We start from the raw sequence: 144,179 nt of genomic DNA, 5'->3' as shown, positions 1-144,179 counted from the left end.
CAACAAGGAAAAAATAAAACCCAAGGGAAAAAAAATTTTACGTTGGAAGGGACCTCTGAAGGGACTTCTGGATGTCCTTTAGCCCAATGTCCTGATCAAAGCAGGTTTAGTTAGACGAGGATGCTTGAGCCTTGAATCCTCCACGGACGGAATTTACTCAGCTTGTTGTAATATTTGACCACCCTCATGGTAAAAAGCTACAAAAAAAAATTTCCTTACATTTAATTGGAATTTCTCATGTTGCAATTTGTGCCTGTTGCCTTTACCCAACCAAGGTGCATCTCCAAGATGTCATACGAACAGAAGAATGTAGCAAGGATGTTAAGCCCCAAACTGCTCCCTGAGCTTTGCAGACATTGTTACCCTGTATTGGATCTGGCTGAGATGGAGTTAATTCTCCCCACAGCAGCCCTCATGGTGCTGTGCTGTGTATTGGTAGCTAGCAAACTGTTGATAACACACCAGTGTTTTGGCTACTACTGAGCAGTGCCAGCACACATCAAGGCTGTCTTTCCAACACTTCTTTTTCCCCAGCAGCAGGCTGGGGGGGGAACAAGATCTTGGGAGGGGACACAGCTAGGACAGCTGACCCAAACTGACCAAAGGGATATTCCATACCATATGACGTCTGCTCAGCAATAAGAAACTGAGAGAGAGGGGGGAGGAACAGGGCGGGGGCATTCGTTGTTTTTTTTTTACAATGTTTGTCTTCCCGGGTAAGGGGCACGCATACTGAAGCCCTACTTCCCAGGAAGCGGCCGGACATCGCCTGATGATGGGAAGCAGAGAATAATCTTTGCTTTTTGCTTTGCTTCTGCATGCGGCTTTTTGCTTTAGCTACATTAAACTGCCTTTATTTCGACCCACGAGTTTGGGGTTGTTTTTTTTCCATCTTCCTTTCTCCCCTCCCTGCCTTGCTGAGGAGGCGAGTGATAGAGCAGCTCTGGTGGGCACCTGGAGGCTCCATCCTTGGAGATATTCAAAAGACATCTGGACAAGGTTGGCAACTGGCTCCAGGTGGTCCTGTTGAGTGGGGGGGAGTTGGACCAGAAGTCCCTTCCAACCTCTACAAGTCTATGTTTCTGTGATTCTGTACAGACTATGTGACATGTGAAACCACAGACTTCAAAATCTACAGTCAGAGTGTAGGTGTATACGTACCTAATTCCTATGTGTGCTTTTATTTTCAGTTCCTCTCTGCTGTTTAATCATTTGCAGACATGGTGATAGAAAGTGTCGAAGACGACAAGCGGTGTGATATAGAGGCATAGAAGACTTCCTTAGTCCGCTGAGTTGGTGAAGTATTGACGACGGAACAAAATGCAAGTTAGAAAGCAATTCTTGACTTTATGGAGAAATCATTATAATGTGTTGTCTGTAACACTTTATTCCATAATTCTGATTGTGGTCGAAGAAATAATGGAGATTGAATTTAAATGTCCTCAGAAGAAGGCATTACAGAAACTGTATGTTGCGTCCTACTTTTTCTGTCCAGCATTCATTACATTTTTCCTGAGCTTGACCTCCCACCCTGCCTGCATTCGCAGGACTTGCTACATTGGGAAACGCTCATGCTGCTGGAAGAGTGAGATAATTTTTAAGGCACTTCTGCCTCCTCTGATTTGGTGTGTGATCCTACTGTGCGATGGCAGATATATTGACTGTGTGTTTTCAACAAATGAAGGAAACGACAATGAAAAGGCAAACCAAAGCAGAGCAGCAGAATTACCCAGTGAATTCTACATAATCTCTCAGGTAAGATTGCTAGGAATCTAGGAGTTTAGGTATTTTAATATCACCTATTTTGTGTGTGAGAAGAATCTGGAACATAGAGCAATATGGAAACCATTTCATCTGGAGAATGGAGTGTTAAGTTGCAAGTACGATTTTTATTTAATATGTTTACTACATTTGCATTACCTTTTTTTTTTTTTTTTTTACTTCTCCCTGTTTCTGTTTTTAATTAACGTGTATCAATACAAGCGTATAATTAGCGTGTTCTATGTGAGGCTGAAACCTGAACTTTGAACATCTTACTCCATGGTTATTCTGGAAGTTTACATATGTGTTTTGCATCTGATTCTTAAAGCAAGATTTGTGAAAATAAGAAATAAGATAATGTATTGTTTGAGAGAGAGATACTGATATTCCCTGTTTCTGTGAGTATATCTCTTACCATCAGTTGTCATCTAGCCATGGCAGGAGCAAGGAACGTGTTTTATAGGAAGAACTATGTGGCTAAAGCAAGGTTACTAATATGGTAAAGTACTCCTGTCACTCAGGTGCAAAATATTTTTAGGAACGTAAAGTCCAGTGACATAATAGTTTTATTTTTTTTGTTCCAGATTGCAGGACTGGTCATTCTTACTATTGTCGTCACTCTTAATGGCCTATACCACGTGTACATCTTCTGTTTCTGCTGTAACAATGAAGAAGAATATCAGAAAAAGGAGCTGGAGAGACTGTTAGAGGAAGAAGCAAGGAAATGTATTGAAGAAATGAAGAAAGAGGGTGCAGAGCAGATAATGGAACAGAAAGTGAAACCTTCTCTCCAGCGTGTTGATACAAATTTCTGGAAAAACGTAGATTTAAGAAAAACAGCGGAAAAAATAAAGGAAGTTGTAGAGTCTGCTGTTAGAGATACATGGGCAGCGAGACAACACACAGATGAACAAAGTGTGCCTCTCGCCTCTCGCATTGACATGACCACCGCAGAACTGACTCTACCAAGTAACACTTTGTGCTGAAGAGGTGGGCAGCTACTGTTGGGCCAGAACAGTTGCCGACGTGGTAACACCAGGATGCTCAATCAGTCCATCCTGGGCTTGGTGAGGGAAAGCACTCACCCTGCTCCCACCTCAGTCCTCCAGACCGCTGAAGCAGGTCTGGCTTTTTTGGTGTAGTCAGAAGAGGAAGTTGGGTTTATTGTCCCACTCCAGCTAGGGTCATCAAGCTGATGGGTACCATCAGTCACCTTATTATCTTGGCCCTAATTTTTTTGCTCTTCTACCTCTCTCTCTTCACCCCGGCGTTGAGTTTCTGGTCCCAATTTTGCTATATCTGTACTCAAAACTGGTAGTTCTATCCTGTTAGCTAGACAGTCTCGGCTACCCAGGCTTTACCTTTGCATAAAGCAGGGAAGAGGTAAGCAAAGATGGAAGAAACATCTTCAGGTCTTAAAGGGCTGAAGAAAAGTGAGCTGGTGCTTCCTCAACATTGTGCTGGTTTGTGCCATTCCTGCTTGCAAGAAAGTAGCGAGTGCCTAATTGCAATAAAACTGAATGAGCACAAGTCAAGTGTCAGTGTCTACATGACCGTCAAAGGGTGATCGCATAAATTAGGATGCTCTGTTTATCGTCAAGTGAATCAGCTTTCTGGGAGGTGTGGTAGCCAGCTTTCTTGAAGCAAAAAAGCAAGTCTGACCTGTTGCTCAAAAGAGGGGGAATAGGGAATGAGCAGTAAGCAGCACCATGCACGCTTGGCCTCTGGGTTCCGAATTTGAAACTCAGTCCCACTGTGGTTTTTCCACCCCAGCGGAGCTCTGCTCCCTTTGTTGCGTGCCAGGAATTTGGAGGCTGCTGCTGTTCTTTCAAAATTTATTCATGTTCCTGAAGTCCTACGGGACGGTGGAGGGATGGTGAGCTTCCCCACCTGTTTTTTACAGGGACAGTCCATGGGCGACGATGAATGGGACCCATGGCCTAGCCCGGACATGGCTGTAAAGGAGCTTGAGACCAACACACCTATAACATAGGTCAGACAGGGATACAAGGCCCCAGCTTGACCTTAAATGGAGGTCCTGGAGCCTAAATGGAGCTCCTGAAGCTTAAGTGGAGTTCCAAGATATGTGGATGGAGGCATCAACCTTTGGAAGTTGCTCACTGCTCAGTTGTCAACCTCGTTCCTGCAGGATCAGAGACCACAGACTTTCCAGTGAAAACATTTGAGAGAGAGCCAGCATAGCCCAAGCTCATGCTTTAGCTGCATTTCCCCAGCACTTCTACTCCCATGTTATTTGCCAGAATGACCAAAATTGGGAACCTGGCACAAAACCGAGGACCACTGATTGAACAGGGCATGCTTTTTACCTAAAGCCCAAATGGAAAGAGCGGCTCTTTGTTGGACACACAGATGTTTCCTTTGAGGGAAGTGCTGATGCATGCACATCTCTGGCTGGGCCTCATCCCCACTTCTGTAGTTGAGGTCTCTTGAGCATGCAGACCACGTAAGCACTCTCTTGGGACAGAAATCTGCCAAAAAGACAAAAGAAGAGCAGACAGGGTTTCTGCACTGTTTAGCTACCTGCTGTTGGAGGACAAGGTGAGATGGGGGGCATTACTACTTTGCTTAGACGGTGTGCTGCTGAGGATGCTGAAGCCAGAACTGCCAGACTGAGACATGTGTCCTGGGTTTGGCTAGGATAGAGTTAATGTTTACCAGAAGCTGGGAGGGTACACAGCCAGGATAAGTGACCCAAACTAGCCAAAGGAGTATTCCATACAATATGACATCATGCTCGGCATAAAAGGGCGCTAGTTGGGGAGGGGCAGCGCGGCTCCAGGATGTGTGGCATGAGGATGTTGCGATTTTGGTATGGGTCTGAATATGCGGTCTGAGTTACATGGTTGTTGGGTGAGAAACTGCATTGTGTATCAGCCCTTTTGTATATTCTAAGTACTGTTGTTGTTATTTTCTTCTCCATTTGCTGTCCCAGTAAACTGGCCTTCTCCCAACCCACCAGCTTTAGCTTTGTCTTCCCATTCTCCTCTCCTCCTCACCACAGGGGAGGCGTGCGCGAGCAGCCTCCTGGACAACAAAGGTTTCTTTTCTCCCCTGCTCTCCTCCCATCATTTGAAGCCAGAGACTCAGAAACCAGTTTTGCACCAGAAGTAGCCCAGCAAGGGCACTTTCAGTTTCTCTGAAAGCAATCTGCCTGCTGTTGGTTAGAGGCACTTGCTGTGGCTTCCTTCTTTCTCACACTTGCGGTATCTTCTGGGGCATGACCTTCAGCAGGGCGAGCTATGCCATGGAGAGACTGCCAGGGTCAGATAGATAAAGACCCTGCAAAAACATTCTGCCACTTCATGCCTGCTGCGATACTTTGCTCAACCTCCAAATGCCAATATGGAGAGATCCAGGTCAGTAGTAGGATGTGTGTCATATCTGCTTGACCTGTTTAGATGTTGTTGCAAATAGGGATTTAGGATCTTACTGACTACGCCAATTTGTCGCAAATTGATTTTACACAATTTTGAGGTAGCAGCAATATAAGATTTATTAACGCTATTATGCTAAATCACAAGATTAAATTGCATCATATTTAATGACACTCAAGTATCAGCCAATTTAAAAAAGTGATTCAACACAATTGGTTATAATCAAAATTTTGCAACTTAGTTAAAGATTCAAAAATGGCAAGGTTCACATGAGACTTAAGACACAGTTTTCTAAATCAAACCACATGTATTTAAACACACGCAGATACAGACGCAGACGCAGACGCAGACACAGACACAGAGGTTAATGTATGATCAAGATTTTTCTCTCTTCACAAATTGTAGCGAATTACTCACTTCTTCCTTCATCGGCATTTGTCAGCAGACAATCCTTGAACCCTTTTCTTTTGTCGACATCTATCAGCTATCGGTCTTTGAATCTTCATGAAATCTACCCTGAGAGGTGTCCCAGCTCAGAGGGAGATCCTGGGTCACAGCCTGCTGCAGTCCCGGAGAGCTCAAAGGGTATCACGTGGAATCACTATTTATAGCTGGATTGTGAGATGATTTACTTTGGTCAGTGTTTGGTTTTTCTCCACTTGGGCCATACTTCTTGTCAGGTAAGTCTGGTACCTTCCAGATGGGGGATGAGATCAGGCTACGATCCAGGCAGCAGGAGTTCCGGGTACAGTTAGGGAGCACCCGATCATCCCAACTCACTGCTCTTGTAACAAAGACAAGTGCGCAATGTTGGGATCACAAAGTGGCCCGGGGGGTGGGGGGCTGCACCACCACGGGTGTCTAAATTCAGATGACATGGCAACTTTACCATGGACTATATCTCTGACTAAACTGGAGTTTAAAAAACCCGGTTTTAATGTAGGCAGCCATGTGAATCCTACCCTAAAAGATCCAGTCCGGTACAATGAGGTTTCTAGTGGCTCTTGGGTTGTCTGCAGGTGTCCGAGAGATCTGCCTAGGCTTACAGGAAACATGCACATTTCTGCATCAGCTAAACATTGTGCTTGATGCAGGAAAAGCTCTAAAGCAAGGAAGAGGGAGTGAAAAGGTCTCAGCCAAGACAAACAGCACAGGATTTTTCAGCTTTGTATTGATAATGCAGAGAGAGTGGATGTCCACTGCAGGCAGTAGCGAGGGCCAGCTGTATGAACAGGGGAACGTTCTGCTGTGCAAAGCACTTGGAATTGGGATGAAGCTGGTCTTGGGGAACTGGAAGGAATCCCTGGTCCAGTTGTCCCTCTTCTTCTGGCTTATTAGGGGAGCTGTGAGACGTGAGGCTCTTTCAGAAAGGAGGAGCAGAGTTGTACATTGGTCACCCGTGACACTAGAGGATCTGCTGCTTTCTTACCTGAGGACATCATACACTGGGCGCGAGTGACTGGGGCAGAGGAGTAGAAAAACCTTTGTTGCTCACCATGGCCAGGAAGCTCTGCTCTGAGAAAGGAGATGGCAAGGAAGAGTGTTTAGGTATGACCTGAAGGCTGATGTCTTGGAGGATTTCCCTTTTGCATGCTCATACCCACTAGTTCAATGACTTTCAGCAAGCCCTTCCGCTGTCCTCTGATTCCTAGCAAACCAAGCATGAGGACTCACAAGGCGGGCAAGGCTGAGTGAAGTTTGTACGAAAAGGAGCTGCATGCTTTGGGGACCCTTGCCACAGGGACCTGAGCCTGCCTGTCCCTCTGTCCTGACACCAGCTAAGAAGAAAATGGGGAGACCAGCTGGAGTTTCAGGCACGCACAATTGGATAGGGAGATTTCTAGGGGGCTGGGAAAGGCACACAAGCTGATAAGCTGATGAAGGTTTGAGAAGTGAGGGTGCTGGGCAAAGAAGGAATCACCCAAAGCAATTGTGCAAGGACTCGATGTGGTCATGGCAGAGCTCTAGGAGTGTCTTTGTGTAGACAAGTACACCTTCCCCTCCTCCGTGAGCGCCTGAAGTTCAGGGAGGAAATGCTCTGGCCACAGCCACATCCCCGCTGTTTCCACAGGCCTTGAACCTCCTTTCATGACCGTGGGAAACCTTGTGCCTCTGGGGCTGACCCACTTTCATCGTGTGGAAATGCTTCGTGTCCCTCTTTGCTTGCTGCTGTTCTGCTGAACAGCAAAGACCCTCTGAGCTACTGCTGTTACCTCTGCAGACCAGAAGCAGCAGAATATTTTTTGTTTTCTTGCTTTGATTCTTTAGCAAAAATCCCGGATCCACAGAGTTGCATGTGCATAGTGAGGGCAAAGGCGATGTGGAAGTTGCAAGGTGAAGCATGAAGCACCAGGCCTGGAGGATGATCAGGCCCACGAGGATGATCAGAGGGCTGGAGCACCTCTGCTATGAGGACAGGCTGAGAGAGTTGGGATTGTTCAGCCTGGAGAAGAGAAGGCTCCGCAGAGACCTTATTGCAGCCTTCCAGTACCTGAAGGGGGCCTACAAGAAAGCTGGAGAGGGACTGTTTTCAAGGGCATGGAGTGATAAGACGGGGGGGATGACCTTAAGCTGAAGGAGGGTAGGTTTAGATTAGATGTTAGGAAGAAATTCTTCCCTGTGAGGGAGGTGAGGCACTGGAACAGGTTGCCCAGAGAAGCTGTGGATGCCCCAGCCCTGGAAGTGTTCAAGGCCAGCTCGGACGGGGCTTTCGGCAACCTGGTCCAGTGGAGGGTGTTCCTTCCCATGGCAGGGGGGGTGGAACTAGATGGTCTTGCAGGTTCCCTCCAACCCAAACCGTTCTATGTTTCTATGATTCTAAGGGCAGCAGTGAGACGGCTTGTAACACGTCTGCTTCTGCTTCTGGTTGCAATGCTGCTTCTGTGGCAGGCAGGGAAGATGGTGGAGAGTGCACCACATTGGCCACTTTGGAGCAGCGCTAACATGGCAAAGTGGACATCGGTGGTGTTTTCTTTTACGGTTGACCATCTGTTCCTCTGTCATCATTGGCTGCAGCCAGTCCCTGGGCTACTGCTTGGCTGCAGTTCCCACTCTCATTGCCTCCTGATGGTGAATGAGCTGATTTCATAATGGGCGCTAAAATGTTCTGCATTTCTTTAGTTACGCCTTCATCTTCCATAACATTTTGGAAACTGTTTTGGAGCTGAGAAACTAGTTCTTCCCGCAGTTTCTCCTGCACTATCTTGTCCTTTTTCGTTTTAATGAAGTTTTCTATTTCTTTCTGTAGGTGGATCTTCATGCCATTTCATCTCATAATTTTTTAGTAATACGGTCTTTTCTTTATGACTGCACTGACACAATCTGATATTGTCCTAAATACAATTTTTGTAAACTCTTTTTCAGAGTATTTCAGAACTGAAGCAGGAGAGATTCTGGCTCCATGGAAGGAAACATTCACTGTTTCCTTCACAGTCACTAGACTAAATAGCACAGTCACTGCTAGGGACAGAGGCAGAAGAAAAGTCAGACCTTGGCCTATTGACCAGATGATTAAAAAGCTCCCAAACCCTAACTTGACAGGGCTCTAGGAGAAGTGTTTTGCTCAAAGCAAAACCAGAGACAAACAAACGTGTTCCCTTTCAGGAAGTGCTGCTTGCAAGCTGCTGAGCAGAGCACATCCTCGCTTCTGTGGTTTTCCTCCCCCACGCACACAGCCTGCACAAATACAGCAAAGAAGAGAGGAAACATCTGCTCATCCTCCCCACCCCCTCTCCCACAAGGCAGTTGCTGCAGCGAGGGACTGTTTCACAGACGAAGTTCAGGTTGGAGGTATGTCTGGAGGTCGTCTGCTCCAACCCCACTGCTCAAGTAGGGCCAACTGCAGCTGGTTGCCCAGGATTACGTAAACCCAATTCAGCTACCTATGCCAAAACCATAACATTTTAGGTATGCATCTGGCAATCAGAAATGCTGGAAGAGATCCGCAAATGTCAAAAAAACCTCCCCGTCATCCCTAGGAGCTAGGTCTGTTCTTATCTCAGAAAGATGAGGGTGGAGGTGATAGCCAACTGGACATGCGTGTGCTTTGACCTGAGGAGCTTGGGCTCACACATTGTGGTGGGTTGACCCTGGCTGGAGGCCAGGTTCCCACCAAAGCCACTCTATCACTCCACCTCCTTAACTGGACACGGGAGAGAGGATCATACAAAAGGCTCATGGGTCAAGATAAGGACAGGGAGAGATCATTCCCCAATTACCGTCATGGGCAAACCAGACTCCACTTAGAAAAAAAAAAATCATCTAATTTATTACCAAGCAAGACAAATTGGAGCAATGAGAAATAAAGCCAAATCTTAAAACACCTTCCTCTTACCCCTCCCAGGCTCAACATTATTTCTGAATTCTCTACCTACTCCCCTCCAGTGGCACAGGGAGACAGGTAAAGGGGTTCGGTCAGTTCATCGCACGTCGTTTCTGTCACTCCTTCCTCCTCGAGGGAGGACTCTTCACATTCTTCCCCTGCTCCAGCACGGGGTCCGTCTCACAGAAGACAGTCCTCCATGAACTTCTCCAACGTGAGACCTTCCCACAGGCTGCAGTTCTTCACAAACTGCTCCAGTTCGTGGCTCTCTCCCATGGGGTGCAGACCTTCAGGACCAGACTACTCCAGCATCGGTCCCCCACGGGGTCACAAGTCCTGCCAGTAAACCTGCTCCAGCGTGGGCTCCTCTCTCCACAGGTTCACAGGTCCTGCCAGGAGCTTGCTCCAGTGTGGGCTTCCCACGGGCCCACAGCCCCCTTCAGGTTTCTCCACCTGCTCTGACGTGGAGTCCTCCATGGGCTGCAGGTGGAATATTTGCTCCCCACCATCCTCCATGGGCTTCAGAAAAACAGCCTGCCTCACCATTGTCTTCACCACAGGCTGCAGGGGAATCTCTGCTCTGGTGCCTGGAGCACCTCTTCCCCCTCCTTCTTCACTGACCTCGGTCTCTGCAAAATTTCTCACATCTTCTCACTCTGGCTGCAAAAGCTTACGTTCCTTTTTTTGGGGGTTTTGTTTTTTTTTTTTTTTCCTTCTTAAATATGTTATCCCAGAGGCTCTACCACTGTCGCTGATTGGCTCAACCTCGGCCGGCAGTGGGTCTGTCTTAGAGCTTGCTGGCATTGACTCTATTGGACCTATGGGAAGCTTCTAGCAGCTTCTCGCAGTAGCCACCTCGGTAGCCTCTCTGCTACAAAAACCTTTCCACGCAAATGCAAAACACGCATTTAGCAAAATCATCATAGCAAGAAATTCCTGTGAGCGTGCAAACCCAATGCCTCAGTTTCCAGTGCTTGGCCTTGTTGAACTTCATGTGGTTCGCATGGGCCCACCTCTCAAGCCTGTCAAGGTCCCTCTGGATGGCAGCCCTTCCTTCTAGTGTGTCAGTCACACCACACAGCTTGGTTGATCAGACTGTCCATGTCACTGACAAATATGTTAAACAGTGCTAGTACGCTTGTCACTGGTCTCCACTTCGATGTTGACCCGTTGAGCACTCCTTGAATGTGACCATCCAGCCGATTCCACCGAGTGGTCCATCCGTCAAATCCATGTCTCTCCAATGTAGAGACAAGGATGTCATGTGGGACAGTGTCAAATGCCTTGCACGAGTCCAGGTAGATGACATAAGTTGCTCTTCCCTTGTCCACCAATGCTGTGACCCCATCATAGAAGGCCACCAAATTTGTCAGGCACCATTTGACCTTAGTGAAGCCATGTTGGCTGTCACCAATCACCTCCTTATTTTCCACGTGCCTGAGCATAGGTCCTGGAGGATCTGCTCCATGATCTTGCCGGGCACAGAGGTGAAACTGTAGTTCCGTCAGTCTTCCTTTTTTCCCTTTTTAACAGTGGGGGTTATGTTTCCCCTTTTCCAGTCAGTGGGAACTTCACTGGACTGCCACGACTTCTCAGATATGATGGAGAGTGGCTTAGCAACATTATCGGCCAGTTCCCTCAGGACTCGCAGATGCATCTCGTCAGGTCCCATGGACTTGTGCACCTCCATCATATTTAAGAAGTCATGGAAAAGGGGAAACATAACACCCATTGTTAAAAAGTGAAAACAGGAAGACCCAGGAAACTACAGACCGGCCAGTCTCACCTCCGTGTCTGGCAAGATCATGGAGAAGATCCTCCTGGAAACTATGCTAAAGAAAATGGAAAATAAGGACAACATTGGTAACAACCAACATGGCTTCACTAATGGCAAATCATGCCTGACAAATTTGGCGGCCTTCTACGATGGGGTTACAGCGTTGGTGGACGAAGGAAGAGTGACAGACATCATCTACCTGGACCTGTGCAAAACATTCGACACTGTCCCGTGTGACATCCTTGTCTCTAAATTGGAGAGACGTGGATTTGATGGATGGACCGTTTGGAGGATAAGGAATTGGCTGGATGGTTGCACTCAAAGAGTTGTGGTTAACGGCTCAACGTCCAAGTGGAGATCAGTGACAAGTGTTGTTCCTCAGGGGTTGGTACTGGGACTGGTGCTGTTTAACATCTTTAACATCGGTGACACGGACAGTGGGATCAAGTGCACCCTCAGCAAGTTTGCTGACGACACCAAGCTGTGTGGTGGGTCAACATGCTGGAGGGGAGGGATGCCATCCAGAGGGACCTTGAGAGGCTGGAGAGGTGGGCCCGTGTGAACTGCATGAAGTTCAACAAGGCCAAGTGCAAGGTCCTGCACATGGGTTGGTGCAATCCCAAGCACAACTACAGGCTGGGCAGAGAAGGGATTGAGAGCAGCCATGAGGAGAAGGACTTGGGGGTATGGATTGATGAGAAGATCAACATGAGCCGGCAGTGTGCGCTTGCAGCCCAGAAAGCCAACCGTGTCCTGGCTGCATCAAAAGCAGCATGACCAGCAGGTCGAGGGAGGGGATTCTGCCCCTCTGCTCCACTCTCATGAGACCCCTCTGTACTACTGCGTCCAGCTCTGGGGTCCCCAGTACAAGAAAGACATGGAGCTGTTGAAGTGAGTCCAGAGGAGGGCCACGAAGATGATCGGAAGGCTGGAGCACCTCTGCTATGAAGACAGGCTTCAGAGCATGGGGTTGTTTAGCCCAGAGAAGAGAAGACTCCAGGGCAACCTTATTGCAGCCTTCTAGTACCTGAAGAGGCCTACATGAAAGCTGGAGGGAGACTGTTTTCAAGGGCTTAGAGGACATAGATTTGATGTTAGGAAGAAATTCTTTACTGTGATGGAGGTGAGGCACTGGAACAGGCTGCCCAGAGAAGTTGTGTATGCCCCATCCCTGGAAGTGTTCAAAGCTAGGTTAGATGCGGCTTTGGGCATCTAACATCTAACATTTCCTTCTCTAAAGCCTTAACAGGGAAAGCAAAGATGTTTGTCTCTTCTTTCTGTTGCAGATCATGATGAGCTGAAAACTCAATGTGGTAAGAGACCGTTTACAGTGGAAAATGGAAAGGGTGTTGCCATTGTGGAAAAGAGACAGAACAGCACTACCCTTGGAAATGCAGAGGTGCAAGCTGTCTGTATCCTGATGCTGTATCCAGGAGTTAGTGATAGATGGTGACCCGTTATCCTGCTCTGTGGTCATTATTCTTCTCCCTGGGCATCTGTCTGTATCCAGCAGTAGTAGTGCCCTCTCACTGACCAAAGAGCAGCCCATAATACTTCCTGTTTCTGTTTCAGATGCACTGAGCAGACAGCTAGGTAAGTCAAGGCATCTCCCTTTCCGCTGCCTCTTTAATATACAAGTACCCTAGCAAAGTGCAGTCAAGACATGACATTCTGCCCCATCCCCATGCAGAACTTGGGTCAACTCCTGCTAGAGGGGAGATCAGTGACTCCAGATAGGCATGAACTTGTGACCCAGCTTCTCCCATAGCAAAGTGAGTACTACAGGGTTAGAGATCTTGTCTGTAAGCTTTGTGATTTCCCCATGTTGCAGCTGGGGACATGTGATGCATATCCTGGAGGCTAGAGCACCACACACATACAGAGGAGCTGTGCTCAGCTCTGACTGTCACCAAGGAGCTCCCCTTTTGTCCCACACCACAGTCCTCCCTGCACGACAGCCCTCAGCCATGCCACGTCCACAGAGCAGGATACTCCTACAGACAGACCCAGCTGGTGCCAGGACACAAGGCTTTCTCAATTGCTTGTGAGATACCATCCCTCAAGTGCAGGGGGGCACAGAGCCAGCAATGTGGAATGGACGTGGACCCAGCATGGGTGTTTTGTCCTTTCAACACAGTGTGTTTGCTTTTGATTTGGATTTTCTTTTTTAACATAATTCAGAGGAGCTCAAAGCCACATGGATAAGTTTGTGGAGGTGGAATCAGACAGGAGGGCTGGAAGCTAAGGAAAGCTATCAGCACTGGGAGCAAGTCTCCTTTGTTCCTTCTGGAACAAGCTGACCAAAACTTTGCTCTCTGCTGAGCAGTGGCATATGGACGTGGGCTGGATGGTGCCTTGGGTCTTGCTACACCCATGGCCCAGGTCCCACCATGCAGACCTACAGACCTGGGAGCATCATGCTTGGGAATGAAGCTATCCTTCCTTGCCTGCCAGGAAGGTGACATCATCCTCAGGCTAGAAGCCATGCTTGGACTCCAGTCTGACCTGGGAGCAGGAGCTCTGAGCTCTTCTTCCAGTGTTTCTCTAAAAGGCACCTTGTCCTTCTTCTCATGAAGTTCTCTGCCTTTGGCCCTCTCACCCCATTGTCCCTAATGACTCCTCCTCTCTCCCCAGAGCCCATCACCGTGGATGAAACACTCTGAGCTTGCCGTGTCCTCTGACTGGAGAACAGTCCAGTACAATTGCTCTGCCTAGAAGCCTGTCATCGAGCACCAGCTCCCCGTCGTGGTGGGGAGGGAGGGCTTCGTCTCTGGTCACTGTTACGGAGAGGTGCAGGTGTGGGATGGGCTGGACTGGGAGCTAGGGGTGCTGACAGAGGCTGTGAGGGGGAGTCTGAAAAAGAAGAGCTGCAAGGACCTCCCCGAGGATGGGGTCTGGTCACTGAAAAGGGCAAACAGGGAGTACTGGCCTGAGGAAGTCAAGGCCAAGGTGTGGAGTTGCACTATCCAACTACCAATGGTTGGGCTAGACTTGGACTTCGAGCTGGGCACACTCTCTTTCTATGACACTAGGGCTTCAGATCGCATCCTGGAAATCTCCATTGAAGGCATCAAAGGGTTAGTAAAGCTGTACACATTCCTCAGGCCAGGCCTTGGTGTGGCAGAAGAGGTCACCATCAACCCCAGCACAGACTAGGACTTCCCAATCATGGTCTTGTATTAAACAATGTAGGGAAAAGTGACCTGAGCTGTAGTAAATCTCATGGGTTCCATGGAGAGGGAGAAGGGAAAGAGCAGCAGAGCAGCAGAGCTGGGCAGTGGCAGGCCTGCTTGGCTCCATCCAGACTCTGACAGTGAAAGTCAGGCAGGTCTGGACTGGTAAATTCACTAAGACCAAGAAGCATACCTGTGCATGACGTGCAATGCCATGTGCTCCATCCCCTCCCCAGGGGAGCCACCAGGACCTATTAGCTGGATGAAGTAGATGTACTCACAGCTTCTGCAGCTACCATGTCCTTGGCTTTACCACTGCCACAACTTTGTACTCCATGTCTCTCTTCATCAAATCAAGAATAAAATAGGGGATCCACATCCTTTCCTGCTCAGATTGCCTTAGACTCCCATGTATCAAAGTTTCTCTGAAAGGTGATAGCAGGTGTTTGGAGCTTCCCATGTCCTTTGCATGCATTTAGCTGGTGCTTTTTGATGGACAAGGCAGTCTTACTAGAGATCCCTGATCCCCAAAAATGTGGTGCTTGCTTTTTCCCTTGAGGTTCTTCCCTTGAGTGCATCTGTTCTTCCCTTGAGGGAAGGGTGCTGCTGTTTATCTGCAGCACAAAAAAGGACGTTCCTGTTTCTCTGCAGCACAAATGCAAGTGCACTCCCCCATGTCTGGTGTCCACCCCAGTTCTACCAAGCACAATGAAGACAGAAGTGCAAATATTGACAATAAAACCACTGTGGAGCAGTGTCCTAGGGAGATTATCTGGATTTTTACTTGTCCCACGGCTCTGAACTACCCTTCCCACCCTGCTGTGCACCATGGGTGGTACTGGAGATACACAGGAAGGATGGACAGACCCCTTGGGTCTGGTCCAGCTATCCCACTTTGAGGGACATGCAGCCATTAGGTCAAACCAGGGTGCCACTTTGTGGGAGGTTTGAGAAGGCTGGTGGACCCATCTGGCTGCTCAGGCCATGAATGAATGTCCTGCTCTGTTCTGTCACGTTTTTCAGCAAGTGTCCTCAGAGAAAAAGTTGTATGGCTGTGACAAATAACCACAGCTAAATGAGCTTGTATTATTGGAAGAGGTGTGGTTCGCATGGCTTATTTTCTCATCAGAGTAGCTCAACTGTGAGACCAGATTAGGCTCTCTCAAGGGGAGGACAGAACATCATGGGGGTGCCAAACAGCTCTGATCATAGCCCAGCTATAATCATTTTTCTGTCTCAAGTGAAAAGCCATTTTGTTGCAACTAGCAATGACCAGAGTCTTTCCTCTGTCGCCAGCACACAGCTGATACGAGGAACGTCACAGGAGGGGAAAACAACCCCTCAAAATAAATCTGTTGAGTAAGTGTGGTTTAACCTAAAAGTGAAAAAGTTAAGATGTTTTAATCCTAACCCTAATATTCTGTGGTGGTACTGAGCTCATGATAAGGACATCAGGTGCTTGACTCAGCTGCTCAAATGCAAACCTCTAGTGACAGCAGAGATGCCTGGGTTCTCACTCCATGCACCCCCAGAACGGTACAGGTCTCCTCCACATGAGATCTGCCCCACCCATGTATTTGTGGTCACTGGAGTTTAAGATGATTTTCAGGTTGATTAGCTAGGACATTTCTACTCTGAGGTGCTAACACACCCTATAGGCATTTTGGACCAGAAACTATATGCCAGGTGAATTACCCCACGGCACATTTAGAAAATCAAATCAAGCCCTTGGAAACCTCCCTGAGACTGAGCATGTTCAAATGAAATTACACTTCTTCCACGCTAGGAAGATTTCAAGGAGGGTGAGAGATTCGGCAGGAAATTGAAGCATTGGGTTTGCACGCTCACAGGAATTTCTTGCTATGATGATTTTGCTAAATGTGTGTTCAGAGTTTGTGTGCCAAGGTTTTTTTAGCGGGGGCGGCTACCAGGGTGGCTTCTGCGAGAAGTTGCTAGAAGCTTCCCATAGGTCTCACAGGATCAATGCCAGCCAGCTTCAAGACAGACCCACCGCCGGCTGAGGTTGAGCCAATCAGCGACAGTGGTAGAGCCTCTGGGATAACATATTTAAGAAGGAAAAAAAAAAAACCCAAAACCTAAAAAAAAGGAACATAAGCTTTTGCAGCCAGAGTGAGAAGATGTGAGAAATTTTGCAGAGACCAAGGTCAGTGAAGAAGGAGGGGGGAACTTGATCTTCTCCAACACTTGTGTCCTGGCACCAGCTGGGTCTGTCTGTAGGAGTATCCTGCTCTGTGGACGTGGCATGGCTGAGGGCTGTCGTGCAGGGAGGACTGTGGTGTGGGACAAAAGGGGAGCTCCTTGGTGACAGTCAGAGCTGAGCACAGCTCCTCTGTATGTGTGTGGTGCTCTAGCCTCCAGGATATGCATCACATGTCCCCAGCTGCAACATGGGGAAATCACAAAGCTTACAGACAAGATCTCTAACCCTGTAGTACTCACTTTGCTATGGGAGAAGCTGGGTCACAAGTTCATGCCTATCTGGAGTCACTGATCTCCCCTCTAGCAGGAGTTGACCCAAGTTCTGCATGGGGATGGGGCAGAATGTCATGTCTTGACTGCACTTTGCTAGGGTACTTGTATATTAAAGAGGCAGCGGAAAGGGAGATGCCTTGACTTACCTAGCTGTCTGCTCAGTGCATCTGAAACAGAAACAGGAAGTATTATGGGCTGCTCTTTGGTCAGTGAGAGGGCACTACTACTGCTGGATACAGACAGATGCCCAGGGAGAAGAATAATGACCACAGAGCAGGATAACGGGTCACCATCTATCACTAACTCCTGGATACAGCATCAGGATACAGACAGCTTGCACCTCTGCATTTCCAAGGGTAGTGCTGTTCTGTCTCTTTTCCACAATGGCAACACCCTTTCCATTTTCCACTGTAAACGGTCTCTTACCACATTGAGTTTTCAGCTCATCATGATCTGCAACAGAAAGAAGAGACAAACATCTTTGCTTTCCCTGTTAAGGCTTTAGAGAAGGAAATGTTAGATGTTAGATGCCCAAAGCCGCATCTAACCTAGCTTTGAACACTTCCAGGGATGGGGCATACACAACTTCTCTGGGCAGCCTGTTCCAGTGCCTCACCTCCATCACAGTAAAGAATTTCTTCCTAACATCAAATCTATGTCCTCTAAGCCCTTGAAAACAGTCTCCCTCCAGCTTTCATGTAGGCCTCTTCAGGTACTAGAAGGCTGCAATAAGGTTGCCCTGGAGTCTTCTCTTCTCTGGGCTAAACAACCCCATGCTCTGAAGCCTGTCTTCATAGCAGAGGTGCTCCAGCCTTCCGATCATCTTCGTGGCCCTCCTCTGGACTCACTTCAACAGCTCCATGTCTTTCTTGTACTGGGGACCCCAGAGCTGGACGCAGTAGTACAGAGGGGTCTCATGAGAGTGGAGCAGAGGGGCAGAATCCCCTCCCTCGACCTGCTGGTCATGCTGCTTTTGATGCAGCCCAGGACACGGTTGGCTTTCTGGGCTGCAAGCGCACACTGCCGGCTCATGTTGATCTTCTCATCAATCCATACCCCCAAGTCCTTCTCCTCATGGCTGCTCTCAATCCCTTCTCTGCCCAGCCTGTAGTTGTGCTTGGGATTGCACCAACCCATGTGCAGGACCTTGCACTTGGCCTTGTTGAACTTCATGCAGTTCACACGGGCCCACCTCTCCAGCCTCTCAAGGTCCCTCTGGATGGCATCCCTCCCCTCCAGCATGTTGACCCACCACACAGCTTGGTGTCGTCAGCAAACTTGCTGAGGGTGCACTTGATCCCACTGTCCGTGTCACCGATGTTAAAGATGTTAAACAGCACCAGTCCCAGTACCAACCCCTGAGGAACAACACTTGTCACTGATCTCCACTTGGACGTTGAGCCGTTAACCACAACTCTTTGAGTGCAACCATCCAGCCAATTCCTTATCCTCCAAACGGTCCATCCATCAAATCCACGTCTCTCCAATTTAGAGACAAGGATGTCACACGGGACAGTGTCGAATGTTTTGCACAGGTCCAGGTAGATGATGTCTGTCACTCTTCCTTCGTCCACCAACGCTGTAACCCCATCGTAGAAGGCCGCCAAATTTGTCAGGCATGATTTGCCATTAGTGAAGCCATGTTGGTTGTTACCAATGTTGTCCTTATTTTCCATTTTCTTTAGCATAGTTTCCAGGAGGATCTTCTCCATGATCTTGCCAGACACGGAGGTGAGACTGGCCGGTCTGTAGTTTCCTGGGTCTTCCTGTTTTCACTTTTTAACAATGGGTGTTATGTTTCCCCTTTTCCATGACTTCTTAAATATGATGGAGGTGCACAAGTCCATGGGACCTGACGAGATGCATCTGCGAGTCCTGAGGGAACTGGCCGATAATGTTGCTAAGCCACTCTCCATCATATCTGAGAAGTCGTGGCAGTCCAGTGAAGTTCCCACTGACTGGAAAAGGGGAAACATAACCCCCACTGTTAAAAAGGGAAAAAAGGAAGACTGACGGAACTACAGTTTCACCTCTGTGCCCGGCAAGATCATGGAGCAGATCCTCCAGGACCTATGCTCAGGCACGTGGAAAATAAGGAGGTGATTGGTGACAGCCAACATGGCTTCACTAAGGTCAAATGGTGCCTGACAAATTTGGTGGCCTTCTATGATGGGGTCACAGCATTGGTGGACAAGGGAAGAGCAACTTATGTCATCTACCTGGACTCGTGCAAGGCATTTGACACTGTCCCACATGACATCCTTGTCTCTACATTGGAGAGACATGGATTTGACGGATGGACCACTCGGTGGAATCGGCTGGATGGTCACATTCAAGGAGTGCTCAACGGGTCAACATCGAAGTGGAGACCAGTGACAAGCGTACTAGCACTGTTTAACATATTTGTCAGTGACATGGACAGTCTGATCAACCAAGCTGTGTGGTGTGACTGACACACTAGAAGGAAGGGCTGCCATCCAGAGGGACCTTGACAGGCTTGAGAGGTGGGCCCATGCGAACCACATGAAGTTCAACAAGGCCAAGCACTGGAAACTGAGGCATTGGGTTTGCACGCTCACAGGAATTTCTTGCTATGATGATTTTGCTAAATGCGTGTTTTGCATTTGCGTGGAAAGGTTTTTGTAGCAGAGAGGCTACCGAGGTGGCTACTGCGAGAAGCTGCTAGAAGCTTCCCATAGGTCCAATAGAGTCAATGCCAGCAAGCTCTAAGACAGACCCACTGCCGGCCGAGGTTGAGCCAATCAGCGACAGTGGTAGAGCCTCTGGGATAACATATTTAAGAAGGAAAAAAAAAAAAAACAAAACCCCCAAAAAAAGGAACGTAAGCTTTTGCAGCCAGAGTGAGAAGATGTGAGAAATTTTGCAGAGACCGAGGTCAGTGAAGAAGGAGGGGGAAGAGGTGCTCCAGGCACCAGAGCAGAGATTCCCCTGCAGCCTGTGGTGAAGACAATGGTGAGGCAGGCTGTTTTTCTGAAGCCCATGGAGGATGGTGGGGAGCAAATATTCCACCTGCAGCCCATGGAGGACTCCACGTCAGAGCAGGTGGAGAAACCTGAAGGGGGCTGTGGGCCCGTGGGAAGCCCACACTGGAGCAAGCTCCTGGCAGGACCTGTGAACCTGTGGAGAGAGGAGCCCACGCTGGAGCAGGTTTACTGGCAGGACTTGTGACCCCGTGGGGGACCGATGCTGGAGTAGTCTGGTCCTGAAGGTCTGCACCCCATGGGAGAGAGCCACGAACTGGAGCAGTTTGTGAAGAACTGCAGCCTGTGGGAAGGTCTCACGTTGGAGAAGTTCATGGAGGACTGTCTTCTGTGAGACGGACCCCGTGCTGGAGCAGGGGAAGAATGTGAAGAGTCCTCCCTCGAGGAGGAAGGAGTGACAGAAACGACGTGCGATGAACTGACCGAACCCCTTTACCTGTCTCCCTGTGCCACTGGAGGGGAGTAGGTAGAGAATTCAGAAATAATGTTGAGCCTGGGAGGGGTAAGAGGAAGGTGTTTTAAGATTTGGCTTTATTTCTCATTGCTCCAATTTGTCTTGCTTGGTAATAAATTAGATGATTTTTTTTTTTCTAAGTGGAGTCTGGTTTGCCCATGACGGTAATTGGGGAATGATCTCTCCCTGTCCTTATCTTGACCCATGAGCCTTTTGTATGATCCTCTCTCCCGTGTCCAGTTAAGGAGGTGGAGTGATAGAGTGGCTTTGGTGGGAACCTGGCCTCCAGCCAGGGTCAACCCACCACAATGTGTGAGCCCAAGCTCCTCAGGTCAAAGCACACGCATGTCCAGTTGGCTATCACCTCCACCCTCATCTTTCTGAGATAAGAACAGACCTAGCTCCTAGGGATGACGGGGAGGTTTTTTTGACATTTGCGGATCTCTTCCAGCATTTCTGATTGCCAGATGCATACCTAAAATGTTATGGTTTTGGCATAGGTAGCTGAATTGGGTTTACGTAATCCTGGGCAACCAGCTGCAGTTGGCCCTACTTGAGCAGTGGGGTTGGAGCAGACGACCTCCAGACATACCTCCAACCTGAACTTCGTCTGTGAAACAGTCCCTCGCTGCAGCAACTGCCTTGTGGGAGAGGGGGTGGGGAGGATGAGCAGATGTTTCCTCTCTTCTTTGCTGTATTTGTGCAGGCTGTGTGCGTGGGGGAGGAAAACCACAGAAGCGAGGATGTGCTCTGCTCAGCAGCTTGCAAGCAGCACTTCCTGAAAGGGAACACGTTTGTTTGTCTCTGGTTTTGCTTTGAGCAAAACACTTCTCCTAGAGCCCTGTCAAGTTAGGGTTTGGGAGCTTTTTAATCATCTGGTCAATAGGCCAAGGTCTGACTTTTCTTCTGCCTCTGTCCCTAGCAGTGACTGTGCTATTTAGTCTAGTGACTGTGAAGGAAACAGTGAATGTTTCCTTCCATGGAGCCAGAATCTCTCCTGCTTCAGTTCTGAAATACTCTGAAAAAGAGTTTACAAAAATTGTATTTAGGACAATATCAGATTGTGTCAGTGCAGTCATAAAGAAAAGACCGTATTACTAAAAAATTATGAGATGAAATGGCATGAAGATCCACCTACAGAAAGAAATAGAAAACTTCATTAAAACGAAAAAGGACAAGATAGTGCAGGAGAAACTGCGGGAAGAACTAGTTTCTCAGCTCCAAAACAGTTTCCAAAATGTTATGGAAGATGAAGGCGTAACTAAAGAAATGCAGAACATTTTAGCGCCCATTATGAAATCAGCTCATTCACCATCAGGAGGCAATGAGAGTGGGAACTGCAGCCAAGCAGTAGCCCAGGGACTGGCTGCAGCCAATGATGACAGAGGAACAGATGGTCAACCGTAAAAGAAAACACCACCGATGTCCACTTTGCCATGTTAGCGCTGCTCCAAAGTGGCCAATGTGGTGCACTCTCCACCATCTTCCCTGCCTGCCACAGAAGCAGCATTGCAACCAGAAGCAGAAGCAGACGTGTTACAAGCCGTCTCACTGCTGCCCTTAGAATCATAGAAACATAGAACGGTTTGGGTTGGAGGGAACCTGCAAGACCATCTAGTTCCACCCCCCCTGCCATGGGAAGGAACACCCTCCACTGGACCAGGTTGCCGAAAGCCCCGTCCGAGCTGGCCTTGAACACTTCCAGGGCTGGGGCATCCACAGCTTCTCTGGGCAACCTGTTCCAGTGCCTCACCTCCCTCACAGGGAAGAATTTCTTCCTAACATCTAATCTAAACCTACCCTCCTTCAGCTTAAGGTCATCCCCCCCGTCTTATCACTCCATGCCCTTGAAAACAGTCCCTCTCCAGCTTTCTTGTAGGCCCCCTTCAGGTACTGGAAGGCTGCAATAAGGTCTCTGCGGAGCCTTCTCTTCTCCAGGCTGAACAATCCCAACTCTCTCAGCCTGTCCTCATAGCAGAGGTGCTCCAGCCCTCTGATCATCCTCGTGGGCCTGATCATCCTCCAGGCCTGGTGCTTCATGCTTCACCTTGCAACTTCCACATCGCCTTTGCCCTCACTATGCACATGCAACTCTGTGGATCCGGGATTTTTGCTAAAGAATCAAAGCAAGAAAACAAAAAATATTCTGCTGCTTCTGGTCTGCAGAGGTAACAGCAGTAGCTCAGAGGGTCTTTGCTGTTCAGCAGAACAGCAGCAAGCAAAGAGGGACACGAAGCATTTCCACACGATGAAAGTGGGTCAGCCCCAGAGGCACAAGGTTTCCCACGGTCATGAAAGGAGGTTCAAGGCCTGTGGAAACAGCGGGGATGTGGCTGTGGCCAGAGCATTTCCTCCCTGAACTTCAGGCGCTCACGGAGGAGGGGAAGGTGTACTTGTCTACACAAAGACACTCCTAGAGCTCTGCCATGACCACATCGAGTCCTTGCACAATTGCTTTGGGTGATTCCTTCTTTGCCCAGCACCCTCACTTCTCAAACCTTCATCAGCTTATCAGCTTGTGTGCCTTTCCCAGCCCCCTAGAAATCTCCCTATCCAATTGTGCGTGCCTGAAACTCCAGCTGGTCTCCCCATTTTCTTCTTAGCTGGTGTCAGGACAGAGGGACAGGCAGGCTCAGGTCCCTGTGGCAAGGGTCCCCAAAGCATGCAGCTCCTTTTCGTACAAACTTCACTCAGCCTTGCCCGCCTTGTGAGTCCTCATGCTTGGTTTGCTAGGAATCAGAGGACAGCGGAAGGGCTTGCTGAAAGTCATTGAACTAGTGGGTATGAGCATGCAAAAGGGAAATCCTCCAAGACATCAGCCTTCAGGTCATACCTAAACACTCTTCCTTGCCATCTCCTTTCTCAGAGCAGAGCTTCCTGGCCATGGTGAGCAACAAAGGTTTTTCTACTCCTCTGCCCCAGTCACTCGCGCCCAGTGTATGATGTCCTCAGGTAAGAAAGCAGCAGATCCTCTAGTGTCACGGGTGACCAATGTACAACTCTGCTCCTCCTTTCTGAAAGAGCCTCACGTCTCACAGCTCCCCTAATAAGCCAGAAGAAGAGGGACAACTGGACCAGGGATTCCTTCCAGTTCCCCAAGACCAGCTTCATCCCAATTCCAAGTGCTTTGCACAGCAGAACGTTCCCCTGTTCATACAGCTGGCCCTCGCTACTGCCTGCAGTGGACATCCACTCTCTCTGCATTATCAATACAAAGCTGAAAAATCCTGTGCTGTTTGTCTTGGCTGAGACCTTTTCACTCCCTCTTCCTTGCTTTAGAGCTTTTCCTGCATCAAGCACAATGTTTAGCTGATGCAGAAATGTGCATGTTTCCTGTAAGCCTAGGCAGATCTCTCGGACACCTGCAGACAACCCAAGAGCCACTAGAAACCTCATTGTACCGGACTGGATCTTTTAGGGTAGGATTCACATGGCTGCCTACATTAAAACCGGGTTTTTTAAACTCCAGTTTAGTCAGAGATATAGTCCATGGTAAAGTTGCCATGTCATCTGAATTTAGACACCCGTGGTGGTGCAGCCCCCCACCCCCCGGGCCACTTTGTGATCCCAACATTGCGCACTTGTCTTTGTTACAAGAGCAGTGAGTTGGGATGATCGGGTGCTCCCTAACTGTACCCGGAACTCCTGCTGCCTGGATCGTAGCCTGATCTCATCCCCCATCTGGAAGGTACCAGACTTACCTGACAAGAAGTATGGCCCAAGTGGAGAAAAACCAAACACTGACCAAAGTAAATCATCTCACAATCCAGCTATAAATAGTGATTCCACGTGATACCCTTTGAGCTCTCCGGGACTGCAGCAGGCTGTGACCCAGGATCTCCCTCTGAGCTGGGACACCTCTCAGGGTAGATTTCATGAAGATTCAAAGACCGATAGCTGATAGATGTCGACAAAAGAAAAGGGTTCAAGGATTGTCTGCTGACAAATGCCGATGAAGGAAGAAGTGAGTAATTCGCTACAATTTGTGAAGAGAGAAAAATCTTGATCATACATTAACCTCTGTGTCTGTGTCTGCGTCTGCGTCTGCGTCTGTATCTGCGTGTGTTTAAATACATGTGGTTTGATTTAGAAAACTGTGTCTTAAGTCTCATGTGAACCTTGCCATTTTTGAATCTTTAACTAAGTTGCAAAATTTTGATTATAACCAATTGTGTTGAATCACTTTTTTAAATTGGCTGATACTTGAGTGTCATTAAATATGATGCAATTTAATCTTGTGATTTAGCATAATAGCGTTAATAAATCTTATATTGCTGCTACCTCAAAATTGTGTAAAATCAATTTGCGACAAATTGGCGTAGTCAGTAAGATCCTAAATCCCTATTTGCAACAACATCTAAACAGGTCAAGCAGATATGACACAGATCCTACTACTGACCTGGATCTCTCCATATTGGCATTTGGAGGTTGAGCAAAGTATCGCAGCAGGCATGAAGTGGCAGAATGTTTTTGCAGGGTCTTTATCTATCTGACCCTGGCAGTCTCTCCATGGCATAGCTCGCCCTGCTGAAGGTCATGCCCCAGAAGTTACCGCAAGTGTGAGAAAGAAGGAAGCCACAGCAAGTGCCTCTAACCAACAGCAGGCAGATTGCTTTCAGAGAAACTGAAAGTGCCCTTGCTGGGCTACTTCTGGTGCAAAACTGGTTTCTGAGTCTCTGGCTTCAAATGATGGGAGGAGAGCAGGGGAGAAAAGAAACCTTTGTTGTCCAGGAGGCTGCTCGCACACGCCTCCCCTGTGGTGGGATGGGGAGGAGAATGGGAAGACAAAGCTAAAGCTGGTGGGTTGGGAGAAGGCCAGTTTACTGGGACAGCAAATGGAGAAGAAAATAACAACAACAGTACTTAGAATATACAAAAGGGCTGATACACAATGCAGTTTCTCACCCAACAACCATGTAACTCAGACCGCATATTCAGACCCATACCAAAATCGCAACATCCTCATGCCACACATCCTGGAGCCGCGCTGCCCCTCCCCAACTAGCCCCCTTTTATGAGGAGCATGACATCATATGGTATGGAATACTCCTTTGGCTAGTTTGGGTCACTTATCCTGGTTGTGTACCCTCCCAGCTTCTGGTAAACATTAACTCTATCCTACGTGGTTCTCATCCAACCTGGTCCTACCTGGTCCTCATCCAACCTGGTCTTAAACACTTCCAGGGATGGGGCCTCCACAACCTCTCTGGGTAACCTATGGCAGTGCCTCACCACCCTCACAGTAAAGAATTTCTTTTGAACTTCTAATCTAAATTGACCCTCTTTCAGCTTAAACCCCTTACCCCTTGTCCTGTCACTACACAGTGATAAACAGTCCCTCACCATCTTTCCTGTAGGCCCCCTTCAGTTACTGGTAAGCTGCAATTAGACCTCCCCGGAGCCTTCTTTTCTCCAGGCTGAACAACCCCAACTCCCTCAACCTGTTCTCATAAGAGAGGTGCTCCATCCCTCTGATCAGCTTCGTGGCCCTCCTCTGGACTCGCAATCATCACCACCTGCATCAGAGAAAACCCCAAAGAAGGACACTCACCTTGGAGTAAATTTAGACTGGAATGTCATAACTGACCTTTCTGATAGATCTGGGAGGTTGGCATCTTTTACCATCTTCCCCCACTAAAGTCCTTGATGGAGGACACAATCTTATTTTCAGCGAAGTGAGTTTTCTGTATGTGTTCTTGATGCTCGTTGCGAAGTTGCTGTTAGAAGCCTTATCATCAAATGGATACTAGGATACAAAGGTACAGGAATACACAGGTATATAGGATGGGTATCTGTAGCATGGATTATGCATTTATACTAGAAAAGCATAGGAAAAAAACCCGAAACAATCCAGCTTAGGAGAAGGGACCAGGTGCATGATTTATTCCCTTGAAACTGGAAGCTACCCCTATTAATCTAGGCAGATGTTGAAGAGCTGATGTGGATTTAAAAGTGGCTGGATGGACAGTCCCAGAGGATCCTGACCAGTGGCACAAAGTCTACTTGGAGGTGTTGCCAGCCCAGGGGTCAATACTGCATCCAGTGCTGTTCAACATCTTCATTAACGATCTCAATGATGCAGCAGAGTGCACCCTCAGCAAGGTTGCTGATGACACCAAACTGGGAGGAGTAGCTGATGCACTGTAGTCATGCATTGCTTGCTCCATCCCGAGAGACCTCAAGAGGTTGGAAAAATGGGCTGGCGGGAACATCACGAAGTTCAGAAAGGAGAAGTGCAAAGTCCTGCCCTGGGGAGGAACAACCCCAGGCATCAGCACATCCCAGGGGCTGCAAAGTGGCTTGGCAGAAAGAGACCTCAGGGGCCTGGTGGACACCAGGTTGAACACGAGACAGCAATATGCCCTTGTCACAAAGAGGGCTAAAGGTATCCTAGGTAGCATTAGGAGGAATTTTGTCAGCAGGTCAAAGGAGGTGATCCCTCCCATCTCCTCAACCCACACCTGCTGTTCTGGGCTCTCTAATACAAGAGAGACATGGACATATTGGAGAGAGTCCAGGGAAGTGCCACACAGATGGTTGGGGGACTGGAGCATCTCTCACATGAGGAAAGGCTGAAAGAGTGGGGACTGTTCAGGCTAGAGAAGAGAAGGCTTGAGGGGGATCTTATCATTGTATCTCAGTTCCTGAAGGGAGGGTGCAAAAGGCTCTTTCCAGTGGCACCAGTGACAGGACATGAGGCAACAAGCACAAGCACAAAGTGAAACACAGGAGGCTTCCTCTGAACATCAGGAAACACTTTATTACTGTGAGTTTCCCAGGCAATACCCAAGGCCCAACTTCTCTTTCCGACATCTACTTGCCAGTAGTGTCTCCCAGACGTGTATCCTTCCTTTGCCAACAGAAGAGCATGGGAATCAAATCTCTTTTCCTTGCTGGGAATATTTCTGATGGTGCCAGTATCTTTCACACTCTTCCCATCATTAGAGATTTCCAATCTGGGGTGAGCTATGTCAGTGTCCAGGGTGACATCCACTGCAAAGATCAAGTCATGCCATAAGGAGCAGAAAACACAAGGTCTGCTTTTCTGAGGCTTTCTCTTCTGTGTCCTCATCCACCTCTCATTTGTTCTTCCTCCACCTCCACGCTCAGGTGCACTAGGCAGCCTCTTGCCTCAGAGGACCTCTACCTTCTCCCCTCCCATACTTCCTGTGTCCCTCCATTCCCATCCTTGGGCCGCTGACTGAGAAAGTGGCCAGCCTGCATGCATCAAATACAAGGCATTCATGCAGTGTTCCTGTGACTCCAGCATTCAGTACCAAGGAGGAGGCTGTGGGGCTGAACACCCTATCCCTCCATCTTTTAATTGCGGTGAGGATGGCCTGAGGAAAAGGACACAGAGTTGACCATACAGCTCCTCTTTGGGCAACACTAGAATCACAATGGACTTTTACAAGACTCATGAGGTGAAATAATAGCGGCCAAAGAAAGTTCTCTATGACAGAAACAGAACAGGATGATATGCAGGCAGCTGTAACCCACCTGGAAACCAATGCAGACACTCACTGGTCAGCAATAAATGCTAAAATATAGATCCAAAGATTTCAGCAACTGTGCTTAAAAACTCATGCATGGGAAGAGAGCCCATTAGGAATGATGGGAGGGAAATCCAAGTGTTGCCCATGGTGGATACAAGTACAATGTATACAGAAATGTAGGTACATTAGCTGGAATTAGGTTTCGGTGTCACATCAGGAAAGTCTGTAGGTAGTTTTCAAACTTTATGTAGTTTCTCCTCAGTAAATAGGATAGCACCAGCCTATAGTATTTCTTCCACATGTATTAGAATGGAAGAGTCATCATCACTGCCACAATAATAAGGAAATGTTTCTTTCCTCTGTTTACCCGGCTCATCAGTGTACTTGAACATCTGACAGTATTCTCGCATGGTGCAATGTTGTGAACTAAGGTCCTCTAGCTCAACTGAGATTTAGAGAATAGAAGCTGCACCTCTAATGGAGCAAGATCAGTTCAAGACACTTTTCCTGAAATGCCAACAAGGGCAAAACCAGGAGTGGCCAATGCAAGCTGGCCACTCCTGCTCCCGACAGCTGAAATGGCTGCTGTCAAGCATACACAGGGTCTTTGGCAGTGCACAACAAAGGAAAAAGTTACCAAGCAATCCTTCCTCTGAGCGTGTTCTTCTCCAAACAGCTCTCTGAGCAGGTTGGATGTGTTTTCCAGAGCTGCATTCAGACTCCGAGTAGTCATGTCCATCATCTCCCTTATGCTTACCATTGTAGCACTGTACTTTGAAAAGCTCTGTGGGAAAAAGAAAAAAGCAGGCCATAAATGGATTTATAAGGGCATGGTGGTCTCCAGTGTGCTAAGACACAACCCATGCTGCTGGCCAAAAGGACTATGTTCTCCTGAAGTAACATGCTTGTTCCATAAATTGGAAAACACATCAAAAGGCCACATGCCATCCTCCAAAGAGAGCAAAGTCTGAGACCACTGGGATGCTTGGTCTTTTAGCAGCAAAGACTAGAATCAGACCTCAAATCTGTCTGGAACTTTGGAGAAGAAAAAAGAAAATGTCATGTTGGTGGCAGGGGAGAAGGGATAGGAACAAGGGATATGAATTTCTCTGAAGGACACCTCTCTGGTTTTCCATAAAATGAGAGGTGTTCTAGCTGTAGGGCTCTTCACTGACCTCATCTGCAGGTAGAGATGCAATTCCTCACCGCCAGTCCATTGCCTGAGTATCTCCTAGAGGCAACTGAATCTTCCACCGTGCAACACTTCTCCTACTGTGCCTTAAAATTTGCTCATTGAACATTATCATTTCAGGGTTCTGATTCTTCTTGCGTCCCCTGGTGGAGGGAGATCCAAACACAGTTTTCCAACTATCTGCCCTAGATGACACTGAGGACACCCCCAGCTACCACACTCACCTACTTCCTCACCACACACCCACACACCCCAATATACACATAGTTATTTTAATGAGTTCTTTTCTCAGTTTGTCAGAGTCTTCAAGAGAAAACGGTAAATCAGTATGTGTGATGTTTTTGCTTCCCAGAAATGGGGCACACGGCTCCAACTTCCTCCCTCTGAAGTCCATGGAGGACTAAAAGCTGCTGTGAGATGAGCTCAGCCTCTCTTTTTTTTTCAGATGGAATGGCCAGGCCATGGACTAAACAGGAGATCCCCTTTCACAGAGAAGAAATGCCAAGCAAAGCAAAGCTACATTCCAGAGCCAGTTATCCCAGGAGACAGATGGCAGGCACTACTTCATTCACACTACAATCTCTTCTACACTCCCTGTCAATTCTGGGTACTCCTGAGCTAGTGGAAGGGGAGCAGGGCTTGCCCAAGGCCTGAGCTCAAGCTTCCTCCTTTCAGCTGTCCTACTGGGGCTTTCCCACTACCATGCTCCTTCCCTCCCTGAAGTGTTCACCTCCATGGTTGTGGTGGGTTGACCCTGGCCAGGTGCCCACCAGAGCCGCTCTATCGCTCCCCTCTTTCATTAGACAGGGGAGAAAAGGTACAACGAAAAAAAACCTTATGGGTCGAGATAAGGACAGGGAGAGATCATTCTCTAATTATCATCACAAGCAAAACAGACCAAACTTAGAGAGGGAATTCATCTTATTTATTAAGCAAAACAGAGTAGAGGAATGAGAAATAAAACCAAATCTTAAAATACCTCCCCCCACCCCTCCCATCTTCCCAGGCTCAACTTCACTCCCGGCTTCAACCTCCGCTCCCCCCAGCGGCACAGGGGGACGGGGAGTGAGGGTTACGGTCGGTTCATCACACGGTGTTTCTGCCACTCCTTCCTCCTCAGGGGGAGGACTCCTCTCATCGTTCCCCTGCTCCAGCATGGAGTCCCTCTCACGGGAGACATTCCTTCACGACCTTCTCCAACATGAGTCTCCTCCACGGGGTGCAGACCTTCAGGAGCAAACTGCTCCAGCGTGGGTCCCCCACGGGGTCACAAGTCCTGCCAGCAAACCTGCTCCAGCGTGGGCTCCTCTCTCCACGGGTCCACAGGTCCTGCCAGGAGCTTGCTCCAGCACGGGCTTCCCATGGGGTCACAGCCTCCTTCAGGTGTCTCCACCTGCTCCGGTGTGGGGTCCTCCACAGGCTGCAGGTGGAATCTCTACACCCCCTCATCCTTCCTCCATGGGCTGCAGGGGAACAGCCTGCTTCACCATGGTCTTCACCACGGGCTGCAGGGGAATCTTGCTCCGGCGCCTGGAGCACCTCCTCCCCCTCCTTCTTCACTGACCTTGGTGTCTGCAGAGTTTCTTACATCTTCTCCCTCCTCTCTCTGGCTGCAAAAGCTCTCTCTAGCTGTTTTTTCTCTTTCTTAAATATGTTATCCCAGAGGCGCTGATTGGCTTGGCCTTGGCCAGCGGCGGGTCCATCTTGTAGCCTTCTGGCATTGGCTCTATCATCAGACACAGGGGTAGCTTCTAGCAGCTTCTCACAGAAGCCACCCCTGTAGCCCCCCTGCTACCAAAACCTTGCCATGCAAAACCAACATAATGGTGAACCTCCATGTTTCACCAGGCCATGCTTTGGAGAAGTGGGAAGATCCTTCCACGTCCCTTGAATTGCTTTGGATTTCTTGACTGCTTGTCTGTAGACCAGCTTTTGCCTTCAGAGAGATGAAAACCTGCTTGGGAATAGCCTTACTCACCTAGTTTGTTCCTCCTGGTCTGACAGGTCATCTTCACATAACGATCTCTTGGCTGTATCTCCTTATTTGGTGAGTCTGCCATCCAGGTCAGCTCTGAGGATATGAGGATCTCGAAAGCTTTTTGCAGAGTTTGAATTTGTTGGGAGATTTCCTGGAGGTCTTTCTCCCACATGGATTCCAGGACCCTTGTGGTGTTTGCCTCCACTGTCCCTCCTGTGAAGAAAGACTGGCGTCATAGTGCTGTCTCTGGTACAATGATTTTGCCTGCCTTGAGGTAGGACCTTGTCCCTTTAATGGGGCACAGGGCTTTTCCTCTTAGAAAGGACCCAGAAGCAGCTGTTCTTCCTTCACTGCCCAGGAGGACCCAGACCCAGAGTAGATTGGAGCTAAGTAGAGAAGATTGGAGAGTAGAGAAGTGAGCCAAGATGATGACAGACTATGGATAATTGGAGGAAAACCCATACTACCAAAGAAATATGTAATTACTATGCCTAGATGGTGTCATGATAAAACCCATGGGGGAGTGGAGGTGATAGCTAATCAGGTACAGAAAATATGGACAGCACCAGGAATTTATGCTGCTGCAAAAAGAATCACCAGTAGCTGCCCAACTTGCCAGAAGTGCTCAAGCACCAGGCTGAACTCACAGATGGGAAGGGCAACTGTGGGCCTACTTCCCTTTTCAATGATTACAAGTAGATTATGCAGATATGCCCCCTGCTTATGGATACAAACATTTACTTGGTTTAATAGATTAACTGTCAGGCTGGGTGGAAGCCTTCCCAACTAAAAAAGCTGGACACAGGGGGAGTAAGAAAAGCGTTGCTGAAAGAAATTATACCAAGATATGGGGTTCCAGAATCAATTGAGTCAGATAGGGGTGCTTATTTTACAGGAAGTAAAATCAATCAACTGTTCAAATCACTAGGAATAGAAAGAAACCTACGCATCCCTTATCACCCACTGTCTTCAGGACAAGTAGAAAGGATGAATAGAACATTAAAAGAAAGAATAGCGGAAGTATGTGCACATACTGTCTTAAAACAGCCAGAAGCATTAAACTTAGTCCTATGGGATGTTTGAAACACTCCATGACAACCCATAGGTCTAACAACAGCAGAGATTCTTTTTGGAAGGCACTTAGCTATACCAGGAACTTACATTCCAGCTAAAACCAGCCTACTGGATGGAGATGAACGGTTGACCTGGTAGATTTTATATATGCAAAAGGTATTTGAAGACAAAAGGAAATGTGCCCAATGGCATCAACCCACACTACCTGAAATATGGGTACATGATATAGAGCCGGGAGATGAAGTCTTAATTAAAGTGTTTTCCCAAAAATCAAAATTGGAACCCAAATGGGAGGGACCATACATTACTTTACTGTGTTCTTATTTTGCTGTTGAAGTTCTTGGAAAAGAAAATTGGATACACCATTCTCACGTCAAGTGAGTGATGGAAAGCCAAGCCAGTCAATAGACGACAGCTTCCTGAAAGTCAGCAAAGAAAGAAGTGGAATATTTCACTACTCCTGCTACTGCTGACTCTGATATAGTTAAGTATAAAATTAAAAACAATGGATGATCCAGAGTGGTGGAACAGCGATAAAATAGAAAAAGAAAAACAATCTACTTAAGGACCCAGATTCCCAATTCACAAAAAAATCTAAAGAAGGGACTTTGGTTTTTTTGTTGTGAATCAGATAAGGCAAAAGATCAAACAGTAACAGAGACATTCAAAGGAATTAAATCTCATTGCCCCAGTGACACTAGTTGCTGTTTAACCCTTCATTATAGGTGCTGTGTGGTGGTGGATGGTGAAATTGGCCATATAGAAATGAATGTATCCTCTGAAACAATTGATTCTATACCAGCAACAGCCCTGGTACCCACCACAATGAATCCAACGTCAACTCCACTTGTAAGAGAGGAGTTGATCCCACAAATATCTGAAACTGGACCTTATACTATTAAACATACAGGGCTACAAGTGATATTTAATCCCTCATGGTCACTGAAACAAGTAGAATTGATAATACAGGTGAATATTTCTACAATGGAACAACCTGCTTGCCATTCCTAGGCACATCCTATGTGAGTTGGTCAGCATGGTTACATGAGCGAACCTTTATCATTCCAAGGCAAGCAAAAAGAGAGGCAACCGGTGTTATAGGGACAGGATTGGGAGTCTTGAATAACGTAAATGCTGAAGTGCTTGTTAACAAACCAAGTGCAACTGCAGATGACTTGGGCAAATTAGAACATCCATTGCATTCCTCCTTATTAGCATTGAGGTCTAACCAACAACTTATGTCTGGTATAGTACCTCAATGGGAAGAAAGTAATGAAAAAGATCACTAACTGATTGTAAATCTGTTAAAACAGTCCAGGGCAATATTTCACTAGCTCTTAGCTGTTTCCAAGCTCAAATGTGGATGCAATCTACAACAGCAGCAATTATAAGGGAAGGTGAAGAGGGCATTTCACCTACAGAGATTTGAAAAGTAAATTTGAAAAGCAGTTCCAAGCCTGGTGGTATTTGGTCAATTTTACTCATGACCCCTTTAACAATAGGGCCGCTGCTTTTGTCTTAGCAATGCAATGCTTCAGTGTACACCATATACCCAATTATTGCATTGGGGTTAAATTGTGATGGAACTGTGCTCTATCCATTAGAACATAGAGAATGGGCCCAACAAGTTGGGAATAAATGGCAAACTATTGACATAGATGCATGTGTTGCATGAGACCAATGAGGATTTATTTGTGCAAGTAACACCATCAAAGCCCAAGACATTTGCCTTGACACTGAACAAAAAATCTGCCATTTTGAGATAAGTCCCAATGAAAACCTTGAAACTGTACTTATATATACTGGTAAGGGTTGTGCCTGTATGAGAATACTTAGTACCACTATATTGGCAGATATCATCAAAGTAAATGTAAGTAGTCACTCAAATATTTGTATCTGTAACTTTACCAAAATTATGGGGTGTGACTTTACCAAAATTATGGGGTGTGACTTTAATTATTCAGCTCCCATCAATTGCTCTGGTCTAACTGTACATTATATCAAAATTTGTTGCCCACTCCCATAGGTATGAATTTAACACTAGTACAAAAACTACAACAGCATGACAAGTTACAATGAGTATTAAAATGCATGAGAGATGAAGGTCAAAGGGTTCTAGTTACTGTACACCACGATGCAGAAGAAATTCACCATGTTCTTAAAAGGATAAAAACAGATGGAGAGCATAAATGGTTGGGAAACCTTTTTGGATGGTCACCCACAGTGACAGGAGTTTACAACTGTATGCTACATCCTATAGTAATCTTATTAAGTCTGGTCGTATTGTACTTGTGGTTGATAATCATCTTATATGTAAAAGTGGGAAGGATGATGGGGCGACTTCAAAGAATTCATGAACTTTATTTAGCATGTTAGCAGGGATGCTCAATAAAAACAGAGGGAGGAGCTCTTGACAGATATTAGTTAACATAAATAAGTAGGTTTTAATTAGAATAAATTACTTAGGATTATAATAGGGTGTGATTTGTGCTGTTTGCTTAGTTTTACTTAGCATGAGTGGCTAGATTTGCTGAAGACTTTAGGCTGCAATAGAGGTATTTTTCTCAGTAATTTTCCTAGTAGTTTTCCTAATAGCTAGTACAGTGCTGTGTTTAGTCTTTTAGTATGGGAAAGTATTTTGATATCACACTAATGTCTTGGTAGTGTTTTTCCCAAGTCTCAGACTCTTCAGTTCTCTATGTTCCACCAGCAAGGGCAGTTGTACAAGGAGTGTAAACCAGAGGACAAGGAGGCTCCAACCTTTGGGGAAAACCGTGGAAACTGCAAGTCAACAAGATAAGAGCCAGCTTGCCTGGACACAGAAAAAGAATCCAACTACATGTCAGAAAACCCTAGAGCAAAAAATACCATTGGACTAAAGGAGGCGTGGACAGTGTGTGAAGGGTGTGTGAGGGGTGGGTGTGTGGATCACACAGGTATAATTGCCTCGGGATTCTTTGTTTTGGGTCCCTCTCTTTGGAGGCACCCAGCCTGGGCTGATTCTTCTGCTGCATCTTTCAATTAAATTAATTATCTTATAAAATCCAACACCTGAAAATCTGCTGTAGGAAACCTAGAGTGGAGCCTGAAGAAGGAGGAAGCGCACCCAAGAATAAGTGTGTGTGTGTGTGCGCGCGCGCGCAATACCATGAATGGTGTGTGAATGCCTGGGCAGCAGCTGCTCCTTTAACACTACATCAACACCTGATAATGTCTGCACATTCTCTGAAGACCCCAAGTGAGCAGGAGTGTTCTGACAAAGTTTCAGAGGGAAGGCTGGGTGTCGGTCAGTTCCTCCAGAGCTGAAGTTGCAGAGTGGGCCAATTGATTTTGGCTCATTAAGAAAGCCAGTTGCTCAGTCAGAATCCTCTCCATATTGTCCTTCACGGATTCCAGTGCTTTTGTGGTATTTGCCTCCACTGTCCTTCCTGTGAAGAAAGAGAAGTGTCACTGGGACAATGATGGTGCCTGCCCTGAGGTGAGACCTCATCTTGCTAATGGCACAGGGCCTTTCCCCTTAGAAAGGATCAAGAAGAAGCTGTTCTTCTTTCACTGTGATGGAAGACCCAGCTCCAGAGCAAATTGGAGCATGAACGGTGCAGTTCGTGCACTGTTTTTTTCCAGGAAAGGGACACCATTCAGGGCAAGATGGTGTTGGCAGGTCAGAAGCCACACCAGGAATGATTGGGCACTCCTGAGCCAGCGGAAGGCGAGCAGGGCTTGCCCAAGGCCTGAGCTCAAGCTTCCTCCTTTCAGCTATCCTGCTGGGGCTTTCCCACTGCCATGCTCCTTCCCTCCCTGAAGTGTTCACCTCCATGGTGAACCTCCATGTTTCACCAGGCCATGCTTTGGAGAAGTGGGAAGATCCTTCCACCTCCCTTGAATTGCTTTGGATTTCTTGACTGCTGGAGGAATGGGAAAAGAGCCTTCCTGGAGGCTTGGCAAAGGTCTGCTGGGCGGGACGGAGGGTAGGAATTGCCCCCTTCCATCTCTCCAGCCAGCACCTGTGGACTGTGGGAGACAATACTTTTGGTCATGAGGTAGGTGAATAGGTAAAGGGAGAGAGATGGAGGCAGTATCTGGAGGTGGACACATCCACCACATATCAGTCTTAAAGAGTCCAGTCTACACACTCCCTTCAAAGGTGAGGGAGAGAAATGGGACCTTGACCACCTGTAGTGGACACCTCAACACGCAGGTGTCTCACTGGTGCAGAACGCAACAGCTACTCGGCAAGAAAGGTCTGTCTGTCTCCATCCACTTTGAGGAGGTGTGGAGGACTAGTTCACAGCACGGTTTGTCTGCAGACGAGCTTTTGCCTTTAGAGAGATGAAGGCCTTCTAGGGAATGTCTCTGCTCACCTAATTGGTTCTCCAGGTCTGCTCTCAGGATCTGAAGGTCATGCTGTGTGGACTCCTGCATGGTCTCAAAAGCTTTTTGCAGAGTTTGAATTTGTTTGGAGACTTCCTGGAGGTCTTTCTCCCGCATGGATTCCAGGACCCTTGTGGTATTTGCCTCCACTGTCCCTCCTGTGAAGAAAGACTGGTGTCAATGGAAAAATGATTATGCCTGCCTTGAGGTCTTGTCCCTTTAATGGCTCAGGGTCTTTCTTCTTAGAAAGGACCAAGAAGAAGCTGTACTTCTTTCACTGCTCAGGAGGACCCAGCTCCAGAGCAGACTGGAGCATGAATGATGCAGTTCATGAAGTGTTTTTTTACAGGAAAGGGACACTTTTTAGGGAGAGATGGTGTTGGCAGATCAGAAGCCACACCAAGACTGATTTGTCACTCCCTGAATTGCTTTGGATAGATTGACTGATAGAGGGTTGGGGAAAGAACATAGGCTCTGTGAGCCTTCCTGGAGGCTTGACAAAGGACTGCTGGGCAGGATGGAGGGTAGGAAACACCCCCTTTGATCTCTCCAGTCAGCATCTGTGGAATGTGGGAGACAAGACTCTTGGTCATAAGGATGGTGACTGGGGCCAAGGGAGGGAGATGAAGGTAGCGTTTGGAGACAGACTCCTTCACCATGTATCAGTCATAAAGTGTCCACAGTACTCACTCCCATCAAAGCTTAGAGGGAGAAGAGGGACCTTGACCACATACAATCATTGTTGACAGGTCAGAAGCCACACAAGGACTGATTGGGCACTCCTGAGCCAGTGGAAGGGGGGCAGGGATTGCCCAAGGCTTGAGCCTAAGCTTCCTCTCTTCAGCTGTCTTTCCTGGGCTTTCCCACTGTCCACACCTTCCCTCCCTGAAATATCCACTCACTCCCTTCAAGGACAAGGGAGAAAAGAGGAATCTTGACAACTTGCAGCCAACACTTCAGTATGGAGGTATCTGAGTGGCACAGGGCACATACCACTCACCAAAAAAAGGTCTATCCAACCCCATCCATATTCAGGAGGTGCAGAGGAATTGCTCACATTTTGAAGCTATTTTCCACCATCCCTTAAGTCTCTGTGTTCAGCCAGGTGGAGCTGGGTATCTGCTGTATCATGCATCCTGTCTGCCCATTGGGACTGTTGCAGGGAAGGTAGAGTGAGGTTCCAGTAGTCTATCTCTCTCTCACACTTCCTAATACTCCTCAACCTACTCACCTTCTCCTGGAGCTCTGCTACTGAGCGGAGCAGTTCCTCTACTTGGGTGCACCTCCCACAGATGTGCTCAGTACTGCCGTCCTGTGCTGGTGTAAGAGTAGGGCACAGCCTGCACCCTGAACACCTGGGTGGCAGCACCTTCCCATCAGAGCTCTGTCTGGGAAGCTGCGTCAGTTGTGGGTCCAGAGCTTAGAAAGGCCATGGCTTTCTGCCAGGTGGATAACATTGTGCCCTGATTGAGCTGGCAGAACTTCAGTGCCCTTCCTGCACTCCCTTCCTGCACAAACTGCCACACAAACTGCCCTGCCACACCCTTTCTGACACTCCATGCCCTGTTTGCCCACAGTGTTCGCAGTTCTTCTGGTCACTGGCAATTCCTAAGGGCTTTTTTGTATGTGGGGAGGGAGGACTTGGATGTCCTTACTTCTGGCACCTCCCAGGTCTCAACAGCCACTGTTGTGCGAGCTGCAGGCTCCTGGCAGTGCTCTCAGCTCACTGTACATTTCAGGAAACACCCTGTGCACTGCTCTAGAGTGCTCCACTGTGGATCGTGCCGGCACCAGAGCTGCTTGCCTCAGCAAGTTCTTCTTTTATTTCCAAGAAGGACTGAGCTCCAGAGCAGACTGGAGCATGAACAGTGCAGTCCATGCGCTGTTTTTTCCAGGAAAGGAACACTGTTCAGGGGAAAATGGTGTTGGCTGGTCAGAAGCCACAGCAGGAGTGATTGGGCACTCCTGAGCCACTGGAAGGGGAGCAGGGCTTGACCAAGGCCTTAGCCCAAGATTCCCTCTTTTAAGCTCTTCTCCTGGGGCTTTTACACTTCCATGGTCCTGAACTGTCCACACACTCCCTTCAAAGACAAGAGAGAGAAGATGGATCTTGACCACTTCCAGTCAACACATCAACATAGACGTGTCTCAGTGGCACAGGACATGAACTACTCAACAAGAAAGGTCTGTCCAACGCCATCCGTATTCAGGAGATGCGGAGGACTGGCTCACAGGATGGATTGTCTTTAGACCAGCTTTTGCCTTCAGAGGGATGAAGGCCTGCTAGAGAATGGGCCTGCTTACCTAGCGTGTTCTCCAGGTCTGCAAGGTGATCGTCAGTCAAGGACCTCTTGGCTGTAGCCCCTTGTTTGGTGAGTCTGCTCTCCAGGTCAGCTCTGACTGTCTGAAGGTCATGCTGTGTGGCCTCCTGCATGCTCTGGAAAGCTTTTTGCAGAGTTTGAATTTGTTGGAAGACTTCCTGGAGGTCCGTTTCCCACATGCATTCCAGGGCCCTTGTGGTATTTGCCTCTACTGCCCTTCCTGTGAAGAAAGTGTCATGTCAATGGAAAAATGATATTTGTCCTCTCCCGCGGTGAGACCTTGTCCCTGTAATGGCGCAGGGCCTTTCCTCTTAGTATGGACAAAGAAGCAGCTGTTCTTCCTTCATGACGTATGAGGACCCTGCCCCAGAGCTTATTGGAGTATGAACGGTGAAGTTTGTGAACTGTTTTTTTCCAGGAAAGGGAGAGTGTTTAGGGTGAGATGGTGTTGGCTGGTCAGAAGCCACACCAGGATTGCTTGGGCAGTCCTGACCCAGTGGAAGGGGAGCAGGGCTTGCCCAAGGCCTTAGTCAAAGGCTTCCCTGTTTTAAGCTCTCCTGCTTGGGCTTTCACACTTCCGTGGTCCTTCCCTCCCTGAAGTGTCCATTCACTCCCTTTTAAATACAAGGGAGAGAAGAGGGACCTAGACCACCTGCAACTGACACCTTACAATGGAGGTGTCTCAGTGGTGCAAGACATGAGCCACTTGCTGTGAAAGGTCTGTTGAACCCCATCCAGTTTTAGGAGGGGTGGAGGGCTATCTCTCGGGATGCTTTGACTGTAGACCGGCTTTTGCCTTCAGAGAGATGAAGGCCTGCTAGGGAATGGCCCTACTCACCTAATTGGCTCTCTAGGTTTGCTCTCAGGATCTCAAGGTCATGCTGTTTGGACTCCTGCATGTTCTGCAAATCTGTCTGCAGGGTTTTAATTTGTTGAGAGATCTGCTGTAGGTCCTTTTCCCGCATGGATTCCAGGGCCCTTGTGGTATTTGCCTCCACTGTCCTGCCTGTGAAGAAAGAGTTTTGTGTCAATTGAAAAATGATGTTTATCCTTTCCTGAAGTGAGACCTTGTCCCTGTAATGGCGCAGGGCCTTTCTCTTTAGAAAGGAGCAGGAAGATGTTGCTCTTCTTATACTGCCCAGGAAGACCTAGCCCCAGAGTAGATTGGAGCATAAATGGTGCAGTTCATGAGCTGTTTTTTCCAGAAAGGGACACTGTTTAGATTGAGATGGTGTTGGGAGGGCAGAAGCCACACGAGGATTGACTGGGCACTCCTGAGTCAGTAGAAGGGGAGCAGGGCTTGCCCAAGGCCTTAGCAAAAGCTTCCTCCCTTCGTCTCTCTCTCTGGGGCCTTTCCACTGCCATGCTTACTCCCTCCCTGAAGTGTCCACCTCGCAGTATCCAAGGGCACTTGGGCTCTGGAGGAGTGGGAAGATCCTTCCACCTACTTCCTTTGAATTCCTTTTGATGGCTTGACTGCTGGAGGGATGGGAAAAGAGCACAGGTCCTGTGAGCCTTCTTGAATGCTTGAAAAACAGCTGCTGGGCATGATGGAGGGCAGGAATCTCCCCCCTCCCCCACCCCGCTTCATCTCTCCATCCAGTGTCTATGGGCTGTGGGAGACAAGAGTCTTGCTCATGAGGAAGGTGAGTAGGGCAAAGGGAGAGAATTGGAGGCAAGACCTGGAGTTGGACACCTTCACTATGTCTCACAGTCTTAAAGAGTCCACTCTACACACTCCCTTCAAATACGAGGTAGGGAAGAAGGATTTTGACCACATGCAGTCATCACCTCAGCTTGCAACTCTTTCAGTGACATGGGACACATGAGCTACACCCCAAGAAAGGTCTGTCCATCTCCATCCACTTTTAGTAGGTGCAGGGGAAGGGGTGACAGAATGTTTTTTGCGTAGACCAGCTTTTGCCTTCAGAGAGATGAAGGCCTGCTTGGCAATGGTCCTACTCACATAGTTGGTTCTGTTTGTCTGCTCTCAGGATCTGAAGGTCCCGCTGTGTGGACTCATGCATGTTCTGCAAAGCTCTCTGCAGAGTTTGAATTTGTTGGGAGACTTCTTGGAGGACATTTTCCTGCACAGATTGCAGGGCCCCTATGGAACTTGCCTCCACTGTCCTTCCTGTGAAGAAAGACAGGTGTCACTGTGGTGTCACTGGGACAATGATGCTACTTTACCCTGTTGAGACACCTTGTAGCTCTAATGGCACAGGGCCTTTCCTCTTAGAAAGGGCCAAGAAGCAGCTGTTCTTCTTTCAGTGCCCAGGATGACCCAGCTCCAGAGCAGACTGGAGCATGAACAGTGCAGTCCATGCGCTGTTTTTTCCAGGAAAGGAACACTGTTCAGGGGAAAATGGTGTTGGCTGGTCAGAAGCCACAGCAGGAGTGATTGGGCACTCCTGAGCCACTGGAAGGGGAGCAGGGCTTGACCAAGGCCTTAGCCCAAGATTCCCTCTTTTAAGCTCTTCTCCTGGGGCTTTTACACTTCCATGGTCCTGAACTGTCCACACACTCCCTTCAAAGACAAGAGAGAGAAGATGGATCTTGACCACTTCCAGTCAACACATCAACATAGACGTGTCTCAGTGGCACAGGACATGAACTACTCAACAAGAAAGGTCTGTCCAACGCCATCCGTATTCAGGAGATGCGGAGGACTGGCTCACAGGATGGATTGTCTTTAGACCAGCTTTTGCCTTCAGAGGGATGAAGGCCTGCTAGAGAATGGGCCTGCTTACCTAGCGTGTTCTCCAGGTCTGCAAGGTGATCGTCAGTCAAGGACCTCTTGGCTGTAGCCCCTTGTTTGGTGAGTCTGCTCTCCAGGTCAGCTCTGACTGTCTGAAGGTCATGCTGTGTGGCCTCCTGCATGCTCTGGAAAGCTTTTTGCAGAGTTTGAATTTGTTGGAAGACTTCCTGGAGGTCCGTTTCCCACATGCATTCCAGGGCCCTTGTGGTATTTGCCTCTACTGCCCTTCCTGTGAAGAAAGTGTCATGTCAATGGAAAAATGATATTTGTCCTCTCCCGCGGTGAGACCTTGTCCCTGTAATGGCGCAGGGCCTTTCCTCTTAGTATGGACAAAGAAGCAGCTGTTCTTCCTTCATGACGTATGAGGACCCTGCCCCAGAGCTTATTGGAGTATGAACGGTGAAGTTTGTGAACTGTTTTTTTCCAGGAAAGGGAGAGTGTTTAGGGTGAGATGGTGTTGGCTGGTCAGAAGCCACACCAGGATTGCTTGGGCAGTCCTGACCCAGTGGAAGGGGAGCAGGGCTTGCCCAAGGCCTTAGTCAAAGGCTTCCCTGTTTTAAGCTCTCCTGCTTGGGCTTTCACACTTCCGTGGTCCTTCCCTCCCTGAAGTGTCCATTCACTCCCTTTTAAATACAAGGGAGAGAAGAGGGACCTAGACCACCTGCAACTGACACCTTACAATGGAGGTGTCTCAGTGGTGCAAGACATGAGCCACTTGCTGTGAAAGGTCTGTTGAACCCCATCCAGTTTTAGGAGGGGTGGAGGGCTATCTCTCGGGATGCTTTGACTGTAGACCGGCTTTTGCCTTCAGAGAGATGAAGGCCTGCTAGGGAATGGCCCTACTCACCTAATTGGCTCTCTAGGTTTGCTCTCAGGATCTCAAGGTCATGCTGTTTGGACTCCTGCATGTTCTGCAAATCTGTCTGCAGGGTTTTAATTTGTTGAGAGATCTGCTGTAGGTCCTTTTCCCGCATGGATTCCAGGGCCCTTGTGGTATTTGCCTCCACTGTCCTGCCTGTGAAGAAAGAGTTTTGTGTCAATTGAAAAATGATGTTTATCCTTTCCTGAAGTGAGACCTTGTCCCTGTAATGGCGCAGGGCCTTTCTCTTTAGAAAGGAGCAGGAAGATGTTGCTCTTCTTATACTGCCCAGGAAGACCTAGCCCCAGAGTAGATTGGAGCATAAATGGTGCAGTTCATGAGCTGTTTTTTCCAGAAAGGGACACTGTTTAGATTGAGATGGTGTTGGGAGGGCAGAAGCCACACGAGGATTGACTGGGCACTCCTGAGTCAGTGGAAGGGGAGCAGGGCTTGCCCAAGGCCTTAGCAAAAGCTTCCTCCCTTCGTCTCTCTCTCTGGGGCCTTTCCACTGCCATGCTTACTCCCTCCCTGAAGTGTCCACCTCGCAGTATCCAAGGGCACTTGGGCTCTGGAGGAGTGGGAAGATCCTTCCACCTACTTCCTTTGAATTCCTTTTGATGGCTTGACTGTTGGAGGGATGGGAAAAGAGCACAGGACCTGTGAGCTTTCCTGAAGGCCTGACAAAGGTCTTCTGGGCAGGATGGAGGGTAGGAATTGCCTCCCTCCATTTCTCCATCCAGCATCCATGGGCTGTGGGAGACACATGTCTTTTGGACATGAACATTGTGAGTCGGCCAAGGGAAAGAGATGGAGGTGGATACCTTCATCTTAAAGCAGAGTCATAAAGAGTCAAATGTACACACTCAAGGGACAGAAGAGGGACCTTAACCATATCCAGTTGCCAGCTCAGCATGCAGTTTTCTCATTCACATCAGATACATGAGCTGCTCCTGAAGAAAGGACTGTCTGTCACTATCCACTTTTTGGAGGTGTGGAGGAGTAGCTCACAGGGTGGTTTGTCTATAGGCCAGCTTTGCCTTCAGAGAGATGAAGACCTGCTTGGGAATGGCCTTACTCACATAGTTTGTTGTCCAGGTCAGCTCTCAGGATCTCAAGGTCACTCTGTGTGGAGTCCTGCATGTTCTGCAAAGCTTTCTGTAGAGTCTGAATTTGTTGGGAGACTTTCTGGAGTTCGTTCTCTCTCATGGATTCCAAGGCCCTTGTGGTAGTTGCCTCCACTGTCCTTCCTGTGAATAAAACCGGTGTCACTGCAGTGTCACTGGGAAAATGATTTTGACTACCTGAGGTAGTCAAATGATTTTGACTACCTTGTCCCTCAAATCGTGCATGACCTTTCCTCTTAGAATGGACAAAGAAGAACGTGTTCTTCCTTCACTGCCAAGGAGGACCCAGCTCCAGAACATTTTGGCGTATGAATGGTGTTGTTCATGAACTGTTTTTTACAGGAAGGGGACACTTTTCAGGGTGAGATGGTGTCAGCAGGTTAGAAGCCACACTGGGAATGATTGGGCAGTCATGAGCCAGTGAAATAGGAGTAGGGCTTTCCCAAGGCCTGAGCTCAAGCTTCTCTCTTTTAAGCTCTCCCACTGGGGCTTTCACACTTTCACGGTCCTTCACTCTCTGAACTGTCCACTCACTCCCTTCAAAGACAGGAGAGAGAAGAAGGATCTTGACCACTTGCAGTCAACACCTCAGCACGGAGGTGTCTCACTGGTGTGGGACACAAGAGCTAGCAGTCAAGAAAGGTCTTTAAAACCCCAGCCATACTGAAGTGGTGTGGAGGACTAGTTCACAGGATGGGTTATCTTTAGACCGGCTTTTGCTTTCAGACACATGAAGGCCTGCTTGGCAATTGCCCTACTCACCTAGTTGGTTCTCCAGGTCTGCTCTCAGGATCTCAAGGTCACGATGTGTGTTTAGCTGCATGTTCTGCAAAGCTGTCTGCAGAGTTTGAATTTGTCGAGAGATCTGTTGTAGGTCTTTTTCCCGCATGGATTCCAGGGCCCTTGTGGTATTTGCCTCCACTGTCCTGCCTGTGAAGAAAGAGTCATGTCAATGGAAAAATGATGTTGCTTCCCCTGAGCTGAGGCCTTGTCCCTCTAATGTCGCAGGGCCTTTCCCCTCAGAAAGGAGCAAGACGGTGCTCCTCTTCTTTCACTGCTCAGGAAGATGTAGCCCCAGAGCAGATAGGAGCATGAACAGTGCAGTTCATCCACTGTTTTTTTCCAGGAACATGACAGTGTTCAGGGCAAGATTCTACTGGCAGGTCAAAAGACACACCAGGACTGATTGGGCACTCCTGAGCCAGTGGAAGGGGAGCAGGCCTTAGCAAAAGCTTCCTCCCTTTGGCTCTCCTGCTGAGCATTCACACAGCCATTCTCCTTCCCTCCCTGAAGTGCCCACCTCCCAGGGTCCAAGAGCACATGGGCTCTGGAGAAGTGGGAAGATCCTTCCAGCTGTCTTGAATTGCCTTTTATAGCTTGACTGCTGGAGGGATGGGGAAAGAGCACAAGCCCTGTGAGACTTCTTGAATGCTTGATAAAAGCCTGCTGGGCAGGACCGAGGGTAGGAAATACCCCCTTTGATCTCTCCAGCCAGCATCTGTGGGATGTGGGAGACAAGACTCTTGGTCATGAGGAAGGTGAGTGGGGCAAAGGATGAGAGATGGAGGCAGGACTTGCAGATGGACACCTTCACCATGTCTCGGCATCACAAAGACCCCACAGTACTCAATCCCTTCAAATATGAGGTAGAGAAGAAGGATTTTGAACATCTGCAGTCTACACATCTGTATGCAGGTCTTACTGGTGTGGGACACAACAACTAGCAGCAATAAAGTTCTTTCCATCTCCATCCACTTTCAGGAGGTGTGGAGGATTTTTCACAGCATGGTTTGTCTGTAGACCAGGTTTTGTGTTCAGAGAGGTGAAGGTTTGCTTGAAATGGTCCTACTCACCTAGATGGTTCTCCAGGTCTGCTCTCAGGATGCAAAGATCATCATATGTACATAGCTGCATAGACCGCAAAACCTTCCGTAGATTTTGAATTTGTTGGGAGACATGCCAGAGGTCTTTCTCCCACATGGATTCCAGGGTTGTTGTGGTGTGTGCCTCCACTGTTCTTGCTGTGAAGAAACACTGGTGTTACTGGGGCAATGATGTTGTCTTACCTTAGGTGAGGTCATGTCCCTCTAATGGCACGGGGCCTTTCCTCTAAAAAGGGCCAAGAAGATGCTGCTCTTCTTGCACTGCCCAGAAAGACTTAGCCCCAGAGCAGATAGGAGCATGAATGGTGCAGTTCATGAGCTTTTTCTTCCAGGAAAATGACAGTGTTGAGGGTGAGATGGTTTTGGCCGTTCAGAAGCCACACCAGGAATGATTGGGCTCTCCTGAGCCACTGGAAGGGGAGCATGGCTTGCCCAAGGCCTGAGCACAAACTTCTTCCTTTCCAATCTCCTGCTGGGGATTTTCCACTGCTGTTGTCCTTCCCTCCCTGAAGTGTTCACCTCCCAGGGTCCAAGGGCACATGGACTCTGGTGAAGTGGGATGATCCTTCCACCTCCCCTGAAGTGTTCACCTCCCAGGGTCCAAGGGCACATGGACTCTGGTGAAGTGGGATGATCCTTCCACCTCCTTTGGGTTGCTTTGGATGGCTTAACTGTGGAGGCATGGGGAAAGACCACAGGCTCTGTGAGCCTTCCTGGAGGCTTAACAAAGGCCTGCTGGGCATGATGGACGTTAGGAATCACCCCCCTTCATCTCTGCAGCCAGCATCTGTGGATTGTGGGAGACAAGAATCTCGGTCATAAGGAAGCCTAGTGTGTAAGGGGGGAAAGAGACAGGACATGGAGATGGACACATTCACCATGTATCAGTCATAAAGAGCCCAGGGTGCTCACTCTCTTAAAATATGAGGGGGAGAAGAGGGACCTTTACCACCTTCAGTCAACATCTCAACATGCAGTTGTCTTAGTGATGCAGCACACCAGTTGCACCCCAATAACAGACTGTCCATCTCCGACCACTTTCAGAAGGTGTGGAGGATTATTTCACAGGATAGTTTGTCTGTAGACCAACTTTTGCCTTCAGAGAGATGAAGGTCTGCTGAGAAATACCCATACTCACCTAAATGCTTCTCCAGATCTACTCTGAGGATCTCAAGGTCATGATGTGTGCATAGTGGCATGGTCTGCAAAACTTTCTGCAGGGTTTGAATTTGTTGGGAGACATGCCAGAGGTCCTTCTCCCACATGGATTCCAGGGCCCTTATGGTATTTTCCTCCAGTGTCCTTGCTTTTAAGAAAGACTGGTGTTACTGACACAATGATGTTGTCTTCCCTTAAGTGAAGCCTTGTCCCTCGAATGGCACAGGGCTTTTCCTCTTAGAAAGGGCCAAGAAAAGCTGTTCTTATTTCACTGCCAAGGAGGACCCAGACCCAGATATTTTTGGGGAATGAACAGTGAGCTGTTTTTTCCAGGAAAGGGACACTGTTCAGGGCAAGATGGTGCTGGCAGGTCAGAAGCAACACCAGGAATGATTGGGCAGTCCTGAAACACTGGAAGGGGAGCAGGACTTGCCCAAGGCCTGAGCACAAGCTTCCTCCCTTCAACTGTCCCTCTGAGGCTTTCCAACAGTTGTGGTCCTTCCCTCCCTGAAGTGTTCACCTCCTAGGGTCCAAGGGCACATGTGCTCTGAAGTAGTGGGAAGATCCTTCCACCTCCTTTGAATTGCTTTGGATGGCTTGACTGCTGGAGGGATGGGGGAAGAGCACAGGCTCTGTGAGCCTTCCTGGAGGCTTATAAAAGGCCTGCTAGGCAGGATGGAGGGTAGGAACCGCCCCCCTCCATTCAGCATGTGTGGGCTGTGGGAGACAAGGCCCTTGGTCATGAGGAAGGTGAGTGCGTGAAGGGCAAGAGATGGAGGCAGGTCTTGGAGATGGAGGCCTTTTCACTTATCAGAGTCATAAAGGAGTACTCCTTTCAGCAACAAGGGAAGACGAGGGAGAGAATGGGGACTTTGACCACCTGCAGTGGATACCTCAACATGCAGGTGTCTCACTGGCTCAAGACACAACAGCTACGTGGCAAGAAAGGTCTGTCTATCTCCATCCACTTTTAGTAGGCGTGGAGGACAAGCTCACAGGACAGTTTGTAGACCAGCTTTTGCCTTCAGAGAGATGAAGGCCTGCTTGGGAATGGCTCACCAAGTTGGTTCTCCAAGTCTACTCTGAGCATCTGAAGGTCACGCTGTGTGGACCTCTGCATGGTCTCCAAAGCTCTCTGCAGAGTTTGAATTTGTTGGGAGACCTGCTGGCAGTCCTTCTGCATGGATTCCAGGGCACTTGTGGTATTTTCCTCCATCGTCATTCCTGTGAAGAAAGACTGATGTAAGTGGGACAGTGACAGTTCCTCCTTGAAAGGGAGACCACCTATCTGCAGTGAGGATGCTCACAAGTTCTTATTTATGGCCCCTCTACACTGCCTGTTCTTAGGGCTCTCCTGCAGGTCTTTTATTTTTCTTCCTCTTTTCCCCTCAGAAATCTTCACTTCATAGGAACTCAGTTTTGCACTGAAGATGGAATCGAAACGGTTTTCACTTTGCCCTCCATCTTTAAGCAGTGAAGGGGCAAGAAAGTCAGACTAAATATTCATCACCTATTAGCCTCTATTTTGTGCTTTCTGTACTTCAATAAATATGGCTTGAGCTTTGAGATAAATGGGCCACGTGCCTTATTTTAATCACAATAGCTTGTGCCATGAAGAATTCAAAGGTTTGTGTTGACTCTTCTTAGCTGATCTGTTTCTTAGCTGGCCATATTTTTGCTTGCTTGTGCTGGAGCAAGAATATGACCCACAGTTAGGTAGCTAACACCCAACCTTTTCATAGCTTTTGCTCACCTCTGTGCAATAGTTTTTTTAATCTAGAAACAGTATGTCCTGCTTAAGAAAATTCTAGGAGCATGATCTGTATATAACTAAGCACACATTAATATCTGTTTGAGAAAAGTCTAGGAGCATGATCTGTGTATAACTAGTGTGGAGGAATAACCCGAAGCACCAGTACAGGTTAGGGGTTGACCTGCTGGGAAGCAGCTCTGCGGAGAAGGACCTGGGAGTCCTGGTGGACAAGTTATCAATGAGCCAGCAAGGCGCCCTCTTGGCCAAGAAGGCCAATGGTGTCCTGGAGTAGATTAAGAAGAGTGTGGCCAGCAGGTCAAGGGAGGTTATCCTCCCCTTCTACTCTGCCCTGGTGAGGCCACATCTGGAACATTGTGTCCAGTTCTGGGGTCCCCAGTTCAAGAAAGACAGGGAACTACTGGAGAGAGTCCAGCAGAGGGTTACGAGGATGATGAGGGGACTGGAGCATTTCTCTTTGGAGGAAAGGCTGAGAGAGCTGGATCTGTTTAGCCTGGAGAAGAGAAGACTGAGAGGGGATCTTATTAATGCTTATAAATATCTACAGGGTGGATGTCTAGAAGAAAGGACCAGACTCTTCTCTGTGGTGCCCAGTGACAGCACAAGGGGCAAGGGGCACAAAATGGAAGTTCCATCTGCATATGAGACAAGACTTGTTTACTTTGAGGGTGACAGAGCACTGTAACAGGTTTCCCAGACAGCCTGTGAAGTCTCCTTCTCTGGAGATATTCAAAACCTGCCTGGACACAATTCTGTGCAACCTGCTCTAGGTGAACCTGCTTTAGCAGGGGAGTTGGACTAGATGATTTCCAGAGGTCCTTCCAACCCCTACTGTTCTGTGATTCTGTTCTGAGATTCTGTGATTCATCTTCTTATTTTACCATCAATAGGAAGTGATGTTTTATATCACAGGTGAGTTTCATGCTCAGATTTTTGCTACACCTAATGAGATCATCATTTTATTTAGTTCTCTTCAATGTCTTGCCTGGTTTCTAAATTATATGCTCCACAATTTCCTTGGCGAATGTGTTCCAATTAAGCAGCCTTGGAAAAGAACTCACTCATCCCTGAAAGAGAGGGATGGGCTATTAGCATGCTGACGCACCTGCAGAAACCATTACCTCTTCCCTGGCTTTCAAGTCCTCTTCCCCTGTCAGTTTGCTCTGGGCAGGAGCCTTGGCCTCTCTCCTGTAGCTCTAGTCTTCCTCCTTGACATGTGGAGTCCTCTCTCTTGCAGTTTTCCTCTGCTGAAAAAAGTCAAAGCACCACTGTAAGCCCTTATCCAATTAAGGGTAAGGATCAATCTGGGCACTTGCCTGCATGGAAAGGCATCTTCCTTTTCCCCTGGGTGACAGCTGTGGATTTTGTAAGCGTGTGCCTGCAAGAGAGCTTAGGGTGAAGAACATCCAGTGCTTCCCTCAGGAAGTGACTGACTCTCACACAGAGTCTTGCACTGCTCATCAGGTGGTAGCCTGACAAAAATATGAGACTCCATATTTTGTGGAGAAAGAGTGGGAAAGAATTCCAGAAGAGATGTGCTTATTCCTCAGAAACTTCACCTTGGAAAAGCATTCCTCTACCAACCACAAGCAATACCCTCTGCTAGAGTCAGATGTGTCTCACCAAAGAGGTAAGCTCCCTCACCAAATTCATCCCATCCCAAAGACCAGGCCTTTTCTGTGGACTGGAGGGGATTCTGCAGATAACTTGCTCAGAGGGACAGACCTCCACAGGCCTTGCTTCCGTCTGCAGAGATACTTTGCATCCCAGAGGTTCCCAGGGATGACCACAGACAAGAGGAATCGGATCCAGTACATTTACTTGGAGCCTCAAATGTGTTCACTAGTTCTCAGACACACGGCAGCATGGTGTTAGGTTCTGGATATTAGGTTCATATGACAAAAATATTAGAAGAGAAAAAGAGGAAACTTAACAAAGACCTTTCCCTAAGGAACTACAGAAAAGCATTGAACAGCTTTTGGGGAGAAATGCATACCTTCTTATACTACTCAATCCTCCCAGGGACCCAGGTTTTCTAAATGACTCACTTTCCCAGCCATCTCAGTATAAAGAGAAGAAGCCTGGCTCTTACCATGTTCCCCAGGCATCTCCTTGCGCCTTCTTTTGTCCTGTGTCCTTTTCTCAGGGTTCACTCTGAAATGGAAGGAAAAAAGTAGCCAAAGCTATCTGGTGGGCACAGGGCTTGAGAACAGAAGGCAGAGTTGGCAAGATGTTCCAATGGACTCCCAGCTGGTCACTATCCCATCTTGTGTGCAGTGTAGCTATCTGAGAATTCACACAGTCATGCACAAACATTTTCATTGATCAAAATCAGTTGTGCATGCACCTGCAGAAAAAGGTGCATGACCCCAGCTACTCTATAAAACAGCAGCAGAGGAATGGAACTGCTGTGCATGTGCATATTCCTTCAGACTAATTCTAGACAGCTCCTGACGAAGCTATAGAGAAAGAACAGTGCTGGGTTGACCTTGGCTGGCTGGCAAATGCCCACCAAGCGGCTCTCTCCTTCCCCCTCTGCAACTGGATAGGGGGAGAAAATAAAGCTCATGGGTTGACATAAAGACTGGGAGATCCCTTACCAATTGCCATCATGGGCAAAACAGGCTCGATGTGGGGAAGATTACTTTAATTGATTGCCAATTTAAAATAGAGTAGCATGATGAGAAACAAAGACAAAACTAAATATAGCTTCCTCCCACTCTGCACTTCTTCCCGGGCTCAGCTTCACTTTTTCATTCCCAACCCTCATGCCTCCTCAGACGAGTGGAGTAGGAGACTGGGGAATGGGGGCTGTGGTCAGTCCATAACATGTTGTCTCTGATGCTCTTTCCTCCTTACCCTCTTCCCCTGCTCTGGTGTGGGTCCCTCCCACGGGATACAGTCCTTCAGGAACCCCTCCAATGTGGTTCTGCCCAGTGTTTTACCCTTTCTTAAACACATTATCATGGAGGTGCCAGCAGCTTCACTGACGGGCTTGGCTTTGTTTAGAACTAGGTCCATTTTGGAGCTGGAAGGACCTGTCTGTGTCCAACTAGGGACAGCCCCTGGCCTCTTCTCATAGAGGCCACCCCTGCAGCACCACTCCCACCAAAACCTTGCCACGCAAACCCTATACAGACATACTGTATGACAGCCTGTACAGTCAAAGCAGAAGGGCATCTGCGGGTGGACATTCAGAGCAGCAAGCTAAAGAGGTGCTCTGAAGAATGTGTTGACCAACTCAGCCTTTCTCCCTTTGCAGACATCAGGGACTGTTCTCCAAAGGCTATGATGAGCCTTTGTGAAAGCCAGCTCAGAGCTCTGCAGGGATGTGTTTCCATGCTATAAAAGCCCTCTTTCCAAGCAAAAGATGTGAGCTGGCTGCGGAAGACTTTGCTTCACCAGCCCTTTCCACACAGCCACCTGGCACTTCTGATCCATCAGGGAATCAATGATGAGCTGAAGTCAGAAGGCAGAAACAGGGACTGATCTGCTTGTTACAGAGGAGGAGGTCTGCTCAGTCTGCTCATGGCACATCTCATTACTGTGCTATGCTCTTCATCTCTTTCTCTCCCTCTCCCGCTCATTTTCCCTGTGCTGTCTGCTTGTTGTCTCTTCTTGCTTTCTTTGCCAAGGGCCATGTTCAGAAGAAGCAGAAGGATGTGGTTGAATGGGTGGTGAATTAGAGGAACTCCTTGCCAAAGTGTGCGGCCATGTCCAGAAAGCTTTCCTCGTATTCAAGGGAAGCTTAGACCCGGGTTAGTAAGAAAGCTCCACCAAGGGTTATAAACAGAGAAATCACATCAGGGGCCCCATCAGAAGTCACAGACACTCAGCCCATGGCTAAACCATGGGTCTAACCCAAGTGGGTAGATATAAAAATGCCAGGCATGCTTTCGCATGATTAAATCAAGCTGTACTTCTTCAAACTACTGTTTCCTATTTTCCCATAGTCAGAAAGAAAAGAAAGAATATAGCCAACCCAAAGCACCCAACATTTTCAGGTGGGTATTTTTTCCCCTGAAAGCAGAGCAATAGTAACGGATTCCTAATGAGTAACAGTGAGTACATACAAAAAAGCAATAACATACCTTGAGAGAAATCCCTTCTCAATGCTATCTCTCCTGAGCTGAACTGGCTTTCACTGGTAGGGCAATGGTGCACTTACTTAGATGCAGCCTTCAGCGTCATTGGACTTTACACAGTTCCAGGAAACAGGGCTCATAAAAAACGGTTGGGACTTTGACACTCGGCCTGGCAGTGACTGGCAGAAGAATCCTTTGCAGCCTGGGAAAGTCCTGTTCCAAGTACCAATCGTATCTGGGGATGAGATTTAGTGTTGTGTCCCTCTTTAAGGAATGCCTGCAGGTAACCTGAGAAAGAAAGGTGATGTGTACATGGAGGTATCATGAATATGCCTCTGCTATTGATAACATACAAACAGCTCATAAACCATGTAGCTTAGATCACTAAGTACAAGACGGTTGTACTTCCAGGAATGGATCACCCCACTTTTCAAAGTCAGAGAGAAATTACTTTCTTGTAATGCACTCTCTCTCTCTCATGTATTTAAAAGGAGCTCTGAAAACAGGTTTAGACAAAATACTTATTTTATCCAGGTCTATATATGCAATCCAAACCAAAACCATTTTGAAGCATGGAGGGGAAAAAAAAAAGGGCAGGGCAGGGCAGATTAGGGTAGGGCAAGGCAGAGCAGAGGTCAGAAGAGAAAAGCAGTGAAAGGAAGATGAGGGGAGGGGAGGGAAGATGAGGGAAGGGAAGGGGAGGGGAGGAAAGGGGAGGGAAAGGGCGGAGAGAAGGGTCCAGAATGCCCCAGGACCTTCAACGGGCTTTGCCAAGACCCGATGGGGCCCTGTTGCCTTCCAGAGAGCCCCAGTTCCTTTTTTGGACTTTGCCAAATTCTGAAGTGGCCCCTGCTTCTCTCTCAAGTGCCCCAGGGCTTTTTTTGAGTTTTGCATGACCCTGTTACCCTCCAGAGAGCCTTGATACTTTCACCAAGCTGATAGAATAGAATTGGAGTAGAGTAGAATTGGAGTAGAGTAGAGTAGAGAAGAGTAGAGTAGAGTAGTTCCAGCTGGAAGGGACCTTGTGTCCACAAATTGAAAGTCACTGCTTCTGCAGTTGTGGTTCTCCAACACAGACCAGGCAGCCCAAGGTCTGTCATTAATATTAAAGACTGATGCAAAAAAACCCCCACTGAATGCTTCAGCTTTCTGTTCACCCCTATTTGTCAGGTGACAATCTTCATCAAGTATCAGTCCAGTATTTTCCTTAGGCCTCCACTTGCTATTAACATACTTTAAAAAGCCTTTTTTGTTGTCTGACACAACACTGGCCAGTTTCAGCCGTAGTCAAGCTTTGGCCTTTCATGTTTTCTCCCTACACATGTGAATCAGCTCTGTAACATTCATGTGAAACATGACCCTGCTTCTAGAGATCACACAATTTATTTTTCCTCCTGTATTCTTGCACATTTACCCTGCTTATTTTTTCCCCCATCCCACTGCGGGGAGTGAGTGGCTGGGTCATGCTGAGCTGCCAGCTGGGGTTAAATCATGACACTATGGAAAAAATTTCCTGCCATCCAAAGAGAGCCCAAAAGAAACCTTGCTGTCTAACAAGTATGAGTTACTGCTTCAGAGACCAAAATCACATTCCCAAAACCAGTTGAATGCTTTTCAAATGAAAACATGTAAAAGTACACCATTACGAGAAAAAAAAAGAAAAAAGAAAGAAAAAAAAAGAAGCCACAGTTTCTCTTAATGCTCTCAGCCTTCATGTTTAGCACTGCTAAACAGACATACCGTGACATATTTTAACTAAGCATAATAATCATTGTTATGCTAGAAGGGTGGAAAATTAAAAAAACCTGCCTTTGTCTTGACCCACAAGTTTGGGGTTGTTTTTCCATCTTCCTTTCTCCCCTCCCTGCCTTGCTGAGGAGGGGAGTGATAGAGCGGTACTGGTGGGCACCTGGCCCCCAGCCAGGGTCAACCTGCCACAACCATGAATACAGAGAAGAAAGAGGACATGGTCCCTGGTAGGAAAGAGAGTGGATCGGGAAAAAGGCCAAAGACTTCATGCCTCATAGCTGTCGTGAAAGAGGAAATCCCAGTACTTTCCAGACAATACCTCATTTATTTATCCCATTTAATCCCATGGATTTATCCGATGTGATCCTTTGGCCTAATACCCTCTCCTGTAGAAAGATATTAATTGGCATTACATGATGTTTCCCAAAATGTCTGGAGGTGAGAGCACTTTGCTGAGCTGAGCAGGATTTCAAAGGACATCTCAGCAACTGTGTGATTCCTAAGGAGCATCAGAAAGGTGATGTCACTTACTCTTTTCTCTCACCAGTTGGTATGTAATGACAAAGAGAAGAGCAAAGACAGAAGCAGAAATATTTATACAAGACGACCTTGAAAAGCAAGGATGCTTTTCTCTTGTCTATCAAAAAAAGGGCCATGGACACCAAAGGTGCCCTCCCCACCTGGTACTACATGGAAAGTCTCATAGTGCTGGTAACTTGCATCAGAAAAAAAAAATATGGCCAAAGCAACTCAACTCGACTTTTATGACCTCAGAAAAGGTGATTGCTGTCCACACTGGAAATCATAGTCCTCCACCCCGCCAGTATTTCCTTCCTGCTCTCCTTCCCCCGTCTCTGTCATTCCTTCCCTCTTCTCTCCTGTCCACATGACCTTCTTCCAGGGCCAAGCCCTTTACTCAGGTTCCAGCCATGCCTGAAGGCCTCTGCTGGCTTTCCTGAATGTGGGAACCTGCTTCATGGATCCCAAGGACACCGCGTTCATGTCCCACATAGAGAAATCCTTGTCCCACAGACACCAGCATGTCTCTCTGGGAAGGAGCCTCTCCCTCCAGAACAGCAACACCTCAGACAGCAGAGACCACGTACCCTTCTCCTTTTGCACCTGGTCTGCAAAAAGAAGGGGAAAGGCAGTTAGCAAAGAGAGATTGCTGGGCTCAGACTCCACCTGGTCTCCAGATGTGGGAATTTCGCTGGGTTTGCCTTTCCTTTGCCTGACTTTATGGTTACTGGAGGGAAAGAGATCTGCAGGATTGGGGACCCGATGGCATGGGCCCTGGATGGAGCCTAGAGGCTCTGCAGGAGAAAAGCCATCAATGGGCTCTCAGCAGCTGTCAGGCAAGATGCTGCATGAGCTTCTAGAAGCATGGCCAACAGATGCATGGAGAGAGGCTGGGAAGGCCACATCTGGCATCAAGTGATCACCTGTGGGCTGCTGATTTCACAGGAGATGGGGAAGAGCTGGAGAGGCTTTAGCAAAGAGTTCCCAAGCTGTGCAGGAGGGTGGAGGTCCTGCCATGCTTGGCCTGGCAGGGGAGGCCACGAGCTCCTTCCTTGTGGCCAAGAGGAGATGAAGGGAACCACCTCCAAGGAGCCTGTAGTTCCAGGATGAGCATTGCCCAAGAGGATGGTGACAAGCATGGGTAGGTGGAGGCAGGCTCTTTAGTAGGGAAAAAAGAAATGGAGCTGGGGAGAGTGAGGCTAGGCATATGGGGAACGTTCCCCTTGGAAAGGGTGGACTCCCATTTTGAAGGACAAGACCCCTTAACAAAGCCCATGACTTGCCCCTCTGCATTCCTATAGAATCCACAGTGTGAGAACAGTGGTGCCAGGTGAGGGAAGGAGGGCAAGGGGCAGAAAGGGAGGCAAGCAGCAGGCTCTGTTGCTCGTTGGCAGGGAGGAGGTCGGGGCCCAGGGACACAGAATGCTCCTCATTCCCGCCCTGCACTCTAGAGACAAGCAGCCTCCCCCATGCCAGGTAACACTCACCTATTGTCTCTTGTAGTTGTCCCACAAAGGAAAAGGAGGCATTTACAGCCCGTGGAAGATGCATCGCCTGAAGCCCTGGGAAGGTGTTTGCTGGAGGTGGGATTCTCCTGAGATGTTGAGTCCATTCATGGACTCGTGCAAGTGTGTGCTGAGGCTGAGCCCTGCCCCTGGCATTCTCGAGGATGTTCGTGCTTCACAGCAGAACAAAGACAACTTGCCAAGGCCACCCAGATGGACTTCAAAGACCTCACGCAAGGTGATTGCTGTCCACACTGAAAATCATAGTCCTCTACCTGCCGGTATTTCCTTCCTGCTCTCCTTCGCCCCTCTCTGTCATTCCTTCCCTCTTCTCTCCTGCCCACATGACCTTCTTTCAGGGCCAGACCCTTTACTCAGGTTCCAGCCATGCCTGAAGGCCTCAGCTGGCTTGCCTGAACATGGACACCTGCTTCATTGACCACAGGGACACTACATTCTTGGCCTGTTGGGAGATGCCCCTTTCAAGGGTAGAATGCCACTTTTATGGGTGGAACGCACTAACAAAGTGTATGTCTTCCCCACTTACGTTACTGTTGTGGCCACTGTCTCCTTCTTTAAACATCGTTTTCCTTGTCATCCCATGTCACATTTAAGGCAAGCTGTGCCCAGCACAGGAGGCTTCATGTATCTTCTTCTGTGTAACATAGCCCTTGACATAAAATATACTCTGAGGTATCGAGCTGCTGATAACACAATTCTTCTTAGGTGCTGCTTCTAAATATTCATAACAAGACTGTTCCTGACATCTCGAATAGTATTATTCTGTGTTGGTTTTGCGTGGCAAGGTTTTGGTAGCAGGGGGGCTACAGGGGTGGCTTCTGTGAGAAGCTGCTAGAAGCTTCCCCTGTGTCTGATAGAGCCAATGCCAGCCGGCTCCAAGACGGACCCACCGCTAGCCAAGGCCAAGGCAATCAGCATCTCTATGATAACATAGTTAAGAAAGAAAAAAACAGCTAGAGAGTGCTTTTGCAGCCAGAGAGAGGAGTGAGAAGATGTAAGAAACTCTGCAGACACCAAGGTCAGTGAAGAAGGAGGGGGAGGAGGTGCTCCAGGCGCCGGAGCAGAGATCCCCCTGCAGCCCATGGTGAAGACCATGGTGAAGCAGGCTGTCCCCCTGCAGCCCATGGTGGAAGGATGAGGGGGTGTAGAGATTCCACCTGCAGCCCATGGAGGACCCCACGACGGAGCAGGTGAAGGCACCTGAAGGAGGCTGTGGCCCTGTGGGAAGCCCACGCTGGAGCAAGCTCCTGGGAGGACCTGTGGATCCGTGGAGAGAGGAGCCCACGCTGGAGCAGGTTTGCTGGCAGGACTTGTGACCCCGTGGGGGACCCACGCTGGAGCAGTTTGCTCCTGAAGGTCTGCACCCCGTGGAGGAGACTCACATTGGAGAAGTTGGTGAAGGACTGGCTGCTGTGAGAGGGACTCCATGCTGGAGCAGGGGAACGATGAGAGGAGTCCTCCCCCCGAGGATGAAGAAGCGGCAGAAACAACGCGTGATGAACTCACCACAACCTCCACTCCCCGTCCCCCTGTGCCGCTGAGGGGGGAGCGGAGGTTGAAGCCGGGAGTGAAGTTGAGCCCGGGAAGATGGGAGGGGTGGGGGGAGGTATTTTAAGATTTGATTTTATTTCTCATTCCTCTACTCTGTTTTGCTTAGTAATAAATTAGATGAATTTCCTCTCTAAGTTCGGTCTGTTTTGCTCGTGACGATAACTAGTGAGTGATCTCTCCTTGTTCTTATCTCGACCCACAAGCTTTTCATTATACCTTTTCTCCCCTGTCTGGTGAATGAAGGCAGTGATAGAGCGGCTCTGGTGAGCACCTGGCCCCCAGCCAGGGTCAACCCACCACATATTCCTAGTAGCATTTTTAAAATTAATTTTGGTACTAATAAAGTTGCAGAAATGATACGCAGCTGCTGGTAGACGTAAATTTCACATCAAACACTACAAGTTCATAAACTGGCCAATGTTAAGGCAGTATTTGGCTAGCTACTGCTGGCAGAGATCACTTTGACACTACTTCCTACAGGTTCACAGTTGCACTACTCTCAACAGCACTTCTGATTTTTACAAAAAGGTCGCTCTTAAGGCAGTATTTGGTTTGAGGTTTCTGCAGGCTTCTGTACTCTACCTACCCTTCCGTTTGTCACTCATTTCTCCTCTTGATAGACTTGCTTTGTCGCCAACACAATGAGGCCCTCAATGAGGCTGCATTTGCTGTGGAACAGAGCAGTCAAAAAACCGCCAAACATCCATGTAAGGAAAGTTACGTAGATTTGTGCTTTGCAGTCAGTGCAAACTGTCAGAATAAACCAGGTAGAATAAACATGCTTTGGCAAGAGCAAATGGAAAAATTGAGCTGGATTCTCCTTTCCTGACACTACCAAAATAACTATCCATTCCAGTGCTTCCTCTTAATTAACACAGACAAAAGTAAAAGGCTAAGTGCTTGGTGTTGGCTGCAATCCTTTCAAGCCTTTATGGCTGTATCCGCGAGAGGGACCTGGAGTGCCATTTCAGAGCAACACAGCAGGTCCAATGGGGCAGCCTCCTGTCTCCACCCCCTCTCCTTTGCTCCACCACATGTGGTCAAGGACATTGCAGGCAGCTGGACCCAGCTCTGAACAGTTTCATCTCCACCCAATCAGCTTTCTAAACTAGCTTACAGCATGAATGCATGATGGTTAATGGTTGCTTGTGCTCGCTACCTACTCCTGGGGTTGGATTGGTCCACAGGGAGGGTTGGGCTGAAACCTGGTGTGAAGGAACCGTGTAATGTGACCATCCTCAGCTTCACATCATTATTGCTGCCAGCATTTACCAAGTGTCAGCATTTACCAGCATTTACCAAGTGCCAGCATTTACCAAGTCCAAACGGAACTGAAAACAGCATTATGAAGAATGATTTTACTCTCTTGGAACTTGGATATAGCAAGCATAATTCCCTGCAAACTTGTCACAAAGGTCTATTTGCCACTAAAATCACATGATCTCAGAGCAAAGTGGAAGGAACTGTAAATGCTTTCACTGATAACTGGGACTATTAACTGAAACAGGGATGTCAGGCAGATTCTGAAGCTCTTTTGGTTTTCTCCTGCTCCCTATAACCTTTTCCTCAGTGCATCTTGTATTGTACTGTCTCTAGACCAGGTGGATAATATGGGCCCACCATTTGTCTAATATTCCAATAAATGGTTTCAAGTAAGCAAGCTTTGGCTGCTTGCTCAACCTGGACACTTTCCACACTAGCCCATAGCCACAGCGAGCACGTGGTTCACAAGTGACTTTATGCAGGCACACTAACCAAAAGTCTAGGACAACTTTACAGCTTCACAGAGTTGTATATGCTAATGAATAAGCAGGCTAAAATATAATAAGGCAAGAGCTCCCCTACCTTACCAAATGCTTTGCTTCTCCTTTATCTTGCTGAGAGCGTGATGTTTCACCTCTCTGCCACAGTAAAAGAGAAAGCAAGTATGGAGCAGTTGCAGACCTTGCTGAAATCACTGAGTTGTGAGCAGGAAGGAAGGGAATGAGTATCACGGGAAAAACTCACCCAGGCTGCTGTTCCTCCACCTCAGGAAGGCAAGAGAGTCATGGAGGGATGGAAGGAAGAGAAAGGGCTGGCACTCACAGCCTAAGGGAGCGCTACAGTCATAGAATCATGGAATCATAGTATGGTTAGGGTTGGAAGGGACCTCAAAGATCATCTAGTTCCAATCCCCCTGCTGCAGGCAGGGACACCCTCCACTAGACCACGTTGCCCAAAGCCTCATCCAATCTGGCCTTAAACACTTCCAGGAATGGGGCATCCACAGGTTCTCTGGGCAACCTGTTCCAGTGCCTCACCACTCTCACAGTAAAGAATTTCTTCCTAACATCTAATCTAAATCGACCCTCCTTCAGCTTGAACCCATTCCCCCTTGTCCTGTCACTACACTCCCTGATAAACAGGCCCTCACCATCTTTCCTGTAGGCCCCTTCAGGTACTGGAAAGCCGCAATTAGATCTCCCCGGAGCCACCTTTTCTCCAGGCTGAACAACCCCAACTCTCTCAGCCTGTCCTCATAGCAGAGGTGCTCCAGCCCTCCAATCAGCTTCGTGGCCCTCCTCTGGACTCGCTCCAACAGCTCCATGTCTCTCCTGTACTGGGGCCCCCAGAGCTGGACGCAGTACTCCAGGTGGGGTCTCACCAGAGCGGAGTAGAGGGGCAGGATCACCTCCCTCGACCTGCTGGTCACACCTCTTTTGATGCAGCTCAGGACACGGTTGGCTTTCTGGGCTGCAAGCGCACACTGCCGGCTCACGTTGAGCTTCTCATCAATCAATACCCCCAAGTTCTTCTCCTCGGGGCTGCTTTCAATCCATTCCCACCCAGCCTATAGTCGTGCTTGGATTGCGCCGACCCACGTGCAGGACCTTGCACTTGGCCTTGTTGAACTTCATGCAGTTCACACGGGCCCACCTCTCCAGCCTCTCAAGGTCCCTCTGGATGGCATCCCTTCCCTCCAGCGTGTCGACCACACCACACAGCTTGGTGTCGTCAGCAAACTTGCTGAGGGTGCACTTGATCCCACCATCCATGTTGCTGACAAATATGTTGAACAGTGCCGGTCCCAGTACCAACCCCTGAGGAGCACCACTCGTCACCGTTCTCCACTTGGACATCATTGAGCTGTTGACCACAACTCTTTGAGTGTGACCATCCAGCCAATTCCTTATCCAGGAAACAGATCCTTGGAGCACAGCTGAAAAAAAGCTCTTTGCTCCCACAGTCATAATGGTTAATTTTTGAACCCATCTGGTTTTTAATTGGTCCTGAGGCCAGGTAGGTGCAAAGATGAAAGAACAGTCACTAAAGTGAAGATAGATAGTGGAGGGAAGGAGAGGGATTTTTTGCAGTGAAGTCATGTTTTGCTGACTGGAATTGGTTTTGGACAGCCATGCAGGTTTCTGGGAAGGAAAGAGGAGTGCTATAGCTCATTGTGCTGAACTCTTTCTCTTGCAGGATTATATCAGAGGGAAATAGAAGGAGTAGCAGCAACCTGCATTTTTCATCTCTTCTCCTTCACAACCATCATTAAGCCATGGTTCATTTAAAAAAAAAAAAAACAGAAAAAGTAAGCATTGCCATTTGAGGATTCGTTCAACATGTTATACAGCATCACTGCCCAGCCTTTGGGGAAGTGGGATGTACCTTTCTACCCGGTCTCAACCATTAGCAAGGAAAGGCTGGTTCCAATGTAAAAGGTCACTAGTAAAACAGTAGCTGAATTTGAACATGTGAAATCTGGAAAATTTATACGAAATTTTCTGGTGCTCAGTGAGCTGATTTTCTCACCGCTCAACTATGCATCAATTCACTTACTGAACACCATGTTTACTAAAGAAAGAAAACTTCCACAAAGTAAAGAAACAAGTTAAGATAAAATATTTAGCTCCTAGTTACTGCTTCTTCCTTCTGCAGTAACATGCAACTCGTTGAGTTAAACCTGGCTGGGGAGCAAGATTGGATTCAGGATACTGTCTCTCATATGGTATGAACATGCTTCCAGCTGTTCCTCAAAGCACTGTTCTCTCTTTGCTAGATTCTGCACACTACTGCAATCCATACCTGTTTTGCACAATATAATACTGCTCTCTTTCATGGCAATGTCTCTCAAATACTATTTTAAAATCGCTTATAAAACTTCAGTCCCCCATCTCAGCAAGTTTTATGCTTCCCCAGTTTTAACTTCATGGGACTGAGCCTCCCATTGCTCATGTTAGGGAGCAGCAAAGGCAGGCTGATCCCTAAAGGTATGTCAGCCAAGAGGTGAAGGTGATGGCAAAGCAGCCCTGTGGCTGTGTGCTTACCAACAAAGATCTCAGCCACAGTGGAGGACGTCCAGTGATGATAACCAGAGTCAGCCAACAACTATCACTAGGCAGTTCTGTAGGGATAAAGCAGGCGGAATGTCAAGCACCAGGGTCAGGGTCAGCATCTGGATCAGTGGGGTAGATGACCATGCATGGTCAGGGCTGTAACATAGGGACTGAGGAGAAGAGCCTGAGCTTGAGTAGTGCTCCAGGGAGAAGTGTGGGAGCCTTTGCTAAGGCTTCTCAAACAGCTGTCTCAAGCACCTTCAAGTCGATTCAGTCCATGGAGTCTACAGTCAAGGGATTGTAAATGGAGGTTTCTGAACATGGGCATCACAGTTTCTGGGCATGCTAGTGCCTATTCCATGCCTGCCAGCATCAGCATCTACTCTATCACTTCCAGGAGTAACATCCATCACAGCCCAAGCTGCCCCTCAGATTGGTCACATTGCACCTCTGCTCATTGTTTTTTTGTGAGCTTGAGCTAAAGGTTGCTCCAGTTCCAGAGAGATGAATTGAAATTTATGGTTTTCAGAAAGCTAACCAAGAATAACAGCAGAGGATAGGAAGTGGCACAGCTCAAGCCTGCCTGCAAATAAATCCTGTATGTACTATGATTAGTAAGCAGGAGTGCTGTGAACCTACACTGTGCTGCTGACATAATGCACACACACAGACACAAGAGCAGGCCACTTTCACATATTTTCTGGGTTATCCGTTGGCTTCCAGCTGAGAATTGATTCCCAACCTGCAAATACTCTCTCTGTTGGCCAAGTTCACTTACTCCCCAAAGGCTATGAGGGCATTTTTAAGAGTGCTGCCCCAAAGTTAGTCACTGGTCCTTGTCACTCTTCTCCTGTGCTCACTTCTGTTTTGGGAAATTATCTGTGTTCTCAGTGCAGCTTGAGTGTCCATGGGAAGCAAACAAGATACTTATTCACATTGAGTACTTTTGCAAAAGGACATTCCCTGTGCCATCCTTTCAAAGGCAGCTGCTTTTCATAGCTCCTGATGGACCAGCTTGACCTTAAAGGTGCTATAGGAACTTCATATGGACTTGGCCAAGTGCAGAAAGCTGTTTCCATTTATTTCAGGGATGTGGTTGTATTGGGTGTAGGTTTTGGTAGTGGGTGGTGGGGGCTGCAAGCAAGGATGGCCTCTATGGGAAGAGGTCCAGGGCTGCCCTGTGGCAGACACCATTCCAGCCAGCTGCACAATGGACCCACTGCACACCAAAGCTGAGCCAGTCAGAGGAGTTTGTGACATCTTGGTGAAAATGTATTTGTGAAAGGGCAGAAAATGCCAGAAAGAGGAGGGAACAAAAAGCTGAGAAACAACAGGTCAGAGGAGGAGGGGGTGCTCCATGAGCAGGCACCCCCCTGAAGGGATTGTAGTCAGTGCATAAGCCCACACTGGAGCAGGTACACCTCTGAAGGGAGTGCAGCCCATGGAGGACCCACACTGGAGCATGCGACAAAAGTGAGAAGGAAGAAATGGCAAAGAGAAACCACTATGTCATGACCCAACCCCTTGCACTGCTTGTTGCCTCACTGGAGAGACTGAGTGTAATCTTTGGTGATAGAAAGGTGGGGGGAGAGGTTTTCTGCCCATTGGCAGTAAACGATGTTAAATTCCTCAGTCAAATCCCTTTTGCCCATGCCAGCAACTGGTAAGTAATTTCTCAGTCTTTATTTTGACCTGGAGTTTTCTTCCTCCAGTTCCTCCTGTTTCCTCCTCCTGTCCTGATGGAGGAGGAGGGAGTGAGCATCTCTGCTGGTGCTTGGCTGGTAGCCAGGGCCAACCCAGGACAGTGATGCAGAGAAATGAGATATGCTCAGTACTCTGCCAAATTTTAGAACTTTCTTGGAAAACACAACCTCTCTTTTAACTCCTTTTCCTACCATAAATTTCCCAATAATCTTACAGTTTACAAGAAAAGTTTTCAAAACGACACTCTTTTCCTTCAAAATACTTTTATTTCATTTCTTCATACAAGAGTGGTAGAATTTGGCTTCAATCTAACATAAATACAGAACATGGAGTACAGGTCATGTTACCTAGAGAAGAAGGAAAGACAGGCTATATAACATCACTAAAATGTAATTCTGTCTTCAAGCAACCAAAACCATTTGCTGTACTGATAAGACTTTTATGACCTGAAGTGGGAACTCAGACTCCTGCTTAGGGTTTTCTGACTCTGATACCAATCTTCTTTCAACTAGCTGGTTTGTTTTTCCTTTCTCAGTTTTATGGTTTTTTTCCCCTCTTTCAGCCTCAGGCTTCTTCTTATTTAATTTTACAATACTGATGTCTGAGATTTAACTTTTCCCTTCTTCTTTCCATTGAACTGTATTTCCCTAATCCATTAGATCTCACAGTCCTATTTAACGAAGCTTTAATGGGACAGGGATTAAGATTAATATTCTTTTGCTTCATAGTACCTTTTTTTTCTATTTTGCGATTTCTGTTTTTCTATTTTGCAATTCTCTCTCATTACTTCTCCCTTTTTTTCAGGTTTTCCTGTTTTGTTCCCCAGTCCTGCTCTATTTTATAATTACTGATGTCCTAAGCCATTCTAGTCTCTCCTCCTCTCAACCCTGACCTCTTGGCAGAGAACTTTGATTCAAAATTTCCTTTTACAGTGTCTCCAAAGGCATAGGGATTAAGACTGTGTGGATAAGAGGTGTGAGTGTCCCTTCCCTTTTGGATAGAAAAGGGTAAAACTTTTCTGCAGATTCCTTTCCAAGCCTTAGGGGCATTCTCACCATGATGTCCATCCGCTTTGCTTCATAAAAGTTCACTTGCCATTCCTCCAAGTCGAGAAGCACACCAATCACTGAATTACTCATCTGCTGCTTCCCAATCCTGCGGTCTCCTTCACTAGAGAAAATCTCTCCCTGGGACCTGTGCAGAGCCCAGTAGTCCTCCCCAGGAAGGGTCCCGTCCTCCTCCTGTCTCCTTTTCTCCCTCACCACCCCCACCACCCAGTCCGGCTGCTGGCCCACCTCCACCTCCCAGTAGTGTTTCCCAGCTGCAAACCCTTCCTTCCCCACCAGGACAGGGACCGTGGAGGGAGCGTTCGGGCCAGCAGGTTCAGACGCGTTGCTCTCCACGTTTGGAGATGCCCCTGGCACCTGGAGCTCCAGCACTCGGCAGTCAGCATTCACAGTAATAGGAACTGGAGGGGAAAGCAAGAATCATCCAATGAGTTGAGTCACTCAGCGGCCTCTCTCCACATGCAGCTACGGGTTGAAACGTTCAAGGGTCTGAGCGGTCCTGGTGCAATTCAGCAAAGAATTGAAACATTCCCCACAGCAGGGCATGCAATCCCTGATGAACCGAGGGGCACCTTGGACCTGTCACAGCCGTGTCCTCTCTGGAGGTGCAAGGACACACGATTTACAATAAATCTCTCTCTCTCTCTCTCTCTTCCATAAGGCCATCCATCCTGTCTAGAATTGTGTCCACATCCCACCCCAGACTTTGACACCTTTCAGCAATGCCTTTTCTCAGTCTTCCCAACAGCCACATCCCAGCCTCATTTCCTGTTAACGCAGCCAGGCATATTCGTGTGACTCCAGCTCGGTCAGTGTATCTCTAACATCATGGCATTGTCGTTTCAGGGTGACTGGCATTGTCGTTTCAGGGTAATGTCATTTCAAGGCACTGTTGTTTCAGCAAGCCATGTGACAAATCTCTTGAAGGAGAAAATCAAACCTCACTGTGAGGAGATATTTACATTGGCTTCACCCTCATGGATGGCATAGTCAGGCTCATCTGAACACTTGCTTTATTTCTATGAGGTTTATAAAAATGTAAGATTTACACAAAATGTTTTCTTGCTAAAGTGACGTTTGTTTTCAGACATTGCTGTAAAAGAATAATAAGTGAAACGAAAACTCAAGGAGATAACAAGAGGTGAGATCTTAAGGAAATAATTATATCACTGTGCAAATACTGAAATACTTTTTTCTTTTAAAATTTGCCATGTGAAAACTTGTCAACTTAAATTCTTCAAAGCATATGTTGCTGATAAAAGACAGATGTAAATTAACACAACTATGCTGCACTGTTTCTATGCTCTAGAGTTATGGCACTCTTTTTTTTTTTCTTACCCTTCTCTTAGTTGTACAATCCAGTGCCCTGGGCAGGAGAGCTCATGGCGTCTGAGCAGAATCTAGATATCCATGTATATAAACAGCTGAATTTCAACCCAAATGAACATAGTCAAAATAGTTTGGTATGCAGGCTTAGGTGACGAAATGCAGGTGTCTATTTTTCAGTTCTCTAGGTGCAATTAGCAATATTGCTGATCAATTATGATTGCACTGATAGTAGCCTCCTTATTGTGGCATAAGTTTTCAATGTTATTTGTCTATTGTCAAGGCACAAAGTGTCTAATGTTATTTCAGATGTGCTAAGGTCTCCTGCTTGGCATTCAGAAGGCCTGCTCATCCAAAAGGAGCATAAACCTGACGTAGAGTAATGACATTTTCAGAGCAATTACAGAATTGATAAGGTTGTACTTCAAGATATTAGTGCAATCATACTAGATCATGGTGTATCAATCTGTTCACCATATTGCAAGCATCAGAGGATTACCCTGATTTACTCTACTTCAGGCTATATATGGAGGGGGTCCATACTTTTTAATTTTAAAAGACAATGTGACCAATTGTCATGGAAACCTTTATGCCAATGAGGACTGCTACTTTTTGAGATTTGTGTCCAAGAAATCAAAATGCCCTAGAACAGTGTCTTTGATTTTGTTTTCAAGATATCCTCACAGTTTTCAAGGAGCATTTACCTGCTACCATAGTCTTCCTTGATTTTACTGGAAGGAGAAAAAAAAAAAAAAGCACACAATATTTATTATTCAGTATCTCAAAACAATAAAAAAATAAATTGTACTAGTCAAAGGATCTGGAATGCTCATTGAAAGTTGAATCCATCAATTCTGTAGAAAAACTCATTTTAACATAGGGTTATTTCAATACTAGAAGACCTTAGAAATACCCAAAGGAAAAAGAGCGACTGGAACAGCCACCACTTACTGAAGAACCCCCTCTATAACCTCACATCTGGAGACATGCTAGAATCAAGGAACACTTCCTCATGCAAGTAGGTAGGCAGATAAAAAAAGTTTGTATTGGATTAATCAACTGATGTTGACATTTCAGTATATTTATTATTATTATTATTATTATTATCATCTTGAGGAACATTTGCGTGAGCTCTGGAGTAATAAAGCCATTGACTGTATTGTGTTTGAGTCTATACAGCAGGAGAGCACCCCAATTTGTCTGTGCTGAAAACGAGATCTGCCTGTGAGTGAAGGAAACAAAACTCCCTGCTTAAGCAGCAGTGGCAGTACTCGGAGCTGAGAAGTGCCAAAATACCTCCACTTCACCTTGGTGCTCTGAAGAACTGAAGTACTTAAATATTGAATATGCCTTCACTATTATCACACCTATAAAACTGCTTCTGAGACTTCTGCTGGTTCAGAAGCATAAACATTTCTCCCAAAACATGTTTATATTTAGCTTCTTCACTACTCACCTGCTTTATAGGATCATGTAAAACTACCTGGAAAAGTAAAAAAACTTTTTATTTTTTTTTTTATTTTTTAAAACAAGGTGTCTATTGAGATTATTGAAGTGTAATTTCAAACTTTCTCATTTTAAAATGAGAAATTTTTCAAAAATCCACTATTCTAACAGCTAAAATCATATTCCATGCCTGTAAATATTTGTGATCATACAAAATGGCATCTCATAGTAGTGACCTTCCTGTAAAAGATTCTCTGTGCATTCACACATATGCAGCCCCCATCCATAATTTGGCTTTAACTATACATCTGTTAGTTTTTTCTCTCTCCATCTCATTCCCATTTCTTTCTGAGTCTGATGTTAAAAAGTTATTTAGGTTTTCACTGTGTTTTGCATTGTAGATTAAAACATCCATGTCAACTGTTGTAAGTGAAAACACTTACTGTTTAGTTTGTAACCTATAGCTGCAATAACAGCTGTATTAAGAAATCAAATTACAAGGAAGGCTGTCATCCAAGGTGAAGTGGAAGGAAAGAAGATATCTGTAAAATATAAATGATGTTACTTTCACTGATCTTTTTTGAAACAGCTATGACAGACTCCAGTGGCCAAAACATATGCATCTACTGCAATTTTATTTTCTGTAATGTATCCTTGACAGTCTCTTCCTGCCATCCCTAAAAGTTGCACGTCTACCCTGAAACCTGAAACATCCATGGTCTCTGCTGCCAGCAGTTCCAGGCCATCAAAGATAGTATTAGATGCCTATGTGCAGGCAGTCAAACTGTACTCCTACACCACAACACTCATTCAGACTCAGACTGCTGTGATGGGTAGAGGCATGTTTGGAGAAGCTGCGTCTTAATGAGGGAGATGTGCTGAGCAGTCCATCTCTGAGGCCAGTATTTGCACTGCTGAACTGCAAGATGAAGTTTTCAGCAAATCATAACTGTCTTCAGTAGCATTTCAGATGGAAAAAAAGGATCCCCCTTTTCCCCTTTTGAAACAAAATTGCCTAAGACTAGCAGTCCATCTAGAGGGAGGCACGTGCTGAAGCTGAGAGTAATCACGGTGATATTAGGGAGAGAAAAAGGGACGGGAGCAGACATTCAGCATTTCCTATTGGCATACTCCAGCTGTCTCAGGTCATTGTGCTGGGTACCCTGGCAGCAATGTACAAGGCCTTTGTTCTCCCCATTGGCACTTCTATATCTTTCCATCTCCAAACTGGCACAATGCTCTCAGGTGGCAGCTAATTGGAGTTCTGCATTAGTATTTATAGCTAAGATGTATCTTGAATAAGGCATAAAGATGGACCTCTTATCAGGTTATCCATCTAAACACTAGTTGTTGGTGCTTGGGTTGGGTGTCCAGGATCACTCCAGGGTCAATGGAAAGACAACGGACAGCAGCCTACTACCAACTGGTCCTGACAGCAATTGATCCTGGAGGTCACTCACCTGGAATCAGGACTCAGGATTCACACATTGCATTGAGTAGGTTATTGACTACTCTGCAGGAGACTTCCTTGTCAGATCCTGGTTCGAGATTCATGAACTTAAAACATCAAAAATGCCTGAAGAAGTCTTTGTGCTTTGGGTGGTCACTTCCTCCTTCCATGTCTCTCCTTTGCTGTTCAGCGAAACTACTTTGGGCTTTGGAAATCATCCCTGTGACTTACAGGTGAGGCTGATGCCCTGACCCGCATGACCATCCAGGAAAACTGAAGACTCATTGCCATTAGCTATAGAACAGTAAACAAACAAGGTCAAAGAGAAGTCAAGATATTCTCTCCCCAAACAGTGCATGGTGGGAAGGTTTTCCCCAGATTTATCCATAAACACAGTGTGTAAATTAATCGGATTTGAAATTTTAGTTGTCATTAAATGACTGGTAGATAGCTCTTCCTGTGTTACATTAAAATGGGACATTTGTACATAACTTCCCTTTTGCAATCCTGATAGAGACAGATCTTTGGACTGATTTTTGTAATCTCTGCCAACAACTGGAATTAAAATAAAGTAGCATTGCACTAATTGGAAATTTGTTTGTAAAAATGAATGAAAATTGTAATACTGGACAGAAACTGAGATGATGTGTAGGTCAAGAGCATGAAAAATGTGTTGCAGTACCAAATGCAGTTTCAGTCAGGCTTTGGTTGCTTCACCTCTGCAAAAAAAGGCTTGTTTTACAGTAGGATTCATCTCTCTCCTAACTTTAAATGTTTTAAAGCTAAGGTGTTGCCTGCACTCCCTCTGTAAGACATGGCAAAAAGACATCTATGACTATTCAGAGTCTGCTAGCAATAGAGGTGGCCTAAGCTATTATCCTGGTTTTGGCTGAGATAGAGTTAATTTTCTTCCTAGCAGCTGGTTAGTGCTATGTTTTGGATTTAGGATGAGAATAATGTTGATAACACACTAATGTTTTTAGTTGTTGCCAAGCAGTCAAGGACTTTTCAGCTTCTCATACTGTCTTGCCAACAAGAAGGTGAGGGGTGCCCAAGAAGCTGGGAGGGGACACAGCCAGGACAGCTGACCCAAGCTGGCCAAAGAGATATTCCATACCATATGATGTCATGCTCCATATATAATGGGGGTTTGCCAGGAGGCGAGCATCAGCTTTGGGTGGTGAGAAATTGTGCTGTTCATTACTTGTTTTGTATATTCTATCATTATTAGTAGTATTATTATTACCTTCCTTTTCTGTCCTATTAAACTGTCTTTATCTCAACCCACAAGTCTTACTTTTTTTTCCTTTTCAATTCTCTCCCCCATCTCACTGGTAGCAGAGGAGTGAGCAAATGACTATGTGGTGGTTTTAGTTGCCGGCTGGGTTAAACTACAACAGCTATAGCAGAGGCTATAGCTGTTATGTATATGGCTAAGAGCAAGTGAGATGACTCCAACCCATTGGTACCCCATTGAACTTTCTGATGTTATACAACTGAAATGAGGAAGAAGTAGTAAATGCCTGGCATTCCACTCACCTGGCACATCCAGTTCAACCACCACTTCATCATACCAAGTCTCAAAAAAGACACTGCAGATGTATTTCCCCTTGTCTGAGAGCATGCAACTTTTCAGGTAAAGAGACATGTTTCCCTTAGTAAATTCAAACTGAAAAAAATTTGTCCTGCCCTGCTATATCTTATCCTCATGAAGTGGATTGTATGTGTTTTTTCCATCGTAAGTGGTCACATCAATTGTTTTGGAGTTTCCAGTAAATATCCACTGAATGGAAAGTCTCTCGGGGATTATTGTAACTGTCAGCTGACAGGGCAGGATGACTCCTTTTCCAATGGCAGCGTTGTCAGGAAGAATAATTTTATAGTGGCCTGCAAGAAGATATAGATGTAAATCTTACCTGTCATAGAATCATAGAATAGTTTGGGTTGGAAGGGACCTTTAAAGGTCATCTAGTCCAACCCCCCTGTAATGAGCAGGGACATCTTTGACTGGTGAAAGCCCCATTCAACCTGACCTTGAATATTTTCAGGGATGGGCGTCTCTAGGCAATGTGTGCCATTGTTTCGCCACCCTCAGCATAAAAAAATGTCTTCCTTATATCGAGTCTAAATCTGCCCTCTTTCAGTTTAAAACTTGTCCTATTGCAACAGGCCCTACCAAAATGTCTGTCCCCATCCTTCTTATAAGCTCCCTTTAAGTACTGAGAGGGTGCAATAAAGTCTTCCCAGAGCCTTCTCTTCTCTTGGAAATGAGATTTCTTTTTAAATAAAATTGTAATTAGAACAGAACCTGTATTTACCAGTGACCGAATGAATTATCTGTAGGAAAATAATAATGTGAAGAGTTGTTGCCTGCTGAAATCTGGAATCCATCAGCTTGCAGTTTTGTAAGACATCAGTAAGCAAAACTTCTGAGGCAAATCCTACCAGATTCCTGTAATCTTTTCAAGTACAGAACAGAAAATGAGAAAAGAGAATCAAACTAGAGCCATATGTTTCTCTATATATCACTGTATATGGAGTGACACAAGGACAAATCCTCAGAGGTGTTTAGGTACCTTCAAGCAATATTAGGAAAATGACATAATAAGCTGTTTTTAAGAGAAGCCAGTCAAATCTTGCTACTGGGACCAGCACTGTTTAACATCTTTGTCAGCAACATGGACAGTAGGATCGAGGGCACCCTCAGCAAGTTTGCCGACAACACCAAGCTGTGTGGTGTGGTCGACATACTGGAGGGAAGGGACCTTGACAGGCTTGAGAGGTGGGCCCGTGCGAACCGCATGAAGGCCAAGTGCAAGGTCCTGCACGTGGGTCGGTGCAATCCCAAGCACAACCACAGGCTGGGCAGAGAATGGATTAAGAGTAGCCTTGAGGAGAAGGACTTGGGAGTGTTGATTGACAAAAAGCTCAACATGAGCTGGAAATGCGCATTTGCAGCCCAGAAAGGCAACCTTGTCCTGGGCTGCATCAAAAGAGGCGTGACCAGCAGGTCAAGGGAGGTGATTCTGCCCCTCTACTCCACTCTAGTGAGACCCCACCTGGTGTACCATCCAGCTCTGGGGTCTGCAGTACAAGAAGGACATGGAGCTGTTGGAGCGAGTCCAGAGGAGGCCACGAAGTTGATCAGAGGGTTGGAGCACCTCTCCTGTGAGGACAGGCTGAGAGAGTTGGGATTGTTCAGCCTGGAGAAAAGAAGGCTCTGGGGAGACCTAACTGTGGCTTACCAGTACCTGAAGGGGGCCTACAGGAAAGATGGTGAGGGAGTGTAGTGACAGGACAAGGGGTAATGGGTTTAAACTGAAGGAGGGTCGATTTAGATTAGATGTTAGAAAGAAATTCTTTACTGTGAGAGTGGTGAGGCACTGGAACAGGTTGCCCAGAGAGGTTGTGGGTTCCTGGAAGTGTTTAAGGCCAGGCTGGATGAGGCTTTGGGCAATGTGGTGTAGTGGAGGGTGTTCCTGCCCATGGCAGGGGGGTTGGAACTAGATGATTTTTGAGGTCCCTTCCAACCCAAACCATTCTATGATTCTGTGATTCTATGAATTAAGTTGTGATTCTAAGAGTTACGCTTGGCCACCAGAGAAAAGAGAGGTATTTTTAAGAGACTTAGAAGGACACTATATTGCATCTTAAGGTCACTTCACAGGCCTGGTCCACAAGCATCCATAAGACACTCAATGTCCAGGAAACTTCTGGCCAGGATAGCAATATTTTTCTAGATGACATGAGGTTAAATCTAAACCAAATAGGATGTGTCTAACTTCAGGCGGGTAAGACTGTGAGGCAGACAGAAGTCTTTAAAAAGTGCATTCATTTCCAAGTCCTGCTAGATGGCATCTACTGTGCACTGAAACTCCATATGTTGTTTCTCTTACGCTTGCTGGATCAAAACTTCCATTGTCATTGTTAGTTGGAAGAAGAATCTAGGGTTTCTAGAAAGCATTGTCAAAAATGACAGAAGACAAAAAATAAATTTCTACATCATTCCTGTTTTGATTAAAATGCTTACACACTTCTAACATTAGTAGATGCATATACAATTTGAAACCATGGATTCAGCTTGGGAAATTCCTAAGTAACAACCATTGGCTGTCAAATGATTCCTGGCCCATACAGTCAGTAAAAGCAGCAATGGGTGAAATTCACCTCCTATATCTTAGTTAAGTTAGTATGTTTCGATACTTGGAGAGAAATATGTAAGATGAAGCAACCTATTGATTGTTATAAAGAAAGTCAGAGAGGATATATTGGCATGCAGATTCTTGGGGTACAAATTTAGGTGCACAGAATCTCACCCAATGTTTCAATAGGGTTTTTAATATAAAATGTAAAAGTACTTTCCTCCACCCGAAGCTTTTCATGTGAACTCTGAAAAAGAATTAGACCAACCTAGACTACTTGTATAACTAAACTCAACATGGGAAGGGACTGGTTTCCTTAGAGCCCAGAAGCATTTCTACTCATATGCAAGATCTGCAGAATATGCTTCATGCTCACTTCCTTGTGCGCCTTTGCTTTCCTAACAAAGGAGAAACATGAAGCCGTAAAGAGCTGAAAAGAAAGCTAGGGATTGCAACTGCAGAATGCAAAGCTAGTTGTCGTAATTTGCACTCATTCATTGCTATTTCTGTTCAATGATTAACTATTCACCCGAATGCAAAGTTAGCTTTTCCAAGATCTAGAGAGAAAAAAGGAAGAATAAAAAGGATTAAAAACTGCAGGAAAGCTACAGAGCCTTGTCTGTCTTGCTTTTGATTTATTTCTGGTTTACACTCCTCTAAATAAAGCTCCGACACAGGCCAAAAATTATTTTTAAAAAATGGAAGACAAAATAAATGCCACAGATTTGCACCTTTCACCAGCTGGAAAATTTAGCAAAGATTTTATTGTGTGCACATACATGAATGTAAAAATCTTTATCCTTTATATTGATTATCTGCAGAATAAATCTATACCTGAGTCATACTTCATTAATTAAGATTAGATGCATCTTGGTATATATAAGTAATTTCGGTATATACCTACCAGACAAACACATAACAAGTCTGTATTTCTGATACAAAAAACCTAAATAAATTCGCTTTCATGAGTGGAAATTTGTTTCGGAATCATCACGTTGCAGTGCTCAAACTAACCCCATTCATCATAACAGTTTCAGCAAACTCTTTTTGAGCAACATAGCAAATAACAATTAGCATTTCAGTGACTAATCTCTTTAAGACAGATTGATAGCAGGTAGCATCTTGATTTAAAATCAATATCATCAATCAATCAGATTTAAGCATTATCCACTCTTAAGCAAGTGGGCTGTTTTATTCATTACATTAAGGCAGTAAATAAAAAGAAACTTAAATCATCTTTAACAAGTTCATTAAAATGGCACCAACAAATGACAGTAAAGTATTCCCACTGATCCAGGCATTAAAGAAGCCTTTTCAATTTCATATTGGAATCATTTCCTGGGGGCTGTAAATAGCAAACTGCCAGCTCAATGTTAATGCAACCCCCTTCAAAAACCTAATCATGCACAATTTTTTTTCAGCCAGACTTTAATTCCTTACCTGAATAGCAAGATCCAAAGTATCCATTTTAAATTCAGCATGGATTATGGAAGTTAGGAACCTTTGGCTTGTATTACCTCAACATACATAATTTATTTTTCCATATCTATAGAGGAGATAGACTTCACTAATTTCCTCACTAAAGCTTACAAGTATTAAACCCTGAACTTTCACCACAAGTGATTTTTTGCCCTTGGGTGCAATATTCCAGCAAATACCTGCAGATACCAACAACCTATAGGAGATATCCAGAGGCTTGATTTGCCTACACACCTAGATCCAAAGTACAGGAAGAGGATTATGTTCCAAATCCTTTTGTACCTGTGCAGTGCAACTCATTTTCTAGTATAGCTTCCCAACAATTAAATAAAACTGAGTAAATAGTATGAATGGGAGGCAGAGAAACCAAAATGGGATGCTGCATGAGCCCATTACCCACTAGGGTGATTTGAAGTTAGAAGTGTGAATATACAAGACAGAGACCAGCTAGGAAACAATAGCAATTCAGAAATTGCATAATATAGAACTTTAAAGTGCAAGACCTTATGATTCAATTACATCAGCTTTATTTATGTATTACAGAGAGAGAGGAATTTAAGATCTGAAGTGAGCAGGAAAGTAACTTGATTTACAAGACTCAGACCCTTCACAAAGGAAAAGACTAATGAACATCTAAATGGGGCTCAATTCCCCTTCACTTAAAGGTGGATGGATTCTGCATACAAAAGTGTTGCAGGTGTGGGGCTACACCTAGATTTAAAACTCTGGGGTTTGTTTATGTTTTTTATGTTGTAGAGCTGCCTGTCCCTCCTTTGTAGAGGGAGAATAAACGTCCAGCTGAGACTGGACACCTCATCTTCAAACAGACATGGTCACAGCAGCTTAATTGCATCCGGGGAATCCAGAACTGTGATTCCTTTAATCAAATATGATGGTTTGTCATATCATGAGATGAATCATAATTCAAACTCCACTGTCTTTCACAATCACAGGAATAGAAGTGTTTGTTTCACATGAAGATTATCTCTGAAAATGCAGGCACCTCTCTCCACAGACATGGCATTGAGGACCATCCTGATAAATTAATGGAAAGCTAAATCTTGACACATGGAGGTGGGCTCTCGTTATCAAACTTTTGACCAAAACCTGCAGTTTTCTGATTATTTGTATTTTTTCCTTCACACTCTACATCCTTGAAAATCTGCCAAAAATATTTTTAAAGTTACATGTACACCGTTGCTATGCAATAGAGAGATGGGAACTTAGAAAGAGGTCAAGCTTTCATTGGATGTAGTGTAAAAAACTCCAAACCTGTAAATAGTAACTTTTTTTCCTAAAGAGTAACTCCTCTGCTGTGGAAATGAAAGTATTGTCTTACTGTCTTTTTCACTGAAGAGCTTGGCTATTTGCTAATTTTGCCTCCAGGTGCTATTGCAGTTCTCTTACAAAACCAGACAGCTCATATTATCAGAAGCACTGCTAGATTAGGCTCATATTAGATGATACCAAAATAGCACTTTGTTATCTATGCCGGATAGCTTCTGAAGAGTGACATGAAAATCTTCTCAGGTTACTTGTTAGTTAGGCAGAAAAGACCTGCCGTCAATACTTCTCCCTGCTAAGTCCAAACCTGAGTTTGCTTTGGAGATGTTTCATTTTGTTTGCAAATTTTTAGACTTGTATTCTAATAATTTGTAATGACAATAGAGAGTGCAGAAGAAGTATTACAGTTAGAAATAAACTGGTTAATTTTCTCAAAATCTATGACTTATTATATTGAAGCATTTACATTATTGCAGCTTCAGTTTGTTCTCTGCTATTCAGCTAAACAAATTCTAGCAGAGAGCCCAGACATTCCCAATTTATGTCTTTCTGAAGCATGTCTTTTTAAATTTTCTTTTCCTGATCAACAAACAAAGTGACCAAAAGCTTTCTGTTCAACAGGTTTCCTTTCATTTATTGCATTTCTCATAATGGAAGTAATGCATATCAGGAGAATTTTTCAGACCTAAAATATACCTGCCTTAATTTCATCAAAGATGAATCAAATTCAGCAGAACCAAGAAGTTGTGCCTAAAAGGTGTTCGGACTTTGGTCTGGGTCATTAAAAATCTTCCAGGTAGAATATGACATGCCTGGGCACTGGTGGCACCATCCAAACCCGGATGATATGGGGAGTCCGCTTGAGAAATTCAGCCCTAACTACTATGGTGCTCTCAGACAACCCCTCCTCCACCTGCACCCCTAAAGAAGTTCATTCATGCTTTCTATGTGCTTGTTTTCTAGATGGGGTCATCACTGATGAGATTGCAAGATGGACCTGTGGAATTTACCTCATCAATGATGACTCCATCTAGGAAATGTCAAGATTCACATAAGAAAGCATCACATTTTGCATTCTTGATGTCATTGTAGGCTCCATGATTCAGAAGGTTCATTTCCAAGGGATCTTCTCCGTGCTCTCTTCAGTTTTGTCTCTGGAAAGACCATATTGCAAAAGTGTTTCATGCTCTTCCAAAAGTGTCCTTTGCTATGTGATTGTAGGATTCAACACAAATGCACCAGTACCAGATGTCCTGGTGTAAAGAGAAAAGAAAAACAAAAAATAGTTATCTTGGAGGGTGTTTGAGAGTAGGTCCAACTAAGCACTGTGCAAAACCCAACCTTCAGTGATGGGGAGACTCTTTGTCTTTGTATTGAATGCACCAGTGGAGGTTCTTGGGAGATTATTTTATTTTATTTTGTTTTATTATTTTATTTTATTTTATTTTATTTTATTTTATTTTATTTTATTTTCCCAGACAGCACTTCTGCTAGCTCAAGAACTCCATCTATGCAGTTACTGCAGGAAAATAGATTATGACTGTCGCCCTACCACATAGATTGATTCCCTTGGAACAGCACAAATACTTGACTTTCCCTAGACAAATACACAACTGTTTTCACAGACCTTACAGAAACTTCATAGCTCTGAGAAACTCCACTTCTCAATCACATTTGGATAAAATTGATCAAATGAGCCTCAAAAGTTAGAAGTATGAAAGGGATGGGTATGGTTTGCCTTTGTAGTCTTTGCTTCCACAGTCATGCCTTTATTTCAAGAAATAAATAAAAATAATCTAGCTAAACATATAATCAGCATTTTGGCTGGAATTTTTAGTCAACAGTAGGTTTTGTATTTCCATGGCAAAAAGAAGGAAAAACAGGGCAAAAGACACCCCCCAAAAAAACCCCAAAACAAACCAAAAAAACCCCAAACCAAACCCAACCCCCCCCCAAAAAAAACCTCAACCAAAACCAAAACAAAACAAGGTTAAAAAAAACCCAAAACCAAAGCATACTATTATACTGCCACATATAAAAGATCTGGAACATCCCTTTTCCAAGAATTTTCAGTAAAAACTGGATATAGAAAGAGAGATAGCAGTCTCCTGAGAGCACTAAATGCTTCTTCAGGAGTCAGAAAAAATGAAGGATAAAAATGAGAGGAAAGTTGACTGAAATGGTTTTCTGATCTTCAACAGATATTAAAAGAACAATATGAAGAAAAAAACCCCCAACACTACCAAGATGCAGACATATGTGCAGAGGGAAATGCTTGACCATGTGATAGAAAAGAAGTACCCTGCTAAGTTGTTCATGACATAAGTCTTACTGTGGTGCTCTCTGGCTTAATGCTGGTTGAACAGAGAATAGTTTTGTGCAGGAGGATGAGGAGGAACATCCTACCTTGTTCCAGCTAGGACTACAGAGAGATGAACTGGGAAGCAAGAAGCTATTTTGGTCTTGCAATATGACTCTTGGCAGCTACCTTTTCCCCAGTCATAGTGCCTGATCCTCTCTAGCCCTATTGGATGTGGAAAATGCAAACACAAGTTCCTCATATCATAAAGATATGAGGACAAAGGTTCTCCACAACCATATCCCATAGAGAAGTCCTAAGGTTCTTACAATTCAGGTAAGAAATTATACTTTTTGTTAAATCCATGAAGAAAACCCCTTGAATTTACTATGATACTTGAATTAACTGGTGTGGATTTAATCAGTTGCACTGACAGGAATGAACCTGCCTGCTGTAGATGCATTATTGCCTTTTTCAGATGGGAATACCTCTCTGACAGCATTTGATTTTATCAGTGATTGGAGATGTGAAGAAAAAAAAACCACAAACAACCAAAACCAAAAAACCCCAACCAAAACAGAAAAGCAGGGGAAAGCAGGAGCTGTTATGTCTATAATTAAGTTGTGTTGTGCCCTTTCAGCTCACTAGTCAGTTTGAGTTACATGTATTTACTGTGAGTTTTCTGTCAGTATGGATTAGTTCAGCAGTGAGTTGAAAGCAAAGATCTTGGGAGGAAGTTGGAGAGTCACATGTGTTAAATCACAAGTTTCTCTTTAAAATGGTGGTGTAAGTCAACAAGGAGATCGATACAGTAACAACATTTTTCCTGGAAATTTACCTGTGAGGTTGTTTGGGATTTTTTTTACTGTAAGAATGGAAAAGAAAGAGAATAGTCTGCTAATAACAAAATACAAGATGAAATGCTTTAATCTCCTCACTGAAAGGAAAAAATTGCCAGTGAATGTAATAAAGATTTTTCCGGAAGACAAAGGTAAATATGGACAGCTGATAGAGAAGACAAAGAGTATATTTCTTTTGCAGCATTTATGTAGTTAAATTTGACAGGGAGATGAGGAAAGATGTCCTGCAATCCTCTTCGCCTTTGATAGCATCAAATCCATTATCTGTAAGTTCATTCATATTTTTCCCTATTATTTTATCTCTGCAATTATGGTTTTATTTTGCATTGAACATGTGAAGAGACTGAAGGAGTCACACAGGAATTTCATCTGGAAGCTTTGGTTTTGGTCCTGTGGATGACTAGGAAACCTGGATGTTGATGGGTACCCCTTTTTGGTGGTTGACAGCTATTCACATACTGACTTTTCAATGCAGATCATGCCTGATTACAGGTAAAGATAGTTCCATTTTGAATATATTTTAATGAAACAGCTTATTTTTGATTAGGTTCACAGAAATGTAAAAGTCAAAAATAATGAGTATACATCTTTCTTCTTTTACCTTAGATAACATAAAACACCAAAATAAAACACCAAATAAGAACCTCATGCAGTCTGATATATGTTAAGGTACCCCAGGTACCTGTGTAGGCTGGAAGATACAATAGGGCTGCAGGAGTTACCCTGGAAAGCTCCAGGATAACTCACCACTAGACAGCTAGGTGTAGTCAACTGAATTGCGCCCAAGGTTTTGGATTTGGCTCACAGATTTATCTGCCTATGTTTAGCTTCCTAGAAGAAGGTGTCTGCATGCAAGCTCAGCGTCTAGAGTAAGACTCAGTTGCTCCTCACGCATTGACTTCTATTGGTATTTTAGATGCTGTAGTGTCGTCTTGCTTCTTGATGTTCCAAAATAGAACAGACCTACCATGTAGCCTGTGCGACATTTGCCAGTCCTGTGCCTAGAGTATCTCAGGACATCAAAGATGGATGTTCAAGGAACTCTATCCTACCCAATGAACAGACTCACTGCCTACTGTACAATGAACTGAACAGACTATTGGCTAGATCTCCATTGATATAGTAGGAATACAGTCAAGTCAATGATTGAACTGGAAGTGCTAGGTCAGTGGCAAGTCTCTCAGTTTATTCAAAGATGGAAATTTTACTTTTAGTCCTCTTGATGACTGGGAGGCCTGGACATCTGTTTTTATGTTCCCAGTTCTGGAGCTTAATCCCACTCTGTGAGTTATTCAGGTACCTAACCACAGATGCCTAGTGCCATTGTAAATGCTCTAGTGTATCTGAGATTTCCTGTTAAATGGAGCTGGCAGACACAACAGAAGATCAGCAGAGACTGAAGTCCTTAGGGCTTGATCAGATGCAATACCATACAGCATATGAAATGACACTATATGTTTATGAAAAGATATTGGAAAGATTTCCTCAGTGTTTCATGGTAGATTTTTAACTTGCCATAGAATAAAGTCAAGTTGCTGTGATATGACTTCTTTCAAATCTATGTTTGTTGCTATTTATTTTGTTATTTCCAAGAGCCTTTCTTCCATTCTGCTGTCTTCCTTAGAACTGAAATGAAAATGACTGCTATAAAACATCCTGGTTTTCCCTTTTTCTCTCTTTCAAATATATATATATTGTGGGTGGGATTCATCTCATGTATCTTAGAAATATGAAAGCTGCATATGTAACTTCAGTATAGTAACCCAGAGTTCACCATTCAAAGAAAAGATCTGGAACAGAGCGCTATTGGCCCTTTAACAAAGGCTGATCTCTGAAGCTGCTTGTTTCTCCCCATTCATTGCAAAGGGAACCTAGGACGTCTAGCTCAGATATAGATGACCAAATCATTGTACATGTGATTCAGGTGCTAATACATAAATGTCTAGTGTCCTTCTCCAGCTGCTTCTTCACATGAGTGCAGATTTGCTGCAGATTGTATGCCACATCTGCCAGCATCATAGGGATGTCTTGCATACCCTACAACATTTCAAATCATACTAGGTACCAGCGTCTGGGCAATTGAATCACACCTTTACATTCTTGTTAGATAGATCCTCATCTGGTATTTGACCTTTTCCAGACTGCTCAGTGTTCACCCATTTTCCATGATTTCTCAATAACCATCACTTAATGGATACAAACTTGCTTAAATTAGTGTTCAAAGTACAGAAGGATAAACTCCATGAGTCTCACATAATGTGAATATTGCTCATCTAAGTAAGCTGCCATGTTATTTTTTAGTTTTCTCCTGGATTCCTCTCCTGTTGACAATGATATTGGTTCTACCGGTTACCTGATGTAGCACCATGAAAAGTGTGACATGGACAAACAGAAACAAGTGCCATTTTATCTTCACACAGGTCAACTCATTAGCTCTCCTCCTAATAGTTCCATCATTGGAGTCATTGGAGAAGAGGTTGTTCTGCCCTGCCACGTGGTAGCAGGTAACATTCCTGAGGTATTTTCTGTCCAGTGGATATTTCATGAACAGTCTGAAAAAATAACTGTGAGCAGATATGATGGAAAGAATAAAAAGGAGAAACAAGATGAGAGATATAAAGGGAGAACAGAATTCTTCCACAGTGAATTTAGAGCTGGCAACATGTCTCTGCGTTTGAAGAATGTCGGGAGCTCTGACAAAGGATCATACACTTGTGTGGTCTCTTTCAATGACACGTACCATGATGTGCTGATTGAACTGCAAGTGGCAGGTCAGTGGCAATTCTCTCTCTTTTTATTCAAAGATGGAGCTGAGCAGAAACCTGTATATCCATTACTGACTGATGGAATTATAGTATAAATTTAATATGATTTGACACAGAAAATGTTTTCATGGGGGGATGTGTTTGACTTGAGCTAGTTTTCTCTATATTAATGGCTATAACCAATAGTCGAGGTAAGTTTTAATTCTAGTTTGAGATATCTTTATTAAGGTACCCAAACACATGCAGCTGTATGTGACTTGAGGGTACAATCTCCCTTCATACTCAATGAAAGCTCAGTCAGGAAGTTCAGCTAATCTATATAAAGTTAAATTTAGATTTCTACTGTGCAATCAGCCATTACTGAGCTGAAATCCCAGAGTTTCTCTATGGCCAGTATAATCAATTAGTCTCATCCCAATACCTCACTGCTTACCTTGCTGCTTGCCCACAGTGGGAGAACAAAGCAGCAGGTAGGCCTTCATTGCTTCTATTTCTATTTCAGTACATTAATAGATAACATCTTCACGGGTAGCTTCAGTTAATGTAGTGGGCTTGCAAGTGGGCATGTGTTCCTCCATTCTTTCCCTGCTACACAGGAACCAATTTCCACTAGATAGGTATATTGCAATCTCATATTGCAGCCAGATTCTTCTGAAGATGTCATCTTAGCTTTAAAACTGCAGACAAAACAAAAGTTTAACATCTAAGTAACACTGTAATCGAGTCTTCTGAGATCCTGAGTATAAACAACACATTTTTTGAACTGTAGACCTGATCTGTACCATGTCAATAACAGTTTTACTTGAAATAATTAGCTTGAGACAGTAATATATTATGTTTTCATGGACAGGTTTCACTGCTTGTTCACAGGCTTCCTGTAATCCATTAATCATTGTAATTATATGGATTTTTTTAATTATTTCATTTCGGAATAGCCATCTCCCACTAGCTCTGTTTGCTGTAATCTCCATTAAATTGTTCCTTATTCTCAATCTGATAGACTCCAAATTGCTGACCATTAAGATACTTTAGGGCCCAAGTCTCTGTCACAGCTTAAATTCAGAAAAGTCTTTCTATGTATTTCCATACAAATATATATATAAAAGAATTGTTGAATTCACGATAAACCAGACGATTTCCCATTCTCAATACTGGTTGAAATGGAGAATACATATGCTTTCTCTTAGCTAAAGGTGGTGTGCCTTCCATTTTCCTGAGGAGTCACATGAAGCAGGGCATTGGCCTCACCTGCCATGCAGCTGGCTGGTTTCCTAAACCTGAAGTGATTTGGCTGGATGGCCAAGGACAGGTCCGGAAAGAGCTATCGACCACAAAGATGACAATCATGCCTGCAGGCCTATACAGTGTCATGACTTCCATGAACCTAAAACCGGGATCTGACATGGAAGTCTCCTGCAGGATAGTCAACAATCTGCTAAATACAACGAGCGAGTCCCGAGTCCTGATCTCAGGTGGGTGAGGTCTGTAGTCACCTGCTTGTAAGATTAACAAGTCAGACTGGCTAAATGGCATGGGTCCCATTTCTACGTCACAAGCTGGCCTGAAGATATATTCCCAGAATCAATGTTGGAAGAAAGTTCATGAGAGCTGCAGTCTTCTTCCACCTTTATTTCTAGCTGACTGCACAGCCTTGGACAACACCCAGTAAATCAGTTTCCTTCTAAAAAGGGGTCAGGTAGTATCAAGACTTTCTGTGTTCCCTTGTTCAAATTTAAGGCAGTCAACCTGTTGGAGATGAATTAAAATGGATTAAGAATACAACTGTGTGCACATACAAAAATGACATATTTCCTTAGCGATCGTTAAGCACTCTAAAAGCCTTCATCATCCAGAACCAGGTTACCAGGTCATTTAGTAAGATGTGCACTGGTGGGTTTCACACAGCGTAGCTGATAATAGTTAAGGTCACAAGAGTTAAAGTGATAATTTTGACATCTCACAAATGTTTTTAGTCTGCTTTTATCTTCCCTCTTTTTAATGTGTGCATTATGTGTAATCATAGTGGGAATAATGTCATGCTTCTCCACACTCTGTAGAACTTCACACATTTCTGTTTGCTGGGTGTATCGACAAGCATCAAGTAGTCTGAAGCCTCATAGCGCTGGACCCCAAAAAGAACTTCAGCACCACAAAGCCAATGTCTAGGTCTGGAGTGGGAACTAGAGTGCAGTGTAAAGCTCTTGAAGCGTGCGAGGGAAGTCCCTTTGGGGATGGCATCAAATAATCTGAGAACACTGAGTGTGGATGTACCTGGAAAGAGAAAATAGGAAACAGCCAATGTGGGGAATGTCTTAAATCTTATGCCCCTTCTTGGCTTATGCACTATTCTTGCCAGGATGAATCATATTGATTGAATCAAATTAAACAAGAGTGAATGTATCTCTCTTGTCTAGTGGTGATGGCTTCTCCTTCATTCCATCACATGCTCAGTTTAGTATGAAATGCAACATATCCATGAAAAAAACTGAGAGCTGGTATTGCTGCCTTTTTTTGTGACTCATGGACTGTGGAAACCTGTCTGCCCATGTCAGACATCTCTTTCATAATTCTGAATCTGATACCCAGAGAAAGAGTCTTCCTAGATTAGTACTGCTGGGGAGGGCTAGATCTTTTCTTCAGCAACATTACTAGCAAAATTCAAATAAAATACAAATTCACCATCTCCTCAGATGTATTGACTGCATCCTAAGTTATAATTGTCTTTATGTTTAATCATTAATAAACTATAACTCCTTTTGGTCATTTTTACAGATATTTTCTTTCCCTCCATTTCAAAATGGCTGATTATCTTCCTGGTAATTTTATGTCTTAGTATGGTCCTAATTTCCACTGTATTTTCTAAGCTGAGACGTAAGTATTTTATTGTATGTTATCTCTGTCAACATATAGAAATATCACAATGGTTCATATTGAAATCTATGATTGTAACAAAAGCTCACAAGAAAAATCACCAGTGATTGTTTAATGATTGAATTCAGGAAATGGTACAAAAAAGGGGTGGGAAAGTAACACAATCTGAACAACAAGGAATGCAAATCATGTGCCCTTACCTCAGACTGGGGAGATGACTCCAGAGTGTTGCTAATGACACTAGAATTTAAATGTCAAATCAGAGAACTGATTTCTGTCAGTTTTACTCTACAAAAAAGTGTAAAAAGGGGGATTTTGCTCTTTTTTTAACCAGGTAATCACAAGAAAACAGTTACCTCAGGTAAGTAATGAGGAAGATGAATATGAAGATTATGACAATTTGTAAGTTGGAAGGTTTATTTATATTAAATTACAGAACTTATTAGCAGTTCTAGTTGCATCCAAATATTTTGTAGTTTTTAGTTTTATTTTTGCACTGCACAATGTAATAAGTTCCTGTATGAGTTTTTTCATTTGTGCTTTATAAACAGAATCTATTTCAGTTGTTCATTAAGCTCTAGTCATTACTATACACTGACTGACATACTCTACCATGTCATATATATTCAATGAAATTAATTAGAAGCATTCCTCAGATTCTTTAGAAGAGGAAGAACTAAATGAACTAATCAAACAGTCAAGAGCAGTTCAAGGATCCAACTCAAGGCCATCTCAAGACTCTGAAAGCAACTTACTCTTTGAATACACCTGTTTAGTACTCACCACCTGTTTCAAGTCTGTACTTGAAAATAAAATGGACCAGTTGGCATAGAATCATAGAATGGTCTGTGTTGGAAAGGACCTTTAAAGATCATCTAGGCCAACCCCACTGCCATGGGGTGGTGGGCATGGCATAGCTCATGTGGATTGTGCTGAACATTCCTGCTCACCAGAATAGAGTACCCACAGTCAAACCATCTACTGGCAATGGCCCTTGGCTCATGTTGTCACCTAGACAATACCTGTGCATTGTTTTGGAGAGTACTAATTGACCCATGCCATAACCATGGCAGAGAACAAATTAATTGCATGAATAATTTTATTCCCTGAGGCACATCTGGTTCTGTTCCCTGACCAGGTTTGGCAGTGGAGGATACACATGTCCATGGGGCCAGAAGGGATTTATTCCTGGTCTCTCAACCTCAGTTAGGCTATGGTTGGGACAAGACTTGTCTAGGAATGACTGGGTATCTCAGAATGCTACCTATTTTTTTGTGAACTCCATTAGAAATGAGACCTGTCTTGGTATAAAAAAATAAGAATTCTTTGGACTAACAAAAAGCCTTGGGAAATTTTTTAGGTTAAATTAAATTAAAGTTTTAACCCCACTTATTTCTGTTTGTACATAAAGTACACTGTTGTATGACAAGGGGAGTTTACAAGAATAATTAACATGATTAATTTTCTTTATTTTTCAGTACAAGTGAAGATGGAAATTGAAGAAGGTAAAAGTCCTTTGCATTTGAAATGATGCTAAGATGCTGAGAGATCTCAATGACATAAATTCAGGGAAACAATCTTCAAATGTTGATTATTAATATAGTAATTACAGTAGTGGCAGCCCTTTTCAATATTAAGGAAACAGTGACAACAACACATGACATCCCACATGAGGTCTATTCTCTAGTGAAGACTGCAGATGTTTACAGGGAAGTAAGTTGGGCCAGCAGTGACCTTTTTGAAAACTCAACCCAAATCTCTGTTCTTGGATAGAAAGCCCTTAGCAAGCATGTAGCACTCCTTCTCTTCCTGGTGACCACTCTTCTGCCTTTTTCAAGATTATTCAGAACTACCTTTATTCAGCTGAGTGACCCTGTAAACCTTCTGAACTTTTATCTATGGATCTCCACTGGAAGCTTGGGTGCCTATGGCTCAATCCACTTGTGTATAGGTGGCCTGGATCATTTGTCATGTCCTTGGTTATCCCAATTTTCTCCTAGCTGACGTCCTGGAAGGAAGCAGATACCTCATTGGTCTTTGATTGTATCTGACAGATACAACGTGAACTAACAGAGCTTCTCTAGGAAACCAGAGATCTTTTAGAGAGACACCTACATGCCACCTGAGGTACCCCAGGGCAGCTCAAATGCACTATGTGCCTATGCATGTGAATATCGCTCTCAAATGTGGTCAGTTAAGGTGTGATCTAAAGAGGCTTTGAAAGACGACCTCTACTAGCAATACGAATAAGTCTTGCTCCCACCCTGCTTAATGAGGTTTTAAATAATAACTTAATGAGTTAAATATAATAAAGTTGAAATAGCATGATAAATTCATGGGTTAAATTGTTGAATTGGATTTACATGTATTTAAATTGACTGTGTATTCCAAGGATGTACTTGCTATATGGTTATGTGGTTCGTCTGTTGGTATTGTTGAGTACATTAAGCCACTCTGTCAAAGAGCTTATGCTGATATCTGTGTACTGTCTTTTCTAGAAAAAAACCAGCTGCAGGCAACATTAGGTAAGATGCTTTTGTTATTCATTATGTTTAATTGTCTTTGTACTAAAGTTAGGTCCATGTTGCTTTTTTTCTGAGTCTGTTTGTTTGTTTGGTCTGGTCTGATTACTGGGTTTGATGGCACTGTTTCATGTGGTTAAACATTTAAAATGAAATGCAAGGCTCAGCTGAATTGAATCATTTTCACATGAAAAACTCCAAGCATAGTCTGAGATACTTACTTTTCTTTTTTATTTTTCAGAAAAGAAAGGTTTTAACTATTGTAGATTTTTTGTATGTGTGCTTAGCTGTAAAACAATCTAGTAGAAAATGTGTTAGAAGGATGTGTTTCCCACAGAAATGACTTTTAGGCTTTAAAAAACTTTAAGTTTAAGGCTTTATGGAATGCAGTATTAAAGTCCACTAAGTGACTTTTAACTTCCAATATATAGCCAATAAGCACTCTGCTAATATTATTTCTATTATTCTGTGTGCTGAACTTTTCAGAAGGAGAGAAAACCAAAAATCGAGCAGGTAAATCTCATTTTCCTAAAATATTTAGAATGGATGCTCTCCAGCCTCAGTGAAAATAAGCTACTCTGTTTAATTAGCTTAATTTTATTTAAAATGGCTTCTCAGAAATGTTAGAGGTGATTACATGGCAAAGAGGACAATGACTTCTCTACCTACACGTGCAGGATGCATTGTGCCTTAAACCCTGCTGATAGTCCACTTACATCACTCAGGGCTCTGCATTAGGTTTTTTCTCTCCCTTGTGGTTTCATAGAATCATTCAGGTTTGAAAAGACCTAACCATTGACTCCAACCTGATGGTTGACAACCTAACACTACCAAGACCATCACTAAACCATACCCCTAAGCACCACATTACACCTGGACACAATTACATATTTCATAGAACCCAAACTCTCAGCTTAGCTTTCTCATTCTCTCCTTCCCCTCTTCTTGCATTACTAAGAAAAAAAAATGTAACTGCTTTAATCCTGAAAATTTAGTGTCAGAAATCTTCCACATAAATGTACACACTGTTCCCATAATGAATAACTGGGGATGTAATTCTAATGTCTTTCTCACAACTTTTTTTTTCATTTTTGCCTTGAGTTTTTACATCACTCAGTTATCCTATTCCTTTTCAGCAAAGTCCAAACTCAAAAAACGCTTTGGTAAGAAAAAACATTTTATATAAATTTGACATTCTTGGCAAGTTTAGAAACAAAAAGACAAGCCTTCAGGTGAGTATGTCTATGATATCCCTGGATTTGAATATGGTAAGTAATATTTCAAGTAATGTGGTGAAATGTCAACCTATGGAGGAGGAATACTCTCCTGTTCTATGCTTTGTGGTCGTCTATTTTGAAAAACTGGAACAAAAAAGGAAAAGCAAACAAGCGTTAGTGACTGGAATATCTTTCCCTTTCAGGTAGACTGAAAGCAGAGCTGGGTAAGTGGCTTAAAAAGTCAGTGATTATGCAGAATGCTAGTATTGGTGAGAAAGCCAATGTCACTCGGGTATTAAAAAACGTCAAGAAGGAGGACCCAGGAAACTACAGGCCAGTCAGCCTCACCTCCATCCCTGGAAAGATGACAGAGCAACTTATTTTGGGGGTTATCAATAAGGATGTAGAGGAGGAGAAGGTTATTGGGAGTGGTCAACATGGATTCACCAAAGGGAAATCATGCCTGACCAATCCGATAGCCTTCTATGATGGCATGACCAGCTGGGTGGATGAAGGGAGAGCAGTGAATGTTGTCCACCTTGACTGCAGCAAGGCTTTTTATCGATACCGTCTCTCATAACATCCTCGTTAGCAAGCTTAGGAAGTGTGCGTTGGATTAGTGGTCAGTGAGTTAGGTAGAGAACTGGCTGAATGGCAGAGCCCAGAGGGTTGTGATAAGCGGTGCAGAGTCTAATTGGAGGTTGGTATCTAGTGGTGTGCCGCAAGGGTCAGTGCTTGCTCCCGTCTTATTCAACATATTCATCAATGACCTGGACAAGGGGACAGAGTGTACCCTCAGCAAATCCGCTGACGATACTAAACTGGGAGGAGTGGCTGACACACCAGAAGGCTGCGCTCCCATTCAGCGAGACCTGGACAGACTAGAGAACTGGGCAAGGAGGAACATATGAAATTTAATCAGGGCAAGTGTAGGGTCCTGCACCTAGGGAAGAACAACCCCAGGCACCAGTACAGGTTAGGGGTTGACCTGCTGGGAAGCAGCTCTGTGGAGAAGGACCTGGGACTCCTTGTGGACAACAAGCTCTCCATAAGCCAGCAGTGTGCCCTCGTGGCCAAGGCGGCCAATGGTGTCCTGCGGTGTATTTAGAAGACTGTGGCCAGCAGGTCGAGGGAGGTTATCCCTCCCCTCTACTCTGTCCTGGTGAGGCCACACCTGGAATATTGTGTCGAGTTCTGGGCTCCCCAGTTCAAGACAGACAGGGAACTACTGGACAGAGTCCAGCTGAGGGCTATGATGAGGGGAATGGAGCATCTCTCTTCTGAGGAAAGCCTGAGAGAGCTGGGGCTGTTTCACATGGAGAAGAGAAGACTGAGAAGGGATCTTATTAATGCTTATAAATATCTAAAGAGTGGATGTCAAGAGGAAGGGGAAAGACTCTTCTCAACGGTGCCAGTGACAGGACAAGGGGCAATGGGCACAACCTGGAACACAGGAAGTTCCATGTGAACATGAGGAAAAACTTCTTCACTTTAAGGGTGACAGCCCTGGGACAGGGTGCCCAGAGAGGCTGTGGAGTCTCCTTCTCTGGAGAGATTCAAAACCCGCCTGGATTCAATCCTGTGCAACCTGCTCTAGGTGATCCTGCTCTAGCGGGGGGGGTGGCACTAAATGATCTCTAGAGGGCCCTTGCAACCCCTACCAATCTGTGAATCTGTGAGTTAAGAGGAGAAAGGCCAAAACTGATGCAAAATCACAGTGACAACAGGAATTGCACATTAGTATTCCCAGTCTGAGAAGTAGCTAACTGCCCTGTAAAAACATAATATAGTAATGTCCATTTTCTTTCTGTAGATTTCTGGGAAGCCAGAAGCCACGCAGGTAAGCTGGCAGGAGGAAAGGTGTGAAAATGCAGTGGCCATCTGTCCAAGCTACCCTGAAACGACAATGCCATGATGTTAGAGATACACTGACCGAGCTGGAGTCACACGAATATGCCTGGCTGCGTTAACAGGAAATGAGGCTGGGATGTGGCTGTTGGGAAGACTGAGAAAAGGCATTGCTGAAAGGTGTCAAAGTCTGGGGTGGGATGTGGACACAATTCTAGACAGGATGGATGGCCTTATGGAAGAGAGAGAGAGAGAGAGAGATTTATTGTAAATCGTGTGTCCTTGCACCTCCAGAGAGGACACGGCTGTGACAGGTCCAAGGTGCCCCTCGGTTCATCAGGGATTGCATGCCCTGCTGTGGGGAATGTTTCAATTCTTTGCTGAATTGCACCAGGACCGCTCAGACCCTTGAACGTTTCAACCCGTAGCTGCATGTGGAGAGAGGCCGCTGAGTGACTCAACTCATTGGATGATTCTTGCTTTCCCCTCCAGTTCCTATTACTGTGAATGCTGACTGCCGAGTGCTGGAGCTCCAGGTGCCAGGGGCATCTCCAAACGTGGAGAGCAACGCGTCTGAACCTGCTGGCCCGAACGCTCCCTCCACGGTCCCTGTCCTGGTGGGGAAGGAAGGGTTTGCAGCTGGGAAACACTACTGGGAGGTGGAGGTGGGCCAGCAGCCGGACTGGGTGGTGGGGGTGGTGAGGGAGAAAAGGAGACAGGAGGAGGACGGGACCCTTCCTGGGGAGGACTACTGGGCTCTGCACAGGTCCCAGGGAGAGATTTTCTCTAGTGAAGGAGACCGCAGGATTGGGAAGCAGCAGATGAGTAATTCAGTGATTGGTGTGCTTCTCGACTTGGAGGAATGGCAAGTGAACTTTTATGAAGCAAAGCGGATGGACATCATGGTGAGAATGCCCCTAAGGCTTGGAAAGGAATCTGCAGAAAAGTTTTACCCTTTTCTATCCAAAAGGGAAGGGACACTCACACCTCTTATCCACACAGTCTTAATCCCTATGCCTTTGGAGACACTGTAAAAGGAAATTTTGAATCAAAGTTCTCTGCCAAGAGGTCAGGGTTGAGAGGAGGAGAGACTAGAATGGCTTAGGACATCAGTAATTATAAAATAGAGCAGGACTGGGGAACAAAACAGGAAAACCTGAAAAAAAGGGAGAAGTAATGAGAGAGAATTGCAAAATAGAAAAACAGAAATCGCAAAATAGAAAAAAAAGGTACTATGAAGTAAAAGAATATTATTTGTTCTCAACTAAGAGAACAGAGAAATCCTCTAATGATTGCTTTTTAGTGGAGAATATTTTCAAAGCTGTATGTGAATTCCAAGATGTGTATAAACCATCTTAGAAAAAAGCATTCTTGCAAGTAAGTCCAGAACAAAGAGAAAATTTCCTTAACTCTTCTTTCTGAATGATCTAAGAAGACATATGAAGAAAATCAGTGCTTGAAGAAAAAAGGAATTTTGACTATTTAGTTAATCCATAATTCAAATCATTATGATTATTAGGGAATTTAGTTTTCTGCCTTTGTAGAGTCCCCAATACATTGTCTGTTGTCTCTTTAATTAGAACATAGTTGGGTGACAAGGATCTTTTTCCCATTTCAATGTGGTTTTTATTCCTCATCAATGCAACCTTGAGCATTTGTGACAGCCAGATGGAGATAGCAACCCCCTGGTCCAGTTGGTGCCACCCCAAGGAAAGATTATCAATTGTTACTGGTATAGTTAAAAAAGGAGCTATGGCTTCCCCCTCTGAGCTATTAGGTTTCTGTGTTTCTCTTTATATTTAAACATTATTTGTCAAGTTTTTTTCTGTTCTCCAAGAGCCTGAAAGTGTACTTTAACTTTCTGAGAGGAGGTTAAACTAAAGGGCTTTGTTGGATTGCTATCCACCTTGAATTCGAACATGACCATTTGCTGCCAGTAAGTCCTGGCAGAAGAAACACGCAAAGCTGGTTTTAAAAGAAACCCACAGTTCTTTACTTTGAGTTTCATATGTTTTCCACATCAACTCCAGCTGATTTAGTGACTTGATGAATCTAAAGGAGCTATGTTAAGTGTCTGTGGAAAAAATCTGCCATGGAGAATGGAGAAAAAATATGTGACTAAATGCCTGAAGATTTCATCATACATGAAAATGTTACACAAAAACTTTATAATAAATTGTATTTAAATTGATCTTAATATCATCTGCACTTTCTTTTAATTTGATTTCATGTTTTCACACCTGTCTTTTGGTTAAATTTTGGCAGGCTGAGGGGAGAGTAAATCTTTCTCTGAACTCTATGTTGTGAAAAATATTCAAAGACCTTTGTGTCAAAATGGCCAAATTCCAGTTACAAACTGTATTTGGTTTTGATTTGGGTTTGCATGGCAAAGTTTTAGTAGTGGGGGCCTACAGGGGTGGCTTCTGCAAGAAGCTGCTAGAAGCTTCCTGTGTCTGACAGAGCCAATGCCAGATGGCTCTAAGACAGACCCACTGCTAGCCAAGGCCAAGCCCATCAGTGACGGTGGTAGCACCTCTGGGATAACATATTTAAGAAGGGAAAAAAAATAGTGGAAGCTTTTGCAGCCAGAGAGAGGAGTGAGAAGATGTAAGAAACTCTGCAGACACCAAGGTCAGTGCAGAAGGAGGGGCAGGAGGTGCTCCAGGTGCCGGAGCAGAGATCCCCCTGCAGCCCGTGGTGAAGACCATGGTGAAGCAGGCTGTCCCCCTGCAGCCCATGGAGGAAGGATGAGGGGGTGTAGAGATTCCACCTGCAGCCCATGGAGGACCCCACGCCGGAGCAGGTGGAGGCACCCAAAGGAGGCTGTGGCCCTGTGGGAACCCTGTGCTGGAGCAAGTTCCTGGCAGGACCTGTGGACCCATGGAGAGAGGAGCCCACACCAGAGCAGGTTTGCTGGCAGGACTCGGGACCCCATGGGGGACCCACGCTGGAGCAGCCCGTTCCTGAAGGTCTGCATCCCATGGGAGAGACCCACGTTGGAGAAGTTGGTGAAGAACTGCAGCCCGTGGGAAGAAGTCATATTGGAGAAGCTGATGGAGGACTGTCCCCCATGAGAGGGCCCCCATGCTGGAGCAGGGGAAGAGTGTGAGGAGTCCTCCCTGTGAGGATGAAGGAGCAGCAGAAACAACGTGTGATGAACTGACCACAACTCCCATTACCCGTCCCCCTGTGCTGCTGGAGGGGGAGTAGGTAGAAATGGGGAGTAAGGTTTAGCCCAGGAAGAAGGAGGGGTGGGAGGAGGTGTTTAAAGATTTGGTCTTGTCATAAAACATGTCATAAACATGTCTTCTCAGAGATGCCACCAACTTCATTGATTGGCTCAGCTTTGGTCTGGGGAAGGTAAATTTTGCAGCCACCTTGAATCAGCTGTGTTTAACATGGGAGCAGACAGTCAGATTTTACCACACAGACCACCCTTGCAGCCACCTTGCTACCAACCTGGCCACAGACACCCAATACACCCAGAAAACAAGTCTCTTGTATTTACTTATGATCTTCTATCAGACTTCTTGAGTTCACCAACACGTGAAAGCCATTTCTTATCATTTTCCCAGTAGTGCAGAATTGCTCCTCCTACTTCAGTGGTAACTTGAGTCATCTTGTTCCTTCCTGTATTTTTTAAAATCTCTAGCCAAGACACTCCTTCCAAAAGGTAAGGGCACAAGACTTTTTTATGCTAGAAAGGATGCACAATGAAAACAGCAAAATAATATATTCTAGATGTCTTTGGGGCAGTTATATTCTATTTGCTACTTCACAAGTTATATCTGAGGATTAATGAATGAGAAAGAATAAGGTGGAGGATATCTTAGCGTTAGTAAGGAAGGACTACTTTAATAACTAAGCCTATGAATATTTGCGTTAGTTAATCAGGTACTGTTTTGAGATTTATACTGTAGTTTTAGTTACTTTATATCATTGAACTAATACTTTGTTGATATATATAATCTTCCAATGTGATTGATTGAAAATGTAACATCCTCTCCTTTAGAATGGTAAATAGCTATTAAAATTATCTTTGTTATATAGGTATAAATATTTAGCACAGCAGGGAATTAAGGGTTGTAGAAGAAGAATGCAAATGCATGAAACAGTGACAGCTGGATATACATTTTGCTGTTTTCATTCATTCAAAATGTTGAATTCTTTAGACATGGATGTTAATTCTCTGTCCTTCAAATACACTATTGTGAAAAGATAAATAACAAGATAAAAAATAAGTGCCAGTTGATAATCAGATTGTGGGTAATTGTACATTTTGATATGTAGTTCAGCTTTGGTACCAAGCAGCTCAGCGTGACTCTGGAGTTCAGTAAAGCAAAGGGAGGGAACATCCCTGGGGATGCCTTATAGTCCTCTCTCCTGCCTTTCAGGTGATTAGTATGATGTGTGGTGTTTTCTTGCACTGTGCTTGCAGTGCCTCCCTCTTACAGTCTGTGCATTTAGAGTAAATTTGAGACCCTTGCAAGTCATGGTGTACTCCCCAGGTGCCTTCTTAGAGCATTAATAATTCCTCCAGTTTTATTGCCCTACCGAACAACACTTTTTCTGCCCTTCAGCAGTTCAGCAACGTTTTCTGCTAAGAGGGCAAGAGTACGAACTTGTTGGGACTTAAGATAACGCAGCCATAGAGATAAGGAATGGGGTGTGCTGATTGATTTAGCCAGGCTGTGTGAGGAACTGTAAAAGACAGAAGACAGTGGCTGGTGGGAGTAAAGTCATAATTGACTGGGCATAGATGAGCTGCAGTGTTGCACCTCTGTGGAATATATTGCTTTTCTCAAGCCTTCCAAGACCCTGAAAAAGTTTCCAAGGAGACTGTGGGAGAACCAGACCAGGCAGTCACTCCCATTCTCTCTCATTTATGCATGAGGACCACACCTGCTTGTCTGTAATGAAGCAAAAGCAGGATTTTCTGTGATTGTCACATCCTTGTCCAGGATAGTGTTCTTATCCAAGTGACACACAGAATCAAAGTACGCTGGGAAGTATGAAGCACAGCCCAGTTTCCTATAGACATCCAAAAAGAGATTCATTGCATGAGAGCCTAGTAATATGCATACAGGGCTGGCAGTGGGAATCCTGGACTTCTGGTTTGCCACTCAAATCAGTTTGAAGTCAGATGTTCCTGTGCCCAAGAACAGGGACTGTCAGGGAATGGAAATGGGCAGCTTTTCCCTCAAAGAAAGGAGCCAGAAGCTGTGGGTGACCCCACCAACATGACACAGTCCCACAGGACCTGAACACAGCAGGCAGAGCCAGGTGCTGCCTTTGTATTTCCCTCTTTAGCATGATTCATTCTCTTCTTTTTCATTCCTCTCAGGAATTCTTTCTCATTTTCACAGTGCATCATCCATTTCCCAGGGAAAGAGAAGGAATTTGATTTGACCCACATGACATTTTTGGAGGATATATGGAATAAGCGCTCAGAAAGGAAGATTTTACTAGTCCTGTTCTTTGTTCTTCCAACATGTATTTTAATTGGAAAGTGGCTTACAGGTAAGAAACTCCCTACTGTATCCAGTTAGCCCGTTATCCTAAGATATCATGCCTGCACTTCAGTTCATAGTTGCTAAAGGAACAAATGCATTGTATGTATATATATATGTATGTGGTGTCTGACATCTCCAAGCCCAAGTTTGGGATAACATCAGCCATCTTAGTGATGTGAGACATCCCAGTCCTGCTCTGGGGTGTCAGCTATTTCAGGGAAGCAGCATAGGTGTATTCACTTACAACACACGAGGGAGGCATTTTCAGTCTCTCCTGGGTCACAGAGCCAGGGCCTGTGCAGATTGCCTTGCAGGTTGTAAATTTACAGAGTGCATAGAACATCGCACAGATCTTTGCGCTTCATGTGTGGTAACTTGCTCCTAGCTCAGGGAGAGTTGTTTTGCAGTCCTTGCACAAGTGTGCCTATTGTCTTCCTGAATAAATCACTGCCCACAATACCCATGAGTATGTTTCATGAGTATGTAATGCAACTGATACATATAAAACCAGGAAATTTGATAATTAAAGCATGTCTGTGCCTGGAGGAGGTAGTAGCAATGACTCAAGACCCTGTCCTCTTTGTAAGGGATTATGAGACTTTAACCTAGAGCTCAGCCAACACATATGACTTTCTTCCCTCTATGGAAAGATTACATTCATGGGGAAAACCAATGCATTTTCTCCCACTTCTTCTTTGCAGATGAAGTGCCTATCACCATCAGCATAGAACCATCAGTTGTCCTTGTTGGAGAGCAAGTGACTCTGTCCTGCCAGCTGACAGACAATGTCCCCTCTAACATGAGCGTGCTTTGGTACAAATTGGAAAAGGGGAGGGATGCTCCACTGTGCTCTTCCTCCAGCCTGGGGGGGGTGGTGGAGCAGCACCAGGATGCAGAACAGTGGAGGGTTGCGGGACACTGGCAGAGAAGAGCATTTCTTCTGGTTATCCGTCAAGTGCAAGTAGCTGACGAGGGTGCATATGTTTGTGCTGTGAACAGCAGTGTCATCACACAGGAGGCTACGACTCACCTTAATGTTACAGGTAAACAGGGAGATTTTCAGAGTGAAATGCAACCTGCTATGACCATGCTGAGTTCAGTTCCCATTGTGACTCTATGGCTCTGCCTGTTCCTTACTGGACAGCTGAGACCTCGTTGTGATTTAACCGCAGTAAGCAGCTAAGCATCACACAGCTGCCTGTTCACTTCCTGCCCCAGTGGGATGGAGGAGACAACTGGAAGGGTAAAAGTATGAAAAATTGTGGGTTGAGATAAAGACAGTTTAATAGGTAAAGCAAAAGCTGTGCATGCAATCAAAGCAAAATGAAGAATTCATTCACTAATTCCCCCTGAGGGGCAAGTGTTTAGCCATCTCCAGGAAAGCAGGACTCCATAACACTTAAGGGTCACTTGGAGAAATGGGGAAATAAGCAAAGACGCAGGAAGTACTTGGAAAGTCTTGCTTCAATCCTGAATAGCTAAAAGGTGGGAACTGAGGGGAACAGGGCATGTAGCTTATCATGTGGGAAATAGTGCAATGGGGAACTGCATTAAGATGCTGAATATCCCTATATAAATCCCTATATAGGTGCTGAATATCCCTGTATAAAGAACTTATAGTTGTTTTCTCTTCTGGGATTATGAATGTTCTGCCTCTACAGTTAGGGATGTTTTGCTTTCTGTAATGAAAAAACAATTAGAAGTCCAAAGTGGAAAGAGAAGAAAACATTCAGATAAATAGAAGAAAACATTCCAATTCCAAAAAATTATTAGAAATTTAAAAAATGTGAATCATAGAATCACAAGATTGTTTTGGTTGGAGAAGACCTTTAAGATCATTAAGTCCAACCATTAACCCAGCCCTGCCAAGTCCAACCACTAAACCATGTCCCTAAGCATCATATTTACGCATGTTTTAAATACCTCCAGGGATGGTGACTCAACCACTTACCACTTTGGAGAAGAGAAGGCTCCAGGGAGACCTTATTGCAGTCTTCCAGTACCTGAAGGGGGCCTACAGGAAAGCTGGACAGGGACTGTTTGCAAGGGCAAGTAGTGACAGGACAAGGGGTAATGGTTTTAACATGAAGGAGGGTACATTGAGATTAGATGTTAGGAAGAAATTCTTCCCTGTGAGGTTGGTGAGACATTGGAACAGGTTGCCCAGAGAGGTTTTGGATGCCCCATCCCTGGAAGTGTTTAAGGCCAGGTTGGATGAGGCTTTAGGTAACGTGGTCTAGTGGAGGGTGTTCCTGTCCATGGCAGGGGGGTTGGAACTAGGTGGTCTTTAAGGTCCCTTCCAACTCAAACCATTCTATGATTCTATAATTACTCAGAGGTCTTAGGGAGGGTAGTCACTGATGTGCAGTACACATAATGATATGATAAAGACTCCTTTACTCTCCTCATTAGAAATCTCCCCCTCTCAGAAGACCTATCCCAAATGCAAACCTGAAAGCACTTCCCAAAGGCACCTTATCAGATCCAACCTCCTGTTGGACAAGTCACAATCTGAAGCTTAGTCTGAGTGCATGGAAACATCTAGTATCCACAAATCTGACATCAGTCTATTCCACAGATCAATGTCATGTTTAAAGGCCCTTTTAATTTCTTTTCTTTTGAACCTACCATGTGCTAGGCTGACTTGATGACTCCTGTTTTGATATTGGACAAAACAGGGAACAAATCCTTGCTCTTCTTCCTCTCCACACCATTCCTTTTTTATGGACCTGTATCATATCCCTCTCAGTCACGTGGAAAGTGATCATCTATTTTGCAAATTCCCAGATGGTCTTCCTGACCTTTGATCATCCAGGCTCACTGGGGTTCACTTTATCTCTGTGGTAAGATGCTCTAGTGCTCACCATTGTTGGAATCCAGATAAATGGCCCCCCTGATCTGACCAGGTGTGAGAGGTATGAATTTTTAGAGAAAGATACTGAGGCTTTCTGAGTTTTGTTGGTTTATTTTGTTGTTGTTTCTTTGCCGTAACTCTAACTCTTTTTCATATTCATTGACTTACTCTGTTACAGCAATTGGGTATAAGCCAACTTTGGACAGGGATCTGCAAGAGGAGAGTATGTGTCGCTACACGTGTAAGTCAAAACAATGGTACCCAAAGCCTGAAGTCATTTGGATGAACTATGGAGGAGACACAGTAAATGTGGAGGCCAAGACCAATATAACCTGGAGTGAGAGAGACCATTTCACAGTGCAAAGCACCATCATAGTGCCTTGTGATAATGTAGATGTAGTATGTGTAGTCCAACTCATCAAATCCAAGATAAGCCGATCAGGTAGGTCACAGTTTTGCACCTGCACTTACTTTGTTGAGGGGCCCCTCAGACCTCTCTGTTACTGCTAGAATTGACTGAAATTGAGCTGAAATTGGATAGATCTCAGCACCTTCCCTGAAGCCCCAGGCAACCTGCAGAATCTTACCCTTCAGGACAAATCTTTGCTGTTGGGTGATGGAGGTTTGGGTTGCCCTTGTGGCATCTCCAGGGGAACACCATGAAATGATGATCCAGGAAAGTGCTGAGAGTGACCTTCTCAGTGCTCTGCCTCTTTGGGCTGAGTTCAGCCATAGCTTAAGGAGCTCATAGCTTTCCCTTATTTTTAACAGTCTGAACCTGAGTATTGTTATCTCTTTAGCATCACTTCTGTCTTTTACCTTCTCACCTGAAGTGACAGGCTGTATCACTTACAGTTTGGGACAGCTTCTTGTACACAGTCCTGTGTGTTTTCATTTATTTCAGCAGTTTCACTCTTATACACAGAAAACTCATACGACTCTTTCAAGTGTGGAATTATTAAAAAAGAAATGCTCAAAAGCCAGATGGTTTTGATTACAGATGAAACAACAACAAAAGTTCAGTTGTTCTGTGAGATCTCTTTCATGGCATACTTGGTATTTCTGTGTTGTGCCAGATGTGGTGGTGTTAAATTACCTCTGTTACAGGTTCCATGAATGAAATCATTGTGCCACACTCAGGCACTTGTACATACAAGGGCAGAATAAGAGGTTCCTATGAAAAGCCCAAAGTGATGTGGGTTAATCATGAAGGAGAAGATATATCCTCACTGGCCCAGACAAGCATTCTACAGGAGATGGACAATATTTTTGCAATAGAGAGCTCCATTGAGATACCCTGTGGACAACCGCCACCTTCTTTTGTGACCACTGATAGGGAACGCAGTCCACAAATTGCTCAACAGTCAGGTATGCAGCAACTGAGATTTATATGATGTATTTTGGCACTGAGCAAGCAAAGCTACTCTCTTTTCACTCGGGTAATGCATCATCCTCCACTAATGAGGAGGCTAGGCCTAATGCTGTGAATTATTTCACATAGTTTTCTGCAGCACTCAATAGTTGAATCCATTTGGGAGTGTCATGAAAATTCACAGCTGGCCCATGCCAATCGAGGAGAGAGGCTAGGACGCAAAGTATAGAACTGCAAGTGTAATTCTTTTATTCATGCCCATGAGGCGTCCCAGATAAATTGGGAAACACAAATGTGGTTTTACACATGGTTCTTATACCTTTCAAGTGTTCAGTTACAACATGATTTGACTAATCGCTACTTAACACACACACACACACACACTACTGTCTGCAAAGCAATGATAATTCCATGGTGTTATCATCCGTCTGCTTCTTTATTGATCTAGATGTCCCTGGAGTTGGTCTTGCTACAGTTACTTATCTACAACATCAGAGGTTTTCACAGAGATGTTAGAGGGGCTGGGATGCTGATGTTATCTTGGTAGTCCAAGGGTATCCTTTATCCTTCGTTGACAGCTTTAAGATTCTGAGAAACAAAGGTCCTTCTCTCCCAGTGGGGCTGTCCTCCTTGAAATGAGCTGGGCCCCTTCAGTCATGCTTACTAAAGCTTGACTATTCAGCTTACAGTGTAAACTACATGTATCTAAAGAAAGTTGATACAATTTCATACTATGAAGACTAACAGGTACAATAGTTAGGGAATGAGATTTTGCCTAAGAGGAGTCTATTGCTCAATACTGTCAGGAAGCCAATGAATCTGCAGTCACAGCAGCTCACTATTGGGACTGTGGCTGAAATGGGAAGAGCATCTGCTGACCCCAGGAAGCCAGGAACACAGTGGACTCCTGAGCTGAGTGCATACTAGCCTGTTTCTCAGCATGAACATCTATTTCTTGATGCTGGCAGACAAGTTTTTCTGGCAGGTCTCTGACTGCCAGCTGCTGGCAGTAAGGAAAGACTTTGGCATTAGGCTATTAGAGGGTTATTATGCCTAAAAGGTGGTGTTGAGCAGCAAGGCTAAGGATGAGCTTTCCTCTGAAATTGCTTCTCAGTGTAAGCTTTGAAGGTCACAGAATCACAGAATGTCAGAGGTTGGAAGGCATCTCTGGAGATCATCTAGTCCAACCCCTCTGATAAAGCAGGTTCACCCAGAGCAGATTGCACAGGATCACATCCAGGCAGGTTTTGAATATCTCCAGAGAGGGAGATTCCACAACGTCTCTGGGTAACTTGTCTTAAACTAAAGTATTTTAATGGTATCACTTAGAACAATATTGCTCACTTCAGAGATAGTGGCCTCTTGAAGAAAAATGGAGACGAATTGTGAAGACCAAAAATAATAAAAAAATCACAAGGAAGAAAAAAAAAATCATACTTCCCAGTTTATGTCAAACAAGGTTTTCAGTGTCTGTATGTGGATAATTCTTGGACACAAGGAAGTGAATTTAAAATGCAGCTATCACTGTTGCATTTCAACTTCCTTTAGGACTTCTTGTGTTCCTCATCATATTTCCAGAAAAAAATTATTTTGCTGATAGTGTTCTTCTGCTAACCATGTCCAAATAGTGCAGATTATGTGACTCAATGGCCACTCTGTGTATGTGGGTGCTGCAGAGCAAGAAAATTGATGTCAGTTTTTTCAATCCCTTTTTCTCCATTTTACAGGAAACAATAACTTGTCCTGGATTGTCTGCCTCCTTGTTCTCAATATTTTAGCAGGTAAGCTATTTCTCCATGCCAGAGATCCCATTACACAGTTCTTGGCATTGAAGAATCAATCCCACAGCCACTTGTGGGCTGGCTTTTAATCTTTCCTTTTTTAAGGGATTGCCCCATAGCTTCTGTGGAGTTACTATTTATGGTGTCTTTGCCATTCAGCACACTCTCGGAATGAGATTAATAAATGTGGATATTTGGGGTTTAGTCTCCTTGCCTGCCCATGGTGCAAGCTCATTAGTGGAGAGCTGACAGTGCGATGGTTGTTCAGTTCCTGAGGCCCATGGCTGTTCTCCTGGCTGAGCATGCATTCGGCAGGGCTGGTGAGATGTTCTCATGGCTGAGGGGCCTTGTTGCTGACTGGACTCCATTGTGAAGGTTCTGAGTCCTTGCTGCTCAGTCAAGTGGAGAAGTGGTGGCCCAAGAGACAGAATCCATCCCTGGGTAAAGGGAACACTGTCCCCTGGAAAGTAGGAAGCTGCCAGGTTGAATGCCCTGTGTGAGCCACAAAGAAGTTGCAGGGAGGCTGTGGTGTGGGAACTCCAGCTTCTGAATTGCCAGGTGCTGGCCAAGGGGTGGTGCCGTGTCCCTCAGCACCGGACATACCAACAAGGGCATGTGGCTGTGATTGGTGAGTGCCACTGAGTCCCTGAGGTCTGTGTCTGCAAGCAGATCGTGGGGTGTGGTGTCAGGATGGGACAGTGGAGAGCAAGTCACCCCTGGCCCCATGGGATAGCCGGGAGAGCCTGCAGTGTGAGCGTGAGTAGTGTCGGGAATGCTGAGAGACAGCTGGGTTGGAGGCAACCTCTCCCTGCTTTCCCTCTGATTTCTTCCACCAAAGGTCCCTGGGGAAAGGAACTCTAGTGGCAGCCATGGCCATTGCACTGAGTGGGATTTGGGGTTGCCATGGAAGGTGGTTGGTGGTGTCCTGGTTGGTGGAGGCTTTGATGCAGGTAGAAGCATGAGGGAAAGATATGTTGAGGCAAGGCCACGTTATGGCTGATGGGGTGCAGAGCCTGCATCCCTCACCAGCCCTCAGTCATGGTAGGGATGTGGTTGGTTGTGCTCGGTGGCAATAATCCCAAGTGGAGGCATGTGAGGCTTGACTCCAAGGAGTGTGAACCATCTACTATGGCAGAGGAGTTTTTCATCCCTGCCTGGGGTGGGCAGTCCCGGAATGGACTGGCTTGCAAGGACCTTGTGGGTCTTGCCCTGACTTGATGTCTTCTTCTCCTGTGACCATGGTGACTCGGCAGAGGAACTGCATGCAAGGAACAGTGAGTCTTTCTGCTTGCCCACATGCCTGCCTCAATGGGATAGAAGTTTTGGGGTGGTTGAGGATGGATGCTCCAGCAATGCCAAGTGCTACCCAAGTGCCCCGTCGAGTGACCCTGCCAGTGCCCAAGGCTCAATGTGGCAGCAGGTACTCCCTGGCTTGGGCTTTGCTGAGGCAGTGCCCCACAGTCACATGTGGTCCCCACAGTCAGAAGTGGTGGCCCAAGAGACAGAATCCATCCCTGGGTAAAGGGAACACCCGCCCATGGAAAGCAGGAAGCTGCCAGGTTGAATGCCCTCTGTGAGCCACAAAGAAGTTGCAGGGAGGTTGTGGTGGGGGAACTCCAGCTTCTGAATTGCCGGGTGCTGACCAAGGGGTGGTGCTGTGTCCCTCAGCACTGGACATGCCAACAAGGGCTTGCGGCTGTGACGCTGGCAGAGGGGGCAGCCATGCAGGGAGTCTGTGCCAGGCAGGGGCATGGCTGTAAAGTGTAGGGAGTGCGTGGGAGGGCACCAGGTCTCAACAAGTATGGGGACTGCATGTTGCTGTTCCCAGAGCTGAGGGATCCCTGGTCCCCCCTGCTGGCAGCATCTTCTGCCTGGTCAGCCCTGATTGCTCTCCTTTCTTCCTACCCCTCATTTACAGAAGAGATCCATTCGCAACACATGGCAGCACGTAATGCAGAGAAGGGTGAGTACAAGTAGCGCACTGCCACCACAGCTCAGTGCCCAGGGTAGCCCTGGCTGGGTGTGGCTGTTTGCAGAGGTCAAGCGTGCCTTGCTGAAGACTTCTCATGCTGTGCTGAGAAGGGCCACAGTGGGAGTGGTGCAGCATGGGCAGGCAGGCAGGGAATGTGGGCTGTCTCTGTCTCCAAAGAGTGCCAGGAGGCCTGTACGCATGCTCTCTGACAGAGGGATGTGCTGCGCCCCTGTCCTCCCTTGTTCCTGGTTGAGAACTCCTGGGGCAAGACCTCCTTGCAGATCCCAATGGCAACGGTGCTATGAGACACAAGGGCTTTGCTACTCCTGTCACTCCCATGGTCCCTGGTGAATGATTTTCTCCCTCTCTTTCTTGGACCTGGCGTGGTAAGCAAGGCCTTCATTCTTCCCCCTCTTTTCTTACAGAAAACCAGAAGGAGATTGGTGAGTGGCACTGAGTCCCTGGGGTCCATGTCTGCAAGCAGATCGTGGGGTGTGGTGTCAGGGTGGGACAGTGGAAAGCAAGTCACCCCTGGCCCCACAAGATAGCCGGGAGAGCCTGCAGTGTGACCGTGAGTGGTGTCACGCTTTTGTAGAGGAGAGTTACTGCGTGAAGTGCGCTGCACCATGGCTCTGCATTTGGGGTGTCATGGTTGGGGACAAGTGTTGGCAGAGGCCAATTCTGCCTTTCCAAATAAGACCCATACTTTTCCCTTGTCTTTTTTGGCCTCGAGATGGAGTGCTAAGCAAAATGTCCTCCCTTTCTCCCCTCTTCTTTCAGAGAACCTGAAGAAGGAGATTGGTGAGTGTTGCTGTCTTTCTGGAGGCCATGTGAGCCAGCTAATTGTGAGGTTTGGGGGTCTTCACAGAATGTTGCTTGTGGTCTTCTGGCTGGTGGAGGCCTTGTTGCTGGCAGGAGAGTAAGGGAAGGGTATGTTGAGGGAAGGCCATGATGGTGCTGATGGGGCTGGAAATCCTGGGCCACCAAGCATCTCTGGAGCCTGGTGGGAAAGTGGTTGATGATGAGGTATTGAAGAGATCCCTGCCAGAGTCAGAGGCTTGTGAGATGCAGCTCCAAATCATCCACTGTGCCAGGTTTTTTTGTTGCTTCCTGAGGCAGAATGTCCCAGAATAGACTCTTTGTAAGTTGTGGTTCTTGCTCTGACTTGGTGTCTTCTCTTGCTGCCCATGGTGATTTGGCAGAGAAACTGCATTCAGAGGATGATGATTCTTTCTGGTTGTCTACATGCCTTCATGTTTATTGTCATTGGAAGTTGTATATACTTTGCTCTCCATGTTCCTTGGAAATATGTCACCTGAATCTTCAGAAAGCTTTTTCCATTATGAAGCCAAACCTAATCCATGGGAATAACTCACAGTAGCTCCAATGGTCCTGTATGTAGATGCTGTATTCTTCCCACGTCCTTTAGTTACCTCCAGCTTTAATCACATGGCTATACTTGTATGTCTCTTGCCCTCTGATGTGTAAAAGATTACCTCTTATCACTTGTGCCTCCCAGCCTTTCTAGTTAGAAAAGGTCCTCCGTGTATACATAAGAAGAACAAGACCCCATTTAGGAATGGCTGTGAATGTCATGTAGATCTGACTGCATGGAAACCTATGGTGACTCCAGAAACAGGGGGTTAAAATATGGCATTTCAGGATATGGCTGAACTTTGGTATTAATAGAGTTATCTGTACCCAGAGTCATCCTGTAGTGCTAACAAGTACTGATGTCTAATCCATTGTAATGTTTTCTTTCTGTGCTTTTATCTTGTTTGCAGTGAATCAGAGGAAAGAAATTGGTAAGTCATTATTGTCTCTTAAGTCCCTTAAAACTAGTTAAAAGGAAAGTCTGAAGATAGGAAGGAATGGTTCTTGTTTGACAGAACAATGAATTTAGAGCTTCTAACTTGAAGTCCTGGAGCTTCAAAGCCTTTCCTGCACTCAGTTCCAGGTGCACATCTCACACCTCGCTGTTCACATGCTCAGACATTCATCCAAAACTTTATGTTTTTCACATACAGATGCCTACCTTTGAGCTAATCCTTTAAGCTCACATCTCAGGACTTCATGATCCTACTCTGCTGGGTCGTCTTTTCATCTCTCATACATAAAGAACAAGTTCAGCTGATTCTGCCCTGGCAAATATTTAATATTTACTCATCTGATTTGACTTCTCAGAAGTTTGGCTTGTATAGTAGACTCTCTGCCTGCCACATCTTCTCCACTATCCTTTTCTGCCCAGCCACTGTTGAACAAAGCTACCACGGTTGCACAGACCCAGAAACTCACCGGAAAGTGCATTCTGTCCTCCCTTCGGAGGATTAGGGAAAATTCACCCAACCTGTTCATTTGTATCCATCCCCGCCTGAGAAATTCATTCAATGAGGCTGAAATTTATTTCCCTGAGTGTCACAAAGGGGACTGTCTCTTTATGTGTCCCTGCGAATGCTGGGGTGCTGACCAAGGATGACCTGCATCGTTTAACCTTAGACTCAGTCTGAGATTTCCCAACTTGGAGTTGGAAAATTTTTTCAGTCAATGTTTGGAAATTTGTGAATACCACAGAAGCAGTGCTGAGCATGGACTGGATTGTGAGTCTACAAATGCCTTTTATTCCAGTGATATGGAGATATTTCACTGTCAAGTGAAATACTTGAAAGTTAAAATGTAATTTATATGTCTGAATGCAGACCTCCTTCTTTCCGGGCTTAGAGGTTTTTCTAGACCAATTGTAGGGAGATTTTCAGAATATAATGCAGTACAGTCCAGTTTCCTTCTCTTCTTGCATATTTGCTTTAGAGGACTTTAATAAAGCCCCAAATATCTATTTGTGGTAGATGACATCAAGGTTGATGGGGACACAGCCCATCCCAACTTGTCTATTGCTGTGGACAAGAAGAGTTTTACGCATAAATCACAGGTCCAGAAAGTGACTCAAAATGAAGAGAGTTTTGATTCATCTGTCTGTGTGCTGGGCTCAGAAGGTTTCTCCTCTGGGAAGCATTACTGGGAGGTGGATGTTGAAAAAAGCAATGACTGGGACATTGGAGTAGCAAAAAAATCCGCTCCAAGGAAAGGAATAATTTCTCTGTCACCTAAAGAAGGATTCTGGGCTCTGGGCTTGTGTTCTAAAGATTACTGGGCAAGAACTGATCCATGGACACGGCTAGTGGTACAGAAAAATCCCAGGAAAGTTGGAGTTTACCTTAATTGTGATGAGAAAACTTTGACTTTTTTCAATGTTACTGACACATCTGTGATGTTCGCGTTTACAGACTGTGCATTCTCAGAAGAATTGTATACCTTCTTTAAAAACTCACACAAAGAATCAACCATGAGAATCTATTCCATTAAAGAGGAATAATTTTCTTTAATATGGTAATTTTGTTGTGAAATGGAAGATTATGTCATTTTCTTAGACAAATTTAATGCTTAATCACAACTGATGTATTACACATTCTTGATCACATTCTGTATTATGCATAGTTTAATACCTTAGCTTAAAACATTGTCCTTTCCCCCACCCTTTTCTATATACATTTTGTCCAATACTTGCAGCACGCATGCAGAACTGAGCTGTTCCATTTCATGATTTGATATATGATATGTTTATCCCAAGAACAATTTCTGCAGAGTCTTTTTTTCTGAAAAAAATTCAGTCCTTACAATGCATTTTAGTGATCATCATTCTCTGAGGTTTTGTTCTGGACTGCTGCATTGTGTACTTTGTACTTATGTACAAAACCCAGCTTCAAATCATGAATTCAAATACACACACCCCAACCCCAACAAATCCACAGCTCCCCGTAAAGGTAACCTCTCTCCATCACTCTTCTGGATGGAATTCTCAGAATTTTGGATGAAAAGAAAGAATCTGTTTTAAACACAGTAATTTAAAACATAGTAATGTGTCTACACTTCACTTTTTGGGTGGAGAACATGCCATCTACGCTTGAAGAAGAGTCTGAGAGGCAATGTAAATCAACTTAATGCAGTGCTACAGCTCTCCGTCATGCTTTGATCTCTGTAGCAGAGTAATTCGCCCTTCTAGTGCATAAGTAGCTCTGACAGAGCTCTCTGTTCCACATGGTCTTCTGAATCCTAACTCTTCACCAGGTGCAATGCAATTTAGTTGCCTAAACATAGACAGCCATTGCTCTGTAAGATTCTTTAAGGCATCCAACACACCTACATGGGGCTGTTTATACAGCACAAGGTTTGTGGGAGACCTGCACCTTTCTGAAGTGACAGCTGGAGACCTCCTGAGACAGTGGATGCTGAAGGATCTTTGGTTCCAGGCTGTCATGGTTATTTTCTGTGAACGGTCCTTTCTTCTGTGGAATTTAAGCTTACCAGCTTTTGTCCTGTGCATCATGAAGGTGGAAGATAATCTATTCCTTCGGTTTTCCATCAGTGATCTCAGGGTTATAGCTACATTCATAAAGGGAGTGTAGACTGTGGTGGAATCATAGAATCATAGAATATCTTATGTTAAACCCATAAGAATCATCGAGTCCAACTTCCTGCTTCTCAAAGGACCGGCTAAAACTAAACCATATGACTAACAGCATTGTCCAGATGCTCCTTGAACTCAGACAGGCTTGGTGCCATGACCACTTCCCTGGGGAACTTGTTCCAGTGACCGATCATCCTCTCAGTGAAGAACCTTTTCCTCATGTCCAATCTGAACTTCCACTGGTGCAGCTTCATTCCATTTCCTCATGTCCTATTGCTGGTCACCAGAGAGAGGAGATCAGGACCTCTCCATCCACTGCCCAGTTGTAGACTGCAATGAGGTCACCCCTCAGCCTGATTCAATACCCATCTTGTTTTTTAATGAGCATCACTGGTAAATTCGAAGTCCATTTTTAACCAGGATTTGACTTGCATTAGTACTACATCTCCACTGTCTCTTTACACAAATGTCTCATGATACAATTCCGAAGTCATAAGGTGAGATTCAGTCTGAGACAAAGATGTAAATGTAGGTGTCCACATATGAACTAGGCGTCTCTGTTTATAGTTAATGGAGTTCTAAGTTGTGATTAAGTTGCCTGAACATAGATGTCTAGTGCCAGTTCAGACCTATCAATATGTCTGAGACTGGCAGAGGTGAAGCAAGACTCATGGAAGACCCATGTCCTTTTGGGTCCCTCTGGCGTTATTTCTTGCAAATCTGTTTTTAGCTGAAGTTTGTAGCTTTGATCCTATGGAATAGAACTGAGCTTTGACACACAAAATACCCATTGGGCATAAAATCCAGATGATCAATGAGCAGACTGTTATCTAAGGAATACAGAACATGCTAATGCCCTTGAACCAATAGACAAATCACTGGAAACCCATGACATAACAGAGGAAAAGCAACCTGATAGCCCAGCTGGGCTGAGTTTTCATTCAGCGCTCTAGTTATGAGAATGCCTCCAATTTCTTTTTTCTTTATCATAAACTCAATAACATTATTAGGGATGGGAGTCAGACAGCACTGTAGTTTCCAAAATCCTTTCTAGAATCTTGCTTACAAATAAGATTTACAATGGCAGCCTGCCACTTCTCCAGCGATGTAGTTCTTTGTAGTTACAGGTTACACCGCTCTTCTTCCCATGGCAATCCACCTCAGAAACAGCAAAGACAGCGGGCTAGATTCTGGTAAAAACAGAGCTACCTAATTCATGGAGTCAGAGAGTAAATTAGCTTAGAAGACATCTCTGGAGCTCTCTAATCTAGTTCCCACACACAAAGTCAGACCAGATTGCTCAGGGACTGTACTGAGCTAGCAGTGAATCTGAGTACTCTGAACTGCCCTTTTAGTCAGCCCCCATGAACTCTTTGGTGATTTTGTAGGTGATGTTGTACATCTGGCTGACGTCCAGCTGCCAAACCAGAAGTGGAGAGGTCTCCATTAGTCCTGTATCATATGTCAGGCCTGAATAGGAATTTCCAGCTCTCTGGGACATCTGAAATGCCTGTAGGTATCTATGGTTAGGCAGCTAAATTCTGCTCATGCTCAACACAGTCAACTGAGAGTAGGGAGTGATTCCTGACTGTCTGTATCTGCCTAAACTGAGACATCAAATTCTTGTGTTTAAGATCACATACAGAGCCTTATCTCATCCAAAGGAGGGACACAGCAGCCTGAGATAACAGAGGGAGATAGCAGCCTCATCATAGCCAGATAAAACCTATCTTCCTCAGCTCCTTCATGATAAGTGTTCCTGAAGTCTACACATAGATGTGTCCAAAGGGTCATTCAGAACAGCCTAACACCATCAATTGTCTCTTGGAAAGGCCTCTTTCTCTTCAGATGCATATAAAAAAACATTCTGTCCCCCTCTGTTACAACTCCCAGATGTTTCAATGAAAAATATTAATGAGACGGCTAACTGTTGTGGTTTAACCCCAGTAGGCAGCTCAGCACTGCACAGCAGCTTGCTCACTCCTCTATGGTGGGATGGGGGAGAGAATTGGAAGGGTAAAAGTATGGAAACTCATGGGTTGAGACAAAGACAGTTTAATAGGTAAAGCAAAAGCCACGCACACAAGCAAAATAAGGAATTCATTCACTGTTTCCCATTGGCAGGCAGGTGTTCAGCCATCCCCAGGAAAGCAGGGCTCCATCACGTGTAAACAGTAACTTGGGAAGACAAATGCGGTAACTCCGAATGTCCCTCCCTTCCTTCGTCTTCCCCCAGCTTTTGTTGTTGAGCATTGACATCATAGGGTATGGAATATCCCTTTGGTTAGTTGGAGTCAGCTGTCCCAGCTGTGTCCACTCCCAACTTCTTCTGCACCCTCAGCCTACTCGCTGGTGGGGTGGTGTGAGAAGGAGAGAAACCCTTGATGCTGAGTAAGCACTGCTCAGCAATAGCTAAAACACGCCTGTGTTATCAACCCTGTTTTCATCACAAATCCAAACCACAGCCCCATACAGGCTACTATGAAGAAATTTAACTCTATCCCAGCCAAAACAAGGACACTGAGTAAACAGAGACACTGGAAATGGAGAAGCCACAAATCATAGCTGTGTACAAGAGCTACATAGCGCTATTAACATGGGTTCCCATGACTTTGCGGACCACTTCAGCTCTGTCCGTTGTCCCAATCATATGTAAGCAAAATAATGAATGACTTAATGCAGCTGTCACCCACAAAGTTAATCTAAACAGACTTTCAGTGATCTGTCATGTTGACTGTGCTCAGATATTGTTTAGTGTTGATATGGACACATTTTATTCAGCTCAGGGTATAAACAGATAAGTTTGTGCAGAGAATTTATAGTGTGATTCACCTTGCAGGCATCCCCAAAGAAAACCTGATTTCCTCTTCCTTGACACTCTTCTTCTCTTGGTGGATATTTACTTGTGGTCTTGGCTCTTCTCTACTTTTCAGAGGTTTTTTTACTGTTCAATGGTCATTTCCTGTAACTGTCAGGAAGGTGGCAACGATGCTCAAAACTGATTTAGTCACATTACCCTAACTTGGGAGTGCTTCTCTTGTACATTTGAATCTAGGAAAGCTGGAGATATCTAGTCTTAGAACACAGAACACAGAACATAGAATGGTTTGAGGTGGAAGGGACTTTAAAGACCATCTAGTTCCAACGCCACCTGCCATGGTGTGGTGGGTCGACCCTGGCTGGGGGCCAGGTGCCCACCAGAGCCGCTCTATCACTCCCCTCCTTCTCTAGACAGGGGAGAAAAGGTATAACTAAAAAAAAATTATGGGTCAAGATAAGGACAGGGAGAGGTCATTCTCTAATTATCATCACGAGCAAAACAGACTGAACTTAGAGAGGGAATTCATCTTATTTATTACTAAGCAAAACAAAGTAGAGGAATGAGAAATAAAACCAAATCTTAAAACACCTCCCCCCACCCCTCCCATCTTCCCGGGCTCAACTTCACTCCCGGCTTCAACCTCTGCCCCTGCCAGCGGCACAGGGGGACGGGGAGTGGGGGTTACGGTCGGTTCATCACACGTTGTTTCTGCCACTCCTTCCTCCTCAGGGGGAGGACTCCTCTCATCGTTCCCCTGCTCCACCACGGAGTCCCTCTCACGGGAGACAGTCCTTCACCAACTTCTCCAACGTGAGTCCTTCCCACGGGCTATAGTCCTTCATGAACTGCTCCAGCATGGGTCTCTCCCACAGGGTGCAGACCTTCAGGAGCAAACTGCTCCAGCGTGGGTCCCCCATGGGGTCACAAGTCCTGCCAGCAAACCTGCTCTAACGTGGGCTCCTCTCTCCATGGGTCCACAGGTCCTGCCAGGAGCTTGCTCCAGCGCGGGCTTCCCACGGGGTCACAGCCTCCTTCAGGTGCCTCCACCTGCTCCAGTGTGGGGTCCTCCATGGGCTGCAGGTGGAATCTCTACACCCCCTCATCCTTCCACCATGGGCTGCAGGGGGACAGCCTGCTTCACCATGGTCTTCACCACGGGCTGCAGGGGGATCTCTGCTCCGGCACCTGGAGCACCTCCTGCCCCTCCTTCTGCACTGACCTTGGTGTCTGCAGAGTTTCTTACATCTTCTCACTCCTCTCTCTGGCTGCAAAAAGCGCTCTCTAACTGTTTTTTTTCTCTTTCTTAAATATGTTCTCACAGAGGCGCTGATGGGCTTGGACTTGGCTAGCGGTGGGTCCGTCTTGGAGCCGGCTGGCATTGGCTCTATCAGACACAGGGGAAGCTTCTAGCAGCTTCTCACAGAAGCCACCCCTGTAGCCCCCCTGCTACCAAAACCTTGCCACGCAAACCCAACACATTCCACCCCTCGCCTCTGTGAATCACATATTTAAGAATTATCATTAAAATATACATTCAACACAAAACTTCACAAACACTAATCACATCAACAAAGAAAAAGAAAAAAGAATTCCCCGCACCAAAATCAAAACAACACTATCACAACACCAAACAAGAGTGGACAATCTACACACAAATTCTACCTCTAGTCCCTTCACCACTATATCACTTTCAAGTTATGTTCAGTCAATGTTTTGCCCGTTACCTCTTCCAATTACTATCCTTATCTTGATTTTCTCGTGCCCCATGTTGGGCGCCAAAAAAGACTGTGGTGGGTTGACCCTGACCAAGGGCCAGGTGCCCACCAGAGCTGCTCTATCACTCCCCTCTTTCATTAGACAGGGGAGAAAAGTACAACGAAAAAAAAAACTTACGGGTCGAGATAAGGACAAGGAGAGATCATTCTCTAATTATCATCACGAGCAAAACAGACCGAACTTAGAGAGGGAATTCATCTAATTTATTACTAAGCAAAACAGAGTAGAGGAATGAGAAATAAAGCCAAATCTTAAAACACCTCCCCCCACCCCTCCCATCTTCCCGGGCTCAACTTCACTCCCGGCTTCAACCTCCTCCCCCCCGCAGCGGCACGGGGGGACGGGGAATGGGGGTTACGGTCAGTTCATCACACGGTGTTTCTGCCGCTTCTTCCTCCTCAGGGGGAGGACTCCTCTCATCGTTCCCCTGCTCCAGCGTGGATCCCCCTCTGAAGTTATTAAGCTATAGCAAGTAACCTGGTATTTCAAAGAATGTAATAATGGCATCCATGGAAAACAAACAAGAATGTAGCTGTTACTTCTGTGGCTAGCTAGAGGTCAGGCAGAAGAAAGCAACAGCCTTTACATCTTCTATTTTCTGCAGATGAGGAACATGAGAGTTTATTTGAGATGGACGAACTAAGCAATGAGAACTAAATAAGACAATTTCATATCACATCTAGTTCAAAGGCTTCCTCATGCCGTCTTTTCCCAGAAGACACCAGACAGATGTAAATTCCAGCATCAGAGACTTGGATGTCTTTTAGCAGTAGAGGAAAGATCCCTCTGCTTGGTACCCATTGAAGAAGCTCTTTTTGACCCCAGTACCTTTTGTTTTGAATCTTTTCCCCAGTGCTTCCATTGTAGGAGATGATCTGTATCAGTTCCAATGGTCTGGAAAGAAACCATTCAGTAGAAATATTTGCCAGAATGTCAGTGGCTGGCAGCCTGCAGTCCAAGAGCACATCATTTCCAACAGCTCCAACAACGTATGTGGAAGTGAGACTACTTGGAATAGGCACTGCACACAAAATATAAAATGAGACATGTCAAGCCACAGTGATCCTGAGGAATGCATGCAGCTCTATGGGGAATTAATTCATTTCATGCTTAGAAAAGTCTCAGGTTCTGAAAGTACAAACACATTGCCACAAGAGAAGTGACAAAGTCACCTTGTAGGGTTTTGATTATTGTAAATACTTGGATTCTAGTTAAAGACACCTCAGTTGTCCTTCTCCCTTGCCAATCTGATATATGTGTTTGTATATTGGCCAATACCTTGTAGTTAAATTCCTCTTTAGAAAGTATATAAACTTTCAGGTAATTAAGTTGTTTAACTAAATTTGTGCTTCCTGACAGTTGGCTCATGGAAACTGCCTGTAGGCATACTCTTACTAAAAGACTGGTATAGTACAGTTGGTTAAGTAACCTGGCTTTCCTACTCCTCCATGTTGGTAGCCTCATCCTGTTTGCAGCTATCATTCTTAACCAATGTGCAACCAAGGGCAATGTAGCTCTGAATGTGCAGAGATAATTGTTCTCCCCAGCCATGTCATAGCAACACACTGGCCTTAAAATCATAGAATCATACAACCATAGAATGGTTTGGGTTGGAAGGGACCTCAAAGATCATCTAGTTCCAAACCCCCTTGCTGCAGGCAGGGACACCCTCCACTAGACCACGTTGCCCAAAGCCTCATCCAATCTGGCCTTAAACACTTCCAGGAATGGGACATCCACAACCTCTCTGGGCAACCTGTTCCAGTGCCTCACCACTCTCACAGTAAAGAATTTCTTCCTAACATCTAAGTTAAATCGACCCTCCTTCTGCTTAAACCCATTATGCCTTGTCCTGTCACTACACTCCCTGATAAACAGTCCCTCACCATCTTTCCTGTAGGCCCCTTCAGGTACTGGAAGGCCACAATTAGATCTCCCCAGAGCCTTCTCTTCTCCAGGCTGAACAATCCCAACTCTCTCAGCCTGTCCTCATAGCAGAGGTGCTCCAGCCCTCCAATCAGCTTCGCAGCCCTCCTCTGGACTCGCTCCAACAGCTCCATGTCTCTCTTGTCCTGGGGCCCCCAGAGCCGGATGCAGTACTCCAGGTGGGGTCTCACAAGAGCGGAGTAAAGGGACAGAATCACCTCCCTTGACCTGCTGACCATGCTGCTTTTGATGCAGCCCAGGACACAGTTGGCTTTCTGGGCTGCTAGCACACACTGCCGGCTCATGTTGAGCTTCTCATCAATCAATACCCCCAAGTCCTTCTTTCTCCTGGGGGCTGCTCTCAATCCATTCTCCACCCAGCCTGTAGTTGTGCTTGGGATTGCGCCGACCCATGTGCAGGACCTTGTCTAACTCCATAAGCAGCTTCTTTGAGGGACACCTTTTCCCCCTCAAAAATCCCCTCCCACTTCCAGTCCATCAGCTGTGGGCCTCTCTATCAACCCTTGCACTCCTGATGAAAGAAGAGATGATACTGACCTGTTACTTCCAGTTCAATGGCCATCTGATCATGCCATTTTCCTGCTGTTACACTGCAAATATATTTCCCTTTGTCAGGGACCTGGACGTTCTTCAGTTTTAGGGACAAGTTGCCTGTGCTCCACTGGCTGAGGAAGAGCTCTGTGCCTCCCCAGCTTCGCTCCTCTAGCCAGCTATCTTTGACTGCTTCATTATAGGAGATCTCCTTTGGTGTCCTGAAAGGCTGTAAAGCAACCCACTGAGCCATGATGCTCCTGGGAAAAACAGTGAGTGACAACTGGCAAGGCAGAATGACATCTTCCCCAATGAAGCTGATGATTGGGTTGTTCGGAGGAAGGATGTGGAACTGGCCTGTTTGAAGACAGCAACATTTAGAGGAGCTGTTCAGGAAGGCTGGGGAGGGCATCTGAGTCAGTCTGGGGAGAGGACTTTCTTCCCTAAGTGACCTCCAAAAGCTGGAGGCTTCTAGGCAGCAGCCCTTAATGACGTCTGAATTTGACAAGATAGGGACAGTGAGTGGGCTAAAAAAACTGACACAAGGCATGTCTATACTGTGCAATGGAGTAAGTGCAGAAACACTGAGTGTGATCCACTGAGCTATTCAGTGAGACAAGGCTGACCAGACCGAAAACAGTTCAGTAGTGAGTAGCAAGTGAATGCAACAATGACATGTAAACTTACTCTACAAATCAGCCTTTGTCTATGCCTTGTAGGTGTTGGGTAGCTGAAGGTGTTTATGTCCCAGATCAGTACAAAATTAATTCTTTTTTCTAACTGTTCTGCTCCCAGAGGTTCTGGTGTTGTTTGCCTTGTGTCTGGTCCTTCAAGGGTCCCACACTCAGGAAAGACACAGTTCACATGAATTCAGAAAACATTTCACTGACCTGTCACATCCAGCTCCACCACAGTTTCATCATGCCAGCTCTCAGACTCCAGGCTGCAGATGTATTCTCCTTTGTCAGTGTACGTGACATTTTTCAGCACTAGAGACAAGTTCCCATGATTTAGTTCAACAAAAGACAGTTCTGTTCGGCCCTTATACCTCCTACCTCTTATTTCTGATGTGTTTCTTCCATTACGGAAAACCTTGTGGATTAATTTGGAAGAGTGAAGCAACCTCCACTGCACTACAAAATTTCCAGTAAGATTAGTGAAGAACAGGCAGGGCAAGAGAATATCTTTTCCAATTACTCCAGTAACAGAAGATTTCAAAGGCAGGCTTCTGTATGGAGCTGTCAAGACACAGAGAAAATCTATTTAAGAGATCAGGATTCAGTGGAAAGAGAGATAAGCACTTTCATGGAGCATATCAAGTCCAGCCCCTGAACAAGTCTGCATGCCATAAAACACCTGAACTGGCCTTAGAGGTAGACATCTGTAGGCAGCTGCAATGACTCTTAGGTGTGCTCTGAACAGCACTTGAGGCTCAATGGTCTGTATTGACTAGATTTCTGTCAGCTACCACGGGAACCTGGACACTGCTTAAATTTAGATGTAGTAACTGTAGCCAAATCTCACCCTTGTTTAGGATAACGGTTGGACTTGATGATCTTAAAGGTCTTTTCCAACTAAAACTATTCTTTGATTCTACGATAAGAGAAATCCTTCTTTGTCTCCACTGATTTTATTGGTTACATCTCCACTGATCATAAAGTGTGAAATTGTAGTTAAATGTCAGATGGATCTTCCACTGGAGAGCTCACTCAGGTGCTGATGTCCATAAACCCTATCTAGCTTTGCCCTTTCTTAAGAACAAATTATTCTTTGTGTGTATTGTTTTCTATGCGCACTTCTAAGAAGGAAATACAAGCAGCTGGGAATAACCTGGTTCATAGTTTAGCTGGTCAAACTTCCTGCCTAGAATATTTCCTTCATCATATTTGTTTGATCGGTTTTCAAAATCTGGTTGCATTTCACAGGGGCACTCAGCCTACAACTTGAACTAATGTTCCAGTCAACCCATTTTCCCATCCCTGCTGGAATGAAAAGAAGCATCTTGAAAGATAACAGATCTTTCTGGAATTCACCTTATCATGGCATGGAGAGACTACTTTCATCTTGTTTACAAGCAATGATATCCATGCACTGACCTGTCACATCCAGTTCCACATAGGTCTCCCTGTACCAATTGGAATAGGCAACCTTGCAGAGGTATTTCCCTTTGTCAGAGACTTGGATGTTTCTAAGCTTCAAGGAGAGGTTTCCCCTCCTCACTTGGGATGTGAAAAATGCAGTTCGACCCTTGTAGCTCTTTCCTTGCCTTTCCACCTCACTTCTTCCATTGAAGGAAGTAATTTCTATTCTCTTCAGAGCTCTAACAAGGGTCCATTGGACAGTGAGGGTGACGGGGATGCTAGGGGCAGAGATGTAGCAAGGTAGGATGGCATCTTCTCCAACAACTTGGATGACAACATTCTTAGGGGAATGGACTGTAAACTGACCTGAGAAAAACAAATATCCACATATTATGAGTTAGTGCTGATTCAGTGTGGAAATTGATTTCGAAAGAGAAGCATTTGCTAACAGAGCTTCCATTATTTCTGCAGCGAATACCTTAGACAGGAGGCCAGAGCATGTACTTTGTGACATATAGAATCATAGAACGGTTTGAGTTGGAAGGGACCTCAAAGATCATCTAGTTCCAAACCCCCTGCTGTGGGCAAGGACACCCTCCTCTAGACCACATTGCCCAAAGCCTCATCCAATCTGGCCTTAAACACTTCCAGGAATGGGACATCCACAACCTCTCTGGGCAACCTGTTCCAGTGCCTCACCACTCTCACAGTAAAGAATTTCTTCCTAACATCTAAGCTAAATTGACCCTCCTTCTGCTTAAACCCATTATGCCTTGTCCTGTCACTACACTCCCTGATAAACAGTCCCTCATCATCTTTCCTGTAGGCCCTTTCAGGTACTGGAAGGCCACAATTAGATCTCCCCAGAGCCTTCTCTTCTCCAGGCTGAACAATCCCAACTCTCTCAGCCTGTCCTCATAGAAGAGGTGCTCCAGCCCTCCAATCAGCTTCATGGCCCTCCTCTGGACTCGCTCCAAAAGCTCCATGTTTCTCCTGTACTGGGGCCCCCAGAGCTGGATGCAGTACTCAAGGTGGGGTCTCACTAGAGCAGAATAGAGGGACAGAATCACCTCCCTTGACCTGCTGACCATGCTGCTTTTGATGCAGCCCAGGACACAGTTGGCTTTCTGGGCTGCAAGCGCACACTGCCGGCTCATCTTGAGCTTCTCATCAGTCAACATCCTCAAGTCCTTCTCCTCAGGGCTGCTTTTAATCCATTCCTCACCCAGCCTACAGCTGTGCTTGGGATTGTGCCGACCCACGTGCAGGACCTTGCACTGGGCCTTGTTTAACTTTGTGCGGTTCGCACGGGCCCACCTCTCCAGCCTGTCCAGGTCCCTCTGGATGGCGTCCCTTCCCTCCAGCGTGTCGACCACACCACACAGCTTGGTATAGTCGGCAAACTTGCTGAGGGTGCACTTGATCCCACTGTCCATGTCACCGACAAAGATGTTAAACAGCGCCAGTCCCAGTACCGACCCCTGAGGAACACCACTCGTCACCGTTCTCCACTTGGACATTGAGCTGTTGATCACAACACTTTGAGTGCGACCATCCAGCTAATTCCTTATCCACCGAGTCGTCCATCCGTCAAATCCATGTCTCTCCAATTTAGAGACAAGGATATCATGCGGGACAGTGTCAAATGCACAACTCCAGGTAAATGACTTCAGCTGCCCTTCCCTTATCCACCGACACTGTAAGCCCATCATAGAAGCCCACCAAGTTTGTCAGGCACGATTTGCCCTTAGTGAAGCCATGTTGGCTATCACCAATCACCTCCTTATTTTCCATGTGCCTGAGCATAGTCTCCTGGAGGGTCTGCTCCATAATCTTGCCAGGCACAGAGGTGAGACTAACCGGCCTGTAGCTCCCTGGGTCTTCCTTTTTACCCTTCTTAAAAATGGGGGTTATATTTCCCCTCTTCCAGTCAGCGGGAACTTCACTGGACTGCCAGGACTTCTCAAATATGATGGAGAGTTGCCTGGCCACTTCACTGGCCTGCCAGTTCCCTCAAGACCCACGGATGCATCTCATCAGGTCCCATAGACTTGTGCACCTTCAGGTTCCCGAACCTGATCTTCTCCAACAGTGGGTGGTTCTACATTCTCCCAGTCCCTGACTTTACCTTCTGTGACCTGGGCAGTGTGGCCTAAGCATTTGCCAGTGAAGACTGAGGCAAAGAAGTCATTGAGTACCTCAGCCTTCTCCATATCCTGGGTAACCAGGTCACCCGTTTCATTCCAGAGGGGACCCACATTTTTCCTCATCTTCCTTTTATAACTGACGTACCTGCAGAAACTTTTCTTCTTGTCCTTAACATCCCAGGCCAGATATATTTCTGTCAGGGCTTTGGCTTTCCTAACCTGATCCCTGGCTGCTCGGACAGTTTCTCTGTATTCTTCCCAGGCTACCTGCCCTTGCTTCCACCCTCTGTAGGCTTCCTATTTTGTTTGACTTTGCCCAGGAGCTCCTTGTTCATCCACGGGGGCCTCTTGGTGGATTTGCCTGACTTCCTCTTTGATGGGATGCATCGCTCCTGAGCTTGGAGGAGGTGACCCTTGATTAGAAGCCAGCTGTCTTGGGCCCCTCTTCCCTCCAGGGCTTTGTCCCATGGTACTCTACCAAGCAGATCCCTGAAGAGGCCAAAGTCTGCTCTCCTGAAGTCCAGGGTAGTGACCTTGCTGCGCGCCCTCCTCACTGCCCTGAGGATCCTGAATTCCACCATGTTGTGGTCACTGCAGCCAAGGCTGCCCTTGAGCTTCACGTCCCCTACCACGCCCTCCTTATTGGTGAGAATAAGGTCCAGCATGGCACCTCTCCTCGTGGGCTCCTCTATCACTTGGAGGAGAAAGTTGTCATCGACACATTCCAGGAACTTTCTGCATTGCTTGCACTCAGCTGCGTTGTCCCTCAAGCAGATTTCGAGGTGGTTGAAGTGCCCCATAAGGACCAGGGCTTGTGAGCTTGAGGCTGCTCCTATCTGCCTATAGAGGGCTTCATCTGCTCGGTCCCCCTGGTCAGGTGGCCTGTAGCAGACCCCTGGATATATATACATCTCCAGGATAGTGTCACATGAACTGTTCACCAGGTAGATGAATGCGAGGGTAAGATTTAACTCCAAATTCAGACACCTATGCTTGGCTCTTTGTATGTCTTTGTATGTAGGGGGCTGCTTGTGTAGTGGGAACTAGAGCAGATTTCCTAAGCTTAGTCATTTGGTATCACTGGAGGCATCCTAGTAGAACCTGTTATAAGATCCACATGGAGCTGAAGGACATGAGACAGCACAAATGGGACACCTTTCAAAGAACTTCATGGAGACCAGACTGGATACCTTATTGTCCTGGTTTCAGCACGGATAGAGTTAATTTTCTTCCTAGCAGCTGGTATGGTGCTGTGTTTTGGATTTAGGATGAGAATAACGTTGATAACACACTGATAGTTTTAGTTGTTGCCAAGCAGTCAAGGACTTTTCAGCTTCTCAGACTGGCCTGCCAATGAGAAGGCAGGGGGCACCCAAGAAGCTGGGAGGGGAAACAGCCAGGATAGCTGACCCAAACCAGCCAAAGGGATATTCCATACCATATGACGTCATGCTCCATATATAGCTGAGGGGTGGGCCGGGAGATGGGGCAGCTCAGGGTCTTGCAGAGCATTGACTTCAGGTGGTGAGAAATTGTGCTGTTCATCGTTTGTTTTGTATCTTCTTCTATTATTATTATTATTATTAATGTCTTCCTTTTCTGTCCTATGAACTATCTTTATGTCAACCCACAAGGTTGTTTTTTGTATTTTTTTCCATTTTCAATTCTCCCCCTCATCCGAATTGGAGGGGGAGAGTGAGCAAACAGCTGTGGTTGTTTTAGCTGTCTGCCAGGTTAAACTGCGACACTTATGCTATCTTAAGTGGCACCAATATCTATCTTTGGATAACTGAATAAGACCCTAAATGTTTACATTAGCATAATGTAAATGAATCTTTGTTCACGAGATCTCCAATGACATAGTGTTCCTATGAGGAGTGGATGGGGATGCTGGGTTTGTCTAGTTTGGAGACAAGGAGGCTGAGGGGCAAACTCATTGGTCTCTACAGCTTCCTGAGGAAGGGAAGTGGAGAGGGACGTGCTGATCTCTTCTCCTTGGTATAGAGTTACAGGACGCACAGGAATGGTTCACGGCTGCATCAGGGGCAGTTCAGACTTGACATGAGGAAGCATTTCTTTACTGAGAGGTGGCAAACACTGGAAGAGGCTTCCTGGAGAGGTGGTCAATGCCCCATGCCTGTCAGTGTTTAAGAGGCATTTGGACAAGGCCCTCAATAGTATGCTTTAATTTTTGGTCAGCCCTGAAGTGGTCAGGCAGTTGGACTAGACGATCATTGTTGTAGGTCCCTTCCAAATAAAACTACTCTACCCTATCTCCTATGCTATGCTATGCTATGCTATTGGGTTTGTGTGGCAAGGTTTTGGTAGCGGGGGTTTACAGGCCCATGAGAAGGAGAAGGCCCCACGTTGGAGAACCTAGTGGAGGACTGTCTCCCATGGGTGGGGCCCCGTGCTGGAGCAGGGGAAGAGTGTGAGGAGGAAGGAGCAGCAGAGAAAATGTGTGATGAATTGACTGCAACCCTTATTCCCCTGTTCCCCTGCGCCACTCCAGGTGAGGAGGTAGAGAAGCGAAGGAGTGAAGTTGAGCCTGGGAAGAAGGGAAGGGGTGCAAGGAAGGTGGTTTAATATTTGGTTTTATTTCTCATTATCCTACTCTGATTTGGTTGGCAATAAATTAAAATAAATTAAATTAAACCATGTCCTGGGCTGCGTCAAAAAGAGGCGTGACCAGCAGGCCGAGGGAGGTGATCCTGCCCCTCTACTCCGCTCTGGTGAGACCCCACCTGGAGTACTGCATCCAGCTCTGGGGGCCCCAGGACAAGAGAGACATGGAGCTGTTGGAGCGAGTCCAGAGGAGGGCCACGAAGGTGATTGGAGGGCTGGAGCACCTCTCCTATGAGGACAGGCTGAGAGAGTTGGGATTGTTCAGCCTGGAGAAGAGAAGGCTCTGGGGAGATCTAATTGAGGCCTTCCAGTACCTGAAAGGGCCTACAGGAAAGATGATGAGGGACTGTTTATCAGGGAGTGTAGTGACAGGACAAGGCATAATGGGTTCAAGCTGAAGGAGAGTCGATTTAGATTAGATGTTAGAAAGAAATTCTTTACTGTGAGGGTGGTGAGGCCCTGGAACAGGTTGCCCAGAGAAGTTGTGGAGGCCCCGTTCCTGGCAGTGTTAAAGGCCAGGTTGGATGAGGCTTTGGGCAACGTGGTCTAGTGGAGGGTGTCCCTGCCCATGGCAGGGGGGTTGGAACTAGATGATCTTTGAGGTCCCTTTCAACCCAAACCATTCTATGATTCTATGATTCCATGAAATTAATTCTGCAAGTCAAGTCTGTTTTACCCATGATGGTAAGTGCTGAGTGATCTCCCTGTCCTTATCTCAACTCATAAGCCTTCTGTTGTATTTTTCTCCCTCCTTGTCCAGTTGCTGAGGAGGAGGAGTGATAGAGCAGCTTTGGTGGGCACCTGTCATCTAGCCAAGGTCAACTCACCATATCTCGTCTCGTCTCGTCTCATCTGTTCTACACCTAGGCACATATAGGCAGCTGTACTTAGGTATTTTAAGCTGGAGCAGAGTGAAACTGTGTCAAGCTTATTGCATACACTCTTGTCATTCTTGTTGCAGATGCACAGGAAACCCACCATGGTCTGTGCTTAGAAGCTGTGGACACCTCCCATTTGGCCATGTGTGCTCAACTCGTGGATATACTAAAAGTCAGATTCAGGGCTTTTTGGTTTGATCTGGGTTTGTCTAGGAAAAGGGATATGTCTCTGTTGGTAATTTCATGACAAATAAATAACTTTTAACAAATACATCGATGTATATGTATAAATCTGTATGAATATTTCCACATGGATGCCTTACATAGCCCAGAGCATCTCACTCAAATGGTGCCAAACATATGTCCTCAGGAAAAGCGTCCTCTGCCACTTCAGCAGAGATTTAACTCAAAGATTTAACCCTACCTATAGGTGCTTATATGCAAATGTTTCATCTGAACTAATTGGTTTGGTTAAGTTAAAATCATAAACACTGGAGATCTGGAGTACAATTCAGTAGATGTACCACAGAAGCTGCCTGATATTCAAGATGTCCAAGGGAATGTGAGATATCCATAGCGGGCCAGCAACAAGACCTATGGAATATCCTTGCCCTTATGAAAAGGCAGCTGGAGGCCAGTTATGATCTTCTGAGACATTTGAGGTGGCTCTGGATAACGACATTAGGAAGTAAATCCCTTCTTTTTTTCCTGTAATGGGAGCATACCAAAAGGAGTCAGGAAGCTTAGATACCTTGGATGCTTACTTGAGTAAATTTAGTTGCAGCCAGTACAATGTGAGCTAACCTAGGGCATACTTCCTTTCAGAGGATTCCAATGGTCTTTCTCAGGGTTGTATATGCCTGTACTCTGATGATGCATGAGATTTTCAAGGCTTTCTCAAACAGAAACAGTGTCTAGGTAGGTACCTTTGTCAAGTCCACCTAATCAATGCAAGTACTTCAAGTGACACATCTCACTCTATGGTAAGAAATATAGAATATGGAATGTAGTATAATATAGTATATGTCTTCCACACAGACTTCAGCAATAAACTTACTTCTGAGCTTAATGAGGCAAGTAAGCTGTATTTTCCAGAATTGAGAAGTCAACAATTTTTGCTGTGTATATTTATACACATCTATATGCATATCAAAACTCAAAAATCTTTGCTGATTATTTGTTTTTTATAACTGCATGGCATAAAGTCTGCTTACCACTAGTCTTCTGAAGTGTTTGCAGAACAATCAGGATATGTATCATTGCATGCCACATGAAGAGGAAAGCCATTGCTCAAGAGTGGCAGAAGTTCAGACTCTCCAGACAACTGCACAACACCCAGGCAAAGCCCTCAAAGGACTTTCCTAAACAAAAAGCAGAAGGTGAAAGCAGGAAATTTAGATATTAGATTAGCTTATTAGAAAGAACACAAAGGTAAATTCCAAAAAGGGATATCTGAAATGTTACAACACCAGAGACCAGAAACAAACTTATGTCTTTACAGGACTACTCACTATGTGTAGCAGAGCTAACTTCCAGTCAATGAGCATTAATGCTACTTAAACCACCTGAATGCCTGGGGATATGAACCCATTCAGTGAGTTATATTACTTGCAAATGAATCTTGATGTTGCATATCTTTTCCTCTAAAGTCTCGTACTTTTGAAAATCTTTACATACATTTGCTTTTATCTAATGTTCACTAGGGAGACATAAATAATTTTCAAGGGAGAGAAGGATGGGGGAAGGGAAGTGATTTGTTCAAAGTACAATGGCATTATTTCAGGACACAGTTTTATGTAACAGGATGTTTAACCAGAAGCTCAGCTCTTTCAGCCATGTGTGTATTAAAGCCTTTCCTAGGATTTATTGAAATTCTGCAGAATGCTGTTTTTCCATTTTATATAAGGTTATAAGGTCATATGCATAAATACATCACAGTGAGGAAGAAACAGAGGAATGACTATCACTGAGACCTTTTATCTTACAAGTAATTAAACGGCTATTTATGGCATTCAAACTACCAGATAGCAGTGAAACAGTAACAATAAAATGGAATATGTATTCCTAATACTTACATTCCCCAAATTATTGGCAGATGGAAAAAAGAGAATTAAAAAAAAGAACACACACACACCCCTCCCAATTATTTCAGATGCCCTGAGTCTTTTGAATGAGAAAATTGTGTGTTACCCAACAAAGCTGTTAGGTACATCTTGCTGTTTTTTTTCTTGCCGTTCACTGTAAAAAAAAGCAAAATTACTCCCCATCATTGTGCATGTCTAAGATTAGGGAAGATGGATCCTTCATCCCTGGCCACTGGTGTCAGGAAACAATTTGTGGTTTAACTTCTCTCCAGAGTTCTGGTAAGTACAAAACCAGCTCTGATTCCCTGACAATGATGAGCAGATAACTTCTCCAAAAATCAAAAAGTCTCCATCGACATTGCAAAGCCTTGCCAGAGGTTGTCCTCTACACCAGCTCTGCTGCTATAACAGTTTGCAAGGAGACAAAATATCTCTGTAGCTCATAACTGGGTTCATATTTGTCTCCATGGTCTGCGGTTTCCAGCCATACTGATTCTCAAGCCTCACTTAAACTTCAGAATCTTCAGACCGGAAAGTTATATTACGAGCTTGCAGCATGCATGAGATGGATCTGTCTATTTCTGGAGATTGAAACTGATACCTTAACATAGTGGAGAAGCATTTTCACATCTTACTCTTGCATTATAGTGAACATTTTCCCTTTTCTACAAAGAAAGAATTCATTCTGTAAGCATTTTTTTAAAATTGTCAATATTATTGATGAAACAGGAACAGTTCAACTCCAGCCAGTGTATTAAGTAGGCATAATGCTACTAGTATTCCTAATGAGCAAATATGTGTAGCTATGATTTTTGGATGTTTAAAGACAACAGTTAATACAAAACACACTCTCAGCTAGAGGAAAACATAATTTTTTCACTTTTCTACTGAAGGTGTAGGCTTTTGAGAGAAGATAACATCTCCTTCTATGCGCTATAAACTCAAAACAGTTTCAAGGCAACATTGGTATAGCAGAACATAGGAAGATGGAATTCTCCCTTGTTCTGTTTCAGATAAGGCAGAATCCTATAAAATTATCATACATGCAGACCAGATATTTGTTCATATATTGCTGGCAATATGATTGTTTGAATTTCTTAGCTTGAAAGTTGTTTCTTACCTGGACAGTAGGAAGGAAAACAGCCATCACAAGCTTTCCTTGGGCTTGGGAGAACTGGACTTTTGTACTGAGAAACAGATTGACATTATTACAGTTTGCTTATTTTACTTTCATATCTTGCGGAGTCATAGAGTAGTTTATTAGCCAGGGACTTGAGTAAACAGATATTACCCCCATAAAAGCAATTTCTTTGTTGTCACAACCGTGACACGGAGCTCTGTTCATCCCTGTTAAAGTCTCGAGCTACAAGGTAAAACAATTACATCCTTTCATATGATGGTCTTCCCCAGTACCTCAAGGCATGGATTATTTTCTGCATGAACATGTGGCTTCAGCCAGAGCAAAAAATACCACGCTTTGTGTAAAAGGCATGTTATGAAAGGCAAATACAAAATACAACTTTGAATTTGTTGGCTGGAGGGAGAACTGAATTTCATCTCCCCTGTCCATAGTGTATATCTTGACTGTTGAGCTACTATCTACCTAAAAGTCTGTCATCATGCACTCACACCCATCTTTTTGATGATTTTCAAATAGCAGAAAGAAATTTTCTTGGTTCTTTGAAGCAAAGGGCAAAGGACACTGATAAAGGAGGATGGATTTTATATCCCCTTCTTTCTGTGCTGAAGCTACAAGCCTAATTTCACCAGGACCCTGCCTTTATTGCTTACTTACTGTGAAGTGGTGTGTGGAAGAGCTAGTCGTCTTCTTTCCCTCCGGAGATGATGGAGAAAGACAGGGATCTCCAGAGCACAGTTCATCTCAGCAGGCTGAACAGGGAACTTCTGACTCAGTTGGAACACAAGGAAGAAGTGTATGGCAGGTGGATAATGGTTGGGCAAACCAGGAAGAATGAAGAAGCATTGTCTGGCATTGCACAGATAGAATTAGGAAGGTCAGAATTCACCTGAAGTTAAAACTGGTGAAGAACAAGTTAACCTGGCAGCAAAAGGAAGACTCAGAAAGATGTAGGATCACTGCCAAAAGGGGTGGGAGATTTTCAGGCTCTAAAGGAACCTTTTCTCCAGTTCTGTGATAATCTATGCCAGACTCTGGAGTGAACCTTGTCAAAGATTGGGTGTGGTGTTTATATTTTTGAAATCAAAGTGCATTCTACCCACTGGATTCCTTTTATCCACATGCTCGTTGACTCCAGGCAGCAGAGCGTCAGGTCTTCCCTTTAAACTAACTCAGCAACTCTTTTCCAACAGATTGCGTTTGTCCCTATGCCAAGAGATCTTGTTTTTAAAATAGCTTCTTGAACCTCATTGAGGTGAGAGTCAGATGGCTCCATAGTTTCCAATACTCTATCCAGAACTTTATTTGTAAACAGAATATATTTGTCTATATAATCATAGACAGCCCACCAGTCCTACAGTGTATGGTCGTCAAGTAAACACTTGCCTGGCAGGTGTGCAGTTCTGCAGTTTCACTTCTGAGTTCCTTCAGGACTTGGATGTGACACCATGTAATTCTAGTGACTTATTAATATCTAATTTGTCCCAGTCCATTCCTAGCTGATGTAATTTTCACTATAGTCTTGAACATCCTTTGCAAGGTTATCTTGATATTGCTGCTTTTTTGCAGGTCAATTTTTTAATATATATTTGACCTTGGACTTCCCTCTTATTCTGAATTTCCATTTATTTTATGCTGATCTTTCTGTATGACATACTTGTAATTTCCTAGTAAATCAGGGACTTTTTTTAGACAAGGTTTCTTTCTGTCTGAGTCGAGGTACACACTTTATGAGAGCTTCCTTCCTTTCTGCGCTGTACCTTTAATGGTTTATTTGCTTGGGTCTTGTTCAAGAAATTAGACTCACTTTTGCATATCTCCCTTCCTTCAAATGTATTATCTGTGTGCTGAACTTACGTGACTTGCTTTTCAACTACAATGTTAAATCTAACTGCTTTGTGGTTCATAGTAGCTCACAGGGTAGCACTTCTCCAATTAGGTCCTGTTCATCAGACTTCTGCGGTTTCTTTTTTTTTTGTGGTGGATTCTTATCAGATCTGTACTGACTCCAGTGACAGGGTAAACACCTCACTCAGATAGAGACGCCCTCACAGACAGCTGCTAAAGGATCATAATCCAAAGCTGAATTTCCCTCTAAACAACTTTCCAGGGTGAGTTGCTGTCTCTCCCCTTTGAGCTAGGGCAATAAGAAGTAATCTGAATAAATTCTTTTGAGATTTTCCATCTCCACTTCTCAGATCAATCTCCTTTGTATAAAGAGAAAGATCATTCAATTAACAATGCTTTCTGCCCATAGGAACAGGTTTGTGACTCAGCTTTTAACTGGAAGATTTTGAGAGAAAACTTGCTATGGGTGTAGTTAATCGACTAATGCAGTCCACTCATGATTTCTCCGAAATTCACTTTTATAAAAAAAATCAGGGAAACTGGACTTCATGAATTAAGCAAAAAGAAAAAAAAAACAACCAACAAACCCCCAGAAAAGTAAAGGTTATTCTTATTTTTTTTAAGATTTTTAATCATCATCGAAATTCTTAGATTTTTCTCCAACATCAGCTTTGCTCACAGAGAAAGTTTCATAGAAGTTAAACCAGATTGCAACCAGGAGTCAGGATACACAAACAAGTTAGAAGTTGATAGTGAAAGTTAATGACCACCTTTTACTCACAGAGCAGGGTTTCAGGTGTCTGTGACTGAAGGTAAAGACCAAGCTTCCTTTCTCTCTAAAAAGTACTCATCTAAGTTTAAACTAGCTGTCTGTAGCCAATAAATTTGTAAGTGCTGTCTCATTCCCAACCTCCATCCTTTGGCCTGTAGCAAGCATGGAAACGTGCCAATTCACAGCAAAAGTATATTGAGAAAAGAGATGATTTTTTCAGCTGCTGCCACAGTGGACAACTGTAGCCCCCAAAGGGATGAGGAGGATCACAGGGCTAGCAAGCAGAAGTTAAATGAACCTTTTAATTTGCCTTATGGAAAATTGATGGAGAGGGATGATTGCCCAGTCTGCCACTCTGGAGCTACTCCCGGAAACATTCCCAGGGTCCTGCCTCAGGGGACTTCAGACAAGCAATGCATCCCACGGATCTGCAGCACTGCATCTCCTCCGTGCAAATGGTCGCAGCCATGATTTACTGGCCCCAGCCATTGTCTTCCTTCTGTTACAGCACCTCTCATGGCTGGGCTAATCCAGACCTTTGTGTACTGGCATGTCCCACCACACTTTTATGGCCCTGTTTCCCGTACTATGTCTTTGTGTCTTATCTTGCATCTGCAGTCTACCTTATCTCCAACAATCTTGTCCTCTCATTGTCTGTTAATGAACGCACACCTCTTTTAATGAACACACATTTTTCTTGCCCGCTGACATGAAATGCAGAGCACCTTGGGTCACCTGGATTAATAGAGGGAGTATTACCACTGTAAATGAGCTATTAGGGATTATGTCATGGCTTAAAACGATCCAGTATTTACTCTAAACACACAGAGTACGAGAGGGAGGCAATATATGCCTAGTACTGCAAAGCACTACACTCCTCAAAGCCAGGTTAGAAGATAACTCATTCACAGGTTGGTCTCCTCCCTTTGCTTTAATGTATTTCTCCCATTTCACGGTCATTTTTTAAGGCATTGGTCACTTTGAGTAATTGACATATCTCATGGAATTGAATCAGTGCCCTGATTGTTCTTTCAGTTATTCAAGAAATTTTTATTCATGAGAGTTTCAAACTCAGCTAAAGCAGTGGGATTCAGCTAACTTCATTTCTAATGGTGGTTTCAGCTCACCCTGAATTAGAGGTGATATTCAGCTTGTCAGTTAAGTCACTTAATTCTAGGGTGGCAAGGTATTGGTAGCGGGGGGGTACAGGGATGGCTTCTGGGAGAAGATGCCAGAATCTGCCCCCATGCCAGACGCAGGCAGCACCAGCTGGCTCCAAGACAGGCCTGCCGCTCGCCAGAGCTGAACCAATCAGCAACATTGGTTGCAACTTCGTGATAAAATATTTAAGAAAGGTTAAAAAAAAATGCTCCGCAACAGCAGCTGGGAGAGAGAGTGAGAAAAATCCAAGAAACAACCCTGCAGATACCAAGGTCAGTGAAGGAGTAGGAGGAGGTGCTCCACACGCCAGAGCAGAGATTCCCTTGCAGCCTATGGAGGTCCACAGTAGAGCAGAGGTCCACCCTGCAGGGTATCTGAAGGACTGCGCTCCATGGAAAGGACTCATGCTGGGACAGTTCGTGAAGAACTATAACCCTTGGGAAGGATCCATGTTGGAGAAGTTAGTGAAGAACTGTCTCCCATGGGAGGGACCCCACTCAGGAGCAGGGGAAGAGCATGAGGAGGAAAGGGCCGCAGCCACAATGCGTTAATGAACTGACTGCAACCCCCATTCCCCGTCCCCCTCTGCTGCGCAGCAGCAGGAGGTAGAGAAGTGAGGAGTGAGCCTGGGAAGAAGCAAAGGGTGGGAGGTGGTGTTATCTAAGATTTGTTCTTATTTCTCATTATCCTACTCTGATATGATTGGCAATAAATTAAATTAATTTCTCCAAGTTGAGTCTGTTTTGCCTGTGTCGGTAACTGCTGAGTGATCTCCCTGTCCTTATCTCAACCCACGAGCCTTTTGTCATATTTTGTCCCCCTGTCCAGTTGATGATGAAGAATGATAGAGCAGCTTTGGTGGGCACACAGCAGCCAGTCAGGGTCAACCCACCACACTGCCTACGCATGAGCATGAGTTTTATGTGCCACTTACATACAGTAGAGAATAGGACGTCATTCACTTGCCTGAAGAGAGAAACCTATTGCCAGTTAAGATGGCATGTCACATCTTCCCTCATCATCATCTGCTGCTTCAGGAGGGTGTGACAATCCCATAAATCCCATGCTCTGATAGCCCTGTGGGAGCTCAAATTGAATTAGACATCCACATTTGGGCAGCTGAATCCAACTCCTGACTCCCATTACTTATGTCAAACTAACAACCAATTGCTCAAGTATGAGCAATTGCTCCTGAGTTTTATCATATCCAGTCTGTGATCTGTGGATTTCAATCTTATCACTTAACATCTCTTATAAGCAGACCTCCAAAAAGAATATTTTCACTTCATAGTTCACAATTTGATTGTTATTAATAGTTTTCTGACTTTGTATAACATTTGAAATTTGCATTAATACTCTTCTTGGTAAACTGTGCGAATGGGTTTCAGTCAAATAAGAAAACACAACAAATGCAACGAATACTGAAAGAAATCCATGTTTCTTTAGTCCAGGTAAAAATGAAACAAAATTGCAACATTACACAGGTCTGGTTTTTTACAAAATTACTTCTTTGTACAATATGAATCCCTGTTTCTTTCTTGACCATGGTTTTAAAAGCTGATAGTACTTTTTTTCCCTTCCTCATGCTTTCACATCCTCTGCGATTGACTACGTTATTAATTTATTAATCTCCTCTTGGCCCTGTGGAAGGATGTCGCGGTGAGTGTAATGTGTTTTCAACGCATACAGGGCGTACTCCCAACCATTTGCCATCAGAGCCTGGACTGAAGAACGGGTACAGATTCCCAGAAAACTCAAGAGAGAGAGACTTGAGAAGGTGCTTTTCTTCAACATCAAAGAATGAAAGCCTGTCAAATTCCTGATCCAGGAAAACACCTACCACGCTGCAGGGCTTGCAATTTTGTAAACTCTCCTCGCCAGTTAGGATGTATTTTCCTTGAGAAAACTGCAGACTGAGTAAATTCCCCTTTTGGAAACTGTTCATCGTGTTGCTCCTCAGTGTATTTCTAATTTCCTCATGTACCACACCCAGCTCCCACTCTGATTTGTCCCCCACTTCCACTTCCCAGTAATGTTTCTTTCCTGAAAACGCTTCAGTAGCTACCACCAACGCTTTGGGCAGTATCTCTTCCTGGGTGGAGGACTTGACCCTGTTTTTCCCCTTAATGATGAGGCTGGGATGTTTGCAGTTCTCATCCAGAGTGATATTAACTTGAGAAAGCAAGAAAAAAAAAAATACAAAGCACAAAGTTATTTCTGATTTTCAGGAAAATAAACAGTAATCTCAAAGGAAATGAACAAAGGAGACAAATGATTAAAAACAAAACAGAAAAAAACACTCCAAAAACCCCACTTAAATACCCCAGTAATAAACAGCACACTTTTGTCAGTCAAAAACTCAATAGCAGAAATAATATCCAGAATTCCACACCTGTTTTCTGGCTTCACTGTGCCTTTATTAACTCATCTTTACTCTGACTGAGGGGATCCAGGCTCTCTGGTCAGGCCCATCTGGCAGCCAGATTTTTTTGGAATGAAGCAAAAAGCTGAATCTCTCAAAGCCACACAACATATAAAAAGATCCTAGTTGGTTGTGTTGGTTTTGCGTGGCAAGGTTTTGGTAGCGGGGGGGCTACAGGGGTGGCTTCTGTGAGAAGCTGCTAGAAGCTTCCCCTGTGTCTGATAGAGCCAATGCCAGCCGGCTCCAAGACGGACCCGCCGCTGGCCAAGGCCGAGCCAATCAGCGCCTCTGTGATAACATATTTAAGAAAGAGAAAAACAGTTAGAGAGAGCTTTTGCAGCCAGAGAGAGGAGGGAGAAGATGTAAGAACATCTGCAGACACCAAGGTCAGTGCAGAAGGAGGGGGAGGAGGTGCTCCAGGCGCCAGAGCAAGATTCCCCTGCAGCCCGTGGTGAAGACCATGGTGAAGCAGGCTGTCCCCCTGCAGCCCATGGAGGGAGGATGAGGGGGTGTAGAGATTCCACCTGCAGCCCGTGGAGGACCCCACGCCGGAGCAGGTGGAGACACCTGAAGGAGGCTGTGGCCCTGTGGGAAGCCCGTGCTGGAGCAAGCTCCTGGCAGGACCTGTGGATCCGTGGAGAGAGGAACCCACGCCAGAGCAGGTTTGCTGGCAGGACTTGTGACCCCGTGGGGGACCCACGCTGGAGCAGTTTGCTCCTGAAGGTCTGCACCCCGTGGAGGAGACTCACGTTGGAGAAGGTCGTGAAGGACTGTCTCCCGTGAGAGGGACCCCACGCTGGAGCAGGGGAACAATGAGTCCTCCCCCTGAGGATGAAGAAGCGGCAGAAACACCGTGTGATGAACTGACCGTAACCCCCACTCCCCATCCCCTTGTGCCGCTGGCGGGGGGCGGAGGTTGAAGCCGGGAGTGAAGTTGAGCCCGGGAAGATGGGAGGGGTGGGGGGAGGTGTTTTAAGATTTGGTTTTATTTCTCATTCCTCTACTCTGTTTTGCTTAGTAATAAATAAGATGAATTCCCTCTCTAAGTTCGGTCTGTTCTGCTCGTGATGATAATTAGAGAATGATCTCTCCCTGTCCTTATCTCGACCCGTAAGTTTTTTTTTGCATTGTACCTTTTCTCCCCTGTCTAATGAAAGAGGGGAGCGATAGAGCGGCTCTGGTGGGCACCTGGCCAGGGTCAACCCACCACATTGGTACAGAAACGATTCATCCCAACTTGTGATATCGAGAACTGTGTAGATGGGAGATGCTTAAGAAAAACTAGGTGCCTGTTTCAATCAACAGGCTTCAAAATTTTCCCAAATTCTGACAGCCTGAGAGTTTTTCATAAGACCAGGGATAGACTCTGGTTGTGAATGAAAGAACATGAGGTTAATGGCAGGCAAGATTTGGCTTACCTGCATTGCTATGAGCTCTCCTGAACTCTGCAAGAACAGAAATGAATGATTAATTAAAATTACTTTAGAATGTTAATATACCTAATTTTAGTACTGTATGAGGTTAGAGGGGTGTAGATTTGATAAAATTAGTTTTCAGCTTTCAACTCACCCAGTTCATTCTGGACTTTTTCTGAAAAAGACAGAAATTATATTATCCTCATGCATGGCAAGGCTCTTCTGTAGGGTTTTTGTGCTAATATGAGCATTTCCAATACTACTTTACTTAACTATGTCCTGGTCTAGGACTCGGGAAAGAATGCTAACTTACCTTTGGAGGGCTAGAGGTTGTCTAAATCCAAGCTAGCCACCTGGACTCTGTGTAGAGTCAGGAGAAGGAGAATGGCACATCAGAAAGTGTTTCTTTACTGCTGTTTCAACCACCTATCTGAAACTACTCTTGAATGCCTTCATGTCTCAACAAGGGAGCCAAGAATACTGCCTTAGCCTCAATGCCCAAAATTTAGATAATGAGTTAGGTGAGCTAAATCACCTGCAGGTGCATACAGGACCTGTGGTCATGCTTCCAGACCCTGTCAGATGACAAACAGAAGCTTCTTATGGCCAACAGTTAAAATGCATATAAACAGGGTTTTTTTCCTTTCTTTCAAAAATATTAGTTTATTAATAGGAAGGAAAATCTGTTTTCTACTCAGCTACAGTAAAAATTAAACCCGTAAAGAACTGAAATGTTGTTCCCTTGTTATGGAAATAGACATTCTGGAGTCCAAGGTTGTGTCAGATAACCACTGGTTTTTAGGGACAACTAAGTCTAAGTATGGAAGAGAATGAAGTGCTGCCATGGCCCTCAAGTTAGGACAGTTCAGTTCCAAAATGGTATTTCTGATCACAAATAATTTCTTTTTAAGGACCAAAGCTAACTTAGTATCCTTACCAATTTTGGACAACAAATCCTGATTTTCTGCAAAGAAACAAAATTAAGTTAAAAGTTTGGACGACTAAATCAGGCGAGTTATGGTACATTCACTATGCATTTTGGAATACTGATATATAGATTATCTCTCTATACATAGGATTAATCTGATTATTAATCTGTTTATATATATTTATATATATAGGATTAATCTGTTTATCTTTGTAGAACAATAGACATGCATTTTATAAGTTTTCTCTGGTATTAAATACTGTGTTGCACAAATATTCCTGAGCACAAGACATGACAAAATATATAAAGGAAAATATAAGAAACAATTAGGGAGTGATTCAGAACAAATAGCTCCCAAGGATATTTACAGTTCATAGAGGATCATAAGGAGAGTAAAATCTCTCTCAATAAAACAAATCTTGAGATTATATTTGTCTCTTGCACACAAATAAAACCCAATGTTATCCTTTTTATGGTTCTTAGCTTCACCTGGGGACACAGTTTGTCACAGTTGCTTTTTGAGAACTTTTTGAGAATATTCAATAGGAATTGCTCTGGGATTTTTCCCATTTTATTCTTCTTACTACTGCAATTAGATGCTTTAGTCATTATTTTGTTCTGAGACACAATAAATAAAATGTTCCACTTAAATATTTTCTACCAGTGGAAAAATAACTTTATATATAGAGACAGATAGATATAAATATCTATAAATACTCTTGATCTATATATAGATAAAGATATATAGATATATACTTATCGATAAAAAGAGGGAGACTGTGTATACATATACACATAACAACTTTTCAATTATCTTTTTGGTTGGAATAGGGGAGTTATCTTTGCAAATGTGAAGTTCAGAGAGCATTTCCCAACTATAATATTCAAAATTGCATAAATCACTACTATTTTATTAGAATGGTTGCCTACAAAGCATCTTTCAGGGTATGGTTAAAAGAAGCGTGTTGTATTAAATGCCAAGTAGGAAAAAAAATGTTATTTTACCGTTCTTAAATCTGGCTGTCTCCTCATCTGAAAAACAAAGAAACAAACCCAGAAATAGGAGAGAATGCCACATTTTTCAAGACAAAAGCACACAAAATGTGAATAAGAATTTCAGTGTTAAAGAATGTTCTCATTTAGGGAACTGAGGCTTGGCATGAGGCTCAGAATATAATTTCAAAATAGGTGGGGGATAAATTGTCCTCTGAAGATACCCATCCTCTAGGAGTCTGGATTATTAGCTTAGACTGGATACATAAAATTGACTGGCTAAACCCAGGTGATATTGATAATAATAATACCAGATATCATTAATTTAATTGAAACCTCTAGTTTTAGAATAGAAGGATATTTTCAATATGGGCCTTCTTTCCTGATTTTATAAACTTGTTAAATAGAGACGACTCTTAACCAAGGAATACTCAAACACAACATAGCAAAGAAGTTAAAATACTTTCTTACCTAATTCAACTTGGAGTTCATCTATTTCTGAAAGAGATTATGTTTAAATATTAAAACACCATTCTCTTTTTTTTTCTTAATCACAAATGCATTTAAATTTCTATCTGTTCCACTGTGTTCTGTATAGCAAGAGCTAAGACAACATGAAATAATCCAAGCTTCATAAAAATGACCAGATGTTGCCCTGCTATAAGGCAACCAGAGTTACTGTCTTCATGCTGGTACCTTCCCTTAAGGTGGGAACAAAAAGACTGCTCAAGAAATTCACCTTAGTAAAATGAAGTACTTCAGATGACTGAACTAAGGGAAAACCCCAAGACTAATATTTTAATGGAGGTGTAACTGAATGGCATTAGCTTAGGGTTGAACGGCATTAGCACACTCATCTGCAGATAGTTCTTAGTACTTATGTTGAAACAACTGTACTGTGTACAGATAATCTTAAACACGGCTTTCTAAAAGCTATAGTTGCTGTTTCTCCATGGTACCATAAGGACTTCTAAAAAGTTTTGAAAAGGTTTACTGGATTTACTACATCTCTGGCATACTTTCCATACCCAGCTCACTTGGTCTTCACAGTAAAAGCAATCTTCTTGTTCTACTTTTGTATAATGCAGTCCTAACCAGTCTTTATACAAAAATGAGAAAACTTTTTTTTTTCCATTTTTCAAACTCTAGACCTCAAAGCTTTCTTTTCTTACAGACTGAAAGTCAGCATGAACCATGTTTGCTGGAGAGCTGGGCCCGTACGAACCGCATGAAGTTCAACAAGGCCAAGTGCAAGGTCCTGCACGTGGGTCAGCTCAATCCCAAGCACAACTATAGGCTGGGCGAGGAATGGATTCAAAGCAGCCCTGAGGAGAAGGACTTGGGGGTGTTGATTGATGAGACGCTCAAGATGAGCCAGCAGTGTGCGCTTGCAGCCCAGAAAGCCAACCGTGTCCTGGGCTGCATCAAAAGAGGCGTGACCAGCAGGTCGAGGGAGGTGATCCTGCCCCTCTACTCCGCTCTGGTGAGACCCCACCTGGAGTACTGCATCCAGCTCTGGGGGCCCCAGTACAAGAGGGACATGGAGCTGTTGGAGCGAGTCCAGAGGAGGGCCACGAAGCGGATCAGAGGGCTGGAGCACCTCTTCTATGAGGACAGGCTGAGAGAGTTGGGATTGTTCAGCCTGGAGAAGAGAAGGCTCTGGGGAGATCTAATTGAGGCCTTCCAGTACCTGAAAGGGCCTACAGGAAAGATGATGAGGGACTGTTTATCAGGGAGTGTAGTGACAGGACAAGGCATAATGGGTTCAAGCTGAAGGAGAGTCGATTTAGATTAGATGTTAGAAAGAAATTCTTTACTGTGAGGGTGGTGAGGCCCTGGAACAGGTTGCCCAGAGAAGTTGTGGAGGCCCCGTTCCTGGCAGTGTTAAAGGCCAGGTTGGATGAGGCTTTGGGCAACGTGGTCTAGTGGAGGGTGTCCCTGCCCATGGCAGGGGGGTTGGAACTAGATGATCTTTGAGGTCCCTTCCAACCCAAACCATTCTATGATTCTATGATTCTGTGTTCCCAAATTAAGAACACATTAACTTACCCAAATTAACCAACAGAAGACTTTGCAAGCTCAAATACTGAGCAAAAAATACCAGCCATAGATCAAACATCTCCATGGAATGAGTCCTTTTCTTTGCAGTAGGCATCAATTATCTTTAAATAGTCAATATAGAAGGTATTGCAACAATTTTTTTAAAATTTTATTTTGCAAAAGCAAAACAGTTACTAATATTTCCTGAGCTCATTTTTTATCTGGTTCTAAAAAAACCCAGAGAGATTAATACATAGAAATCACTGGGAAAAGCTATTATGCTTACCTTTTTGAATTTCCTTTTCTGCATTTTCTGTGAACAGAGAAATATTTTTGTATCCTGAGAATAATTCTTCAAGCACCTATTCAGTTTTAAAGACTGTACCGAAGTGATTAAGCCACAACGCTTTGCATGTATAGTTATACGTATATATTTGCATGCATATATATATACACACACATAAATTACTGAATGCTAGGTGACTAGACTTCAAAAGTAAATGATTTTTAATAGACTCAGTTTAAACACAAACAGTACAGGAATTGACCAAAACAAAAATAAAAACCATTTCCTCAGGTTAAGCCAGTTCATTGCAATATTTGAAACAAAAATACTAGAGATCAAGCACAAAACACATTGTGACATCTAGCCTTGTTTTCTCTGCTGTTTCAGACTCACAGCCATTCAGGGATCTGCAGCTAAGGACACGTTTTACAGAGTCACAGGAGAGTTGAGGTTGGAAGAGGTCCTCTGGAGATCCATCTAGTCTACCCACCCTGCTCAAGTTGGCCCAGGGCTGTGTCCAGTTGGGTTTTGAATGCCTCCAAGAATGGACACTCTGCAGCCTCTCCAGGGCAACCTGTGCCAGTATTCCGAGATCTTAACAGTAAAAAGATTTTTCTCTGTTCTCCAGTAATTTAGTATATACTCAGTTTTATTTCACAAGTCATATTGACTTATCATCTGACAGGTGGCAAAATTGTGCAAAATGGATGAGAAGTGTTTCAAGGATGACAGGGTGTGAATTTTAATAAAAGTCTTCATAGATTTGTTCCCACATACCTTTTTTTTCTTTTTTTTTTTCTTTTTTTTTAAATTCCAAAACATTTTTGTTTGTATGCAAATTTCTGAAATTAGTTCCTGGGCAGCAGTTCACTCCCTCAATTATAGCAGAGGGATATTTTCTGTCCTTTAGAGTTACCATCAGTATAAAATATCCACTAAATATATTCTGCTTTTCTTCTATAAGTCAGAAATTCTAAAAAAAACCCCAAACCACCACCACCAACAACAACAAAAAAACCCAACAAAACTCATCCTGAAGATTAAACTGTTCAGAAATTGAAGTAAATATTCAGACAATTAGTTTTTCATTTTAAAAAAATGAAAATAACTTCCTGGTATGTTGTATTTTTCAAGTAGAATATGTTGGATTCTCCTGAAGTTTACAAAGGCCAGGAAGCTTGCTTTTTAAAAATTGTTTATGTAGTTGGTAAAGAGTCAAAAACCTCCAGGTACAATTCAGAGGAATAAGTTGGGTTTCTCCTCTGAACTACATCCTGATTTCCTTCATTGCTGGTGAAAGATGCAAGCTGTCTAAAAGACGCTATATAGTTCTCTCTTTTTCCTAAAACTTTTTTTTTTTGGTACAAAAGTATTTCTGGAAAAAATGTTTTATAAGTATCTCCAGTTTTCAAATGAGGCAAATTTTTGTATTGAAAATATTGCATCTATTGAAAGTTGGAGTGGGTCTTGGCAGGGAAAAACTGGTTTGTGGATACACCTTCTGGCCAGAACATGCTGCCACTTCTATGCCCTGCTCAATCACATCAATGTGGCAGCTTTAACCTCACTCCAATATGTTATTTGGGGTATTTGAGGGGTCTTTCTATTACCGTTTTGCATAATGACACTAGAAAATGTTCTACTGCTTTAAGAAGTCTGTACATGACAGCTTGGGGAACTGTCAAAAAAGTCTTTTTTCTGGAAATGGTAAACTTTTAGATAGAAGTCGGGTCAGGGGGAAGAAAACCTGTGAAATTTTTTCCACAAAAGGTGACCCATAGCAAAAGTTTTTTACCACTTCTTTCGACACCTGCAGGCAGAAAAGCCAAAGTAAATGGGATGCAAGAATTTCCTCATCAGGAGCAGGAATCAGCAGTGGGACACTTTCTCTGTTGGCTGAATGTAAGGTGACTTACTGCTCAAAGACACCCTAACTGGAGGTAGATAGGGTCAACCAAAGTCCCAATCTTTTGAAGTGCCTGTCATAAAACAACTTTAGGAATACAACTAATTAGCCCAATAGTTTATACCACTGGCCATCATTTCTACTGTTGCACATACCTTTTGAGTTGTTATTGATGAAATAGAGTACAAATATGACTTTTAAATATGGTATTAATATGACTTACTTTCACGAGTAGTTGTCTTATTGTTCTCTGAGAGAGAGAGAGAAGAGAGAGGCAGGGAGAATGAAAATGTTATCTTATTTTTTTCTTGCTTGTAGATTTTCAAATGAAACTTTTCATATTTCATTGTTGTTATGCTTGGTACAGAAGCAATTTATTTTCAAAATATCTTGATTTGCATATACTTATATCTTCCATTAAAATAATGAGAAATCATACAGAACTTAATGAATAAAACTAGTGATGTTGAAAGCAGAAAAAATGCAGATTTGGCATGCTGTCTTGGCAAAAGAGTTGTGTTGTAGAACTGTCTTAGAACATAGCTTATAAAGCAATAAAATGACTTGCAAATTAATTGAGCTAGTGGATATATATGGGTACATGAACATATTTCAGTTATTTGCAAGAAATACTTATTTCAACAATGAGATTAAGTTGCAACAACAATTTCACTATAGTGATATGTCAATTTATATCAGCAAATGTGATTGTACAGGTTTATACCCCAAGATTTTGGAGTAGTTAAGAGATGCTAAAAAGTAAATATGCAGGGAAAGCAAAAATACAGTAAAAAGCCATGGCTGAAGAATCATGAGGGTGATTGTTCATAATCCTGTACTCTCCTCCCCAGAAAATTCCAGACATGGTGATGTTGTCTTTCGACTGGCTTGTATGAAGCCAGCCATATCACTTTAGCATTAAGAGTGGAACTTACTTCTGAGTTTATAGACTGCAGCGATAACCAGGAAGACACTCAAGAGCAGGATCACGACAAAAGCCGCCAGCCAAGGGGAGGTGGCAGGAAAAAAGACATCTACAAATTATTTCAGGTGATCAGTTATAATTTTCCTTGAACTATCAACTTTATATTTTGATCATGCCTAAAGTGAAACAAAACAAGTTTGGATCTAAATTTAATTCCTAGACACCTGTAGGAGAAGTTCACTGGGACTTTTACATCCCTAGACTATTCTACAAAGCACCATCAGTGATTTGTGTAAACCACTGCATTGGATGTCATAGCAATAGAAACAGAAATGGAAGAAAATGGACAGCATCCTTCATCCTTGCAAGTGAGAATAGGCACCACCCAATAATAAGATTTCATAGAATCATAGAATAGTTGGGTTGGAAGGGACCTTTAAAGGTCATCTAGTCCAACCCCCCTGCAATGAGCAGGGACATCTTCAACTAGATCAGGTTGCTCAAAGCTCTCTCCAACCTGACCTTGAATGTTTCCAGGGATGGGGCATCTACCACCACTCTAGGCAACCTGTTCCAGTGTTTCACCACCCCAAGCATAAAAAATGTCTTCCTTATATCTAATCTAGTCTGAATCTTCCTTCTTTTAGTTTAAACCCATTACCCCTTGTTCTATCACTACAGGCCCTACTAAAAAGTCTGTCCCCAGCTTTTTTAAAAGCCCCCTTTAAGTATTCAAAGGATGCAATAAGGTCACCCCAAAGCCTTCTCTTTTCCAGGCTGAACAATCCCAACTCTCTCAGCCTGTCTTCATAGCAGAGGTGCTCCAGCCCTCTGAGCATCTTCATGGCCTCCTCTGCACTCACTCCAACATGGACTCGGTCCATGTCTTTCTTGTCCTGGGGACCCCCGAGCTGGATGCAGTACTCCAGGTGGGGTCTCACAAGAGTGGAGTAGAGGGGAAGAATCCCCTCCCTTGACCTGCTGGTCACACTGCTTTTGCTGCAGAACACAGTTGACTTTCTGGGCTGTGAGCACAAATTGTGAGCTCATGTCCAGCTTTTCATCCACCAGTAACACCCCCCCCCCCCAAGTCCTTCTCCTCAGGGCTGCTCTCAATCCTTTCATCCCCCATCCTGTATTGATACCACAGTTTGCCCCAAACCAGGTGCAGGATCTTGCAGTTGGCCTTGTTGAAACTCATGAGGTTCACACAGGCCCACATGAGCTTTGTCCAGACCCCTCTGGACAGCATCCTGTCCCCTGCACCACTCAGATTGGTGGTGTCTGCAAACTTGCTGAGAGTGAACTCGATCCCACTGTCTATGTCACTGATGGAGATATTAAACAGTACTGGTTCCAATAGGGACCCCTGAGGGTCACCACTTGTCACTGATCTCTATCTGGACATTGAAGATTTCATTTCCAGGAGATGGCTTCACACTCATGGAGAGTTATTTTTATTATTAATAATTTGACAATGTTTGGGAGTTGCCCATGGTGGTTCATGCAAAGACCAGAAAGTATTACAAAGGAAAACTCTTTTGAAAACTGTTTATTCTATTCGTCTAGAAATCTAAGGTTCTGGGGCAATCTGATCTGTATGCATCAGCTCACTATTTTTCCTCCCAGGACACAAGGACACAAGCTCGTACTTACCCGCAATGACAGCTGAAGATTCTGTTGATGTTTTCAGCAATTTATCAATTATTTTGCAGGACACAGAGTTTCCAGATCCTGGTTTTACAATGATGGAGCTGCTGGCATTTGCAGTGGTGGTGCCAGTGGTGAGAGGAGTCCCAGTGACATTATCTCCTTTACCATCTGTCCACCACACCTGAACTTCAGAAAATAACCTCTCAGAGAAGCATTTGACTCGAATACCATCATCCTCATAACCATCCAAGACAAGCAATGGATCATGGCCACCACCTACAGAAGAGAGAGACAAATGGGTGAGCTGTGCTTAGCAATCACAGTGGTTTTAAACAATAAAGGGGAAGAAGTCGGTGAGAAGTTTTGCATTTATGATGCCCTATAAGTGCTTTCTCCACTGATGTTGCAGCCCTTATCCTATGGCATTAGCACATCCTCTCACAGCTCTGACCAGGAGCAGCAGCTGCAAATTTGAGGATGAAGAAAACCATACAGACGCATTTGAAACACAAGTCACTAAAAGCCATCCCCATTTCAAATGACCAGCATCCAACACATCACACAAGTCAAAATTACCTATCACCTCCCTTTGTAGTGTTGACAACATTAAGTTATCTAGGTATGTTCATCTCATCATATTTTAGCCACCTGAAAGATAAGTATCTCACCGAGGCAATCATCTTGTAGAGAAAGCATGGAGAAACTGCATTCCCTAGAGAGCGATTCATTCCCTGGGAAGATGGGACTCTGAGATGAGTTATGTTATGCTCTGGGAGGGCCCATCTTCTCCTACTGACTGTACACGTACTTTAGACAAATAGCTCACAGATGTTAATTTTCATGCCTACTGTTGAGCAGACTGAATCCCAGAACATACATCTGTGTTCACATGAAATCCAAAGAAATCATCTAAATCTGGTCCTCCTTCAGGAGAGAAGAAAGTCATAGGGGGCATCAGTTCAAATCCATTCATAGTCTATGAAATGGATTTAGTAGAGAGGGAAATTAATCCATTACAGAGCAAAATTACCTGCGGCGGGATGCTGTGTAGATACCAGTATCAAGACGAAGATGACTGCTGTCAGCTGGACCGAGAGCCCCATACCTACAAGAAAGACAACAGTCTGTGTTTGAATGCAAAATAAGTGATGTGGGGTGCTGCACAGTTGAGTTACATCATTCCCAGATTAATTCCAACATCTTGTTGTCCGCTTATGTGCAATACTCAAATGCTTAGCTGCACCCAGATGAACCTGGGGAGTGATTCAGTAGCCAGAGGAGTCCTATGATTTTTCTTATTGTCCATATGGAGACACTCCAACACTGATAATAGTCAATGGTAATGGAGTGAGCAGTTCCTGAGCTGGGCAGACATACATCTCGATAGTAATACCAGTAACAGGAGTTGGGATGACTCCCTGGAGTTAAAGGCAAAGACAATGAGGATACAAAAGCCCAGAA

At 44.9% G+C, this 144,179-nt stretch overlaps 3 protein-coding genes, 1 long non-coding RNA gene and 1 pseudogene across 4 annotated transcripts; 2 read left to right on the top strand and 3 right to left on the bottom strand.

Moving 5' to 3' along the window:
* Nucleotides 1-64,656: 64,656 nt before the first annotated feature.
* Nucleotides 64,657-71,491, bottom strand: LOC142598996 (butyrophilin subfamily 3 member A2-like; annotated as a pseudogene).
* A 6,843-nt stretch (nt 71,492-78,334) lies between these two features.
* On the top strand, nt 78,335-92,142 carry LOC142598995 (butyrophilin subfamily 2 member A1-like). Its single transcript, XM_075738506.1, has 10 exons — nt 78,335-78,640; nt 79,505-79,656; nt 81,585-81,935; nt 83,117-83,401; nt 84,702-84,874; nt 85,135-85,202; nt 88,424-88,485; nt 88,743-88,763; nt 90,353-90,379; nt 90,880-92,142. Exons 2-10 carry the CDS (start codon nt 79,578-79,580, stop codon nt 91,419-91,421), a joined length of 1,608 nt encoding a protein of 535 aa, XP_075594621.1. The 5' UTR covers nt 78,335-78,640; nt 79,505-79,577; the 3' UTR covers nt 91,422-92,142.
* Nucleotides 92,143-95,801: 3,659 nt separating this feature from the next.
* LOC142598994 (butyrophilin subfamily 1 member A1-like) lies at nt 95,802-107,280 on the top strand. Its single transcript, XM_075738505.1, has 8 exons — nt 95,802-95,907; nt 96,602-96,943; nt 98,933-99,196; nt 99,862-100,122; nt 101,854-101,907; nt 104,305-104,322; nt 104,660-104,798; nt 106,700-107,280. The coding sequence occupies exons 1-8, from the start codon at nt 95,802-95,804 to the stop codon at nt 107,247-107,249; spliced, it is 1,734 nt and encodes a 577-aa protein (XP_075594620.1). The 3' UTR covers nt 107,250-107,280.
* Nucleotides 107,281-117,734: 10,454 nt separating this feature from the next.
* Nucleotides 117,735-126,638, bottom strand: LOC142599013 (uncharacterized). The gene is made up of 3 exons (XR_012832787.1): nt 126,352-126,638; nt 124,362-124,508; nt 117,735-117,863 (listed from the first exon to the last, which is right to left on the bottom strand). It is a non-coding gene; the product is annotated as an uncharacterized LOC142599013 (long non-coding RNA).
* A 5,120-nt stretch (nt 126,639-131,758) lies between these two features.
* Nucleotides 131,759-143,821, bottom strand: LOC142598993 (butyrophilin subfamily 2 member A1-like). Its single transcript, XM_075738504.1, is given in 12 exon segments — nt 131,759-131,821; nt 131,823-132,322; nt 133,991-134,017; nt 134,142-134,162; nt 134,925-134,951; nt 135,921-135,947; nt 136,380-136,406; nt 138,235-138,261; nt 140,364-140,390; nt 141,076-141,174; nt 142,722-142,994; nt 143,749-143,821. Coding segments are annotated over 12 exon segments (1,191 nt in total).
* Between the last annotated feature and the right edge of the window lie 358 nt (nt 143,822-144,179).

The sequence above is a fragment of the Balearica regulorum genome, chromosome 33 (assembly GCF_011004875.1).
Source record: "Balearica regulorum gibbericeps isolate bBalReg1 chromosome 33, bBalReg1.pri, whole genome shotgun sequence".
In the NCBI taxonomy this organism is placed as follows: Eukaryota; Metazoa; Chordata; class Aves; order Gruiformes; family Gruidae; genus Balearica; species Balearica regulorum.
This window is presented reverse-complemented; position numbering and strand designations above follow the sequence as displayed.

Coding starts and splice junctions, on each gene's coding strand:
- LOC142598994 (XM_075738505.1), top strand. CDS start 95,802: ATGACATTTTTGGAGGATATATGGAATAAGCGCTCAGAAAGGAAGATT. Junction 95,908..96,601: donor AATTGGAAAGTGGCTTACAG/GTAAGAAACTCC, acceptor TCTTCTTTGCAG/ATGAAGTGCCTATCACCATC. Junction 104,799..106,699: donor GCCTTGTTGCTGGCAGGAGA/GTAAGGGAAGGG, acceptor ACTTTAATAAAG/CCCCAAATATCTATTTGTGG.
- LOC142598995 (XM_075738506.1), top strand. CDS start 79,578: ATGTTGATGGGTACCCCTTTTTGGTGGTTGACAGCTATTCACATACTG. Junction 79,657..81,584: donor CAGATCATGCCTGATTACAG/GTAAAGATAGTT, acceptor ATCTTCACACAG/GTCAACTCATTAGCTCTCCT. Junction 88,486..88,742: donor CAAACTCAAAAAACGCTTTG/GTAAGAAAAAAC, acceptor TTTCCCTTTCAG/GTAGACTGAAAGCAGAGCTG.